Raw genomic sequence first — 144,179 nt, 5'->3', positions numbered from 1 at the left:
TAGCAACTTTTCCCGCCTAAGATGAGCATTCCCTGTAATAAAACCATGGAGAGTCCTTAGAGCGGGATATCTAGTTGTATATATAGTGCACACAAGGACAACAATGCTCAACATTAACGACAATGATGTAGGTGGACAATAAAGTTCACTGGTGCTAAGATGCAGTTAAAGTGAAGACAAAAAGAAGGGACTGCTGTAGATGTGTTGTTCATTTCAGATTCAGACACTAAAACTGCACAGAAGTTTATAATATCATGAAGTTGAATTGAAGGTCAAATCGTAGAAAAAGGCATTCATGTAAAAAAATCTCCTCTCGTGTTTTGGATTATTAATGTATCATTTATTTGTTTTGATCGTAAGGGCCTGTTGAACTTTTTTTGAATGGTGCTTTATAAATAAAAATATCAATTTGATATATTATTATAATTACTAATAAGATGCTGCACTCAATCAACTGTAGTTTTTCTTCACTTCTCTCTCCGTCCTCGGTTAGCTGGTGTGTTTATGTGTAGCTTTGCTAAAAACAATATTTAGTGAATTAATCGAACAACACTGTCCTCATATTTTATTGTGTCAAATGAAGTTCAGGATCCATGAGATAATAATGTATCCTAAGTCTCCTAAGGCAGTGCTTCTCAAAGTGTGGTCCGCGGACCACTGGTGGTCCGTGAGCGCCCCCTAGTGGTCCGTGAGTATATTGGTAAAATTTCACATTTGAAATAAATAAATACATTTAAGTTTTCCGCACTCTCGCGCGAATATCTCCGCAATGGAGCGAGCTTAAGTTTCAATTGCAATTGCATCAAATAGTCCAGCGCAACACCTTGATCACACATGTTGTCACTTCTTTGTACCAGTTTCAGGCGATTTGTAATCTGTTCTAGAAAAACGATGTGTTTTGGGATATTTGTGCAGTTAGGTGGTCCGCGAGTGTTTTTTTATTGGTTAAGTGGTGCTTTGTATGAAAAAGTTTGAGAAACACTGTCCTAAGGCACATTACGATTTCAAATGAAATGTAGGAGATCTATTAGTTTGTCGGATCATAAAATAGTGATTCGATTACTTTCACATTCTCTGACAGTAAAACATCATATGTAAATGAGAATCCTGAGTTTTGTTAGTGATAATAAAAAACAGCGTAGGTGTACCAGCTGAGACCCAGCAGTGTGTCCTGACTGATATTGGCTCACATGCACAGGTTTGTTGTTTGCAAACGAGATGGTTTAACCTGTTTCTCTGTTGTTTTAGTTTAGAAACAATAAGAAAAGAACATGCACATACAGTAAATGGGGGTTTCATCCTCTTGGTTTCTTCATAAATGTGCTGGTGGAGGAACAGATCCATATCATATTATTACATATGATTTGTCATCTTTGTCCTCACCCAGAGAGGAAGTCTGTGGGATTACATCAGCTGGTATCGATTCTGGGAAGCAGCTGATGGGCCTGAACTTCATTTGATCCATTCATTTATCATCTGAGGCAGATGTTGATGGGAGAGAGACAGATAAGGACGGGTGTGAGAAGGAGCATGAGAGATGTATGTAGAGCAGGAGAGTCAAGGAGAGGAAAGCAGGATGAGAGAGTCATGTATGAAGGAGAGAGCTGTGCTGGCAGACTGCCACAGTGTGAGGGAGTGTAGGGTTACAGGAAGGACCATGTTCGAAACAAACCCCGCCCCCTTCCTCTGCAGCCAGCAAACTGTGTAAAGGATCACCTCAATCACAGACACATTCTCCTATTTGACTCTCGATGTATCTACCTGTGAAGATTACAATTCTAATGGAGAAAGTAACAATGTTGACAAAGGAACGAACGATCAGACATGGATTAATAGATTTATAATGTGGTTTTCACAGGTGGAGGTTTCTGGGGTCGTACGCAGCCTGAAGATTATAACCTGCTGACGGCTAAATCAAATCAAATCAAATATCTTTAGTAAAATTGAATACGGTTATATTCTAGTATAATCAAATAAACAACAATAAATAGAACTGAACATCCGTCAAAGACACTTTTAAAATAATTTCTGATGTGATATATATCTTAATGTTTGGGTATTTTATTTACATTTAACTTGGTTTTGTTTTATTTAAAGGGTACCTATCATGCAAAATGCACTTTGTGATGTCTTTTATCCATAAATATGTGTCCCCGGTGCGTCGGGGAACTCAAGCAGAGAAAAAGCATTTGAGCTCCATACTGTTTCAGAAATAATCCTTGATGTGGTTTAGAACAGGATGGCGTTTTATCACAGCAGAATTTAACTTTATCTCCAGTAGAATTCTGATCAGGCATTAGCTCCGCCTCCTCTTTTTTCCCCCTTCAAGCTAAGGACCCAAAAGCGGGGTATGAGCAGTATGAGGCATGGCTACAATGGGGGAACTGTTTGGTATTTTAAGCACAAAACTTCACAGACATGTTTTGTATAGGTATGGCCCAACAATATATTTGTCCAATATAGCATAATAGGTCCACTTTAATTTTCATTGCAGTCATGATTTTATAAATTTGTTGTGAGTGCTTTAGCAACAAAATGTGTTATAATTTCTTTTATTAGGACAGTAAAGCCCGGAGCTCTTTGTGATGACGATGCAATTACAACATAATCCTTCAGTAAGGTATGTCGGCAAACTGTCAACGATCTAGGATCAGTGCACAAACAATTCAGAGGTTTGTATACTGTAGTATTTACTGGAATAAAGTGGCTCTGTCAAACTTAAATCCACCTGAGCATAAATATTAGGGAGGAAATAGGATTTAAGATGAAATAGCTGTTGGTCTAAGTATTGTTCTTTTCTTCTTGGATCTAAACACCCCCATGCTGCGTTTCCATCACAGTTTCCTGACAGCCGTCCAGTTTGGCTGTGTGTGTGGTTGCACCATCACTGCTGTGCCAGGAGTTACAATAGAAACAGATTATTATCAATCGCCACCTGCCACGCTGTGCTGGATTTCCAGGATAACACTTCATTTTATTTAAAATTTTAATTTATCCTTTATTTATCCAGGAATGTCCCATTGAGATACAAGATCTCTTCTTCCAGGGAGTCCTGACCAACACGGCACACAACAAGTTTCAACATAACACAAGGGCATTAAACAAAAAAAACATACAATTCAAATACAGAAGGCCATGTGTGCAGTGGCAAGAAGCATAATCACATCAGCAATAGCATCAGGTAAAACAGTTACATGTTTCATGAAGGGCTAATCGTAGCATACCTTTAAAAGCATTTACAGTAGGAAGTGCTTCTAGACAAAGTTTTACTTGCAGCGTATTCCATAAAAAGGGAGCATAGTGGGAGAATGCAGCTTTACCAAGCTCTGACTGCATCAAAGGGACATTTAAAAGCATCCCATTTGCTGCTCGTCTAGTATTAAAAAAGCAAGTATAAAATGACAGAAGTCTGGAGATATATAAGGGCAGCTTACCTAGCAATGACTTAAGGATACAAATCAACATGTGTGATTGTCTTCTTTGGTACAGAGAGGACCATCCTAAGGACTGATACAAAGTGCAGTGGTGGGTGCGAGAGTCTGCACCCGTTACAAAACATATAGCAGTATGGTAGGCTGAATCCAGCTTTTTAAGCAGGGAGGAAGAAGCATGCATATAGATCACATCGCCATAGTCTAATACAGACAGAAAGGAACTCTGCACAATTCTCTTCCTGGCTTCAGACGAGAAACATTTCCTTAAACGAAAGAAAAAGCCCAGTTTAGGTCTAAGTTTTCTCAGTAGGTTCCCAATATGAACATCAAAGGCCATCTTTCCATCAATCCATATGCCCAGATATTTGTAGGATGCTACTTTGTCAAGGCATGTCCCTTCCAGTGTCAGAATCGGAGGGACAGCTGTATTAGCTTGGTCTTGGTCTTTTTTGCATTAAGGACCAGTCTTAGCCTTAGCAAGGAGTGTTGCAGTGTATTAAAAGAATCCTGTAGAAGCTCTATGGCCTGAGTTAAAGAGGAAGCCACTGTGTAAACAACTGTATCATCGGCGTATAAATGAAACCGTGCTGGGTTTATCCCATTTCCTAGTTCATTTATAAAGATGGAGAATAAGACAGGGGCCAAAATAGAACCTTGTGGAACACCTTTGTTTACAGTAAGAGCAGCTGAGGTATAATCTTCTACTGAGACACACTGAGTTCTTTCAGATAGATCGTTTTTAAACCAGCTCAAAGCCATTTTGCCAAGATTCAGAATTAGCTAAACGTGTTAACTAATCAACAAGGAATTTTCTCTAGATATTATAACATTTTACTACATAGTTATCATGCTAAAAAAATCCCAATAACAAGATTTTTTCCGATATCGATTGAAAATGTGGTCTCTTTTTTGGCAATTGAGGTAAAAAAGACATTCAGAATGTGTCTCTTAAAGGAACAGTTCAGCATTTTGTAATTATTTGTTTTCTCCTCTGCAATAAATATAATGGAAATGAGGCTTAACCAGGTAGTTTTAAAATGTTCGTATCTTACGTATTCTGCTTCAATCCATATTGGTTAGCGTTTAACTTTTCAAAATGTGGTCAGAAAAATGTAATGCCCTTATGCTTATTGCACACAAAGGGATGCACACACTGCCAATGTATATACATTAAAGAAAGTTGATTTAATAGTAATCATGATAAGAAACAGACTGGCTTTTGTTTGGGGGTTGTCTTTTTATACTTTTAGGGTGATGTTGTCCTAACATACTGTATGACAAAATACATTCAAAGCTCCATCCAAACAAAAAAGAAAACGACATCGAGTTCAGCCCTAGAAGCGACAGCCAGCAGCCAGTTAGCTTAGCTTAGCATTTAAAAGCACAATCCTGATAGGAGCAATATATGTGAAGGACAAGATGTACAACTTCATTACCAACAAACACACCTGGACGAACAAAAGAAGGCCACAGCTGCACACAACTGATGACTCATCCTTGTGTTGTTGTCCTCCTGGGTCACAATGCTTGAAAACACACACACACACACACACACACACACACACACACACACACACACACACACACACACACACACACACACACACACACACACACACACACACACACACACACACACACACACACACACACACACACACACACACACACACACTAATAAACTACATCAGGTCTTTGGTGATGCATTTACGAGTCCCATCGCACAGGTAATTAAACCCCAGGCACCGTGTGCAGATCTAATATTAGCTCCACATGGATATGATGGGGGTGCAGGTGGCGGTGGTGGGTGCTCATGCTAATATTAGCTCCCAGCTTGCTTGTTGCTGGCGCCGTGCACAAGCTGCTTTGATTTCAGCAACATGACAGGTTGTGCATTATTAGGTAGTGACACATGAAAGCCGGGGAGATTAAGAGGGTGTGTGTGAAGTGAATGGGTGACGCGGCGGCACGTTCACATTGCAACATAAAACCCCTTAACATGCATTCACAACTCTTGAGTTCTCGACATAGCGTTAGGTTACATCATACTGTATTTGGCACAGTGTGCACATTCCCAATAAATGGCGGGGGGCTCAGTGTAACACAAACATACTGTTTGATCTTCCACTGGTGCTGAACTATAATGAACCAAGCGGCTGAATAAAGAGGGTGAAATGACTTTAAAGAAGCGAGTGTCAAAGATGTCTTGATTCATTTGTGTGTGTTTGATACAAGGCTGTCATGCTTGCTTCTTCACTGCACATTCACACCAAGGAGACGGGTCTTCTGACTCGTGCAGATACACAGAAAGTGTGTGTGAGGAACATTAATAATAATAAGAGGCTTATTGTTGGAGACAAATAAGGGAGCGACACCACATGTGCCGTGACCTTGCAGCTTATACAACTCCTCCGCTCACTACCTTGCATGCTCGTGGGAACTGATCTTCGCTATACAGCAAAAGGCTGACATGCAACGTCGAAGTGTAAATGCCTGTTTAAAGATCACATTAAATTGTATTTATGTAGCCTAATAACCTACATTACTCATTTGCCTCAAGCTGTACTTTTTTTTTAATGGACTTTTATTAATCCCCGTGGGGAAATTGTTTCTCTGCATTTGACCCATCCTAGTGTTAGGAGCAGTGTGCTGCCATTTTGAACGGCGCCCGGGGAGCAGTGTGGGGAACGGTGCCTTGCTCAGGGACACCTCGGTAGCACTTGGTCTTGCCGGGACTTGGACTGGTGACCTTCCAGTTGCCAAGCCAAGTCCCTATCGACTTCGCCACCACCGCCCCCGTACAGTATGTACAAGAGGAGATCTACCGATAACGTGCACAGCCCCTCTCCTCTGAGTGCCGTGTCACTCTTTTACACAGAGCCTATTTTTTGCAACTTTTGGAAAATCTAACAAGATTAAATATGCTTTTTATTCTAAGGACAGACAAATCATGTTAAAGTTGCTCTGCTGTTTTTCATCTCTCTGCATGTAGCACTTCTCTCTGACCTGCCATGTGCACAACAAGTCCTCTCTGAGATGTGACCCTTTAAGGAAATCAATTGTTCTTGTAATATGTATTTCCTTACTTTCAACATCTTCAACACAACAGAAAGTGTCTGAGATTTCAAAGCAAGCCCCAGGAGATGACCTTGCTCTTCCTATCTTCTCTGATGCAGGGTAAATGTACAAGGCTTCAGGAAGGACAACAGCCAAAGCAAAACAAATACAAATAAAGGCCTTTTTCTCACATTTAAGGCTGTACCAAAAACACCTTTCTCGATAAAGACAGATATAATGTTCAAACCTACAATCAAGATACCTAGCTTAAGGTTCAAATTGTCAATCTGACAAGATTTAACGCATTTTGGGGTTTTTCTTTCGCCTCTGTGCCACGAACAGACATGGTGGGAGCTGTGACGACCCCTCCCCCCTTCTGCCTGGCTGGGCAACCTTTATACCTTCTTGTGGCTCCGCCTCTAGATGGGCGGGCACAAACAGGACGACACTCCCAGTACCTGCCAGAGGACAGCAAGGCAGGGAGCACAGCCAGGCAGAAGGGGGGAGGGGTCGTCACAGAGCCATTAGTTTCGCATTGTTCGTCGTCCCCATTCTACTTCTCGATATCTCATATTTGGCAAACAAGTCCAGCTGGTCTCATGAACTAATCACAATTTGGTGGTGTAAGGTCAAAGGTCACTTTAAAATTACAAAACTGTTTTTTTTGGCCATACCAATTTCCCACAGTTATCTCATAAGAAATAATCATCATGTGACAACCGACATGCCTGCAACTTGACTAGTTGATGGAGGGATCCAGTACAAATGAATGGTGGTATTTTTAGTTTCTGCATACTCATTGGTATTGAAAACTACGGCGGCAACACCATTTATGTTCTTGAATAGGGTGTTTTTTGACTTATCGTAAGCATGAGCGGTTTCTTTCAGTGCAACAAACAGAGCTAAGTTAAAAAAACACCATCACCTTCCGCTCTGATGTCTCCAAAACAAGATGGTTTAGGACGTGGACACAGTGACACTTGCTGAACTGCTCATGTTGACGATGTTCTTTTAGTTCCAAGCCTAAACTCAGTTCAGTTTATTGTAAACACATTATTTCTTACTAAAGCTTTAAAGTAATAGACACAAATCTGCCCCTACTTATTGGTCTGTTTATTTTTTGTTTTTAAACTCCTCTAAATGGTATTTTAATGTTTTGTTAATTTCCGATAGTTCATATCTTTCTATGCAAGTCACTCTGAATTGCCTTGTGTCGGCATGGCTCTCTTTCAATATAGTTGCATTGCTTTGCCGAGTGGTTTTTATCATTTCCTACAGAATAAAGAAGCAGTGACATCAACACAGTACTGACTACGCCAAATGAAGCAATATCACTGATACAAGATGCAGATGAATGAAGTGCGGTCCGCTGTTGTGCATTACAGAAGACCCCTAACTTTATATTGTGTTACTTTTATATTGCAGCATTCTCAGAATCTTACATTTGGACCATGCTCAGACTACATCATATGATCATGTTTATTTGCTGAGGTTCAATGACGATAATAATTGAAAGCCCAGCACTGGTGAAATGCATGTGATGACACATGGCTAGATGGACAAATATGAAGTTCCTAATTTCACACATGTTCTGTTATTCACGCCTTTACAGCCACACACACAAACACACACACACACACACACACACACACAGTACACTGATGTGCCCCACATTGTGCTGCCCATTAGTCATTGGGGTTGTGAGTCCTACAACATGACATGCACATCTGGATCATTTGTATCGTGTTGTAAATCTGTCTCCCGATCGACCCGATCTGGCAGCAGCACACCGGAGACACAAACAGCTACATTTACACATAACATCTTCCTCTCAATCTCACACTCACCTCCTCTCGCTGCTGTTTAGAGGACTCACACCTCCCACATGCTTTGTCTCATCCTTTCTGCTATTCCTTCTTCCTTCCCTCGCATCTTCCCTCCTTCTCTCCAGCAGAGCAGTGCAGACTGTCCGGCCAGCAGAGCCTCCCTCCCTCCTTCCTTTGACTCCCCGCCTGCAAGTGCTCACACTCAGCCAGTTCGCAGGCTCCCATCTCAGAGCCCTGCCCCCTTCCCTTCCCTCTGCCTTTCACATACATGCTGAGTCAGTGAGGAGCAGTTAGTGCGGGTATGGGGAGCTGCTGCAGGGAGGGAACATGCAAGAAGTAATAGGGATGTTAAATGTTTAAAGGCAAGAACTGGCCTTTTTCTACATATTTAAAAATATCAAAAGAAAAACCGAAGATGTGAGTAGATAAAAAGTTGGCATGTGGTCTGATCTGTAGGGCGGCAAAACCTCAAGCCTGTGGGAACTCCTCCACGCAAACACTTCAGTAGTAAATGACAAGATAACAATACCAAGCGTTACACCCTCTCAAAACATGTGACTGTATCACATGTAAAACACAATTTCAAAATAAATATTTTTAACGGGTAGATTTTGGGCGATTTTTGCCATCTTAAAATCTTTTGTTTCAAGGATTTTTTAAATTACATTGTGTGAGAATGGTGCTACATACATGTACTTATTTGATATGTTTTAAATTTGAAGGCATTTTTGCGACATATTTACACTTTCCCCCGATTATCTCAGACACCGATTTCATGTGACACATATTAAGATATAAACATTAGTTTTTGGGAAATGTTACATGCTAGAGATTCATGTCTTTTTCTGATTTTCGTTATGTTAAATACAGGAAATCACACGTGAAAATATACTTTTTTTTATGTACTTCATGTGCAACTGTATTCTACAGTATGTGTCATAAGTTCCTAAACAGGAACTTATGACTTTTAGTGCATTCTAACCCCCTAAACGCACCAAGAGCGTCTGCTAAACTATAAACTATAAACTATATTTAACTTAAAACGAAACTTAACAACTTCTTCAAAACAAAATCCCATTCTACCATTTCTACAAAATGTTACTGAAATAAAGCATGTGGAGAAAAAAAACACATACAGTAACAGTACTTTGTGTAATTTTATTCTTGGGCTGTATTTCATGGGTCAGCAACGTTAAGCTGTCCACAAACTTTTGGCCATGTTATGTAATATCTTTATTTAATACATATAGCGATGCCTCCTATGGAGTCTGAAAACGTCAGGGAGAAGGAAGCAGCCTGCTCTCATACCACTAAAATATTAAAGAGAAGCATGGAAGCAAAATATAACAAAGACTTTCCTTCATACAGTATGAATGTACATTTTAACCCAATACACACATTCAGCTACTCACACAGTTATAAGAGCTGTTTCATAGAAATAAGACTCCCCAACCCCTTACTGTTTGAGGAGACACTAATCTGTCCTGGGTGGTCAGTTGCCTGTGTTATGGATTAGATCACAAAATGTAGAGATTATACAGAGACTAAAATGAAGTTTCCCAGTTTAGCAGAAACTGACACACTGACGTGGTTTAATGCAGTTTTTGTCACCACCTCCACTCCTAACAGGTACAAGTTAAAAATAACATTTTGTTACATCTTGTCCTATCTGCCCGGTAAATTCTTCCAAACACTCAACAAAATAAACCATAATTACTTTCTGTCAGTTAAGATCTAGGGCTTCTTGGCTGGAAGATTGATTGTGATACCAACAATTGATTTGCATGGATTTTCTCCAGTAGCCGGTTTTGTCATTTATAAAAACCAAGACCATTTTTCTATCATTGATTGGCAAACTGTAATATTACAACAAAGAAGAAATCGATATATGTTTTGAAACCTGCCCTTGAATTGAGACAGAATGAAACCAAAGCAACATGTTTTTGCTAACACAGATTCTTCTGGCTGGAATCCCAAATGCACTGAAAGATGTTATCTATTGTCGCTAGTTAATTAAGCTAACGTTACCACTATGAGTTGGTTTAAAACCATTTGTGGGCCTCAACGTTGCGTGTTAAACTTAGCATCTTCAATTCTTCATCCATGTAGACATCATGGAAACAAATAAACACCGTTCTTGTATTGCAATGTAGCCGTAGCATTTTCACATTGTTTAGCAGCTTAGCTTATTTACTGGGTGGTAGTTTCAAACTATGTCTTTTTACTTTTTCTGTCAGAAGAAAAAAGTGTTTTGACTAGTCACTGAGATAAACATGACAGTACCTCAGGTAACGTTAGCTAAAACGTCCCCAAATAACAGGAGTGAGGCGCTAACGTTAGCTTAAAATCTGATTGTGACTACACTGATATACTACACAGTGGATTAATGGGCTTTTTAACGCATGTAACCTCACAAAATGATGTAGTTAATCAATGATGTGCTCCTTAGCCTTACTGTACAAATAATGCTGAGTTTCTAAGCAGTTATTTTTATCTACAGTTTCTGCTTTTATTTTATTTTTTACACACTTATTAACTGAGCTTAAAACCTGGAGGGACCCAGGTTTTGTTATAATAATTTGTTATAACGAATGATTCCATGTTGCACATTTAACCCCTGGAGTCTAAGGGTATTTTCTCGATGTTTTGATGTTTCCTTAAATCATCTTTTAAATACTTGTTGTACATGGCACCCCATGTGTTACATATCAAAATGTTCAGGACAATCTCTGGTATTGCTATAAATGCAAATGACTCACCGAGCACTGTGTGATGAGATAAGTAGCTCTAAAGCTTAACATTTGACATCCGATTTATATTCCCCGAGAAGTATTTTTAGTTTTTCATTTTTAAATATTTGAGGATGCTTATGATTGAGTTTTGGGAAGAATTGTTTTCATATAGGTTCAAAAGTTGGGCATTGTGTGAGAAAGTGCTGCCCTGTCTCCACAGCAGTTCCTCCACACTGTTGGCATGATCGCTCCTCTTTTGGCAGCCATGTTTTCATGTACCTCTCTCTCTCTCTCTCTCTCTCTCTCTCTCTCTCTCTGTCTGTCTGTCTGTCTGTCTGTCTGTGTGTGTTTGGGATTTAGTGTTCCAATAAGTGAGGTAGTTTGTTGTGTGTGTTGTTATAATTTGGTTGACTCTAATAGCTGTGGGCTCAGACTGGTCCTGAGGCAGAACACAGTTAGAACCGGTTTGTGAACAGAGTGTCAGGACCATAGAGAGAGGGGACTCTTCCCCTTGTTCATCTCTTGATGCTACAGGGGGGCTTTGTGGTGGTGGTAGGAGTGGGGGTCACTTCCTTTAGAAATGTGCCTGATTCCGCTCTGCAGGCGTTGCTAGTTGTTCTCCTCTGAACCTGTAGGATGGGTTTGCAAAACTCATTGTGAGCATTTTCAATTGGATGATTTTCCCATTTGTCAAATGTTTGGTTTGTTTGCTCTCTCTCTCCTCACAGACGTAAACTGATGGGAGACACGTGGTTTATGTTTTTTTTAGTTAGTTACTTAGTGATTTCTCGATGTCCATTGGTCATTTCAGACCATCATGGCTGCCGGCCGAGATTTCCTTGACGGACACATGAATCCACCAATCCCACACAGTGTAAAGTCAAGCCGCTTAGAGCGGCCATATTGGCTACACTTCCAGCGATTCCGCGGATATCTGAATCATATTTCTACTCCTTATAATGGAAAAGATATGATGAATTAAGTAAATGATGCGCACCCGGACGCGCCAGCGTCTTTGTTTTACATCCTGGATCTCATTGTTGTTCGCCCGTCTTATTTTATATTGTTGGGAGTGGACATTTATTTTTCTGGACTCAAGGCAGTAAAAACCTTGAGAGTGTTTATGTCTAAAATGTCTACAGAATGTATTATGCTAAGGATAATAGTTGTGCCATAGTGTGAGTGTGTATACGGTGATACAGGTGGATATGACTCTCTGCAGACTGCACCAGGCACAACCAAGCCAGCATTTACCAAACAGCAGTGTCAGCACTCCCGAGGCAGATGTGGATGAGAGTGTGGAGGCTTTCAGCAGCCAGTGTGAAACACATCTTGACCACTGTTCTATTTCTGACAAATAACGTTAAAGACAATCCAATTAAAAGATTATTTCGATTGGCTCCGTAGATCAATGGCGATCTTTGTGGGTGAAGTTGAGTCCTTCGGAGACAAACAACGGCACTCATTGATCGATGGGGTTTTAAAAATAAACCCTAGATTGCGTCTCCTCTTTCCTTCACCCACAAATGTCTTTCTGCACTTATGTCTCATCAAGAATGACTGGTTTCAGAGTCTCAAAGATAAGGATTTACTACCTTTCTCTCTTTTATATCATTCTAAGATCAATATGTTTGGAATTTTGACTATTGGCTAGAAAAGCAAGGCATTTTCTGACCTCACCATGGGCTTGCGGAATTGAGATGGGCCTTATGTTCTGATATTTCCCAGTTGTTAGCATCAATTCTGCTTATTTTGCTGCCTGCTGCACCTCAGTCATTTTCCACTGACCCCGCTCCACCTCACGCCACCGGCCAAGCCACTCCCACCTCGTCAGCACACCTGCTGCTCATTGCTAACCGAACCAGTATATGAGCCACTGGCCTAGTCACTTATTGGCAGACTGTTCTACGCTTCATGCAAGACTTTTCAGCACTCTTTCCCTGACTGATTCTCTAATGCCGATCCTGCCTAACTCGCATTTGTCCTGGCTACGACTAGGTTCCTGTTTGCCTGTGTCCATAGCTATTTACTGACTCCTTGATCTACTGCCTGGCTTCAACTTGTCTTCTGCCTGCTCCCTGACTGAGACTCTCGTTGGACATAACTGACCTGCCCTGCTCTGTACCTCTGGATTATAGTATTAAACTTCGTTATAAACGTTTACTAGGTGTCCAGTTCGCTGCATTTGGGTCCTTACATAACTCGTTACAAAATGTGCATATGCTCAACAGAGAATCTAGTAATGGAGAAAATCCTTCATAAATAGAAGTAATTAAATATTTCTGTGTTTGTGAAAAAGCATGCGTTTCAGAAGCACTGGACTGGATAAATGATACTTAGATTTTAATGCATGTGTTGTTTCGGAGTTTAAAGATGTTTCTATATAGTTTTACTGTTCTTAAAAGCATTTACTTAAATGTATCAAGACCTCCGGTTTTTGGATTCTTCGTTCCATATGGAGGCTTGCAGAAAAACAAAGAATCCAAGGTAAAAGGTAATTGATGAACGATTAAATATATGATATCCTTTAATGTTCCTTTAAGCATCCAGGAGATCGTGTGCCCCATATCAAGACAGTCAAAACATTCAGAGATGCATGACAGACCTTGTGGTTTATGAAACCCTACCCCTCTATTGAACTAGATACACTGTGATATCACTTGCTGCTGGACACTCAGCACAGCATTGTGGGCCATCAAGCGTCGGGAGAATCAATTACTGGCATTGAAATGTTACCAAACAGCCAAGAAGAAAGCCTGTGTATGACCAGCATGACAAAACGAGAAGGCGTGTCGGCATGTAACCAGGAGAAAGCGCCTCTACAACAGATTTGCGTTTCATTAATCACACAGGATCCAGGCCACTGCAAAGCGCTCCATCTGCACCGCAGCCAACACAGGGAAAAAGCCTCACAGATTGGAGCAGCTCGCAGCAGACGGCCACTCATTATACGGCCACACGGCAGGATTGTAAAATGCTAATGCTCACCATCATTACCCAACTTGCTCCTATGCAAATGCTCAAAAGGCCCTTTTCATTGCCAGCGCTCTCACCTCCTAAATACTCCCCCTATCACACCTCTGAAATGTGTTCTGGGCTTTCAGCGCTCAATCATATAAGCAGACCATATAGCTCGTCATCACAGCTACACTGACGGTAGTGTTGTACAAAATCTGCTAGTTCTTTGAAAAAAGAAAAGCCAAAGCTGTGAGCCGTTAATAACAAAAAGACAGAGGCAGTAACCTTGTGAGAGGGTGCAACGAGTGTGAGTGGAGGAGGAAATAGAAACAGACGTGGGAAGGAGACGAACGCAGTTACTCAAGACCACTAATGCTGTTTTCTCAGCAGCATTAACAACAGAGAATAGAAAGAAGGCTGACCATCTCAGTCGTCCATTGAGAACTGATGGGAGCACAACCAGTGTTAGTGCTAACCACTTAGTTATCACAGCTCTCACACAAGCATCGGTGTGCTTCCTGCAACCTTTACACCTCTTTCTAAGTGATGCTGACAGTTTAGCTTTGTATTGTTACCTATGCCAAGTAGGGTATGATTTAGGCCAGGGGTGTCAAACTCAAGGCCCGGGGGCCAAATCCGGCCCGCGACTTCATTTAATGTGGCCGCACAAGAGCTCTGAAAGAATATGATACGTTTATTATACGGTTACATGACAATTTACAGAAGCACGTCGCCCATAAACTACATGTCCCACAATGCATCTCCAATATGAATTTTGTTCAGAATTTGACTTTTTTTCTGAACATTTCAATTTGGCTTTTTTAAAAAAAAAAAAATGTTGTGACATTCTCACTGAAGAGACTTCCAATTATTTGCCCTAGACTTCTGCTTTCAGACGTAGTTAATTATGAAGTTATTACCCTATCCGATAATAATCCAATGCAGAGGCAATAATGTAATATAATACATACGTTTACATATATTAAATATTTATATATGTTTTTTTATATAGTCTTAAAGTTACAACCGGCCCTTTGAGTGCAACCATAATGCTGATGTGGCCCGCGATGAAATTGAGTTTGACAACGCTGATTTAGGCTCTTGATGGAAAGGTGTAGAATGGTTCATGGAAGAACCCATAACATTTTGGAGTGGGTCCGAATCATGGGGCTCTGGCAATCATGGGGCGATAGGAAATCATGTTTCAGTATCTGGATAATTGGAAAATAAGTTTCAGACCGTTATCCATATTACAAGATGTTTTAAAGCTGTTAAACATCATTTTTCTTTTGTTTCATATAGTGAGGCCTAGCACCAAAAAGAATGACCTCAGTCCCTTGAATACAGTAAAGCAAACAGCTTAATGAAACACGTCAGGAATGGCACAAGTTATCCAATGATAGTTAAAGCAGGTATCGGTATTGCATTTCAGATTAGTGCATCCCTAGTCATGAAAGTGCCTAGAATACCTCCCTGGCTACTGGTTTTAAGGAAAACAAGTCAAACAAAATACCCTTTGAGTCTGATTATCAGGATACTAGTCACCATGGTGCTGTTAATATTGACTACTAAATTAACAAATATGTGTTCATCCGCAGCTATAAATAGTCCCCGAAAAACAGAGTTACATTCGATCAAAACTACAATGACCTGCTGTTATACTGAATACAAAACTATATATTTGAGGCTAGTTTTCAAGTACTAATGGGCTTCAGCCAGAGTAGAAACGTCATAAAGCATCGAGGGAAGGACAAACACATTGTTAGTCTTTGACCTTGTCCTTCAACTTCTCCACTCGTGTCATACTCATTAACCAATTTGTGATAAACTACCCAAGCTGCAGCAATGTAATCTGAGTGTCACATCGTTAAGGAGTGAAAGCAACACTTAGTTGTATCTGCAGTGTAACAAACACAAACAGGTTGAGTGCAGCTGATTCCTCAGAGACGCTCTGACAAACAACCCTGCAGACGTAATGGAGTAGATGTGTGTTTCCGTGTGTGTGTGTGTGTATGTTTCACGTCTCTCCAGGAAAGGTGAGAAGAATAGAGTCTTTTTTCTCCCCCCACCGTCCATTCATTGAAAGCAAGGAGCAGAGTCTAGACTGAGTCCCAGATGGGGGATTCATAAACTGCAACAAATGATGACAAAATGCTTCCAGCTGCCCTTGGTAGCCGGCTGGGAATGGATCCGCTTGGCTCCTATGTAAGGGGGGGGGGACATTTGACAGAGTCTTTACCAGGTCCTGCAGCCGTGTCCTCTCTGAGCTGCAGAGAAGACACTTTTCCCTGCAGTGTCATTTATCATCAGGAGCAGGCATTAGCACACAGCCTGAACTGATCCTGTCAAATTCTGCTAATGTCGAGAAAAAAATAATAAATGTTTACATTTTCTATAATAATTAGTTTCGTCTGTTAATCGTCAGAAAATGTCCTTCTGTCAAATCAATTAAACCTGTTTGATTAACCAACTTTACTAGAGGAAGATAACCACAACATAATAAGATTTGAGAAGCTGAAAACATTTTGGCTTAGTAAAAACTCCTCAACAGTTTAATCAATTATCTAAATTGTCAGTTGACTAATTGGTTAATTTATTAATTGTTTCATTTTTGGATTTCATAACACATTTAGAAAAGTCTAGGAAAAGGTGGCAAAGTCTGTGTGTTTTGCTTTTAAATGTATTTGTCTTTATTTTAGTCTTGATTTAATATTTGATGTGAAAAATGTCAGAAAGTTATACAAATACTTTTGACATTTGACCAACTTTACTAGAAGAGTTAGATAACCATTAAAGCAGCTAAAACTATAGGACATTGTGCTTGAAAAACAATTACTGGATACTGCATTATTTTTGCAGATCAATGTATTCACTGAATGACTATTTAAGCCACTAATTGTTACATATACTTATTACATTTTTGTAAAATCTAGAAAAGTCTATGAATGGATTGTTAAGTTTGTGCTGGAACCAGTACATTTTGGCTTTCAAATAAATACTAAAATGATTAATCGCATACATAAATTGGTTGCAGATCAATTTGTTATCTATTGACAATTTGTTTAATCAACCTTTTATTTCAGAAAAAAATGATAAAAATGGATGGAAAATGGTGTGTGTTTGGTTGACCAATAAGCCAAATGCAATTATCTAAAAAAACAAACAATTTGCAGCTTTCATTCAACAACAAGAATCTCAATTTCTATATATTTTTGGATACTCATTGAAAAAAATAAAGACTGTCTGCATCCACCTGTGTGTTCCTCGTGTTCAACAGCAGGACACTTATCTGAACCCTCCTCACGTACACACTCACCTTAAAGATAAAGATCTAGTGCCAACTTTTCCTGCCAAGGGCGAAACTTAGCAGAGCTCTGCGGGGCTGGATCTGCTGCCGTGAATGGCACGCACAGATGCGTCAATGACAGCGGTGTTTGGAGGAGTATGACCTTTTTCTGCATCCTACAGGTCCGGCTGATGCAGTGCACTCTCTCTCAGCAGTACTGTACGTGGTTCAACTTGTGCACTTCTATACTGCATGCATCTGAGGCAGCAACCACGCTGAAAACGCAACGAGCTGCTGGGAAAAAACATCATTCCTAATTTTATATTTTCCAACACGAAGGCGGCTGGATACGGAAAGGTGTCTACTCACCAGAATATGTGATGTTATCTCTGCAGCAGCGCTTGTCTCGCACAGATGATGAGATGCTGCACATGAGACACTGCGGTCCACATTTATCCGCTTCCCCAACGATCCGTGTGTGTGTGTGAGAGAGTGTGTGTCGAGCCAAGGATATGGAAAGCTGGAGGCGGTCTGCTTCACGTCAGGTGGAAACAGACGTGATTGTGTGAATCGGAGAGATCCTCGTCGGTGTTTTTCCTCAGCTCACAGACATCTCAACTCTTCCACTCTGCCTCTCTCCGTCTCCTCTCACCCTCCTCTCTCCTTCGCTACCTCCTCTCTCCTCTCCCTCCCCACCAGGCTGGGCATGCCCAGTCCTTGCATCCTCCTCACCAGCAAAGCAACACTTTATTTCTTGCTGGCTTACAAGTTACTCAGGTTCACCAAAGTAGAAGATTACATTTACTCAAGTACTGCTGCCCTACTACTTAAATAACATGTGTACTCATTTATACTCTACTATAGTTTTTGCTAAATATAATTACATTTTAAAGATAAACATTGCGTGGTGGGGTAGGTAATTTTGGAGAAACCACCTCGAATGCGCTAGAATTTGAAAATACACGGCCGGAACAAATCTGCCACTTCCTTACAGAGCCCCTCCTCCAACATGATGGAAGGCTGACAGGCAGGTAGGCCATCCAGTTATTTTAGCCGGGCCGGCTAAAATGATTGGTTGTGCTTTTTACAGTACTACGGCTTCCACAGATGACGTTTTTTTATGGATTTTTTGTCAAAGCACTTAAGATATTCATTGCTATCGGGATGTTAAGAGCATTCCATGGAATATAACAAAAGGTGTATCTTGAGCCGGTTTCTCAAACTTACCTACCCCACCTTAAAACAACATGTTAAAAGCCCCACGGACCCGCCGAAGGGGCCGAAACCACAACATCTGCAAGCAACAGTGTCTGAGGGCTTCTTAAGATTTAATAAACTATGAATGTTTCATATCCATGTAACGGGAAGAAACTCAGCTAACTGATGATATGAACCATTTTCAGCAAAAAAAAACACAAGACTAACGCTGAGCATCCGAATTAGCCCTGAGCGAAAAAATGCTAACGCCGTTAGCACAGAACTCACGGTATAAATACCCTTATTACTTATCGTAACTGCACATCCAACCCATCGATTAGCATTGTGAGATTACACAGATTCTATAGGTATCAGTATCATCACTCCCATGATCAAAACTCGTGACATGAGAAACAAAAACAGACATCACAACACGTGGCATTAGGTAGCAAAAACGGCACATTTCTTACCTTAGCTGTTATTCTGATCAAAACTTGTCTTCCATGGTATTACAACGATAACAACGCTGCTGAAGGTTAAACCATAGGTTAATCCAATGTGTCTGTGTCACTTTGAAATGATTTCTGATAATCCATCAGCAATAAAGCTAGCTTTCAGTTTTCAGATTTCAGAGCGTAAGATAGGTTTCACTTTGGGAAACTGCCTGCGCATAGCCCCCCACTTCTCAATGGTAACGTGTGTGTGTATGTGGAACTTCTCATTCGATTCTATTGGCTCTAACGGTTCAAAAGAGATGTCAATCATCAAAATCGACCAATGGCCAGCCCAAATGACCCCAGAGGTGTTTTTTTGTGTGGTAAATCTCTCTAAAAATCAATCAAATGTCACTTGTTTTGCATCAATGTTGATACAAGGTATATGTTGTACTTGTCCAATCTGAATTTTCTTTAAAATAAAAACAATTCTATATTGATTCTGACTTTTCTACATCCAACTCACAGGTTTATCATTACTTTGAGAAAAAAGATTATTAATTTACCCCTTTTAGAAGTGAAATTATTGTCATTTCTTGTGGAAATGTCATTTTCTAGCCTGAGACCTGAGAAAGAGGCTTGGGGCTTAACAGGTTAAAGGACATTAAACAACATTTCCAGGTTCATATTTGTATTCTGTGTATTGTGACCTGTTTCCATGCTTTAATGTTCCAAACGGTCTTTATTTTTCTCGTACTGCCTGTGCTGCAGCACCTCTTTTCACCCTCTGTCTGAAACCAGAGACCAGTCTGCTCTGATTGGTTAGCTGGCCGGCTCTGTTGTGATTGGTCAACTGCTTAGAGATGTTCCGCCCCTTAGCCTATCACGTACAATGTGTTGGAGCGCTAGCCAATAGAAGCACTAGTGCTACATGGTGATGTCACTGTGTTACGGCAGAGGACTACAATTGAGGCGAGTGTGAGAGAAACTCCCTCTGGAGGGAACTTTGGGTTTTTAGCCTTTGCAGCCAATACATGCACAGAAACCTATATAACACACTACAGGAAAGGGAAAACCCAAAAAAGCAAAATTGGGCCCTATAAACTAAGTAACAATTTACTAAAGAATACCTGCAGAAGATCCTTTACAAACATTTGCATCTTATCTCATTTTGGTATTTATTTAGTTACAACATCTTATGAAATCCATTCACCTTTAGGTATATTTAAAGTTCAAGGTCTATATGCAACAAAAATGTAGTATTAAGGTGGTGGTTCGATATCTGAAATTATTCTAGCGGCAAAGCACGAATACAAATGTATTTAGGTGTTTCCTGGTAATAATGACACTTATGATTTCCACGGGGAAATAAATACTTTCACTGTGTGATTAAAGTAATGCTGATACACCTTGAGATGTCCATGAGTTTCCTCACATTGTCCTCTGGAGTGTAATAGCCCAGCTGTTGTTTATGTGGGATTAATGAACTCATCTTCATATCAGTGTGACCTGAATGTTAATAAATACAGGAAATACTCTGAGGATATGAGCTGCCCTACAAACACAAAATGTACTAGCCTAATGCCAGTAATTAACCTGTTGGCATCAGTTTACCATAACAAGATTTTAAAGTATTAAAGATCCACAAAGACAGAGGTAAACCAACCAGCTAATTGATGCTAACTGGTTGAATAGCAGTAGCTGAAGCTAATTTACGCAATGTTTTGATTGGTTTCTTGTAATTGAAAGTAAAACATTTTGGAAATGTACTTTACTTATACCAAATATACCTCAGCTAGTCTTAGCTTAAACTAATCATCATGGAGAAAAAGAAGGACATTAGTTAGTCTGCATAAAAGCTAACTAGCATAGCTTAGCAAATAGTTAGCGTTGATCGGATGGTCAAAGCTGAAGAAGAAATAAAAACAATATTTTTGATAAGCGGTTGTTAGTAGAAAAATACATCTATATACATCCAGGCCTACTCACTCTAAACAGTATTTAAAGGTATCCTATTATGCTATTTTTAGGCATATTTTATGGGTCTCAGATATATACAAATATATAAAAAAACATGTCTATGATGTGTTTTACAGATCATGCATTTTAGACATCCCTCATATCCCCAGCCCTGTTAGAGAAATGCAGGTTCGGGGTCCTTAGCTTGAAAAAAAAAAAGAGGAGGGGGAGCTTATGCCTGCTCAGAATTACCCGGCAGATACAGTTACATTTTGCCTTGATTAAACATCATCGTGTTCCAAACCACATCAAGGATTATTTCTGAAACAGTATGGAGCTCAAATGCTCTTTCTCTTGCGGGTTTACCACAAGGTTGTCACGGTCCAAACTGTGTTCCTGTTTGTTCACCTGTGTGTGTGTGTGTGTGTGTGTGTGTGTGTGTGTGTGTGTGTGTGTGTGTGTGTGTGTGTGTGTGTGTGTGTGTGTGTGTGTGTGTGTGTGTGTGTGTGTGTGTGTGTGTGGAGAGGTTGTGGTTTCCCTTGCAGGCAGCAGCTCCGCTCCGATGAACGCAATCGGCATATTGCAAACCGCTACCGGACCGCAGCTCCCCAGTTCCGACCAGGTCAGAAAGTTTGGCTTTCTTCAAAAAATATTTCTTTACAAGCTGAGTCTAAGAAGTTGAAACCACGCTTCATTGGCCCCTATGTGATCGAGCGCATAATCAATCCATCTGCTGTTAGACTCAAGTTGCCTCCCTTCATGAGAATTCACCCCACCTTTCATGTGTCCCAGTTGAAACCAGTGTTTTCCAGCCCTTTGTGCCCTTCAGCCATCTCCCCTCCACCCACCCTTGCTATTGATGACCACCCGGCCTACACGGTCCGACGGCTGTTGGACATTCCCCGCCGGGGCCGTGGGTACCAGTATCTGGTCGATTGGGAGGGTTATGGTCCTGAGGAGAGGAGCTGGGTGTCCCGTAAGCTCATTCTAGGTCCCTCTCTCATTCGGGACTTTCACAGAGACCACCCAGATAAGCCTGGTGGTTCGCCTGGAGACTCCCGTTGAGGGGGGAGGGGTACTTTCACGGTCCAAACTGTGTTCCTGTTTGTTCCCCTGTGTGTGTGTGGAGAGGGTGTGGTTTCCCTTGCAGGCAGCAGCCTGATTGCTCTCACCTGGCCGTCCGACTCAGCTGTCCCTCATCATCTAATCAGGACACAGCTTATCTACTCCAGTCTCCCAGCAACTCACCGCCAGATTGTTTTCTACACCAGTGGTATTACATCCTCCTGGCTGCCCATTCAGTTATCCTGTCTGCGTGTAATTCTGTACTTTTTGTAACTAGTTTCTCCTTGTGTTTCCAGTGCAATCCCTCGGCCATCGTCCACCAGAGCTTCCAGCCAACCTGCCTGCTTCTTCCTGCATCATACCTGCCTGCCTAGTTATCAGTCCAGCCTGAACTGCCTACCTCCACTCCGGACCTCCATAATGAGTCTCCGAAACAATAAACCATTTAAACATCTTCAGTCATTGCCTGCGCCTGGGTCCTGTTTAAAACATAATCTTAACAGAACAATCTGGCCACCATGGACCCAGCAGGCCCGGACCCAATTCGTGAGGCTCTCTCCAACCAAGGCGTCCTTGTGGGCCGGCATGACCAGATGCTCAGAGAGGTTATGGATAACATCGCATCACTAGCCGTCAACGTAGCACAGATGGGACATCACCTCAACCTGGTTTCAACTCATCTTGCTCCGCCTGCTCCTGAGGATCCAGCTCCCCCCCAAGAGTTAGCACCGGTTTCGGCCCAGCCCGCTCTCCCTTCACGTGAGCCAAACATTCCCACTCCAGAGCGGTACGCAGGTGCCTTAGGGACATGTAAATCTTTCTTAATGCAGTGTTCTCTTGTGTTTGAGCAGCAGCCGTCTACGTATGCTAATGACAGAGCTAAGATTTGTTATATGATAGGTTTACTTACAGGTAGCGCCCTAGCCTGGGCATCAGCTGTATGGGAGAGTCAGTCCAACCTTTGTTATTCTTATCCAGAGTTTACAGAAGAAATGAAGAAAGTATTCTACCACCCCGTCAGCGGTAGGGACGATACTAAACGCCTCCTCTCACTGCGACAGGGCTCCCGTAGTGTAGCCGAATACTCAGTGGAATTTAGGACCTTAGCTGCAGAGGCAGGGTGGAATGACACAGTGCTTCAAAGTTTTTTTCAAACCGGGCTAACTGATTCTGTTAAGGATGAGTTAGCAGTGAGGGACGAATCAGCTAACTTGGATGAGTTGGTCTCCCTAGCCATAAGACAGGATAACCACCTTAGGGAGCGCCGTAGGGAAAGAGCCAGCCGATCTCCTGGGTCACTCCCCTCTCGCCCTGTCTCGTCTGCTCTCGCAAGATTCAGGTCGGAGACTTTCCCAAGTCCTAGCGCTCCATCTGAAGTATTTTCTCCTCTCCTGTCTTCAGAGGAACCGATGCAGCTAGGCAGAGCCCGACTCACTCCCCAAGAACGTCTCCGGAGAATAAGAGAAGGACTTTGTGTCTACTGTGCTCACTCCGGTCATCTCGTGACCCCAGCGCCCAAAAGAGGGTGCTCGCCAATAAAGGTGGAGATACTGGTGAGCAAGGCTGTTTCTTCCTCAACCCCCCAGACCCGCAAGCCACTTGAAGCCACACTGCTGTTAAATCAACAGTCTCTCTCTCTGCCTGCCCTAGTGGACTCTGGGGCTGATGAGAGTTTTTTGGATGCCCAACTGGTTGCCTCAGCCGGCATCTCCACTCAACCTCTGACAGCTCCTCTCAATGCTCGAGGTCTGAATGGGAAGCTCCTGGCACACGTTACCCATGTCACCGAACCCCTACATCTCGTCCTGTCCAGTAATCACCATGAAATGATTCAGTTCCACGTCATGTCCTCCCCTCACACACCCCTAGTTCTGGGCCAGCCATGGTTAAAACTGCACAACCCCCACATGGACTGGTCGGAGAATCAAGTAAGGAGTTGGAGTTCCTTTTGTCACTCTTCATGCCTGCGGTCTGCAATTCCCCCACCAGAGGTCGGTATTCCCCCAGTTCAGCAGGAGCCACTCAACTTGTCCACTGTCCCTCCAGTTTATCATAGCCTGGGAGAGGTTTTCAGCAAGCAGCGAGCTGTTTTTCTGCCCCCTCATCGCCCTTACGACTGCACAATAGATCTTCTTCCTGGGGCATCTCTCCCATCCAGTCGCCTGTTTAACCTGTCCCGAACTGAGCGTGAGGCCATGGAGACTTACATCAAATACTCACTGGCTGCTGGCATCATAAGACCCTCTTCTTCCCCGGTCGGAGCAGGCTTCTTCTTTGTATCCAAGAAGGACCGCTCCCTACGCCCCTGCATTGACTACTGGGGCCTTAACAACATCACCATTAAGGACAAGTATCCACTGCCCCTCATCAATTCAGCCTTCGAACCCCTACAGAAGGCCACCATTTTCTCGAAACTCGACCTCAGGAATGCTTACCACCTGGTCCGCATACGTCAAGGAGACGAGTGGAAGACGGCGTTCAACACCCCACTAGGCCATTTCGAGTATCTAGTGATGCCCTTTGGACTCACCAATGCCCCAGCTGTCTTCCAGGCTCTTGTGAACGATGTCCTCCGTGACTTCCTGAACCGTTCAGTATTTGTGTATCTTGATGATATTCTGATATTCTCACAGACCATGGAGGAACACACCCAACATGTGCAGTAGGTTCTACAAAGGCTCCACGAGAACAAGCTGTTTGTCAAAGTAGAGAAATGCAAATTTCACATGGATTCAGTGGATTTCCTAGGCTACATCATTGAGCAAGGTCACCTGAGAACAGACCCAGAGAAGGTACAAGCAGTGGCACAATGGCCCAAACCTTCTACCAGGAAGCAGCTTGAACGTTTTTTGGGCTTTGGACATTTCTATCGCCGGTTCATCAGAGACTACAGTCGTGTTGCCGGTCCTCTCAACCAACTCACCTCCCCAGCAATCCCCTTCTCGTGGACTACTCAGGCTGAGGCTGCCTTCTCTGAGCTGAAGAGACGTTTCACCTCGGCCCCTGACCCATCTCTTCAGTTTATTGTTGAGGTTGATGCATCCAACACCGGTGTGGGGGCTGTTCTATCACAACGCTCAGTCTCCGACCAAAAGCTTCACCCTTGTGCTTTTTTTTCCCGACGACTGACAACCCCTGAGCGCAACTATGATGTTGGCAACAGGGAGCTGCTTGCTGTAAAGCTTGCGCTGGAAGAATGGAGGCACTGGCTGGAAGGCTCTGAACATCCATTCATTGTGTGGACAGACCACAGGAACCTGGTCTACATACAAACTGCCAAACGACTAAACTCCCGTCAGGCACGCTGGGCATTGTTTTTTGGGAGGTTCAACTTCACCCTTACCTACCGACCTGGTTCTAGAAACCTTAAACCTGACTCATTGTCCTGGCAGTTTGCAGTGGATCAGGATCCCATAGCTCCTGACACCATAATCCCCGCTACCAGAGTGGTGGGCGCTGCAACATGGGAGATTGAGAACTCAGTGAGGAAGGCACAGAGAGACCATCCAGATCCAGGAGATGGTCCAGATAACCGTTTGTTTGTACCTGACTCTGTCCGCTCACAGGTTCTCCTATGGACCCATGCTTCCCGCTTTGCCTGCCACCCGGGTGTGAGTCGGACCCTATTCCTCCTGAGACGACACTTCTGGTGGCCTTCTATGGAAGCGGACTCTCGAGCCTTTGTGCTGGCCTGCACTGTTTGCGCCCGTAGCAAGTCTTCACACCAGGCTCCTATCGGTCTACTCCAGCCTCTCCCAGTCCCTAGTCGTCCCTGGAGTCACATCGGCCTAGATTTTGTTACCGGCCTCCCGGTTTCACAGGGTAACTCGACCATTCTCAATATTGTCGATCGCTTTTCCAAAGCGGTTCATTTTGTTTTTCTTCCTAAACTCCCCACAGCCTCTGGAACTGCTGACCTCTTAGTCAATCATGTGGTCCGGCTTCATGGCATTCCAACAGACATTGTTTCCGATCGAGGGCCACAGTTCATATCTCAGGTATGGAAAGCATTCTGTCGAGCACTTGGAGCATCTCTCAGTCTCTCCTCAGGCTATCATCCTCAGACTAACGGGCAGGCCGAAAGAGCCAATCAGGACCTTGGAGCTGCACTTCGCTGTGTCACCTCCCGGAATCCCACCTCCTGGAGCTTACAGCTGCCCTGGATTGAATACGCTCATAACTCACTGTCTAGTGCTGCCACCGGTATGTCCCCATTTGAATGTTCTCTTGGATATCAACCCCCTTTGTTCCCAGCCCAAGAGGACGAGATCGCAGTTCCCTCTGGCCAAGCCCATCTCCGTCGTTGTCGGAGGATTTGGAAGGATGCCCGCTCTGCCCTTCTCCGCTCCGATGAACGCAATCGGCATATTGCAAACCGCTACCGGACCGCAGCTCCCCAGTTCCAACCAGGTCAGAAAGTTTGGCTTTCTTCAAAAAATATTTCTTTACAAGCTGAGTCTAAGAAGTTGAAACCACGCTTCATTGGCCCCTATGTGATCGAGCGCATAATCAATCCATCTGCTGTTAGACTCAAGCTGCCTCCCTCCATGAGAATTCACCCCACCTTTCATGTGTCCCAGTTGAAACCAGTGTTTTCCAGCCCTTTGTGCCCTTCAGCCATCTCCCCTCCACCCACCCTTGTTATTGATGACCACCCGGCCTACACGGTCCGACGGCTGTTGGACATTCGCCGCCAGGGCCGTGGGTACCAGTATCTGGTCGATTGGGAGGGTTATGGTCCTGAGGAGAGGAGCTGGGTGTCCCGCAAGCTCATTCTAGGTCCCTCTCTCATTCGGGACTTTCACAGAGACCACCCAGATAAACCTGGTGGTTCGCCTGGAGGCTCCCGTTGAGGGGTACTGTCACGGTCCAAACTGTGTTCCTGTTTGTTCCCCTGTGTGTGGAGAGGGTGTGGTTTCCCTTGCAGGCAGCAGCCTGATTGCTCTCACCTGGCCGTCCGACTCAGCTGTCCCTCATCATCTAATCAGGACACAGCTTATCTACTCCAGTCTCCCAGCAACTCACCGCCAGATTGTTTTCTACACCAGTGGTATTACATCCTCCTGGCTGCCCATTCAGTTATCCTGTCTGCGTGTAATTCTGTACTTTTTGTAACTAGTTTCTCCTTGTGTTTCCAGTGCAATCCCTCGGCCATCGTCCACCAGAGCTTCCAGCCAACCTGCCTGCTTCTTCCTGCATCATACCTGCCTGCCTAGTTATCAGTCCAGCCTCTCACTGCCTACCTCCACTCCTGACCTCCATAATCACCAAACCTGCCTGAGTCTCCAAAACAATAAACCATTTAAACATCTTCAGTCATTGCCTGCGCCTGGGTCCTGTTTAAAACATAATCTTAACAAAGGTGAGTTCCTTTTTTTATTTCCTGCTTTTTTACACATACTCTCTCCAGTACAGAGTGTTAGCGGTGCTTGCTAATGTAAACAAAGACCATAATAGGTCCAAAATACATCGGGCATTGTTTCTGATAGCAACCATGCGGGCATAGGAAGCATCGTCAATGTGGGTCGGACAATTTGACGGGGGGTGTGGGTCCGGCATCGGTTCATACAGATCTTAGCAGTCCAACGCAACTATGGCAACACTCCGTGAACAAACACGCACGCTATGTGAGAATCTGCCTTGGTACAAAGTAGCAGTGAAAACATTTCATTGATTTGGGCGTTCTCTCAATAAGCAAGTGGAATGGATTTGATAATGAAGCACTGACACAGCTCTCTACAAAGAGCGACGAGTGGATAGACCGATGCACGGACTTTCCACATGGTAAAAGTCGGGGGGTCTAACCTAATCATTTTAAAAGGTGGGGGGGACTTGTCCCATATAATGGCTGCGACACCCATGATAGCATTGTTTCTGATAGTGCCGCGAGTCCACGTGTTTCCGATATAACGTCATGTTGGACGCAAATCTGGATCAGCTCCGTTTTACCCCCGTTTTTAGAGATTTGGGTCACACTTTGTGAGTTCCCTGACATACCAGGGACACATATTTATGTATAAAGACATTGAAAAGTGCATTTGGCATGATAGGTCCCCTTTAAGTATATGAAGTACTTTTACAGTTGAGTATTTCCATGATATAGCCTTATACACACCTGCATTTCATAGGGAAAGTATAGCCTAATTCATGTTTACCCCACAACATACTGTCACTATATATATGTTGATGTGTTATTAACCCAGCTATAAAGTGATTAGGTAGGTTATCAGCTTTTGCCAATTATTTTATTTTCATCTTATAGACTCAAACTATGTTTTCTGTATTTAGTTGTAAGAAATAAACGCCTTGTTTGCAAACAGTGCAACTCCTGCTCAGCTCTCTGTATTAGCAGCTGAAGAATAGGTGACATTCATAAACTGAGAATGTCGTTCATGCTTTGTCCAGCAGATGGGAGTAAAGTTCCATTCTTCATACTTATACTGTTTGACTTTATGTTCTCGGTTGATTAACAGTAGTGGAATTTAACTAAGTACATTAACTCAATAACTGTACTTGAGTAGAGATTTCGGGTTTCTTGTATTTTAATTGAGTATTTAAATGGTCTGCTACTTCATGCTTATGTTCCACTACATTTCATAGTGACAGATTGTACTTTTTACACATTAACACTTATTTAAGAGCTATGGTTATTTTTCAAATTAAAATAGTAGTAGAACTATAATAATAATGATGATAATAATATTACTTATAATTACAAAAATAATATGTGACAACATTAAATACAGCCTACATATCAATACTTCATTATTTTTTTCTCCCAGTACTTCTACGTTTATAGAAGGGATCACCATGAAATACCTGATTATTAGACATTATTTTAGCATTACAGGTTTAAGTAAATGTTACATTTGAATATGCAAATCAACCATTGTGTTATATGTGCTTATTTGCATATTATTTGCATACTTTCAGAGGAGAAATCTGAACACAGAGCGAAATCAGGTTAAAAACCTAGTTTCATTTTATTGACATATTAGAGTACATTTTTGGAAATCTCTTTATCACTCCATACATAAAAAAAAATACTACCAAAAGACATAAAGTAAGCCATGAGATAGATTAGTTCAAAATCCAGACATTGTATAACATTACAAGTGAACAGGGTACTTTTATTTCAACACCTTCTTAGCTTACTGTATATACTTTTTAATTACATTACATTACATTGCATTTAGATGACGCTTTTATCCAAAGCGACTTACAATAAGTACATTCGACCAGGAAGACACAACCTTGAAGAAAACGGAATCATACAAGTACATCAGGTTTTAGGGAATGGGAGGAGAGAGACAGGCCTGTAGTTTATAACATCAGATGGGTTGAGAGTGGGTTTCTTTAGGAGAGGGTTTACTCTTGCCTCCTTATTGATCTCAATATCTTTATATGACATTTGCCTTTTTGACATTTTTTGATAGCTTTATTAAGTCTTAATCAATCATATGACATGTGCTATATGAGTAAACTTGACCTAAATCTGGAGTTTAAAACGTTGACATCCGGTGATACAGCAGCATGTGCCTTATGGGTGATATTTGATTCTAGTCTTGCAAAATCCAAAATTCTCTTTGAAGTTATACGTTTCGCAAATCAATAACTAACAGATGTGCCAGCAGGAGTCTGATGCAACAGCACATGTATCTGTTGCAGATAATAATGTAAGTGACCTTCTTATGGGCTCAGAGCAGTCTCATAATACACACATGCACACAGAAGGATTCACACTTGTATTTCATGATCCGCAAAAGGATCCACACTTGTGTTTTTCAATACACAAATGTGTTGCATTTCATATACATGTAAATAAATTCCAAATACAGAAAAAAGTTTTACATATGTATTTTTGATCCTCACATATTTGTTTTCCGTTTAAAACCGCTGCACCTACAAACACAAACCGCTTTCTTTGCACGGATCGCTGTGCATTCGTGTGTGGGTTTTTTGAGACTCCCCTGACGCTCACCCGATTCGTACTTGTAATTTCTCTCGTCTATATCCAATCAGATGTCTCCTCCAGTCTAAGCCAATCACATGATCGCGCCCCCACGAGGGTAGGATTTTTTGCTTTCATGACGTAGTGCTTCATTTATGCATTTTGCGCTGTCCGGACTCTGGAGCTGACGTTCTTAATATAATACATCCATGGAGCTGACAGGTCAACTTCAACATGGCGTCTAGCACAAGTGTAAGTGATACGTGTCTCGGCGTGAATGATTAAATATGTTTTAGGTATGAATTATTGTTATGTTAGTATGGAAGTAATATGGGTGGCATGTAATGCTAGCGTTTGCTGGCAAGTTGGCTATATAATGCTAATAGACTACCTAGGATTATAACCTTACATAGCTAACATTAGCCAGACATTTCTTTAACTTCTGTCATTCTCTTGCTTTCTTTTTTAGGGACAGCTTAGACAGAATGAATCCAAAGTTTGCTGCTCAAATTATTATTCAAAATATATTCCATTGTGTTTAATGATGGGGTGGACCATTAAGAGCTGACGTTAAATAGGATTAACTGGTGTAGGTAAACAAACGGTCGATCGTTGAGCACTGTTGGTCATATTTTATCTATCTTTTCTATTCTTTTCCCCCCAGGAATCAGTAAAGCGTGAAATCCTTCAGAGACTTCAAGATCGACTGACATACATCTTGGATAGGACACCTGTTGATCTTGAAGGGCTACAGTTTGCGTGCCGTCAGGCTTTTGTTATACATTGAGTACATTGTTGATTTAAGGAATAATATACAGTCTGCACTTGCAGACCTGAATAGCCTTATCCAGCAAGAGAGAGATAATCAACAGATATTTGTGACCCTTGAGTGGCAAAAATGTTGTGGACGTGGGCGTCCACGATTGAATGTGTCAGTAGAGGCTCTGACAAAACACAGAAAACACATAATGTGGGGCTTCTGAGTGTGAAAAACACAAAACAGCATTTTCACCAATGGAGATGAGAACAATATTACCTGCTGACTTGAAAAACATCCAGCCTCCTTTTAATGTTTTCAGTTTTGGAAATTCTTCCTCAACCGTAGCCATAGTCTTTAAAACAAAGTGAAATAACATACACTAGAAAATGCATTTCCTGCAGAAAATGCATGCGAATGCTGTAAACTGTGAACATTTATGGCTGAATTGAGCTGAAAATGCAGAAAAAGCTGAATGTGTTATTAGCTGAATGGTAGCTGCTTTTAACTACAAAAATGCAGAAAAAGCTTAATATTTAAAAGAAAATGTTTAAAAAAAGGTATAAACAACAACATGTATAGCCGTTGATGTCCTGAAATAGCTGAATAAGGTAATAGTTGAATGGTTTCTGCAGCTGAAAATAGGCTGAAGGAGTTAAATATCAGATGTAAGTAGTAGTGAATGAATTTGTATTAAGATGAGAAAAGAAAGTAAAAAGGCTTGGGAAAGCAGAAGAATATTTGAACTGCAAACTTTTGAACTAACTTGATGGTGAATGATCTGTCGCCATGCCAACGGCATTTGATGACATCCCATAATACTCTTAGATGTGTTGATTGCTGCATCGTTACCAAACCTGTGAAGTTTTGGGCCATTTCGAGCATTTTCACTGAAGTTATGAGAAAACCGTGTTTCATGGTGAGCATTGTGTTGCCATGGCAACGGCATTTGAATAAATCTCAAAACTGTCCCGTAGATGTCTTCACAGCTGGACTGTTAGCACACGTGTGAAGTTTGAGCACTTTTTGAACATTTTCATAGGAGTTACACATTCAATTAGGAGGTTGCATTACTCTCTCTCTTCTCTTGATAGCCCTCTCTCTCTTCTCTTGATAGCCCTCTCTCTCTTCTCTTGATCGCCCTCTCTCTCTTCTAACCCTCAATCTTGATCTTCTCTTGATCATTCATCATCGTGTGTGTGTGTGTGTGTGTGTGTGTGTGTGTGTGTGTGTGTGTGTGTGTGTGTGTGTGTGTGTGTGTGTGTGTGTGTGTGTGTGTGTGTGTGTGTGTGTGTGTGTGTGTGTGTGTGTGTGTGTGTGTGTGTGTGTGTGTGTGTGTGTGTGTGTGTGTGTGTGTGTGTGTGACACTCCCTAAGCGTCCAGGAGCGACGTTTGGTCAGTGTCCATGGCGTCCAATTGTGACGCTCCTAGGCTCCTTCAGCGTCATAAAGGGACGCAAATAGCTTTCAACTGATTGCAATGTATTCCCATCTGCGGCGGGATTTGACGCTCATGGAAGCACGGCATTCGTTTATGCCGGCTGCCCTTAAAGGCAATGTGAGCGTCCATTCCCATTGGATAACGGAGAATTGTACACCCGGAAGTAAGTATTCCTCTTACTGTCGATTGATTTTACAGTGATATCTGCACTAGAGCCGGGACTCGATTAAAAAAATTAATCTAATTAATTAGAGGCTTTGTAATTAATTAATCGAAATTAATCGCATTTTTAAAAATCGCATTTTTAAGCACAGGGCCATCTAAGCTAATTTACAGATGGCCCTGAGCCCAATAGAGATTGCCCTGAAAAATGCATGCGGACGAAATGGCACGAAGGGTTTGGGGGGCCTCCCCCTAGACATTTTTTAATTTTTGCAGGTCTTAGATGCTGTCTGGTGCATTCTCTAGACTGAATTATAAGATGAACCACCACAATATTATATTGTACAATTTCAATTGTATTCTTCATTTCACTTGTTTGTTCTTGTTTGTGTTTGCTCGCTTGCATGCCCTGCATAGCTTTAAGAAATACTTAAGTTGTTGGTCAAAACACTTTCTATCTGATGAAGGCAAATGCCTTCCCAGATGGAAAAAAGTAGAAAACATTATATTCAGTTATAACTGCCAAAACAAACATTATTTACACTATTATGGCCCCTGTTAAAAATGTTTGTAATGATAACTACTGTAAATTGGTCGAACGAATGCCTCCTCATCCGGAAGCTGACCGAGCAGACCCGAGCAGCAGTCGAGAGGAGCCGAGCGCATCCGCCAAGCACACGTCAGAGTTCCCGTTAGCCGGCAAATCTAAATATCTTCGGTCAAAATAATTTCCCTTTAGAGCAATACCGCTTCAGTTGCGCCACTTATGTGACAGACAAGAAGAGTATGTGACAGACAAGAATAGTCAACTCTAATGTCTAACACTTAATGTGGAGAAAGAGATGTCCTGTATGGGTTGATTGTGCGTTGATCTGTTGGTAATGCCTCGGGGTTCCGGTGGGCATGTAAACAAATGCATAATGCTGCGCTATACTTTGTGGCCTCATCCAGTTGCATAGCGACACTTATTGTGTAGTTGTCTTTTAATAAGCAGGTAGTCCTATCATTAGCTAGAACTAGCTGGATCTGATCGATATGGACATAAACGCGAGTGAAGTCTAATCTGACGGGAGAGAGAGATCAGCTGCTGCTGACGAGTCGACACGCAGCTCTGCATGATCGCATGCAGCGGTGAGCGGAACAAAAGTAACACACACTTCAGGTTAGAATATCACACGTAGCTATTTTAATTACCTCTCAAACTACCGTAACTAGTTATAGATATGTTTAGTTTGACTGTCGGGTCATGCATTACTGGATCCGCGAGCTGCATGAAATTCTTTTTTGCATAATTTGCACACAACCGTGCTCTTATCGACGCTTCCATCCGTCCGTTTTTTAAAACAAAATGTCCCATCCACGGGGCCGACCGAAGCGGTCTCATCAGCTTGTTCGTTCATGTTTGACTATTGTTCACCGTGGTTTGTTGTTGTTTGAAGTCCCATGCTGAAGTCATGAACGTTAGTTGGTGCTCCAGTATAATCGGTACGCCTGAAACTCGTCCAGTGAGAAACGTTCCGCTGTGCAAAAATAAGTGCGATTAAAATGCGTTAATTTTTTTAACGCGTTAATTTTTGTGTAATTAATTAATCGTAATTAACGCGTTAAAGTCCCGGCCCTAATCTGCACTACTCATCGACTAAAAAACACCAGATTATCCTTGTTAATTACACAACATTGATTGGTTTAAATTGTGTGCAATGCTTTTGTATTTTTCCCCTTCGATTCGGTAAAGTAAAGGATGGCAGAAAACACTACACTACCCAGAATCCCCAGCTATCGTTTGGACTACACCATGTGCTCTGTTTGACAAACCCCGTTTTTTTCACCATTCATTCCAATGGCTGGCGTCTGTCACGTGATCTTCAAATTTCTCCCTGCAGAAAAAGAAAACATGGCCGAACTTCGTTTTATTCTCGGTGGAAAATGCCTATTTTAAAGTTAGTTTGGCCATTAAAATGCGTTTTGATGTCATTTGATGCGAGAAATATGAGTTGTTATTTCAGATTATGTGTGCAGTGGATGTACATGATCTTTAGTTTGCTAGTTATTACGAAGATTACTTCAGGAAATTGCGACGTTTTCATTGTTACCAAGGTGGTTGCTAGGGACGCTGCTATCGATATTATTTCTGTTATGTTGTGTAACTGTTTAATGGTGTTATCTTTATTGCTACCCCCTTCCCCGTCAATGTATAGTGTTGGTCCACAGCCTAAACATATTAGTTTAACAAAATCCGCATCTAAAGATAGCCTACGTTATTTCCCCCCTGTGCAATTCCAGTCTCACATCTCACAGCACATCGTCATTAACAAATACCGGAAACAGACCGAAAACATTTTTAAAAATAATAATAATACTTTATTCCGAGTGTGCTTGCTTTTCTCTTTGAAAGTCATCACATACCGGCATTGTAATACACGGTTCGGATGCATTACATATTACATATCTGCCGTAGTTCTGTATTTATAGAGCCCTGATGAAAAGACTTCTAGACAAACATGAGGAACTGCCGCCAACACTGGAAACGTGACGTGGATCATAAATATATCAGCCATTAAACAACATCTTACATTTCTTTTCACACAATATGTCTCCTTGCAGTATCAACACTAATTCGGCTCACTTTTATATTTGATCCAATTGGTAGATTGGCTGTATTTACACCATAAAGGTGCACAGCTGATATAAAGGGACACCTAGTGGTTAAAGCATGTTATTGAATTTCATTATTTTTGTTATTAGATATTAATAGGATCCCTATAAAGTATATTCATTACTCGTTATTCTCTACTAATAGTTAATTAAAGACTGTATATAATGACTATTTTGCACATCCCTTTCAAGATTTTCTAAGGTTTATTGACATATCATATAGGCCTACACAACTGTGGTGTAGTTCTGCATTGAATGAAAAACTTGGGTCGCAGGTTCCTCAATAGTGCATTACAAGACATCTATCAATATTTGTGCATACCTCCAGCAATGTTAACTATGTTGAAGCACTTATTTTAACTGATATTATACATAATGTATTATACTCTTATAAGATGTATGTAGATATTTCATCTCCGGCCTTGTCAGGTATTGAACAATCAATAAATAAAGAACACAGAATTGTTGAATATAAAACACAGAATTTGTGTGATTATACTAAATGATTTTCAAATAAACACCACTGCATATTTAACTGTTACACATGCTGATGTAACACAAATGTTCCAACTTGGGATCAATAAAGTATAAGCGGGGACGCGGTGGACCCGTTCAAATCCAGTTTTGGACAGTCTGCCGTGGTTCCATCCCATTTCAAGTGCTGTTCGAGAATCGGCTTAACCCTCGGAGCACCCTCTCCAATCACAGAGCTTGAGGACTATCACAGGGTTTGTGAAACAGAGCACATGGTGTAGTCCAAACGATAGCTGGGGATTCTGGGTAGTGTAGTGTCTTCTGCCATCCTTTACTCAGAAAACATATTTGTTTCTCCGAATCGAAGGGGAAAAATACAAAAGCATTGCACACAATTTAAGCCAATCAATGTTGTGTAATTAACAAGGATAATCTGGTGTTTTTTAGTCGATGAGTAGTGCAGATATCACTGTAAAATCAATCGACAGTAAGAGGAATATTTACATCCGGGTGTACAATTCTCCGTTATCCAATGGGAATGGACGCTCAAACGAATGCCGTGCTTCCATGTGCGTCAAATCCCGACGCAGATGGGAATACATTGCAATCAGTTGAAAGCTATTTGCGTCCCTTTATGACGCTGAAGGAGCCTAGGAGCGTCACAATTGGACGCCACAGACACTGACCAAACGTCGCTCCTGGACGCTTAGGGAGTGAGAGTGTGTTGGTTCAGTCGTTTGGGAAAATGAGCGCTGCCGGTGGAGGAGGTGATAATGAAAGAGGAGAAGAGAGAGAGGATGTGGTTCTGGGCCCTGGCCCTTCTAAAAAGAAAAGACTTGTGTCTTACAACAAACAGTGGAAGAAAAACACAGTTGGGTAAAGCGTGTGTGTGTGTGTGTGTGTGTGTGTGTGTGTGTGTGTGTGTGTGTGTGTGTGTGTGTGTGTGTGTGTGTGTGTGTGTGTGTGTGTGTGTGTGTGTGTGGTGTGTGTGTGTGTGTGTGTGTGTGTGTGTGTGTGTGTGTGTGTGTGTGTGTGTGTGTGTGTGTGTGTGTGTGTGTGTGTGTGTGTGTGTGTGTGTGTGTGTGTGTGTGTGTGTGTGTGTGTGTGTGTGTGTGTGAGTGTGTGTGTGAGAGTGAGAGAGTCAGTCAGCTGATTGATGGGAAAATGCTAGGGAAATGGTTGGTTGAAGGATAACATTAAGTCTAATAATGATGTACCGTGCATGTTCACATCATGTATACTTTGCATTACAAATATTTATTTTTTAACATTTTGGACAAAATAGCCAATTGTACATCGAGGTGCCCAGATGTCCCTTGCCCACCTATCCGATTTGAACATGCTGATGTACAATGTGATGTAGTAACCTAATGCAGCTGTAAGATCATTGTGTTTGTATTGTGTTATCAACAAGTCCTCCAACTCATACGACCAAATGGGTCGATTGTTTAAGCCCATATTACGACCAAATATGTCGTTTGTTCAAGCGCTTAATACGACCTATAATTACGTTTGAAAATTGTCGGCCTCGAGTGCTCCCGTTGAATGCAAACGTTACAGAGGGTTGTTTATTCACAAATAACCCTCTCTGTAAAATCCTAAATTGTAGGATAGTTTGGCCATTAAAACGCGTTATGATTAGATTTCTAGCGAGAAGTATATATTGTACTTTTAGAATCCACGTCCAGTCGATATGTAGGATCTATAGTTTGATAGATATTACGAAGATGATTTGAGATTTCGTCAGGAGAACGTGTATATGCGGCAAGCTTCCATGTAAAGTTACGGGTTGAAAACAGTATTTCCGGTCTCGCCGTTTTCATAATAAAACCAATGATCAAATGTTTTAACAGTGATATCTGCACTACTCATCCACTAAAAAAACTTCAGTTTATCCTAGTTAATTATACGACATTAATTGGTTTAAATTGTGTACAATGCTTTTGTGTTTTTCCCATAGGTTTTTCTCTTTCGATTCTGAGAGACACGTTTCTTTTTTCAGAGGTTTTGATAGGCTAAAATCACGCCGCAATGCACGTCGGGATATGGTGTTTATGTGATATGAAATCGGAAAACATTAAAACAAATAATAATAATACTTTATTCCGAGTGTTCTTGCTTTTCTCTTTGAAAGTCATCACATAACGGCATTGTAATACACGGTTCGGCTGCATTAAATATGACATACCTGCCCTAGATATGTATTTATAGAGCCCTGATCAGAAGACCTTTTGACAAACTGGAAGAGATGCCGCCAAAACTGAATACGTGACGTGGACCATAAATATATCAACAATTAAACAACATCTTCCATTTCTTTTCACACAATACGTCTCCTTGCAGTATCAACACTAATTCGGCTGACTTTTATATTTGGTCCAATTAGTAGATAGTCTGTATTTACACAGCTGACAGAAAGGGACTTTTTTGTAGTTTTTAAAGATATTACTGATTTTCTGAACTACCTTTCCAACTCCTCATGCAGTTGACTGTTACAGGTCTATACAGGTTCATGGTACAATGCATAAGCTTCACATCGAGAGACTGAAACTGTATTTTCCTTTACCGTTCTGTTTTAAACTCACAATAAAGTGAATAGTCATATTATGTACGATATTATTATGTTTTATTAACTAGACCACTGGTCTAAACCGCACCTCCTAGTGGTTAAAGCACGTTATTGAATGTAGTTGTTGAATAAGTTATATTTATTTAGTTATTGATGAAAACATTTAAATATTAAGAGTAGCCTACATACAAAATAGGGGTCAATGATAGAATATAGAATGGAAAATATCTAGAAGATACTGTAGTGATCTCTATAATAAAACAGTTTAGTGCAGGACGTCCAAAGATATTAACAGGAGGATGTGCAAAACAGACAAACTGATAAGGCTGAATTTTACTCAGGTGTAACTAAAGTCTGATTTAAGGGTTGTTTATATTTCACATCATTAATCAGAATCTGCAAAGTAACACAAATAAATGTAGTAGAGTAAAAATACCAGGTTAACCTCTGAATTGTAGTGGAGTAGAACAAAGTAGTACATGCTGCTGTAACAAAAACATTTCCCAACTTGGGATCAATAAAGTATCTTATCTTAAGATGATCGATGGCTACTGCCATATTTGCTAAATGTGCATCTGAACCTTGACAAGTGCATGTTTCAGGCTTATCAATTAACAACAGACATAAGACCATAAGACACAGACATAAGACCAGCTGTCATGTGGTATTAATGCTGCCCATTATGGACACAAGCAATTTTCACCCATGTATTAATTATATGTTTTAAATTTGATAACACCAATGTGTTTCGTGTCCCCTAAACCTCCAGGGATGTATACAGTTTAATACTGGCAACTTCTAATTGTGGGAAATACGAAAACGTCTTTTAAAACTACATTTCCCAGTAGAGACGTTCCATAGAACATGTTGCGAAACACACAATAGCCAGCAAGTGTAATTCTGGGGGGGAGGGCCGGGCTGGACCCGTCCAAGTCCAGTTTTGGATAGTCTGGCGTGGTTCCATTCCATTTCAAAGAGCTTTGACGCTCAGCGTAACCTTGTCGCACTGCCACTCCAATATCCAATCACAGAGCTTGAGGGCTAATCACGGGGTTTGTTAGGCTAAGAGTGCCTTGGTTAAAGAGCCTGTTGCTGTTTATTTATAGCTTTGAATTCTTTAAAACCAATATTATCTTCTTACACTTTCTAATGTTTATTGATACATTTAGAGGGAGGGGATCTAAAGCAATGCTTTAAAATTCAGATTAGATTAATGTCTACCATTTTCTTAAATTCATGGTAGTTTCAGTAATCCCATGGTAATTGAGGACACAAGTTATCTAAATGACTAATGTCATCTTTATGGCTTTCAGAAAGCACAGGAGACCGACAGGTGACTAAAAAAGGACTAGCAGCAGCAGCATGATGATGATGATGATGTTAAATGTGTTGAATGTCACTGGTGTTACGTGTTACACGTTTATGTTTTAAATTGAAAGGAAAGGCTTGAAAAACACAGAGTTGAGACTCAGGGTGCAGAGTGAGGGTCTCAGTGCAGGTATTCAGGCTCCATTGAATCCCCCTCTGGTTCTTGTGCTGAAAGAGGGAGTAACAGACAGGAGAAAGGGTTATACACACACAGCACACCTATTGGATGGGAAATTGCCTTGGGGAGATAAGGTGTGGTCTTTGTTCCCAACTGAAGTTATGGAACTTTATTATGTGTGAGTTTAACAAAGTATGACAAATGTCATCAGTAACAGATGTGATATGAATTTCTATAAAGTTGTCTCACATTCTTGGTCATATTTTATATACAGTATGTAATGAGTATAACATGTCCAGTAAGTATAAAGTGTTTCCTAATACTGTGTATTCAACCACTATGGAATATGTATGTGGGCAGACAAAACTGAGTTGTTCTGTGTGTGAAGTAACCTCAAGTCACTCCGCAGGCACATTTTGATGCAGACCAGTTTGTCAAGACAAAAAAGGGCAAGACTAGGCTGAGAGCAGAGGCTATACCCACCATCTTCGTGCATCGCCCTGTGGTCAAAAAGAGAAGGGCCACTGCACCACGATTCACCCCGGGACCTGTATCTACAAAGCCCATAGCTCATGATCACAGCTATAGTGTGAAAGGGGACACAGGTATAATAAGTATGAACTCTTAGTAACAAAAGTCCATCCATCCATCCATCTTCTCCCGCTTATCCGTGGTCGGGTCGCGGGGGTAGCAGTTCCAGCAGAGAGCCCCAAACTTTCTTTTCCCTGGCGACATCAACCAGCTCTGACTGGGGGATCCCAAGGCGCTCCCAGGCCAGCGAAGAGATATAATCCCTCCACCTGGTCCTAGGTCTACCCCTCGGTCTCTTCCCAGCTGGACGTGCCTGGAACACCTCCCTAGGGAGGCGCCCAGGTGGCATCCTAACTAGGTGCCCGAACCACCTCAACTGGCTTCTTTCGACGCGAAGGAGGAGCGGCTCAACTCCGAGTCCCTCCCTGATGACCGAACTTCTCACCTTATCTCTAAGGGAGACACCAGCCACCCGGCGGAGGAAACCCATCTCGGCCGCTTGTATCCGCGATCTCGTTCTTTCGGTCATGACCCATCCTTCATGACCATAGGTGAGGGTAGGAACGAAAATGGCCCGGTAGACAGAGAGCTTTGCCTTCTGGCTCAGCTCCCTTTTCGTCACAACGGTGCGGTAAAGCGACTGCAGTACCGCTCCCGCTGCTCCGATTCTCCGATTCTCCGGCCCATCTCACGCTCCATTGTTCCCTCACTCGAGAACAAGACCCCGAGATACTTGAACTCCTTCACTTGGGGTAAGGACTCATTCCCTACTTGGAGTGGACAGTCCATCGGTTTCCTGCTGAGAACCATGGCCTCAGATTTGGAGATGCTGATCCTCATCCCAGCCGCTTCACACTCGGTTGCGAACCGATCCAGTGAGTGCTGAAGGACCACATCATCTGCAAAAAGCAGTGGTGCAATCCTTAGTCCACCGAACTGCAGACCCCCCCCCCCCCCACGACTACGCCTCAAAATCCGATCCATGTATATTACAAACAGGATTGGTGACAAAGCGCAGCCCTGGCGGAGGCCAACCCTCACCGGAAATGGGTCCGACTTACTGCAGAGGACCCGGACACAGCTCTCGCTTTGGGAGTACAGAGATTGGATGGCCCTGAGTAGAGACCCCCTCACCCCATACTCCCGCAGCACCTCCCACAGTAACTCACTGGGAACCCGGTCATACGCCTTCTCCAAGTCTACAAAACACATGTAGACCGGATAAGCGTACTTCCAGGCCCCCTCCAGGATCCTTGCGAGAGTAAAAAGCTGATCCGTCGTTCCACGACCAGGACGGAATCCGCATTGTTCCTCCTCAATCTGAGGTTCGACAATCGGCCTGACCCTCCTTTCAAGTACCTTGGAGTAAACTTTCCCGGGGAGGCTGAGTAGTGTGATGCCTCTGTAATTGGCACACACCCTCTGATCCCCCTTTTTGAAAAGGGGGACCACCACCCCGGTCTGCCACTCCTTCGGTACTGTTTCCGACTTCCACGCAACGTTGATGAGACGTGTCAACCATGACAGTCCCTCAACACCCAGAGCCTTCAGCATTTCCGGGCGGATCTCATCCACCCCCGGGGCTTTGCCACTGTGGAGTTGTTTGACGACCTCAGTGACCTCCCCCCGGGAGATTGGCGTTGATCCCCCGTCATACTCCAGCTCTGCCTCTAACATAGAGGGCGGAGTTGTCGGGTTCAGGAGTTCCTCAAAGTGTTCCTTCCAACGCCCCAACACTCCATCAGTTGAGGTCAACAACGTCCCATCCTTACTGTACACAGCTTGGATGGTTCCCTGCTTCCCCCTCCTGAGGTGTGGGACAGTTTTCCAGAACAACTTTGGTTCAATGTCCCCAACCTCCACAGGAATGCCCGAAAAGCTCAGCCGGAGGTGTGAGTTGAAGGCCTCCTGAACTTGGGCCTCCTCCAGACGTTCCCAGTTCACCCGAACTACACGTTTGAACTTACCAGGTCTATCCAGAGGCTTCCCCCGCCACTCGACCCAACTCACCACCAGATGGTGATCAGTTGACAACTCCGCCCCTCTCTTTACCCGAGTGTCCAAAACATACGGCCTCAGGTCCGATGATACGATAACGAAATCGATCATGGACCTTCTGCCTAGGGTGCTCTGGTACCACGTACACTTATGAGCATCCTTATGTTCGAACATGGTGCTTGTTATGGCCAATCCATGACTATCACAGAAGTCCAGTAACAAACCACCACTCCGGTTCAGATCAGGGGGGCCGTTCCTCCCAATCACGCCCCTCCAAGTGTCTCCATCATTGCCCACATGTGCGTTGAAGTCTCCCAGCAAGACTAAGGAGTCCCCTTCAGGAGCCCCATACAGGACTCTTTCCAGGGTCTCCAAGAAGGCCGAATACTCTGAACTGCTGTTGGGTGCATAAGCACACACAACAGTCAGAGTTTTCCCCCCCATAACCCGCAGGCGTAGGGAGGCGACCCTCTCGTCCACTGGGGTAAACTCCAACAACGAAGCACTTAACCGGGGACCCGCCCGGCGCCTCACACCTTGAGCAACTCCGGAGAAGTAACAAAAGTAATATTTGTTATTTTTAAGTGGTATAATATTTAAAATGTTCAAAAATGTACAGTGCCATGTCTTCTACTTACATTAGTCTCAAAGATTGAGGGAAGAAGGGATGAGGAGACTGAGAGAAAGGAAAGTGAGGGTGAAGAAAGAGAGGACATGGCTAGTGAGGAGAGACAGGGAGGGCGGACACCACCCACTCAGCCAGCAGCCAGTCAGCATACGAGGGAACCAGCAGCCAGTCAGCATACGAGGGAACCAGCAGCCAGTCAGCATACGAGGGAACCAGCAGCCAGTCAGCATACGAGGGAACCAGCAGCCAGTCAAACAGATCTATTATAACAATTAAAGAGAAAATTAAAGAGCCAAGAAGGAATCACCAAAAAAGCAAAGGCTGCACTAAGAAAAATCAGGAAGGAAAAGGCAGCTCTCAAGAAAACAATGAAAATTAGGGACAAGAAATATAAGAAAACGTTTTCAAAAGACCAACTTAAGGCATTAGGCAGACTCACCACAAAGGGGATGAAATGGAGCAATGAGACAATTAAGAAGGCTTTAAAAATTCTCTTTGCGAGTGGACCAACGGGTTACAAAACTCTGCAGGAATTGAAGATTCCCCTTCCAGGAATAAGGACACTGCAAAGAAGGATGCAATGTGTTAAGTTTGAGCCTGGTGTGTTGACAGAGGTCTTTGATTTCCTAAAATTGAAGGCAGATAGATTGACAGACCTTGGAAGGGAGTGTGTGTTGACCTTGGATGAAATGGCAATCACACCAAGTGTGGAGTTAGACATGATTACAGGCAAACTGTACGGTGATGTGACTTTACCAGGTCACACAGGGGTGGCAACACATGCTTGTGTGTTTATGTTGGCTGGAAACACAACACGGTGGAAGCAAGTAGTGGCATATCATTACACTGGCAATTCTACCAATGGAGCAGAGTACAGGCCAATCATTATTGATATAATACAGAGGGCAGCATCCATAGGGCTACATGTGCTTGATGTCACCACCGACATGGGTAGCCCTAACCGAGCCATGTGGAAATCCTTTGGGGTGGACCAAAATAAAACATCAGTGCCACATCCAGCAACACCAGACAGGCAGCTCTATTTCATGCCCGATGTCCCACATCTGGTAAAAAAATTTTAAAATGCCCTTGTCCGTGGGCAGGTCTTCATAATTCCTGAGGATGTTGTTAACAGAGAGAACCTCCCCTCTAACGAGGTTTCTTTGGTCCCCATTAAGGACTTATTGACCTTTCAGGAAGGGATGGCCTTAAAAATAGCTCCCCATCTTTCAGCTGCAGCCATCGAGCCAAGTCACTTTGATAAGATGAAGGTTGGTCTTGCTCTAAATGTGTTCAGTAAGGCTACAAGTGCTGGACTGAAATACATGGTGCAGCAAGAAAACCGCCCTCTGTCATACCTGACGACAGCGTGGTTCCTGGAGCAGGTTGATCGTTGGTTTGATCTGATGTCATCTCGCCATCCAATTACAGCCCTGAGCAGGCTCAAGATGGAGGAGTACCAAAAGGCCATCACCTTCCTCCAGAACATCGTCCATCTGTTTCGTGGGATAAAGATAGGTCAAAAGGGAGGTTGGAAGCCTGTTCAAACAGGGGTGATAATGGAAACAACATCAATTGTGGCCATACAAGAGGAGATGCTTACACAAGGACACAGGTTTGTGTTAACGTCAAGGTTCACATAAGACTGCCTTGAAAATACATTCAGCTGTGTGAGGTCTAAAAATCCTGTCCCAACTCCAGTGGAATTCCATCATGCACTGAGAATCATATCTGTGGGGCAGTTCCTCACCACCATCAGCTCTGGGAGCTACCAGGAAGACCACAGTAGCTTTTTGACAGACTTCCTGGACACAGGGGAGCCAAAAATCACTCCATCAGTCAGAGTGGAACAGCTGATGGCGGTGAACAGAGCAGCAGCACCTGACCTCACAAAAACTGAGAAATGTATTCTCTTCCATCTTGCAGGCTACATCGTCCACAACATCATCAAGTTTGCCAGCATCTGTGAAAAATGGAAAAATTGCAACAGAGCACCATGATGAGAGTCCTTCTGGTGACAACAGCTTGTTAGTGGACTTGAAAGACTTCAAGGCAGGTGCTCTTTGTCGTCCCTCCCAAGAAGCCTTTGACTTCATTCACCAAATTGAGGAACTATTTAGGACCAAGACTGGTTCCTCCCTCATGCAGCTCCCCAACGCAGTGGGTGTCTTGGAGAAAGAAGCTCAGGCCCTCTCCAGCAGGCTTCCGTCATGCTGTGGAGTACAACAAAAACTCGTAAAAAGATTCATACGGCTGAGGCTGAGAATTGAGGCCAAACAAATCAGAAATGACAGAAAAAAAATAAAATTAAAAGATGGCCATTTTGGAAGCAAGAGCCAATCCAAAAAGGTGAAAAGGAACAACAGCAGCCAAGCTACCATTCAGCAACCCCCAAACAGATCCACAGCTGCAATCATTTCCATTAGCCGTTGCAATGGAAATATTTGGACTAAACATTGCTCTTCCACGTGCCAGCACCCAGCTAACATCACTGCCCCTCCACCCGTAACATCACTGCCCTCCACCTGCCAGCACCCAGCCAGAGGAGCGCAAACAAAAAAAACAAGCAAGATGTCCCGTCATGTACCTGGAAGTTTGGGTTGGCAAAATGGAGTAAGAGAGGGACTTGAAAAACCTTGGTGGCTCTCTACTCATGTTGTTACAGTTGTCTTGGTTACAGCTCTCAAGTTTTTTTTTGTGCCATTTCCACATCTTTAGAAAATATGAAATACAAAATTGAAGTGAAATCAACCTCTTCTCTGGAGAAAACAACTTTGATTTCTCTGTCTTGTGAGTTTGCAGTCTTGCAGTTTTGCTCCTCCACCTGTAACATCACTGCCCCTCCACCTGCCATACAGTAGGTTACTAACACGATTACTTATATAATACAGTGATAGAATACATGTTTAGTATGCTTACTTATATAAAACAGTAGTATTCAACTTACCTTGTGTTTTCACTCTCACTTAAGTCCCTCTCCCTTTGCCATCAATCCAAAATCAGCTGAGCTGCAACATTATACAGACAGGTAATAATCAACATAATCAAAAGGACACAATATGGCTCTGCTAAAAACACTCACTCTTACACGCACCAAAGTTATATTTATCTAATATTTAACTCCCTCCACCCCTGCATACAATCCCGTTTAGAAGCCCCTCTTCTCTAATTCAACAACGTTGGACGAAATGACATTAAGAGAACGGAATTTACAATTAAAAGGCTGTTCAACGTCTGTTGCTAACTTGCTTCGGTATCCTAGCTTAATCTGTTATCTGTAAACGTTCCCTAAATCTACTAATTTAGGGATAATCCACTGACATCCTTTAATACACATGTTCATTTGAATCAGATGTACTGATATCCTCAATATAAATCTTTAAACTTCTTCTTACCTTTAAAGGTCCGTCACGAACGGTCTATTATGCTGCAACTCTACAGCTCTGCTAGCCGTGGCGCTAACTTCCGGGGAACGATTGAGAGGCTCCACGATCCGCCATTGCTGTAAAAAAGTGGTCCATTGGAGTGAATGGAGATGTCGTAACTCTTCTATTATATGGCTCTGGATACGGCCATAGCGAGCCTGCAAACCTATTTCTGCCCCAAAGTAAATCCTGAATATGAGATCTATATTTTCAGACAAGCCAGGCAAAATGACAGTGAGACATTGGATGCTTTCCACACGCGACTGAGACAGTTGGCGTCAACATGTGACTTTACCGACGCTGATAAGGAAATAAAGTCACAGATTATTCTAAACTGCAGTTCCGCACGCCTCCGCAGGGCGGCGCTAAAGGACAGCGACATGACACTTCAAAAACTACTGGATGCAGGCAGAGCTCAAGAACTGTCAGACAAACAAGCTGCAGATATGGAGACAGGAAGATCACAAAAAGAATTCCCAGTGCATGCTGTACAAAAGAAAAGCTTCCAAAGTCATAAACTATTCAATAAATATAATAATGTGAAGCATGAATACAAAACCTGCAACAACTGTGGTGGACATTTTCCTCATGAGGGAGGACAAGCAAACTGCCCAGCAAAGGGGAAATATTGTAAAGCATGTGGAAAATTAAATAATTTCCAAAGATGCTGCAGATCACAAAACAAAGATTATACCCCTAAAGCTGCAGAAAAACAATAACATTACCGACCAAAATACAAAGTGCATCAAGTGCAGAAACAAACTGAGCAAAAGACACAGAGACCAGACACTCCAGACAGCTCAACAGAAGATGACTATGTGTGACACAAACGTACACAAATAAAAATTGTGGACACAGTAATACATGTTATTGTTGACACTGGTGCGACAGTGAACATATTAGATGATGTTTCCTATGAAGAGCTAAAAGCCAGTTGTGAACTGCAACCATCTGCTGCCAAGATCTATCCTTATGGCTCATCCACTGCTCTTCCTTTGAGAGGAAAATGTAAAGCTGCAGTCCATTCAACTACTTCCACAGTAAATGCAGTTACATTCTATGTGATACAGGGTGACCATGGCTCACTGCTGAGTCGAAAGACAGCAACAGAACTAGGACTTCTGAAAGTTGTAAACTCTATGTCCACAGAAATGCTTATTTCATCCCCAAACCAGCTCCTCCATGAGTACCAAGACATCTTTCAAGGCATAGGAAAACTCAAAGATGTTCAAGTGAAGCTACACATTGATGAGTCAGTGCAACCTGTGACACAGCCACACAGGAGGATTCCTTTCCACATGAGAAAAAGAGTGGAATCAGAATTAAACCAGCTACAGGAAAAAGGAGTCATCGAGAGAATCAGCGGCCCAACGCCATGGGTGTCTCCGATAGTTGCTACACCAAAACCAAAGAACCCTGACAAAGTTCGCATCTCTGTGGATATGCGCCTGCCGAACACAGCAATACAGCGAGAGCGCCACATCACACCAACTGTAGATGACCTCATCCACGACCTGAATGGAGCTGTAGTATTCTCCAAGCTGGATCTGAATGCTGGATACCATCAACTTGAGCTACATCCAGATTCAAGGTATATCACCACCTTCACTACACACACCAGACTGAACTTTGGCATTAACTCTGCCGCTGAAGTGTTCCAAAATGTCATTCAAGAAGTGCTACATGGCATTCCCAACGTCAGGAACATGAGTGATGACATCATTGTGTATGGGAAAACACAAGAAGAGCACAACAATAGCCTCAAAGCTGTTTTTCAGAGACTGAGGGAGAAAAATATCACACTCAATGCTGATAAATGTGAATACAGTAAACCAGAGCTTGAGTTCTTTGGCTATATTTTTTCTGAAAAAGGCATATCTGCAGATCCTAAAAAGATCACCGCCATCAAGAACCTTCCTCCACCCCAAAACGCATTAAAGGTTCGCAGTCTGCTCGGGATGATAACATACTGCTCACGTTTCATTCATGACTATGCCACGATCTCTGAACCTTTACGTCAACTAACAAAAAAAGACACTACTTGGTCATGGGGACCACAACAACAGTCGGCAATGGAGAGGCTAAAACCAGAGCTGATGGAAAACACTACAATGGCTTACCCAAGGAAGAAATCCAAACTACTGGTTGATGACCCTGTTGGTCTAGGTGCCATACTCAGCCAGCACAGCCCTGACAAAGAGGGTAATGACCACATTGTTGCATATGCCAGCCGAGCACTCACACCAGTGGAACAGCGCTATTCTCAAACAGAGAGAGAAGCTCTGGCAATCCTCTGGGCATGTGAACACTTCACTGTTATCACAGATCACAAACCGCTTGAACTGATCTTCAACAACCCAAAAGCCACACCCCCAGCTCGGTTAGAACGCTGGCGGCTAAGACTACAACCATACAGCTACATTATCAAGTACAAAGCTGGAAAAGATAACCCTGCCGATTACATGTCCAGACATCCTATTGAGGGAAACATACCAAGCAGATCGTCTCGCATGGCTGAGGAATATGTCAACTTTGTCATTGACAATGTTGTTCCAAAGGCAATGACACTTGCAGAAGTTCAAACAGAAACAAAGAATGATCCTACATTATGTAAAGTGATGCATTTGTTGAGTGCAGGACACTGGAGACATGCACCACAGGACTCAGACTACACTGATTATCCAATGTTGAAAGCACTCTACCGCCTACGAAACGAACTGACAGTCAACGCTGGAGAGAATGTCATTCTCAGAGGAACACGACTTGTGCTACCTACCTCTCTCCAACGTAAGGTAATAAGCCTAGCCCATGATGGTCATCTTGGCATTGTTAAGACCAAACAACTGGTAAGAGAAAAGGTATGGTTTCCAGGTATAGATGAAATGGTGGAAAAGATGATAAAACACTGCATACCATGTCAAGCAGCAACCTGCCAGAATCAAATGGAACCACTTAATATGTCTGAACTTCCCAAAGGTCCATGGCAAAATGTTTCTATTGACTTTACAGGACCTTTCCCATCATGTGATTACCTGCTTGTGGTTATTGATGAGTATTCCAGGTTCCCCGAAGTTGAGATACTAAAGTCCACAGCAGCCACTACAGTGATTCCCAAACTGGACAGAATCTTCTCATCCTATGGTATCCCACATGTGGTGAAAACAGATAATGGACCTCCATTCAATGGACAGCCGTTCAAAGATTTCAGCCACTATCTCGGATTCAAACACAGAAAAATAACACCGTATTGGCCGAGAGCTAATGCAGAAGCTGAACACTTCATGAAAACATTGAAGAAAACAATAACAGCCACACACACTGAAGGAAAACCATGGAAACAGAACCTCTACAGTTTTCTTAGAAATTACCGTGCATCCCCACACGGTACTACACAGCTGACTCCAGCCGAGTTAATGTTTGGGAGAAAACTCAACACCACTCTCCCCGCTCTTCATGTGACTCAACATCACACACCTGACACCAAACTCCAAGATATTGATCAGCGTGCCAAGCAGCGCATGAAAGAGCATGCCGAACACAAAAACAGAGCTCGACCTTCTATCCTCAAACCAGGTGACATTGTGCTATGCCGTCAGAATATCAAAGGCAAGCTCATGACTCCTTATGGAAGCAAACCTTACACCATGGTGAAGATCAGAGGATCAATGGTGACAGCAGCTCGCCCAGGACATGAGATAACACGAAACTCCTCACACTTCAAACTGCTCCCACCTTCAGTTCCTATTGGATCTGACTCAGGAATGACTGATGAAGAGGATGATCTGGATCTACAACTTCCTGACCCACCAGATGAGGAAACTCATCAGCTCCAAAACGAGAATATCAACCCCGAAGGTCCTGTTCCAACCAGATATTCAATCAGAACAAACAAGAGACCACCACAACGTCTCATTGCTGAAATATGACTTAAAGAAGTCAAGAGACTGCAGATAGTTGAACAATTACAAAAAGGACATTTTTGCTAGGAAGACTCAGTCATTTAAGTTAAAACATTGAGATATTCATTTCTTTATTTTGATTACTAAGAATAAGAGACCTTTCTTACTGAAATTCTTATTTACATTTCGTTAATATCAAAAGTCAATGTTCATCTGAAATAAGGGAGGGATGTAATGTTGTCACATACTATTTGGTCTGGAGTTGTGGATACCCGGAATGTTATATGCGGGACACGGGTTATTAGGTAGTACAGAGCGGGAATAAAGCACAGTTAACGATACTCGCTGTCTCCTGAGTTGTAACAAAGCAAGATACACATACCAAATGACAACACTACAGTACCATTGCAAAGACAATCTCTATTTATTCAACATATATAATGAACGTGAGTATTAGGTCAACGTCATGTATTTTGGTGTCTGCAAAAGTAAGACAGTACTTCCACCTTTTCTGTAGAATGACCCAACTACCAAAGTAAAGTAACTTCAGACGCAGACGTCACGTAGCTTCTCAGACGAGAGGGGTGGCGACGAGAGTGTCACGTTACTTCTCTCGCGGCATAGTTCACGGCATGGTAGGCGACGATCGACACTTTAGTGAGCTCAGTGAGTTCGTTCATTGGCACAAATCACACCTCATACTGGACAGCGCAAAACGCGTAAATGAAGCGCTACGTCACAAACGCAAGAAATCCTACCCTCGTGGGGGCGTGCTCATGTGATTGGCGGAGACATCTGATTGGCTATAGATGAGAGAAATTACAAGTACGAATCGGGTGACCGTCAGGTTCTTATTATACATCCATGGGTCAGGGGAGTCTCAAAAAACCCACACACGAATGCACAGCGATCCGTGCACAGAAAGCGGTTTGTGTTTGCAGGTGCAGAGGTTTTAAACTGAAAACAAATATGTGAGGATCAAAAATACATATGTAAAACTTTTTTCTGTATTTGGATTTTATTTACATGTATATGAAACGGAACACATTTGTGTCTGCATTGAAAAACACAAGTGTGGATCCGGAAATACAAGTGTGAATCCTTTTGCAGATCATGAAATACAAGTGTGAATTAATTATTATTATTATTTTAGTAATTGTTACAATACAGTCAGTGTCACATTTTTCTGTAACAACAAGCGAGTAAAAGTCCTGCATTAAAAAGTGAAAATGTACTAGCATCAAAAGATACTTAAAATACTCAACATTATGTTCTCATTATGCAGAATGTAGGGATAATCGTTAGAGTGGAGTTCTCGGATTGCGTTCCAATAGTCCATTTAGTTTAGGAACCTTCCGAACGGAGTGAAATGACCCGGAAGTCCCAGATGCCCCTTTCACACCAGCGCCTTTTCAGCTCCGGCTCGGAGCTAGAGCCTGAAAAGCGCCGGGTTTTCCTGTTCACACTGCAGCGGTCGGTAAATGCTGCAGAAACACATTAATAAACAATGAACCACGGCACTCTGGAGCAAAGTATAAGGTTGGAGAAGTCGTTATTCAATTTATTCTGGCTTCGTGTGATTAAAAGCAACACGATCATCGACCCGACGCAGTTGTTGTTGTTGTTGTGAGCGCCGTAATGGCTGCCGTTGGGGAGTAAATCAGCGATGTAAACGGTGACGTCATGACGCAGCAGGGGCAGCTCTGGGGCGCCAGTGGGCGGTGTGAACAGAGCGGGAGCTGAAAAGGGAAACCGGAGCTTAACCAGAAAAGCTCCCGCTCGGAGCTAGAAACTGAAAAGCGCTGGTGTGAAAGCCGCATCAGTGGCAGCCATGATAAGTGCCGTTCCAATTCTCTAAAGTCTAAATGGTAGGAAAGGAGGTTTCCTTTATAACCTCCTTTAGCTTAGGAACCACTGGACCTCCCTTACCGAAAGGAGAGGAGAAAAGGCTGCACCACAATGCATTGCAGCCGCAGCATTTGCCGTCACTCAACAGTCGGCCGTTCACGGAAACAAACGATTATGACCGAGAAATGATATCATGAAAGTTACGGTGCTTATTAAGCATTTTAAAACTTAGGTGGTAAGTTGCCAAAGTGCTTTGTTTTGAACGTGCATCAGTATTATAATCAAAGAGAAATATGAATGTTAGTTTTTACTGAAATGATCAAATAAAGTCAACATCTCACAGTCTTTACTGAGCTGTGTGGGGTTTGTTCAACTTTTAAAATATGTTTGAATGGTGATGTACACAGTGATAGGTGTTAAAGACTAACGTTTATAATATATACATTTGTATTGATTTTAAGATATTTTCATAGTTCATACAATCATACGTATTGGGATCATTTGTATTAATGTGGACCAGAGGAAGAGGGTGACGAGCATAAGTTTCACTTTCCTTTTTTATTTCAATTCCAACTTTGGTCATAAAGAATATTTTTCTCTGTTGTCCCCGTTCATAAAGCAAAAACAACAGCATCAGAGCACGGTGCAGAGTCTCGAGATGAGTTTACAGTGGTCCCTCGTTCTTATTAAACATCCATGTTGTAGTCCGCTGTATAGAAAACGGTTGTTTCCATAGTTTCCCCACAGCAGCAGACGCACATTCATGACGTCCGCTGGCAACCCTGTCTCCTAAAAATTACGTTCCCACAGAACTAAACTGCATTCTCAATTACGTTTAGCTAGAAACGTATTTACTCCCACGTTACGTTTGTTATGAACGTATCTCAAATACGTTTATTTTCTACATATCTTCTTGAAACATGTTTTCTCCCAGGTTACGTTCCTTATGAACGTATCTGAAATACGTTTATTTTCTACATATCTTTGCCATTTATTGTCTTGCTTATAATAATGATAATAGTCATTTATAAATATCATTTTAGAGCACACCTTTGAAATCGACAATCGGGCTCGATATATGGTTAAATTAAAATCAGTAGGCGAGGCTGTAATTTCGCCAGCTGTTACTCTCATGTGCGAGGCAGAACATAATAGTTTTAACATGCCAAAAAGCTGCTGTGTCGTTCATTGCACCTCAAACATTAAAACAAATCCAGAGTTACGTGTTTCTGTACTTCCTCTAAGAAGAAAGGACAGTAACAGAAGAGCTCTGTGGCTTCAGGCTTGATCGCCGTTCAAATGACAGCCTTGGTTTCCCCAAAAGTGGGCGGGGCTGTAAAGTGAAGTAGATTTTACTGTCATCTATTATTCAAAACCATTCTATTTATTCTAACGTATTACATGCCAGTGCTTTATCTTTTTATTTATTTGTTTTTATTTTAAATCGTATAATGTCGGACTTTTTTTGTCGTCTTTGAGGAAAATAAATGGGGTTTAGAGATTCAAAATACTGAAATCTGTATTTTTTAAAATCTCTTCCTTCTAATTTGTTATTCTTTTCTAAATAACACACTGTTATTTACTCAACAATAGCACACAATTATCCTTGTTTTTATTTATTCGTTTAATTCTATAATCTTGGGCATTTTAGCATGCTTTTTAGCCGTAAATAAAGTCACCAGAAACAGACGGGATATTTCGAGATTTAGGATGGCCCAAGACACTACACTACCCATAATCCCCAGCTATCGTTTGGGACTACAGTCCCGTTGACAAACCCCGTGATGTTGCGCCAAGGTTACGCCGAGCGTCAAGCTCTTTGAAATGGAACGAAACCACGGCAGACTATTCAAAACTGGACTCGAACGCCCCACCAGAACTACACATGCTGGCTATTGTGTTTCGCAACATGTTCTCTATGGCACGTCTCTACTGGGAATTGTAGTTTTAAAAGACGTTTTTCCCAAATGTAGAAGTTGACAGTATTAAACTGTGTACAGCCCTGGAGGTTTAGGCGATAGGAAACACATTGGTGTGTACACATTTAAAACATGTAATTACTTAATGGGTGAAAATCGCTTGTATCCATAATGGGCAGCATTAATATATACCCACACGACAGCTCATTGTTACTTTGTTATTCTACTCCACTACAATTCAGAGGTTAACCTGGTATTTTTACTCCACTACATTTAGTTTAGTTACTTTGCAGATTCTGATTAATGATGTGGAATATAAACAACCCTTAAAGCAGACTTTAGTTACACCTGAATACAATTCAGGGAAGGTGATTGTCAAGTGCCAACAATCAGGAGAGATATTTGATAGTTGGTGCTTGAGAAGACTAAACATTTATCTGCAGATCTTTATAAAGTATATTCATTACTCGTTATTCTCTACTAATAGTTAATTAAAAACTGTATAATGGCTATTTTGCATATCCCTTTCAAGATTTCAAGGTTTTCTAAGGTGTATTGATCTTATACACAACTTGGGTCGCAGGTTCCTCAACAGACATCTATCAGTATGTGTGTACTGTATACCTCCACCATTAAACTGTCATATTCTGCACATTTCTTATTCTATCTACATACATAAGAGTATAATTAATGTGTATAATATCATTTAAAATAAGTGTTTCAACATAGTTAACATTGCAGGAAAGCAATATTTTAGACGTTAAGTACTTTGTCAGGCTTAATATTCATCTGTAGATAGATACCCCCAGAGCTTTTTTCTTGTTTAAAAGAAGACCTTAACCTAAAGTATTTTTTAATGTGTTAATAAAGGTTAATTCGTTTTTCTGTTTTGCACATCCTCCTATTAATATCTTTGTACATCCAGCACTAAACTGTTTTATTGTAGAGATCACTTAGTATCTTCTTGACTTTTTATATTCTATATTTCTATCATTGACCTTCTACTTTCCCCCTATGAAAGTATGTACTCTTAATATTGTTTTGATCAAATAAGATTATTCAACAAAAATAATTCAATAACATGCTTTAACCACTAGGCGGTGCACACAAGGTACACACAGCACACTAATAATAACTTTGTATTATTAGTGTAGACACTTATGTATAACATCTGAAGATGTGTAGTTTTATTCATGTTTTTACATAATTTTACAGGATATTGCTGTACTATTTCTCTTGTTTTACTTCTACACATTAATATCTGATTTGTAAAACATCACAGACAGAAAGGCATAGGCTATCCGTCATTTAATAGTAAGCTATTGAAATTGTGATTCCATAGATGTGTCTCCCATCACCCAAATCCCCTGACTATTCTCTCAACTCAGTATTTAGATTCTTATATTCAAAGAAAATCAGTAATATCTTTAAAAACTACAAGTCCTTTTTTATCAGCTGTGCACCGTTATGGTGTAAATATAACCTATATACCAATTGGATCAAATATAAAAGTCAGCCGAATTACTATTGATACTGCAAGGAGACGTATTTTGTGAAAAGAAATTGAAGATGTTGTTTAATTGTTGATATATTTATGATCCACGTCAAGTATTCAGTTTTGGCAGCAGTTCTCCTGTTTGTCTCTCTCTATAAATAAAGAATTACGGCAGATGTGTAATATTTAATGCAGCCGAACCGTGTATTACAATGCCGTTATGTGATGACTTCCAAAGAGAAAAGCAAGCACACTCTGAATTAGGTATTATTTTATTTTTCGTTGTCGGATATCATATCTCCATATCATATCAACACCATATCCCAGCGTGCATTGCGGCTAAAACATCCAATCAAAAAGCTTCAAGCTGAGGATCTTGGGTAATCTGTTTAGTGGGTTTGTGGTGTGTATCGCTCAAAATGTCCCGTCTGTTTCCGGTGACTTTATTTACGGCTAAAAAGCCCAAGATTATAGAATTAAATGAATAAATAAAAACAAGGATAATTGTGTGTTATTGTTGAGTAAATAACAGTGTGTTATTTAGAAAAGAATAATAAATTAGAAGGAAAAGATTTAAAAAAATACAGATTTCAGTATTTTGAGGCTCTGAGCCCCATTTCTTTTCCTCACAGACGGAGAAAAAGTCAGACATTATACGATTTAAAATAAAAACAAATAAATAAAAGATAAAACACTGGCATGTAATTTACGTTAGAATAAATAGAATGGTTTTGAATAATAGAGAGTAAATCTACTTCACTTTACAGCCCCGCCCACTTTTGGGGAAACCAGCGCTGTCATTTGAACGGCGATCAAGCCTGAAGTCACAGAGATCTTCTGTTACTGTCCTTTCTTCTTAGAGGAAGTACAGAAACACGTAACTCTGGATTTGTTTTAATGTTTGAGGTGCAATAAACGACACAGCAGCTTTTTGGCATGTTAAAACTATTATGTTCTGCCTCGCTCATGAGAGTAACAGCTGGCGAAATTACAGCCTCGCCTACTGATTTTAATTTAACCATATATCGAGCCCGATTGTCGATTTCAAAGGTGTGCTCTAAAATGATATTTATAAATAACTAATTATCATTATTATAAGCAAGACAATAAATGGCAAAGATATGTAGAAAATAAACGTATTTAAGTTACATTCATAACTAACGTAACGTGGAAGAAAATATGCTTCTAGAAGATATGTAGAAAATAAACGTATTTGAGATACGTTCATAACAAACGTAACGTGGGAGAAAATACGTTTCTAGAAGATATGTAGAAAATAAACGTATTTGAGATACGTTCATAACTAACGTAACGTGGGAGAAAATACGTTTCTAGCTAAACGTAATTGAGAATGCAGTTTAGTTCTGTGGGAACGTAATTTTTAGGAGACAGGGTTGCCGCTGGGGCATCATAAATACGTTGGATAGTGAAAGTGCATTCGGATTCTCTAAAGTAACGCAGTCTCTTCTCCTAAATCCTTTTGAATTCTCCTATCCACTATCCCTTACCCCCGTGACGTTTCACTCAGAGGTCAAGGAATAGGAGATAGGGTTAGAATTTAGGAGCTGATTTTTGGATTATCGGAACGCAACCTCTGTGTCTGGGTGAAACTGGTGACCAGACTGAACTCCACGTCACAGTAATGCCCCGCCCCCTCCACCTCCATCACTGCACGCTCAAGGAACAGAGCGTGCTCTCACTGCGTCAAACCGTCAAACCCGTCAAACCGCTAAGTGACTGCAAGAACAACCGGAAACGAACTCGTTTACCTGCACAATAAAACTTAGGACTGCAATTTTGGATCTTTTGTATTGGTTGATGAATTTATTTATCAAGGTATGGATCATTTTATCTGTTAATATGCCAAAAATAGATAGAAAAAATTTGATAGAGCCAAAAATGTTATCTTCAAACAACTCAATAATTGAATTTGGCCTAATACATTCTTATTTGAGCAGCTGTTGTCGTTCCGCATGTTTAGTGTTTTTTAGCCAACATTAATCAATTTCCAGCTAGTATTTGATTAACATAACCCATTATAATTGGTGAGGATGATTTGTTGCATTTTCCAAAGTGAAATGATTGCACTTCACAGTTTTTGAGGATAGACAACATGAACAAATTGTTACATATTACCACGAACAAGATGACAACATTGAATTTTATAGGTTTTCTGTATATTCTCAGTACAGGTTATTTTAATATGAACAAGCTAGTTTGGGTTTACAAATGACGATATATATGGAGATGATTTAAGCCACATTGTCCAACATCAATTCAAAAGCTCAAATGTATTTCATATACGTTTAACTGTCATTTACAGGTAGGGGAATAGTTGTGGAGCAGTTGAGTAGAAAAGGTGTACAAAAACTAAAAATCACAAGGCCTGCCATGAAGCATTTGTGGCTGCTAAAATAAAGGGCCAAACAATTGCAAACTCAGGTGCTGCGTCATTTCGTCATTGGCTTTTATTTTGAAAGTCCCAACCGGAAAACATTGTTTCATTAAATCTGCCTTGACGAACTGAGAGGAAAGTGAAAGGCGGTGGGGAAGTGGATCTGGTGGTACAGCATCCTCCTGTCGACTCCAACCGGTGATAATCCAGCTAATATCAGCTGGATAAGATAAAGGAGTAGCAGTCAGGCTGTAGTCCTCCAGAAGGCCGGTTCGGCGCGGTTCAATATTATTCCCTCCTTCGAAAATCCTGCTCAAACGGAGATTTTACACGAAAAATAAACATGAACGCGACTGAGCATTCCCCGCTGGCTGAGTACGATTTCGAGCGGCGCTTCGACGAAATAAGAGCCCTGGAATGGATGCAGGAAAACTGGTATGTATAAAGGGGAAAATAGCTTTGAAAAAGACATGATAAAATGTCTGCTAGGCCCTTCCCCTCCTCTGCGGTGGGTGGTGGGGTCTGTATGTACCCCATGTCCTGACAGGGTACGGTCGCCATGCGGACCCGGTGTCTTACATGTATACCCCCTCCCTCCATTAATGTGATTGATTTACTAGGTTAAAGTGTCGCATATTTCACAAAAATTCACCAGAATTAGCCAATCTTAGTTTAAGAATCAAGTCAATCACATTCTACCCGCTTTAATTCAAATGTCCTTGAGGATGCAAAACATGACTTCATCCGTGCTCCCATAGGACAGCCCGGGTTTCAATTACAGCTATTTGCATACAGGAAAAATAGACATTGTTATGTCTGTTATGCACTGTTTTCAGGGAAGTTTACAATATGCAAAATGGAAACCTAGAAGACCATGTATTTTCCTTTACTCTTATGAGGCTATTCAGTAATGAATATAAATGCATCTGTGTGTCTGTGACAGGCAAGTGAGCTGTCAAATGATGAGTGACTGTAGACTCGTTTTTAAAGAGGAGCAAGTGCATTAACAGGGAAGCTTTGTTTAATACTTGGACGTTGTGAAGCTGACCGTTGAGCGGCCCAGGCCAAGCAAGGAGGCAGAGGCAGAACGTCCAAAAAATATAACCCGACGTAGGCATTTATTAAAATCATGGGCACAATGTTCACAGCTTCAATCCTGCTGTTCTCCTTACACACGTCCTGCAGCCACAAGGATCTCACACACACACCCAGCCCCCTCAACAGACAGGGAAACAGAGCCTAAATACACACACTCTAATCAGCACAACAAGACACAGGTGAGGGAGGAGGAGACAACACAGGACACCAGGTGCAAACAATCATCAGCCACAGACAACATATACTGTGCAATCACGCTAATAAAGTGCCATATTACCCGGCCTGAAGCCGTCAGTCCATAGTGACGAAGTTGCCTTCGTCACTGACGTGCTTCAGCATTCCTTTGGCAGAATCATAATGTAACTTTGCTTTTAAGGAACACAATTATAGGCCTACTGCCAGAGAGCTGTATTTTATTTTTTGGATCAATTTCATTTAAAGGTCCCATGTCATGGCCATTTCTACTGATCATAATTCCATTGTTGAGGTCTACTAGAATAGATTTACATTGTTCAATGTTCCAAAATTGGTTTCTCATACAGCATCTCTGTATAGTATGTGTATTCACTCTCTGTCCTAAACGGCTTGTTGGAGCTCCTGCCCCCCCCCTCCCTAGCCCACTGTGCTCTGATTGGTCAGCTCGCCCACTCTGTTCTGATGAGTCCACCACCGTTACAGCGGAACATCAGTGATTATGTGTTACAATGGAGTGCCACAGTGACGCGTCCTAAAACCCGGAAGTAAGTTAGCATTTTACCACTTCCGGTTCCTTCGACAAAAACCAATGCAATTTCTCCATAGGATTTTGGAAAATAGCTCGAAATAAGGTCTGTGGTTGACACAAATTGAAGACATATCACGTTTTGTTCAGCCTGATAATATCCACATGTCTACCCTACTTTTATAATTTTCTAATCATAAATCTAATCGATAGATTTATGGTCGATAGATTTATGATGGATATTGTCCGGCTGAACAAAACGTGATCTGACTCATCAATTTTTCTCAACCACAGTGTGTGTGCGCGTGCGTGGGCGTGCGCTATGTGCAACTCAAGGCATATGCTCGAACGGGAGCTGCCTGGACGTTGCAATCATGTTGCGCACTATCCGTGCTGAGTGTGCTGACTTTTCGTACAATGTCTGGCTTCCTGCATAAAGTTAAGTGCTCGGCGCAGTTGTGTGGATAGAGCGCTCCTCTGTTTTCATTTAAACAGCTCCTTATATCTGTTAGCGCAGCTAGCTAGCACCAGATGCTAACAACAACAATGCACGTAAGGTCTCTCTCTCGCTCGCTCGGGCCACACATACACACACCCTCCCGGCAGAGTCCTGCACGGGTCTGATTTTCAAGACCCGCTCCCGCCCCGCACCCGCGACGTGCAATACCGAACCCGCCCCGCTACCCGCACATATGGCCAATTAGTTCCGCGACCCGACCCGAACCCGCATAGCCTATATATGAGCAGTGAAAACGTGCAATTATTAACACACGCAGTTGCATATTTGTCTCAAAAAGCGTGGGATGTTGGTTATTTTCTCCATCGAGGAACCAAAAGTCTCCCAGACGTTGGATTTCGCTCTTGAGGAAGTGTTATTGAAAATGCTGTATTCTCCGCTAGAGAGCTTCACCTCAGCCATTTCGAATGTGGCGCGCACAGTAGTGATGTGTCGGCTCAAAGAGCCGGCTCTTTTAAGTGAACGACGGGAGCCGGCTCTCGCCCGCAAACGAGCCGTTTTTTGTTTTGTTTTTGCGGAGGGATCTAGATCGGCATGAAGGCACATTATGCAATGTGCACATTATCCCGCTTATTACACATGGCCACATTCTCAACAAAGTAACGACATGACTCCCAATATTAATTTAAATGCTTTTATGGATTTAGAAAATGATTTTATTGATTTAAAAAATAGTTTTATGTATTGATTTAAATTGACATGCATCCGCTAAGAAAAGTAGTCCGTTGTTACTGTTTGAACTAACGTAGCAACGGCAGGAACTGCTTCGATAGCGTTTTTGAGGAGCTTTTTGATTACAGATTTGAAAACATCGTTGCTTGCTTTAAAAGTAGCACAATTCATGATGTCAAACCATGGAGAGTATCTAGATATCCCTGCCCTAATGCCAAAGGAACTGCACACTGAATATGTGTCGCCGTTTGATGTCTATGTCTGGACCGCTGCGTAAAAAGGAGGGTTTCTGCCCCATTACTTCTCTTCTACTTCTATAAGAATAAAACACGGAGGACGGAGATCTCTTTTTCTCCCCCTCTTCTGACAGCTCACAGAATCAGCCCCCTGCAAAAACAGCACTGGAAAGAGCGAAATGAGGCATGGCTAAGACTGCGGCCACACGAGGACGAATTCGGTCATTTGCGTTACTGTCTAGTGTCATATAGACCGTTCGGCCACACGAGGACGACCGAATACGGCACTAAACGACTGAGGAAACGATAACGGGTCCCAAGGTGGATAGAAAGACATACGCAACTCTCTGGGGGGTCAAACGGCTCCGTGTGTGCGCCCTATCCGAACATTTTCAAATCACTGATAGTGATTGCGCAATAGCCCCGCCTCTCCCCACCTCTTCTGCTCACCTCCGCGCCATTGCTGAAGTGTTTCGCCACCAACAACAACAACAACGGCGGATCGCAGAGTTGCTATCGTGCTCCGGACGCTATTGACCATGCTACAGTTGTTTGTGCAACATCTACAGCAATAATGATGAGGCAATAGCCCCGCCTCTCCCCACCTCTGCTGCTCACCCCCACGTCAAAGTAAACTGCACCCTGAATTCAGATTATTTATCTTTCTCTCGCGAGTGAAGTCTAATCTGACAGGACGGAGACACGCAGCTCTGCTCACCTGCAGCTCCTCCCGCTGCAGCAAAACACACACTTCAAGTCAGATCATCACCCTTAGCTATTTTAATTACCTCTCAAACTACCTAAACTAGTTATAAATATGTTTATTTTTACAGTCGGCCGGGTCACTGATTACTGGATGAGCTGCTGCATGAGACAGACACTGGCGCTGTCCGAAGAGAGGGAGGAAAAAGAGAGGCTCCGTGTATTTTATTATTATATAGAGTCGTTATTCATTTGTTTTAAAGCTCAATAAATAACAAAGAAGACCTTTGACTGGCACTTTTATAATTTTGTCCGGAAGATTTAAACTTTAATACACGTTGACTGGCGAAAAACTCTTCCCGGTTCCCTCGGCCCCCACCGCGGAGAATAAACAGAAGGGCAACCATGACAACCATGCTTCTTCGCTGCTTTTGTGGAGGAAGTTACAGCGCCACGTAGAGGCTCCTGCATATGTACTGCAGCTTCTCCAGCGGTTGGAGCTAAACGGAGCGGTCTCGTGTGGACAGACACTATCCGGATAACTATTGCGTGTGGACGGAAGAACAGACTACGTGTCTGATATAAATAAACAACAGCTATGTGCGTTATGACTGATTTTAGAAAGTAACGCGTGTCGGGGCAATGTTAGTAACTGTAGTGTAATTACTGAATTATAAAAGTAACGCGTTACACTACTCCGTTACCGACAAAGTAATATTATTACAGTAACGCGTTACAAAGTAACACCCGACGTTACACCCAACTCTGATAGGCCCCTTTTTTTAAATAGTTTTTATAGGTGTTGCTATCTGTTTTGTGTAGCGTGGTTCTACAAGCAAGTCAATGCATTCATTGGGTGGTATCAGAGAGTTACACAGGTCTGTAAATGCAATGAAAACAATTGGCCACAGCAAATCATTTATATTAAACATGTAATTTTTACTTTTGAATACTTCAGTACAAAGGATGTATTGAATAATTTAAGTGATATGTGTACACATATAAATCATTAGTCAAAACAGGGCTACATTTGATTTAATTAAAAGGTATAATATGTGGTAAACTGAAGAGCCGTTTGGGAGCCGAAAGAGCCGGCTCTTCTTGGTGAGCCAAATGATCCGGCACAGCAGCAGATTGATGCGCGCTGCAGAGGTTATGATTATGCGCGGTCCCGCGGGGGAGAGGTCTGAGGATTTTAAATATTAAACTAATGTATTATTATTTTTAATATATTTATTATGCAATACCCGCGACCCGACCCGCATCATCTTTGTTTTACCCAGAACCGAACCCGGAAAAAAGCGCTTGAAAAAATGCCACCTGCGAATCACCTTTTTTGTGGGTCACCCGTCGGGTACCCGCGGGTACCGGGAGGCAGCCTGCCGGTGAGCGTAGAAGTGTGGTCTGCCACAAGCGGGCGGCAGGAGCGGGGCTGTCAGCATCAGCTTGTAGATGGTATTTTAAACTCGATGCGCTCTGAAACTACGGGGCGGCCAAGGTAAAAAAATACACATGCGTTAATCGCGTTAAAATAATTGGTGGCGTTAATTTTTTTTTATTATTAAAAAAATTATATTAACGCATTAACTTGACAGCCCTAATATATATATATTTTTTTTTATTAAACTAGAGCCCTATATGAAAGTGAATAATACAATGACAAGAACTCTCAGTGAAGAAATTCCAAAGATATGTTTTTATTAAGTGTCACTATTGATTTTTCGTCCTGCAACACATTTCTTGGTTGCAGTATTTTCTTTTTTTATGAACCTTATCAAAAAAGTGCCTTTGGGTATGGGTTTCTTTACATTGAAACATGGCCTGCATATCACATTTCTTAACATGATGAGTAGAGCTGCAAAATGTACTCAACTAATCCATTAATTAATTCAAAACAAAATAAATCGTCTTTATTGATGAATGAGTTGTAGTTAAATGTAGGTAGAACAAACTGTTTTCAGCCTTTTTCCTCTTTTATATCATATTAAAATCAATATTTGGGGTGAAAAAATCCAGACATTTACAGACAACATCCCTCAATTAGTAGGATATTATATCGGGTGTCTTATCCGACAAAATCCCAAACAAAAATAGATAAAAAAAGTTTAAATCAACTTCTTTGATGATGATTAGTGATTTATTCATTTATCAAATACAAATAGAATCATTCGGTGGCCTTAGCAGGGCCGTTTTTTAGGATTTGACTTTAGGGCTAACCCTCTCATAAAGTACACACATAGTATTCTATTCAAAGCACATGTAAAACTGTCTGCTGGAAAATACTCTGAGGCTAAGTGAGTGTCAACCTGGTTGCTGTCGCTTTGTTCTAGTTTTGGTGAATTGAAGAGATTGATGAAAATATGAGGCCATTAGTGGAGAATGTGTGAGAATTTTTCTTAATCTTTGGCCTTATGCAAGTTTTTTTTCTGCACTCAACTGGAAGGGCTATCGGAAGCCCCCATGGCATTAACTGGGTCAAGCAGCATCCACTCGGAGTAATATGTATTGTGCCAATCTGGATTAGTCATCTGGTCTATTCCCAAACCACCACACTCACACTCACTCCTGGATTAAATAAATACATATATTATCAGGTATGGCTGTTCTTTTTTTGTACAGCCTCACAGTTTACACCTATTTTTTTCGCCTCCATTAGTTAACCTTTTCTGCTCTGTCGCCATGTTTGCCCACCGGTGGTTAATTGAATTAATATTGGTGTCTGTTGATAAGCCAGGCGGAGCAGTGCCCAGTTAAAATTGCCTCATCACTCAGAGCTGGCAGTGTAAACAGTCAGTGTGTCAGCAACTAACCTCTTAATCCTCTGCTATGATTATAAATCAGGATAAGGCTGAAGGATTGGGTTATAAGACTGTTTTTATTTTTTTATATCGCTTTTAAAATCGTTACGTACAAGTCATGTGTTCGAATCATGGCCTTGGTGCGTTCACCCTAATTGTGTAATGTCCTTATGTAACAGCAGTACAGCTGTGTAATCATGTCCAGTCCCGGGTCTGAGGTGATTTAGGGTTTAGCAAGGATGTTTGTCAGAGGAAGTATCCTACTTCCTCTTTTTTAACATGATAGGGGGCAAAGTACATTTAGGGTATGTTATGTCAGGTAATTCATTTCAATAATGGTTGTAAAATACTGGTTTCTGTTCATTTATGTTGAAGGAAAGGCTTCTTGTGTTTATTGTCTGTACTTTTATGTGGGATTAGACAAATAAATGGTATGATTCCCATGAAGTAGCAGCTGTTCCAGATGTTTTATGAATTTCTATATAGAGATGGATGTTTATCTGTAAACACTTGCATGACTTCACGTCACCACTGCTAAGCTTTAGGCGGTGATGTTTGGCATGATGATGTTTAGTTTTTTCACACATTAACTTGGACATTAACTGACGTATTTTACATCGTAGAACAAATTGTAAAAGTACAGTAAGCTTGTTAACCTTCTAAACAAAATCACATTCAAAAAACCATTGAGACAAGCGAAGCAGAAGTGCTAACAACTCAATCCCGGGTTGTAGGATTCATTCTGGCTGCACTCAATGTCATGTTTAGTTTTTGGTACAAATGTAACCATATTTTAATTTTGAGAATTTTTTATTACATTAGAACTACAGGTGTCTCTAGTATTTTGTCCACTTTGGTTGCATCAATGGGACTAGGATAAATACAATAATGTCTGCTCTTACTCCTCAGTATGGTTGATTATTGTATCGATATGCTGTGTTTTGCCCTCCACAGGAACAAGGCCTTCATGTTCTGTGGCCTGTACGCCGCGCTCGTATTTGGCGGTCAGCACTTCATGAGGGAGAGGCCGAAGCTGAACCTGCGACGGCCGTTAGTGCTGTGGTCTCTCAGCCTGGCCATCTTCAGGTGAGTCACCATGCTGCAGAGCTGAAATTACTGGTTTTTGCTTCAGTGGATTGACATTTAAATGTACTTGTACTTTAGTTACCTAAATCTGTTCTACTACACCAATGTGGTTTTAACTCTTCTACTTTTGATTTAATACTTCATTAACTCTACAGATTCTGATTACAAAATATAATCGACTCATAAATGATGAGGTATTTTTATAGATTAAGCTCCTGGACTAGCACAACGCAACACGCGGGTTACATAGAAACCAGGTTATGAATGGTAAAGAATAATGCATTGTGGTAAAGTACATAATCTCTTGTTCCGCAGTATCGGTGCAGTCTGCTTTAAATGGAAGCACAATGTTGTCTAAAATATCTTAGTGCCACATTGTATCATTTGGTTTCTCTGTGCAAGTTCAACTGTCTTCCAAGTTTCGCTCTAAGCAGGTTATTCAAGTTCTATTTGATATACAAAAGATGAAGATGTTCCAGTGTAGTACCATATTTTCCATAGCGATCAACGCCAGAATGCTCTTTACCCGCGGGTACCCGACCCGCAAAAAAGGTGATTCGCGGGTGGTATTCGCGGCAGGCACCGACTGGCTATTGGGAGGACCGGGAGGCAGAGTCCTGCATCGGGTCGGGTACCCGATGGGTGACCCGCAAAAAAGGTGATTCGCAGGTGGTATTTTTTCAAACGCTTTTTTCCGGGTTCGGTTCTGGGTAAAACAAAGATGATGCGGGTCGGGTCGCGGGTATAAATATATTAAAATAATAATAAATTATTTTAATATTTAAAATCCTCAGACCTCTCCCCCGCGGGACCACGCATAATCATAACCTCTGCAGCAATCTGCTGCTGTGCCGGATCATTTGGCTCACCAAGAAGAGCCGGCTCTTTCGGCTCCCAAACGGCTCTTCAGTTTACCACATATTATACCTTTTAATTAAATCAAATGTAGGCCTGTTTTGACTAATGATTTATATGTGTACACATATATCACTTACATTATTCAATACATCCTTTGTACTAAAGTATTCAAAGGTAAAAATGACATGTTTAATATAAATTATTTGCTGTGGCCAATTGTTTTCATTGCATTTACAGACCCGTGTAACTCTCTGATACCACCCAATGAATGCATTGACTTGCTTGTAGAACCACGCTACACAAAACAGATAGCAACACCTATAAAAACTATTTTAAAAAAGGGGCCTATATAAAATATATAAATATAGTTTTTTTTCTTCAAAATACCAAAAACATCCTGCATTTTAGCCATGCCTCATTTCGCTCTTTCCAGCGCTGTTTTTGCAGGGGGCTGATTCTGTGAGCTGCAGCTGACCACGCCCCCCTGCAGGAGAGGGGAGCGTGCTCTGAGATCAGCTGCTCGGCTGTCAGAAGAGGGGGAGAAAAAGAGATCTCCGTCCTCCGTGTTTTATTCTTATAGAAGTAGAAGAGAAGTAACGGGGCAGAAACCCTCCTTTTTACGCAGCGGTCCAGACATAGCCATCAAACGGCGACACATATTCAGTGTGCAGTTCCTTTGGCATTAGGGCAGGGATATCTAGATACTCTCCAAGGTTTGACATCATGAATTGTGCTACTTTTAAAGCAAGCAACGATGTTTTCAAATCTGTAATCAAAAAGCTCCTCAAAAACACTATCGAAGCAGTTCCTGCCGTTGCTACGTTAGTTCAAACGGTAACAACGGACTACTTTTCTTAGCGGATGCATGTCAATTTAAATCAATACATAAAACTATTTTTTAAATCAATAAAATCATTTTCTAAATCCATAAAAGCATTTAAATTAATATTGGGAGTCATGTCGTTACTTTGTTGAGAATGTGGCCATGTGTAATAAGCGGGATAATGTGCACATTGCATAATGTGCCTTCATGCCGATCTAGATCCCTCCGCAAAAACAAAACAAAAAACGGCTCGTTTGCGGGCGAGAGCCGGCTCCCGTCGTTCACTTAAAAGAGCCGGCTCTTTGAGCCGACACATCACTACTGTGCGCGCCACATTCGAAATGGCTGAGGTGAAGCTCTCTAGCGGAGAATACAGCATTTTCAATAACACTTCCTCAAGAGCGAAATCCAACGTCTGGGAGACTTTTGGTTCCTCGATGGAGAAAATAACCAACATCCCACGCTTTTTGAGACAAATATGCAACTGCGTGTGTTAATAATTGCACGTTTTCACTGCTCATATATAGGCTATGCGGGTTCGGGTCGGGTCGCGGATCTTGTGCCGACGGGTCGGGTGCGGGAGCGGGTCTTGAAAATCAGACCCGTGCAGGACTCTGGTGTGAAGTAGGGCTGCACGATTCCGGGAAATAATCGAATCGCGATTTTTCTGACAGATATTGCGACAGCAATTCGATTTGCGATATCTGTTTTTAAGCGACCCAACGGAGGTTTATTGTAAAATGCGGCCATATCTCCGGCTAGGAAGGTCGTATAAACGTGCTCCCGTCTCGAGCACCCTCGCAGCCCGAGCTATAGGGATGGGTATCGTTTGAAATGTATCGATTCCGATTCCTAGTGTGAAGTCAAAGAAAGAGGATATCGGCATCATTGCTTCATTACCTGCAGTAGGCATGTGTTGATGTCTAACCAGTTAGATGGCACAACTGTCACCGACAACACATTTCTCTCTTGGTTTGAATCTGAGGGTTGTGAACTTAAAGGAAAAGGCCAAACCCTGGACTTTATGTTGTTCTGTGGAAAATGAACTTCACCCACACAAGCTAACACCGCCATTCTGTGTCCACACAGTATATTATGCATACAACAGAGTGATACACAGTGATAACGGGTGTACAATATGGATTTTATTCAGCCAATTACTTCCTAGTAATTGTCAAAGGTTTTTATGACCTTTGACAATAAGATACCTGAACATTTCACATTTAATGATATTAAAATAAGTTCATAACCTGTATTTTATGCACACCTAATTTCAAAAAAGGCTAAGATTTAGTGAGCAAGCAGGTTGTCCTTCACTGAAACTCTGATAAAAGCCCACAACGTTAGCATTATGCACACGTTCTTCTTCTAATCTGTTTTTAGTGTAGAATTACAAACCAACTGTTAAGCAGCAAACACTCTATTGGATTTTGTAGATTCTGGCATTGTCAAGTAAATACAAACATGCTGGTTTCAACTTCAAACACTCAAAGTTGTGCTCAGTGGGAATTATTTTCACTGTGGGATTTGAACTGATTTTTGAAGTAAATACCGGCTAACTGCTGCATGGATGCAGGGACTGGCCATGTTTGGTAAATCTGGTTTAGTGCATCCAGCGTCAGAGTAATACCCAGAGAGGAAGCAGGACCTTCAGTATAAATGGTATGTACATCACTGTAATTCACTTTTACTGCTCCCCGTCTGCTGTCCTTGGCCGAGCTCCAATAATCCTTTAGCAGCCGTGTCCTGACGCGTCTTTGGTATCAGTACTCTGCTCATAAATATTCCCTTCCTATTGCAATGATTTTCACTTGCACTGATATAATCACACCTGTACCGATGGGAGTCTGGTGTTCATCCGTCCCACTCTCATGAATGTGCGCTTGGACTCGTTGGATGAACAGGGTAGACATTGGTGGTCAAAGGTCAGGGTCACAGTGACCTTACATTTTTCCCATTCTCATGAATGCCAAGATTTCCACAACTGTTAGAAGATATGTATTCAACATGGCTGAGACAAACCAGTTGGATCAGGAAATAATTTCATTTATTGTTTTATGCAAATTCAGCAGTAGAGTGATTTCTCTTGTGATATTTTTCTCTTGTGACAAGGATGATTGTACTTGTGCAATAGAACATCTGAGAACAGTTCAGTCAGACAACTCACATGTTTCTTTGATATGTTTTATTAGAAGCAGCATATAGTTTGAGTTTGGCGTCTAGGCTCAGCTTAAATAGAGCGGCAAGTTTAGCAGAATGTGTTTGGTTAGTTGTAAGAGGGACGAGGCGTGACATGTGTAAATGTGTCATTGGTGCTCGAGTTGACTGCCTGAACCAGCTCGCAGGCTCCGCCCCATTGTACAGCTTATAATAGGGTTTGGTACTGTATGGAGAATCGGCTCCAAATTTGAACCAGTTGCAAAATTCATATTTACAAAGGAATTGAATTTTGATTCTGCTTATCGTCGCCCCACAAGTCAGTTTATACAGTCTATTCTCTGGCTGTACTTTTGTTTTATTAAATCAACCAATTTACAGGTTCCATAAAGTGTAAACAATAATGATGGCGCCCAAAGGTTGTGTTTGTGTTATTTAAGCATGTGACCGGTTCTGACCCTCACAAAGAATCAAGGTCTAGAAATGTTACGAACTGGTTCGATAAGCAGAACAGGAAGCCACCCAAAGCTATCAGTTCATCTCTGCTTGTTGTGTTGGTTTTCTCTTTATTGTTTGGCACAGGAATTCCTCCCTGCAATATCTGGATCAATGTTTAAATGCACTGCACTGCAGTCATGGGGCTCTAAGAGGGTTTTTATGAACATTACAGGGATGAGTAATGTCTTTATCGCTGATGGAACAATGGAGGCGTGCATTAAACTCTGGTTCAGTGATGTTTTTATGGGAAACAATACCATGGGTTGTAAAAATTGTGCTTTTAAGGTTCAAGTTTGTGATGAATGAAATGGCGAGACCTTTGAAATAGGGCTGCTCAATTAATCATGTTTTAATCGCAATTACGATTTTGGCTTGCAACGATTATGAAAACAACATAATCGAAATAAAATAAAACGATTATTATCATTCTCTTTTTTTTTTTCCATAATCGAGATTATGATTTTTGCCATAATCGAGCAGCTCTACTTTGAAATGCTTTTTGATGATGACACTTTTACACATCATGGCTCCAAACTGAGACCCTCCTATAGGGCAATGAAAGGACTAGAATGAACTGTTTCAGGATGTCTTAATGATACTGTTGTGTGCTTTACCTCAGCCTCCGTTATGTGTACACTATACAACAAGGTAACCTGAAAATGGCTGTTGAATAGCAGTACAAAAAAATGATTTCACTAATACTGTAGGAGTGGATATTTGATCTGGTCCCTTTTTGATTGGATTAAAGGCCAGATTTGATTTGTTTTGATCAAATGATATGCAGTTCTTGATGATTTGATTGCATCAGACGGATAATAAATATGAAGCACTCTTTTAGATAAAAATTGCATTAACTTCTAATAAAGAAAAATTACAAAACCTACAGCTTTATATTCACCCAATTAGAGATGTGATGTTCATGCACTTTTATATTTGCCGTTTCCTGTTTTTTACATATGTACATTTTTTGTTTTGCATTTCAATCTTTTATAAAAATGTTCAAATGCTGTATTCAAGCACAACCCTTAAAGCACGCCACACTACATGTCATTACTTGCGGTGTTGTGTTTAACTACTATAATTTAATTATAGACACTTATTCCACTATGAGCATGGATTCAAACCAATACAGAACAATCAGATTAAGACCATCTGATATAAATGTAAGTCAGTTTGTGCTTGATAATTGAGATGACGTAACTGTATCACAATATGTTGATCTCATCACCCCATTAAAATAATGTTGTTCTTAATGGTTTTGCCTGTTTTGGATTCCCTCTGCAGCATCATAGGAGCGGTGAGGACAGGACTGTACATGGTGCACGTCCTCACAACCAACGGCTTCAGACAGTCTGTGTGTGACATCAGCTTCTACAGCGCCCCCGTCAGCAAATTCTGGGCCTACGCCTTTGTTCTTAGCAAGGCACCAGAGCTGGGTAAGACGTCTGTCATCTCTTTTTTCATAGTCCAAAACTTCAGAAGCCACTAAAATGTCTGGTGGTGTAAAATTAGGTTATATTTGGAAAAAACCTCTCTCAATTTCCTGACATTTCCCAGCAAACCTTAAAAGCTGCTTCTTTAGAAGATAGTGCTGTCTCCCTGTGTGCACACTGATCTCTTCATGCCCTCTATTGAACCAGAGACCTGAGTGCTGTTGGAAAGGGAGGCATATGCTGAGTTGGCAATAAAATCCCATTAGTGGATGATTAATAGAGAAAGTGTTTCCTCAGCCGCAGACTGGAAGACAGTCTTCATCTTTAATACAGGGTGTAAACTGTTCAAGACCAGTACAATTTTTGCAAATAAATCTGATATATAGGCTAATTATGGTTTATAAAAACACAGCAATATTACCACAACAACTCTTACTGTACATACAGGGCCGCCCCTGGCCAACTTGGGGCCCCAAGCGACATTGTGAGATGAGGCCCCCCCAAACCACAGGAAACAAAGTAGGCTACTTTGCAAATATAATTCCTGTTTATTATTATTATCAACAGTTACTTTTTTATACAGTGAAGTAAATGGTAAATGAAATGTATGTAGTATAGTCAAGACAAAACATGCTTATGACATGCTCAAAAACTGATATTTCTTAAATCTGTATTCAAATGTAGTTCCCTCTGTCAGCAATGTATCAACAACTACACACGCATTTCTATCAGTATTTCTCTGTGTTGTGGTTGACATGATGATGACTGTTAGGAGTTAAGGGGAGAGGCTGAGCATCACCATGAAATGTGCAAATTGACATAAAAATGAATAAAAGGGGGAAACATGCTCCATGTTTTTTAGGCTGTAAACTTTAACTGTTATGTAAGCCAACTAGACAGACAGATTATCACTCTTCCTCCTGTACATTAGCAGATAAAAGGCATAACAGACTTGAATGAATGTTAAATAAAGAATGCTGGAAATAACTGCATCTCCATTAGCCTATATGCTATGCAGAGACTGCCTTCTTCGTGTCGTGAATTGCAGCTGATGTTTTAATATGGCAATTGGCAATTTGCTTATACAACATTCGCAAGTTGTACATTTGACTCATACAATAACCCACCTTCGAGTGATGCTCTAGTTTCTTCATGTTTTGTTTTTTTTCCCTCTTGCTTGCGCCGGACTGAAACTGTCTTTTCACCGACATCTCTTCACCTGCACTAGTGGCCGTAACAAAGCCGTGATTGGTCAGATGTCGATTCATTGCAACGGTGTCGGGTTACAGACATGCTCCCCTTGTCACCTCTCACTCTCACTCTCGCGGGGGGTGCGCGGAGAACTGCTTGAGCAGCTGAGGCCCTCTGGGCAAGGCGGGGCCCCATGCAGCATGTGTGATTGGCCTGTAGGGAGGGGCTGGTTATAAACATGCCAATAGTTTAAGCACTTTATGTACAGTAGATAAAGTTAGTGCATACAAAATGTTGGTTCTCATTGCATAGGAATGGTAAACTATGCTAAGTACATTAGCTAATAGTCAGCCCTGAAACTTTGATCGATGTATACAATTTATCTGGTCATGTGACAAAGATGAAATGAAAGATTCCTTTATGAATGCATTTGATGTCTTCCTCTCCCAGGGGACACGATGTTCATCATCCTGCGGAAGCAGCGCCTCATCTTCCTGCACTGGTACCACCACATCACTGTGCTGCTCTACTCCTGGTACTCCTACAAGGACCAGGTGGCGGGCGGTGGCTGGTTCATGACCATGAACTTCGTGGTCCACTCCTTCATGTACACGTACTACGCTGCCCGGGCCGCCGGCTGGAGGGTGCCCCGCCCCTGCGCCATGATCATCACCACCACCCAGATCCTGCAGATGGTGATGGGCCTCGCCGTGCTGGGCCTGGTGTACAACTGGAAGCACGAGGTGCGCTGTCCCTCCAACATGGACAACATCACCTGGGGCTTCCTCATGTACCTCAGCTACTTGGTCCTCTTCGCCTTTTTCTTCTACGACACCTACCTCAGAGGCTCCTCCGGGCACAAGGGATCCAAGGCGGAGTAGCAGGTCTGTGCGGGGCGTGCCATGCGCAGAAATGACCTTCAGCGAGGGGCCATGAATGTGTGAGTCACAACTAGTTTCCTGGTTGCTCGGTCCTCCTCTTTTTATGACGTTTTCACTTGACTTTTTATAGGCACTGCTTGTAACATCCATGGATTTAGAGCGGTAGGAAAGAGCAGACCAGTTCAGACTGAGCACCGCTTTTACATTATGGAAATTAATTTAAAGGGTGAAGGAATAACATGTTGTTTTTGACTAACATAGTTTTTACTTCATTAGTTATTGCCTCTGATGGTTAGACTCTTGACCCTTATCAAAATAGAACAGCCATACAGTATGAGGGCCAAATATTTGTATGTTGTAATGAAAAAGTGATCATACTTGATGTATATGTAAAAACTCCGAAGTGGAAAAAAAACTTTTAAATTGTTAAAGAAAAAGCTCAACATTTTGGGAAATACAGATATATGCTTGATTTCTGAGAGTGAGATAGCTTAGCTGTTTCCCCCTGCCTAGCGTCCTTATGCTAAGCTAACTGCCTCAGACGGAAAGCAAATAAATGTTATAACCCAAAAATGTTAACTTCCGTTTTAGCCCTAGCCAAACTGTGTGTGATAGTGAGTTTAGGATTACCAAAAGGGAACAAAGACTTCACAATGCACTGAATGAAAGAAGGGTGTTTTTCTCATACTTATTTTTAGCACTCACCACACATGCATTACACACAGCATTTTAACCCTTGTGCCTCTGTAGGGACATTTTTAGCTTTTACTTTGAATTAATTTAGGCTATTTGAAGGCGTATGGCATAAATGTTAGGTGTTTTTTTTTAAATAATATTTTGAAGCTCACAACACCGGTAAATAATAGAGACCCTTAAGGTAAAAAATATCCCCATTGAAACTTATTAAAGCCCCAATGTTTAACTATTTCCCCCCGGATTGATCTAATTTTAACTACTTGTGGCAAATTCTTGCTTTTTGTCTGATGACCTCCGAAGGCATTGCGGCCGTTTTATGTCATTATATTAAGTAAATGTTGTTACTAATAATTGGTATCTGCACTGTGATGGAGAGGTGTCAGAGCCAACAGCAGTGCCTTGATCAAGAGCACCTTGGCAGTGCTGGTGAACTAGCACCTCTCCAGCTACATATTATACGTATATTTTGGTCAGATGGAGAAAGGCGACCATTCCGTTCCCGAGCCAAGTCCCTACAGACTGAGCTACTGCCACCCATACACAAGAAATAAGGCATAACAAACGTGTGGCACTTAAAGGTTTGAAATTCAGAAAGTTAATCAATATTTAGTCATATTCAGTACTGGTGTTGGTGAAATGTAACTCAGTGGAATATATATATATATTTAAATGTATGGCCATTTTGTGTAGGTCTGAGAAACATTGAGTTGAGTTCAACATCTCGCCTCCACTGGGGACAGGTGGGACATGTCAAAACACTTTTCAAAATCCCTTTGGGTCCCCCCCACTTTTCAAATGTGTTTATTATTTTTTTACGCAAGCAGTCATCGTCACGGAGGAGCGTCTGTGGCACGAGCGCATTTTGTGAGAGACAGAGAGTTACAGGGGTTGTTGTTAGCATCTGGTGCTAGCTCGGAGCTAACGGAGATTAGAAGCTGTTTCAACAATACGGAGAGGGAGAGTCCTCTCCTGTCGGACTGAGAGGCTGAGGTAACGTCAGTTTAGGTAAAGGACTCGCTGAGTGATTAGATTGTAAACTTTAGTCTAAGTTATCTCAGTGGGTCTCAACGGTTTGGTCATTTATGTAAACAAATGTTTCCATCTATTTAATATAGTTGTTAAAAATAAGTTAAATTATTCCAATGTCAGCAAAAAATAAAAAACACAGTTTAAAAGCGGAGTGATGAAATGCATAAATAAAAAAGAAAGAATGCAGACTCGGTAAGATAAAGATAGAAGAGAGGAGTATATCAATGATGTGTTATTGGTTGTGAGAATATTCTAATGGGTTTTGGAGTATTGAAATATATACAGTTCTGTTTCATATGAGTGTTGAGAGCTGTATCCATAAATCTCTTAATTTGTGCACCAGATTTAACTTAAATGTAAAGAAAAAAATCGTCCCTATATATCTGTAAAAAGGCAAGAAACGGAATTAAATCTGTTTCGTGTGTGTGTCCCACTTCTCAAACCAAAGTTACACCCTTGTGTGTAGTGACATGCTAACACACCATGATCAATCTACAGCTCACAAAGCACTTTGTCTGCTGATAAGATCTGAACACATTCCTCCGCTCACAGCCGTGCCAGAGCAAACAACTTCCAGGAAGTGGGTTATGTAATATGTTGTTTAAAGCTAACGTCCCCCCGTCCTCTGTTCCTTTCTTACATGTATACACACTGCACATCTTGCCTTCTCCACCTCACTTGAGATCTTACACAAAGCCATTCTGCTCCCCCTTCATGGGTTTTTGGTTGGTGTTATCGGATGTGTAAAACTCACACCAGCTGTATGTATTGCACTGTTAATATCAGATGTGTGTAAGCATGGGTCTTTTAAATCTCAGTTGTTGAGAAACTGGGAGCACTGCACACAAGCCTGACTTCCACTCCCACTGGCGGCCATAAATAGATCTACAACCAAACCCAATCACTTATTTGCATCTGCTGTAGTATTTCTGCTTGCTTGACGAGACTTTAGACCCGTCTGTTGAAAAAAAGGCGTATGGGTTCTCTAACTTCCTCATTCAGACTTATCTCATGGACATGTAAACCGTCCCCTGCAATAATGTCCTTTGTCAAACATCTCACATTTAGCCAGAGATTTTGCTTACAGCACTTACATTGAAATGGACATTGAGGTAATAAATATGGATACAATAAAAACACAATGGACATTAAACATTTGAAAAAGGAAATAGTTGTACACCCGCAATTAAAGAGCTACTTAGGCTAAACTTCATGTAAAATAACGTGTTTTACTTATAAATGTTTTGTTTCTGGTCCCAGTCGATAACGCTCATTGTGTCGGTAGTTTAACACTTATCTGATGTTGCCTTAGTTTCCACTCCCCAAACTACAAGACAACGTTCTTTAGAGGCTTTAAAGAGGTTAAAATATCCAGAGTTTACCAGGGAAATAAAACGGCCAGTTGGAAACCACTGATATTAAGAATTATGATTATTTTGCAATGATATGTTCATGTTTTGGAATTCAAGCAAACACATTGTCGTACATCTGGCCTCTGGGATGTCTCCTACTTGTACACGGTGTGTGTCCTCTTTCTAATTCTGCTTGTGTGTTGCAATCCAGATGATTAGAGTCCACCCAACCCCACATACTGTAGATCCCCATGGGGTGCAGCACGCGACTTGATCACTACTGAACGGTTATTACATTTAAATTGTACTCGAATTGTAAACAAAGTGAAGCTTCTGCATTAACACTCTTGTGCGGCACTCAATGAGCTGCTAAGAAAGGCCATACAGAACGACGTGTCCATTGTGAATAACAACCTATTTATTTATTATTAAAGGTCCCATGTCATGCTTTTCCGGTTATCACCCGTCCCCTTGTGTTATGAAGCTTTTTCTGCATGTAAACGGTCTGCAGAGTCACACACCTCAACGTACACCCTGTAGCGAGTACAACTCTAACACAGAAAAGACCTGTCTGCTGCCCCAGAACGCCTCGTTGGAGATTTCTCTTTTTCCATTGTTTACTTCTTGGGTATAGTGACGTATTTCGGGTATAGTGACGTACCGTAACGGCTCCGCTCCAAATGGACCAATCTGCGGAGTCGTTACGTTACATCCGCGGAGCCGTTACGTTTGGACCAATCCGCGGACTTCCTCACACACACACACACACACACACACACACACACACACACACACTCGGTGGGACGTTGCGAGGCTCGCTGCTGCGAGGAGCGGGACAGTGAGCTGGCTCACTGGTGTGGGGTCGGCGAGACAGCGAGACACCGCGGAACTCAGCCTGGGCACACACACAAACTCCCAGCCAGGCTGCGGGTGTGTGTGTGTGTTTCGGGCTGGGTTTCGCTGTGTCTCGCTGTCTCGCAGACGGCCACTGGGCTCACGGGGGGGGGGGCAGGAGCTCCAACAAGCCGTTTAGGACAGAGAGTGAATACACATACTATATACAGAGATGCTGTATGAGAAACCAATGTGAGTTTGGAACATTGAACAATGTAAATCTATTCTAGTCGACCTCACAATGGAATTCTGATCAGTAGACATGGCCATGACACGGGACCTTTAATATATATTCCTCTCCATCAGATCTGAAGTGTGTATTTGTATCAGGATGTGCAGTTGGCTGCTTTTTCTTCCTCTTCCATCCAAATGTGTGTTTTCCTCATCCCTTACTTCGGCTGACGAACATCACGACGCCCTGTCTGCCTCTTTAATGTAAAGTAGACTCTGAAGGCCAGTACAAACAGGAGGTTACATTTGTGATTTGTGTAATTTCAGGCTGTTCTTGTTTCTCTGTCCTGTGTTTTATGCCCTTTGTAGGTCAAGCCAATCTGTGTGTACTAGTAGCAGTTTACAAATGTACATGGAGGGGGGGATTTGGCTGGAACATATGAAGTAAAGACGATTGTTCTGCCATCATGTTTAACCACTAATACTGTATTTCTGTTATGGAGGAGCTGATGTTTACATGATGCAAGAGTGGATTTGAAAAAGTGTGTGTTTGTACTATTCCCGCTTTCACCTCCAATGTCCCAACAGAGCCATTTGTGACCTGAGCACCTTGTACCTAAACGCTTAATTTGATGTCCATCTGCCTTATTTGAGCTTTTCTTTCAACAGCGTTCAAGTTGGATCATTCAATGTCATTTTTACAGATGAGCTCCGTCTGCTAGGAGAAATCCAAAGTTTGAAAAGTGTAAATAAGGGGCGCACGATAAACTATTTTAGCATTAACATTGTGATCTTCGCAGCATCCTGCTACATATTGTTACTGCATGGTGTAAACGGAAAAGTTGCACGGTTGTTGTTATCTGTGACTTAGAGTCTGCATTTATGACGATTGAAGGCTTCATGGATAAGCAGTTTCTTGCTCACCACCAATCACATTCATTCTTCAATTTATTAAAAAAAACATTCCCTGCTTGCGAGTATGGAAATACTTTGGTGACAAAGGATGATGTTGAACGGAAAACGGCTCTTCTGGTTGAGATTCCTGTATTTGTTCATAATGCAACATATATATATATATATATATATATATATATATATATATATATATACCGCAGAAGAAGAACACATATTTCTGTCAGTTTTTTACAACATCGTGCAGCCCTAGTTTAAATCTTTCATTATTCAGGGCAGAAAGTGTAACCCCTGTATTCACAAAAACACTTCATAAGAAGAAACCTGCACATAGATAAAGACAAATATTCTAATTTTTAAACTAACGTTAATGCATTTAGAACAGAATCCCAATGGGTTGAGTGCTGAGGCCACAAATGGAGCTCTGAATGACCTTTCCCCAGTGTTGCAGTACTACACATGTGGTTTACTATGAAACATCATTCAGTTAATGTTGAGAAGGCCCCAGGTGAAGACTGCCGAGGTGTTCTGTAACGTCAGTAATGATTCCTGCTCACAACTTGTAACCCTTTTTAAACTTGAAATGATTTTGTGTGCCAAACATTGCTTCTGTTATTTTTCTATCATGGATCAGAGTCAATTGCTCTGTGCATTACAGTGCCGTGTGCAGTGGAGTACAATGTACAGTATGTGCACCTTTACCCCGGTGGGTTCTACTGACAAACGAAGGAGATACAAAAAAACAGTTCAAGGGCTTTTGGTGTTGAAATGTTGTAACAATAAATAAATTACAATAATGGTTTTAAAACATATCTGTTCGTTATTTCAGATGGGAAGGAAACCCCTCTATGCAGGGGCAGTGGGGACACCACACTGTGAGGGGCCTCTGGTGATACATCCCATAAAGGATTAGGGTCACCACTGCAGCTCTGCTCTGTCACTACATGTATTCTCTGTGTAACCAAATCACATAATAATCTGCTGATGGAATGTAACACATTTTTAAACTACAACTCAAGAACAATTTTTGAAGTACTTGTACTTTTATGGTACTTTATACTCTATACCACTACACTTTTGGGACATTTTAAATTGCTTTGCAGATTTAGATTTTTCATCCAAAATATAAATCAACTTTTTGGAGGTTAAGCTACTAGCAGTATATCTACTTTTATTAAAGCAATAATTATAATCCAACAATTCTGAATGTAGCCATTCTCTGTAATGAGTCATTTTTACTTCTGGTCCTTTAAGCATATTTTGATCATAATACTTGTATGTACGTAAGAATAATACTAATCCAAATGCAGGACTTTTACTTGGTACAAAGCATTTCTACACCTCTACTCGGGTAGTATCGATACTTCTACCTAAGTAAATCTGAATAGCCTATTTACTCCACCAATGATGTGATTTATAGCCCACTGTTGCATTATTGATGGAAGAAGTTATCTGATCCTTCACTTAAGTAAAAGTATATAAAACTACATTACAAGTCAAAGTTTCCTAAGGAAGAAGAGTACCAGGAAATGAAATCTGAGGAATATTGTTGATTTTACGCATGTAGATGTAATTGATGACATTTAACAAGCAATTTTGTAGAAACAGAATATAAAACTAATACATTATACTGTGTACTGCTATAATTAACATCAGTATATAAAGCATTTGACATTAGCCCCACCTTTACCATCTGCAACATTAAAGTGATCTGCACACTAAGGCATCAAAAACGACCCAATAATATAATATACATCGTTTTGAAATTGGCCATTGTAGAGATAAATACTTTTACTTTGGTATTGTAGGTCAATTGTAATGTTTATAGGCTACTCTTGGACATTCACTTAGCTAAGATTTAAATGCAGGACTTGTACATGTTTTTTTCTACCCTGTAGTACTGCTCCCAGGTGTTGGGCCTATAATGGAAAGCCTGTGGCGCCCTCGCGCGGCACGAGTCAGTTGCCATGGTTTCCTCTGTTGCTTCATGAGTAACTCTGGCTCTGTAAAGTAGCGCCATTTGTTTCCGACTTAGAATCACGTTAATTGAAAGCAGCTGTGTGTCTCTGCACTGTGACCCTATGACTGTGACGCACGCGAGGAGCCACGTGAAGTTGCCTTCAAATCCTGTAGGAAGAAATTATATTTAAACGGAATATAAATAACAAGTAAATAACAACGGTGACTCCAATCAATGATACGTTGTTGTGTTATTTTACAGTTGTATGTATTTTGGTGAGGACCTAGGCTGTACTGAACCTGTAACAGAGTAGTAGTACAGTACACATATTTCCCCTTTCCTGGGAGGAAAACATTTAATATTTCACAACAACATTTTGGAGAAAAATCCACATAATAATAAAGAAATGTCTGTAGCAGAACTCTTAGTGTATGCCCCATTACTCATCTTACAGCTCTTAGAACATGTTTATCCAACTGATATCAATTTGATGATGTCATATGATATATTATTATCACTCACACAGACCGTTTGTTTTTGTAGGATCCTTATTTTTACTTGTGATACTTATATGTAGGTTGCGTTTGGCTTACTTTGGATGGTGGAATTTAACTTGAAAGGGAGTGTTTTTAAAGGTTGTAGCCTATATTGCTCCATGGCCTTGTGTATACAGAAATAAAAGCAAAAGTGTGAAAGACAAACATTAAGTCATAGAAAAGTGCAGCAGAATACACTTAATAAGGATGGAACTTGTAAAAATAATAGAAAAAAGGATGGCATTAAACAAGCAATTAATAAATATGAGTGCAAAAATATAAAGTATAGACATTTAATTCCAAATAAACCATTTACGTTTCAGAAATAATAATAATAAAAAAATCTGACCATTTAAAAAACGTTCCCATACTACATTAAACCTCCAGTCAAACATCCTCAAATATTTCCATCTGTCAGCTCAAAAACACGAGATTTTTAAGGGGCACTTGAATGCACCATATCCCGCTTTCCTGGAAAACATTTGGAGCTTCATTGGAATAGAAAAACACGAGCACATCCAAAAGTGATGTGTGATTAATCTGCGAAACGGGCGTGAAATGTGATTCCAAGAACTAGAAAAGGAACAAAATAATCCAAAACAAGAAAAGAAACACCACAACACACCTGCAGCTGAACTCACACTTCCAAGCACTCAGTAAAGTATACAAAAGCCAAACATCTCTCCACAGACACGTAAATAAACTCAGATAAAGTTGTACTAAAAGACAAAAACATGTTTATTTTCCAACCCTGAAATAAAAAAAATCTTAAAAGGAGTTATACTGTCAGATCTGGATTTAAAATGGTAGAACATGTGAGTGTGTGTTACTGGGAGGAGTCTGGAGTTCGTGTATCCAGCTGCTGTGTGTTTGGAGGATCACTGCCATCAGGCTGATCTCCGAGCAGCCTCAGAGTGAGATGAAGGGGATCAATCGGCATCAGATCTGTCACACTTTTTACAATGAAACCAGTTGGATCAGCTGATGCAGAGGAGCTCAGACTAGCAGTACCATTTGAGATGAAGAGGAGAGCCTGAAGACTTTTTCCACGGAACAAACCGAAGGTATGAAAAGCCCCCTTCACTACACCTCTGTATGCAGATGTTCCTGAAGTAATGACAGTAATTGGGAAGTACTTGGAGAAACAAGCAGCTTCTGTACAGTAAAACCAGAGGAGACAAAATAATGGAAAAATATACTTCCCTGTTTTTTGTTGTTAGTTGTGATAATAGTTTCAAGCAAGTTGAATGAATGGTGGTCAACATTTCTTGTGTGTTTAAATAAACCCACAGGAAGGAACAGGCAACCTCTTGAGTTATGATTTTCTATTTACTGAGTGCGTTTTTGTAAGAAAGATCAAGAAAGTGCTTAAACTTCATTATATGAGTACATTTAGATGATCAATTTAAATCATTTCCCAACCTTTCTTCAAGTGGAATATGCAGTCGTTCTTGGATGCTTTGTTTTATAAATATTATTTGTATTAATATATCTTCTAAAACTGACAGATGAATGCATTTGCAAGCAGCACTTTTATTTCCAGGCTTTTATGGATCAATAACTGAATCCACAAACAATTACATTATTAAATTAGACAGTGACAGCTTCTCAAATCAAAGTGTTTCTTACTGTGATTTAAAAAAGTTATGTCTCGTTTTTTAAATGTTGATAAAAGTTCCATCTTGAAGAGAAAGAAGTTAAGAGGAGATTAGTAGTAACTTTGTCTCAACACTGAACATAAACCCTATTAATTGTACTAAACTGTGCTCAGTTTCTTATGGTCGGTTTGATGACTTGTTTTTTTCTCTTTATGAGGTCTTAAATCAAACTATTTATTGATTAATCAAGACAATTATTGATAACTCCATAATGAAAATAATCATTGGTTGTGGCAGTGCTTCTTACCTCTTCTTCAATCTCAAAACCCTCTTAAGAGCTCTATAGCTTCAGTTCTGTGCTGTCACTATCACAACGTCACATACGTCAGTTGGCCAATACCCCTTGGTGTTAATTGTAATGTCTGGGTATTTAGCATAGACTTTTCAACATTCAGGGTACTCCTATAGACATTAAGGCGACATGAGAGTCCAAGATGCCGTTTATAAGTCAAACCTCAAATTATTTGTTTTTAATGACTGCGACACAGCTAACCTGAGCCCAGGGAATAGCTTGTAAAAGAGGGACAGAAACAGGGGACTGAGAGGGGCCCAACAGCTCCCCTGGGTCTCCGGGCAGATTAATCCGGTCATGGGGAACAACATGTTTAGGCGTTTCCATGGCTGCATTGTCTGCAGGTTAATTTACTCTGAGTAGATCAATCAGTAATAGTAAACAGTGAGCCTGCTGCAGCCCATTGTCAGTGTATTTATCTGGTTCATACAGTACTCAACCACATGTGTTTGAACCTGCTTAAGGTCTGCAACTGACTGTTATTATCACTGTCAATCAACCTTTTGTAACCTTATTTTCATTATTCAATCAGTGTATTAAATGTCAGAAATGGTTGGAATTCCAACCAACAGTATATAACTCAAAGACATTTAAATTACAGTGATGAGTGGTGCTAAATATAACATAGTACATTACTCAAGTACTGTTCCTATTTACAATTCTGAGGTTCTGGTTCTTCACAAATTCATTCTACTTTGTACCTCTACTCCACTCCTCCACAGGATTGAGTTTAATTTGACAAATTATGATGTTTTTAATATAGTTCAACTATTATATAAAGTAGTAATACAATTTGCTCCAATTCACCGGCTGCTTTTGAATTATATTTTAGAGTGCAGGACTTGTACTTGTTACAGTATTTTTACACTATCCAACAACAGAAAGCGATAAAAAACACAGAAACACAGCAAGATTTTTACCTTATATCTTATTTAATGAGTAAATGATTGTTGGCTGTCCAAATTTGTGCATATGAATCAATGGATCAAGTAGTCTAATAATATGATGTCCTAAAAGTGCATAACCAGATTATTAATGTTTTTTAAACTGATTAATTTGGTTTTAATGTTGTTTGTTGCTCTCTGCAGGCGGTCATCATGTCTCTGTGGATGATCCTTCCCATCAGCCTGCCTGTCTTCACCATCACTGGGATATGGGTCGTGTGAGTATACCTCAGAATTGGTGAAAATAAACATCAACAGTTGCTCCTAAAAAGTCTTTCTGTAGACAAACTTCAACCTCGGTTATCTTTACATAAGCCTTGTTAGAGAGGCTACCTATTATCCCTGCTGCAGTCATGATGACCTAAACTGTCTGTACAAAGTTCATGCATTTAAAACAGTCGCTTCTTTGGAAAGAGACAGTATAACGTCCTTCTGTTTATACTACGATTGTGCCTGAGAAGAGTCACCCTTGAAATTCCTCTCGGCCTCGGTGTTCTGGTCTGCATGTCCTGTCATCTGCATCTGCTTTACTCCCACAGCAGTCATATCTGTAGCTCTGTACGACAGCAGCATACATTAGGGCTGCTTTCCATGCTGCCAATAAACTGCTCTTGTGAGTGTGTACCACAAATGTGTTTTTGACAGCACACAATCAACTATGGTCAAAGATTTAATAGAGTATAGTTTTAAACACCCCTAAAGATAAGAATGACAATTTAAAAAACATATTTAGTTGCACTGTTGTTAAGATGAGGAGAAGGTTACAGCTCTTACCGTATGCTAAATACAATGTGTAGCTAAAGCTTGCCGGCGTTAGCTTAGTTTAGCAGATTGACTTGAAACAGGTCAACCCAGTCTCACGGCATTTCGTGTTATAGTCACGCCCACGAATTACACATATGATGTTTGTCAATCTTAAAAAATAATTTCCATGTAAAAAAAGTCACAGTTTTTCGTAAAACTGTTGAAATATAAGACTATGAAAAATAGGCAACTAGAAAGACTACAAATCCCAGAGTCGCGTAAGTGATGTCATAACTGATGTCACAATTGTTTTCCTCCGCTAAATATAAGAGATATATTGCCAACTCTCACGCATCTGGCGTGTGACACACACTTTCACTCTCAGTCTCACGCTCTCACGCTGCCCAAACTATTCTCACGCCAAAAACAAGATGAACCGGCGATCGTTTTTGGTTGGTTATTTACAATGTTGAGTTGACAGCTGCTCAAGCTGTCGATCCGCTCCCTCCCCGCCCCCACCAATCTTAACAACGTCAACAGACAGCAGAGCAGTGGGAGCCGACACGTATTGCGAATGCACAGTAAAACAGTGGAAACAAACATGTGTTTGACTTTCATTACTGAATGAAACGTTGTGCCCTTTATAGTCTGTGTCCAATATTGTTAGTGAGTGAACAGGTAAAGGTGTTTTTATGTACAAATGACATCCTGTCTAAACATCAGTCAGGCTTCAGAAAGCAACACAGCACCATCACTGCCACAATGAAAGTGGTGAATGATGTGGCGAGTATTTTAGATAATAAGCAGAGTTGTGCAGCTCTATTTATTGACCTTTCAAAAGCGTTTGACACCGTCGATCATCACAGTTTAAAGCAGAGGCGAGCCAGTATAGGCATGTCCAGCCATGCAGTAGGGTGGTTTGTGAACTACCTCTGAAAGGTCCCAATGTGTTCATTTTGATGGGCTGTCTTCTGCGTGGTTGAACATTGCAAATGGTGTTCCCCAAGGTTCTGTTTTAGGTCCACTTTTATTCTCCATCTACATCAACAGTTTAGGTGAAAATGTGGATGAAGCTACTTTACATTTTTATGCGGAGGATACCGTGATGTACTGTGCAGGTCCCTCCATTAAAGAGGCTGGTGTTAAATTACAGGCTGTTTTTAACATTATTCAGACTCAGCTCTCTGAACTAAAGCTTCTTTTAAATGTGGATAAAACCAAGGTAATGCTCTTTTCTAAAGCTAAAAAGACACCAGAGCCTGTTTTAGATATTGTAACTACGCAAGGAATAAAACTCAAAGTGGTTACCTGTTACAAATACCTTGGTATCTGGCTTGATGATTGTCTCTCTTTTAAACTTCATGTCAATAACCTGCTTAAAAAACTGAGGGTTAGGCTAGGGTTCTTTTTCAGAAACAAGTCCTGTTTCTCACTTGAGGCCAGGAAAAGGCTAGTCACTGTGACCTTTTTACCTGTGCTGGACTATGGGGATCTGGTCTATATGAATGCACATTATGTAAATGATGCTGTATGATGTCCTTTTGTTGTTCTATTTATGTTTCATGTGGAACTACTTGAGCAGGTCTCCCTTGAAAAAGAGATCAATGATCTCAATGGGATTTATCTGTATAAATAAAGGTTTGAAATGAAATGATTGTGTATTTGTATATATTGTATATATATATATATATCCTATATATATGCTAAGGTCCCGCTACTGACATAATAGCAGTCATTTAGTGCGCATATGTGTAATTAAACCCATGATATCAAAATCTCACTCCAGCCACGTACCCAAAGTTGGCAACCCTGGATAGATAAGATAACTTTAACAAGATGCCTGTGTGCTTAGTACCAGGTTATCATACCAGCAATGGGTCTTGCTCGTTCTTTCGCTTCCCGTCTGATGAAAGGACCAGGAGTGGCTGGATCAAGTTAGCTACCTAGCTAGTAGCTAGCACGTTAGTTGGCATTACAGCCTTGTCATTTTTATTAGCCTTAATATGAAGTAACATTAAGTAACCCAAAATGTTAAACAGTAAGAGTAGTAGTCATATTTCGTGAACCCTTTGAAGAGTACTGTCACCGGTGTAATCATTCTATAATACACAATTTAAACCCGGGGGAGAAATGCTAACGCTAGCATCGGCGATCGCCGATCTTTTCTACTTCATGCTATCTGCACAAATGGTTGACATTAAACATTAAAAAGACCAGGCAGTTCAGAGAGAATCAAAGGAAGGCAGGCAGGCAGCTTTGCATGACATTCTTCTGGACGTGTTTCATTGTGTGTATAGTGAGGGTAGTCAATCGTTTTGTTGACAAGACAGTAGTGACCAGAGTTGGGTGTAATAATAATAATATTACTTAATATTACTTTGTCGGTAACGGAGTAGTGTAACGCGCTACTTTTATAATCCAGTAATCACACTACAGTTACTAACATTGCCCCGACACGCGTTACTTCGTTACTTTCTAAAATCAGTCATCAAACCTCAACAAACACCTGCAAAGAACACATGCTAGGTGAAGCTAACGCACATAGCTGTTGTTTATTTATATCACACACGTAGTTCTTCTTCTCTGTTTTCCGGTTGTTGCTTGTTTTGAATGACGAATACACACTACCGCTGCCTGCTGGTAAGGAGAGTTATTGCCTCTCACGCATGCGCAGTTCGTACGTGCTCGGCTGAAGTCTGGCTCCAGTGCAACACATGGCCAACACGCAGGAGAACACGCTGACGCAACAGCGTGAGCAGAGATAGACTGCGCAAAATATACAGATAGCAGGAGACAGAGGACAGCCACGGTCAGATAGCAGGAGACAGAGGACAGCCACGGTCAGATAGCAGGAGACAGAGGACAGCCATGGTCAGATAGGAAAACATTCAGGAGCTATCTGGATCAGTCTTATGCGACAATGGAAACTGAACTAAAGAGAACATTTGAAACTTTAGCAGTCTGCGTGATCTGCCTGTAGGGAGGGGCGGGCCGGCCCTGCGAGTAAAGTAACGAGTAAAGTAACGAGTAAAGTAACGAGTAAAGTAACGAATTACTTTATGTAGATAGTAACGAAGTAGTGTAATATATTACTTTTTTTTAGTAACGACCCCATCTCTGTTCGTGGCACAATTCAAACGGGATCGAAAGATGAGTTTTCTCTCTCCATTGACTTCAATACATAATTTTTTGGAAGCTTAGCGAATCAGTGCATGAGAAGCGAAACGGAAGTGAGGGACCCAAACAAACTATTAAGAAGGCAAATCTGAGATTTAATTTAACTCCAGCTCTCGACACAGGTTCGGGAAAGCCCCATGAGCTTCTCGCTGTAGAGTGAAAATGGAATGCACACGCTATTTGTTGTTTGTTTATATCATGCAGTCTGTTCTTCTTCTCTCAGTTATCACGCAGTCTGTCTTCCGGTTGTTGCCTCTTTTGAATGACGAATACACACTACCGCCGCTTGCTGGTAAGGAGAGCTATTGCCACTCACGCATGCGCAGTTCGTACGTGCAACTTGGCCATCGGCTGAAGTCTTTGCGGTGTGTTCCAGTGCGAAACATGGCCAAGACGCAGGAGACGTGAGGTGAAGCGACGTTCCATCGGGACGTCTTCTTTGGTGTCAGTTTGGTGTGTAGTGTAAAGGCCGCTACACACCAACCTGAGACCAAAGAACGCGTACCGAAGGCGTCCCGACTTTTACGTCCGCTACGTCGCCTTTACGTACAAACACACCGCAAAGACTTCACTGCCGACGAGTGGCAATAACTCCTTACCAGCAGGCAGCGGTAGTGTGTATTCGTCATTCAAAAGAGGCAACAGCCAATCAAAGTGATTTCTTTGGCCAACTTTCTTTGGCTGATTCAACATGTTGAATCGACCGCGGCAGGTGTGAAAATGTGCCGTAAAGCAACAACAGTGCGGGACACACCAACCTGAGTAGGGCGCCGCGAATGCCCGACTGCCTCTGACGGCCTCTGACTCCCAAAATGGGATAGGTGTGTCAGGGCCTCAGGAGGCTTAAGATGCATGCCATGGAAGTTAAAACCATTGTAAACACATCCAGTTTCATCTTTACATTTGAAAGTATGCAGAACACTGAGGCATCATGGGATACAGAGTGAGAGTTCAGAGTGATCTGTGTGTTTAACATTGAAGGTGTTAAATGGAGATTTAAGGGAGTTTACCAGCCTTTGAAAAGCTCACACATTAACACTGGTTGGTTTAATCTGTACACATACCAAAGTGTAATAAAAACAACTTGTGGTTTAACAGTCTCTGCTGGTTGCCTGGCAGCCTCAGTGACGACAACACACAGCCATGCTTGCTGTTTTTAGTATTAATGTTAAACTAGGCTAAACTGCAGGTTCATTTTTACTGTATGAGAGTGGTGTTCATCTTTCTTCTTACTCTCTGCAATAAAGCAAACAAGTGGATTTGTAAAATATTGCACTATTATTCTTAACTCAGCCTTGGGATTAAAGATTTGTTGTCTCTTCTGTATCAAATAATATATGTTTTTCAAAGCTATCCTTTTTTAGTCCTTCAGATTCATACAATTTAAAGCAATCTTTTTAATGAAAAATGATCTTAAGTTGCAGTGAAATGTTTGTCTCCTATCTCTTACAACTTATTATTGTTTAGTGTTACTTTGTGCCCAGAATAATAATTGAATCATAAAAGGGAATAAATGCTTACATTACCCCAAAGCTTTCCAAGAATTGTAGATACCTTTGAACAATCTGTATTTTTTTATTAATATAAAGGTTATGGTTGTCTGCCAGAAGCTGTCATACATTGATATTTTATCCAGCTTTCAGCCACATCAAGAAGATTCAAATGTATTTGAATTACACATAAATCCGAAATAAATACTCAGATGTCAGAGAGAAGGGGCAGCCAATGGTTAGGCCGCTCAGCACTTGGGGGTTTTGTGCCTTGCTTAAGGTCAGAATCAGAATGAGAATATTATCCAGGGGGATTGTGGGTTTCATGACCATCTTGGCAGTACCCTATTTCAGTCCATGAATGTCTTGAGCTTAAGTTATCTGAGAAACAAGCCAGGACATTTTCAAAAACACTGATTTTTTACTTTTAAGTGCAATATTGACTGTTTTTTACCCACTTTAATCACTGGATATGTTCGCTTTGGAGTGAAGGAGACCTCTAATTCAGCTGATTGCAATAACATACTCCCGTGATCAACCACTACTTTACAATGCCACCAGAATTCGTCTTTGCCAATGTTTTTGATGAATAAACTTCTAGTGGCAGAAAATGACATATTGTGACATATAATGCCATTCCACAGAAGACCTAGACACCACACATCTTTGGTAAATAGTTTTATCATACACACTACTACTGCAGATTTAAGGATGTTGAGACGTTAAAGGTGGGGTAGGTAAGTTTCAGCAACCGGCTCGAGTGCACTCAAATTTGAAAGTACGCAGCCGAAAAGAATCCGCCCCTTCCTTCAGACTTCCTTACAGAGCACCTCCTCCAACACACATGAACGCGCACTTAACGTCAGCAGACTGGTGAAAGTGGCCGCCTGTTGCTGGCGAGTCATTGAAGTACTGCTGCAATGCACGCCCAATGACGGCATGGGATACATTTGTGTGTGCACGAGATGGAAGGCTGACAGACAGGGCGGCAATCCAATCGGATTGGTTGTACTTTTTACACTATTACGGCTTCCACAGATGAAATATTTTAATGGATTTTTTGTCAAAGCACTTCAGATATTCATTGCTATCGGGATGTTAAGAGCATTCCATGGAATATAACAAAAAGTGTATCTCGAGCCGGTTTCTGAAACGTACCTACCCCACCGTTAAGTTTATTGTCTGCTCTATGTGAATATGTCCGTTGTCTCTCCTCTTCTTCTTCCTTTCTCTCCACGGTGTGAATTCATTGACACAGTCTCCTTTTGTGAGAAGCCATCACACCTTGACAAAGTGGGGGCGAGAATGTTTCACACCAGGTCTCCAAAGCCTTCCCCTGTAGGAGAGGAGTCTGTAATCCCCCACACGTTGACACCTGTCTGCTGGTGCCTTTGAAAGCTCTGATGATCCAGAAACACAAATGAAGCATGAACTGCAACTAGTGAGATTTTCACAACAGGAAACCATCACGGAAAATCACTGTTTCTACATTTGAACCGAAACCAAGTGAATTATTTCAGACCAAAAGCTGTGATCTCCTTTCAACAAAGTGCATCACTCTTAGGTCAAGGCAAATCAATTCTTCAGGAGCCTGTTTTGTCCTCTGTGTGTTCACTCAGTGTGTGTCTTATCTGTGGCACAATGTGATTGTTTCATGACTTGATCTCTTACAGTTTGTCTTGATATATTTAAGCCTCAGATAACATTGATGACATCCGTGAAACAAGTCCGCAGCCATGCTAGCGGCCTTGAAAAAAAAACAGCCAGCTGCTTCTGCATGCACACGTATGACGAACACAAGTGGCCTCATTCTGTAAATGATAATTCATGGTAATTCATGTGACATGTGTTTTGATAGGACAAAAGTATGCTGTACTTAAATGCCCTGAAAAGCATGAATACTGCTCTATATTGTAGGTGCTTCATTTATGTGAGTGAAACAGAACTTTTTCCCAAGTGGAAGATATTTATTATTTTTTAAAGATTAATAAAGTACTGACAGGGATGTTTTAGGACTGGAGATCTTGTTTGATCAATTGTATCTATATCAACATTCTTAATTTTGTGTCTTCCTGTTCAGTTGTTTGACCAAAGATTCTTATCTTCTTTTATGTTTACAGATATGCAATGTCCCTGTACAACCAGCATGTCTGTCCTGTCCATAACTGGTACGTAAGGCACACGCACACACTCACACACGCACGCAACGCACGCACACACACTGCTTCATGATGTCAGTGCTGGCAGTAGTGCACTTAGTGTCATGGATATTATTACTCACTAATGTGTACTGTAAGTTTTTAGGAATTCAGTTGTAATAGGACATTCAAGCAGAGAGCCAGACAAAGCCAAGAAGCAGATGTAATGCTTGGAGAAGATAGAGAACAATTCGATCTTGAGAGAAAAAGTATTACACAACTGTTTTGATATTCGATTGATTTTCAAAGTCATTTTCTTTTATCGAAACAGATTTCCAGATTTCATTTTTTCTCTATTTTTTAAAATCACATTAAAGTCTATATCTTTAGGTTATTGACTGATAAACAAACATTTAAAGACATCACATTGGATACCCTTGGAGGAACTGGATTGACATGATTTACTATTTTCCAACATTTTTTAAACTAAACAGTTAATAGGTATCAATAATTAAAGTATTTAGTTGCAGTCCTTTCGTAAACAAACTGATGCAGTGTTGTTGTTAATTATTTTTGCATAAAACACTTTTATTTTTGCCCCAACAATTCCTAAACAGGTAAAGTTCTGACAGATATTTTTCCAAGGAGTTGGTTGGGACCAAAACAGGGCTGACAAAGGGAGAATATCGGACTTACAATCATCAGCTAACCAGAAACATAACTGAAAATGAATGATCATGTTGCCCTTTAACTGCTAAATGTGGACATGTTTGCTGACAAGTTCAATATCAACTTTAAAGATGACAATATGTCAGTGTTGAAGCTGCCAACTAGATGTGAAAACATGGTGTCCACACCAGCGTTTTCCACATCTTTGATCTATTTTGGTAGGCAAATAATTCACTTTACGTATCTTTCTGTTTCTGTGGTCAGATCAATCATAAAATACTGATTCACATCCTTGTTTCTAACACTTTTTCCCCCTCATCTACACAAAAACGAGACGCTAGCATGTTGTGTTCATTGAAGTTGGAGAAAGGTCTGAAACACTCAGCTCAGCTCAGTTTGGGCGAAGGGCCAAAACCAAGAGGGAACAAAATGCTTTTTATAGAGTAGTGAGGACTTATTCTCATTTCCTGTTAATGCGCCACAACACACACAACAAGCAGTCACTGATTGTGACTAAGTACTTGCAGATGCCCACTGGGAAAACTGGGAACATGGTGGAAGGAAAATCTTTCTCAGCTGGCGAGTGTGCGCAGCATTCAGGAATAAGGTCATTTATGGCGGGCTTGTATTTGCGCAATGCAACTTTTTCTATATTTACATCCATGAGGCCTCACTCCTCACTCCCCACTTCCTGTCAGTCTTAATTTGAACATACTGAGGCATGAGATGGAGATGTGAGGACTTTGGGGTGATGATGAAGAAGATAAAGTGCTGCAGGGGCAAAGGTTGACATGAGGGGAGAGACAGACTGTGTGGGTGTATGAGGGGAGTTACAGTAAAGTGAAGTTTCAGAATGCAAACACATCAAAATGGGAGGAATCCAAACTCGAGTCAAGACAGATGAATTTAACTCTGTGGAATGTGAAACTTAAACATGGATTAAATGTACCTGTGTGTAATAAAAGTACCTTCCCTGCTGGTACAGAAAACAATATGTAAGGAATCAAATTAGTTATCACATGTCAAGATGTTTTCAAAAATCTTATCAGCAAAGATGTTTAAGTCAATATCTGCCAGCCTGTTTGCAGTGCAGCTACCAAAACATTGACTTTCATATATTTATATACATACGGTAGCCGACAAGTGCAAACGCGCTAACACTTCCATTAGGAGAAAAGCGCTGCAGCTTCAAAAGTGAGTCAAATATAAAAGCACAAATGTGCTCTGATACATCGGTAAGCGTGTGTGAAGGCAACACAACATGGACAGCATTTCCCTGTTATTCAAACCTTTCACCTAACATATTGTGGGTTAATTTTCTACAGTTGTTTGCGTAGATCCTGAGTCACGAAGCTCCAACAGTGCGTCTTAAGGCTCAAACATTAACAGACTTACATTAGATCCATTATGCACCTTTGAAACTTGAAATCGGGATTTGTTTTTACTTGAGTGAACTAAGAAGATTCTAGCTTGGCTCATCATGAGTTTTTGAAAATGCATGCGACGTTCTGGCTTTGATCCTTTAATATTTTACTTTGAAATCTCGTTATCTGTCAATATCTACAGATTAAAAGTATGTGCATGTCCCCGTGTGTTTGCAGGCTTTACAATGAGTCATGTGAGGAGCAGCTCCCACAACAGAGGGGTCCAGTCCTGTGCTGCACCCTGGACAACATACCACTCATCAGGTCAGTGAACCCACCTCTGCATACGTATGTTAGTCATTCTGCTTTTGTATAACTCTATTATATAGTACCAGTTTCCTGTATGTGATCCTCAATGGACCAAACAATAGAACAGTGTTGACTTCGAGACGGCGGTTTCTTGAAGCCACAATGACGAAACGAACCGATCCGTTTTCCTCTCTCAGCATAACAATAATAATACAACAATACACATGTTGTGTGCTTCATCAAATAACTTTGAGTGGAGCCAGAGGTTGGAGTACCAAACACTGACTCCAGGTACTCATCTGTACCTCACTGGGAAAGTGATGTGCACCCCTGGTTATATCACACACAGGCTCCGCCCACTACTGGACTCTATTGGTACTACTCTCAACCATGCTATGCGAGCATTCATACACTGAGTTTGTATAAACGTAGCAGGCCAATCAGGGCGAGCCTACCTGAATGGGCGCGCAGGCCCACAGTATATAAGGCGGCCACGCCTCCTGATTCAGTTCCGAATTGATTTGAAACTCCTTTTATTTGTTTTTAAAGCCCTAAATAAATATACTATTTTTTCTATTTCTATTTACTATTTATTCCCCCGTATGATTGTATGTCCTATTGCTGTGTTTTTTGGTGTTATGTATTTGTTTCTATATTTTTTGCACACCGGGACAGAGTTGCACTCTGCATCTCGTTATACTTTGTGTATAGTGACAATAAAAGGCTTTAACTTTAACTTAACTTAAATGGGCTGGCTCCGGCTTATTTAGCAGAACTCATCCATCGCTACACCGACTGCCGTGGGGCATTTGATTTGGAGACATTGGCGCAATAGCCTAGACAGACAAGTGAGCATGTGTGGCTCGCTGTCATTGGACTGATTTTATGTTTTTATCTGTTTGTTTTGATCTGTTTTGTGTTTAGCTTTTTATCTTATTTATTGATGTGTGTTTTGTCTTTTTGTATGTGATATGGGCCTTGAGTCTGGAATAAAGATTGGAAATTATGTAAACACATATTTCCATTTGAGGGGGGAGTGATTAGTAAAATATGCATGAATAATAATTTAAAAAAACGTTAACTAGGTGAAAGGTAAGATAAACTATTACAACTTGTTGAGAGCTAAAACTAGTCTTTGCTGCTGCCTCAAAGAGGGGGGGAGACGGGTGAGGCTGGTTCAGGAGCACAGACACACTCACAACTATAAATGAACCAAAAACAAATAAATAAACAACTTTCAATGTTTTTTCATATTGGATATGGTATGTTATTGGTTATGGCCATGTTTTTATGATTTTATGATTATTTAAATGTATACAGTTATGTTTCATATGGGTGTCTCTTTATTTCCCCCTCAACATGCACCAGATTGATGCATTTAAGTCCAACATTTAAAAATCCTACCTGCCCCCGGACCCCCCTATAGGATTTGAGGTGCACCCCCACTTAAAATATGTTCACATAGGTTCCTAAATAGATTTGCAAAACATTTTTAAATAGTAACCCATGATGTCCATATGTTTATCTTTGGGTATTTTAAACATGAAACTGCTTTATTGAGTGTTTCTACCAGCCTTTTTCAGGTTTGTTTTGAAGAGAAGACTTTGAGCATAATTCCATCTAGTAAAATCCTCTTTCATGATACACTCTGAAGGAATCCTTATTATGAAGGCAACTAAAATCACAAATTCCCACAATCCTATGTCAGTAAACTCGGTAAAGCTAGCCAAGTTATATTACTTCAGATTAAGCTGACCCTTTTATCCAAAGACTTGCAATAATTGCATTCAACCAAAAAGACTCAAATGCTAAAAAAGCATCCTGCAAGTGCATTAGCTTTCAATTAGCCAAACCATTGTAATCGCTCAGTACAGAAGTATCCATGTTTAGGCCAAGGTGCAGTTAAAATGTTAAGACTTTCTGCGGTCCTAATATTAATGGGGAGCTTGTTCCACTGTTTTGGAGACAGTAAAGCAAACAGGTGTGTTTCTGTTAAAGGGCACCTCGGTCCCACTCGAGCACATGCTGGAGTGTAGGGTTGAACCATTTCCTGGATCAGGAAGGGCCTTATCCATTCATAGCATGGCAGGCCAGTAGGGGACACAGCTGGGACCGGAGCGCTTGTTGACGTCCAGTGGAAATATACTTCTAATGTTTCTAAAGTTTGATTGGCTCATTTGAACAATGTTATCACTTACTTCTGATATGATTGCAGGTCTGCTGTAAGCTAGCTACATGTAGCTAACCATGTCATTTCAAAGATACTGACAAAACACAGCCTGACTGCAAACGGGGACAGTTGGCCAACTTTAGAATCCTGAACGACAACAAGCGCCCCTGTCCCCGTTTCCGGTGTGATTTGAGCCTCTTACAGCGTTTTTAATTTGCAGCGTTTTTAATATGCGTTTGTAGCGTTATGTTTATGCAGTACTTTTAGTAAACCATGCGCATGGTTCATCAAATATGTAAATGTTTTCCTATTGCTGTTCAAGTTGGTGAAGATGTTTCTTCATGTGCATGTTTTGGAACATTTGTGTTTTAATATTTGCTTTGCTTCTGAAGCTGCAGCGCTTTTCTCCGAATGGAAACATTTTGAAACGCTGTAGCACGTTTGCACCTGTCGGCCACCGAGAATGGCTGATTATACATATAACGCTATGAAAGCGATCATGATCCTACTGGTTAAACTCACATCACACAGAATACAGTGACGTTTGTACTCATGTTAAAAGAAGAGCTAACCTGTGTGTGGGGCTCTGGTAGTCTTGGAACAGCTGCAGGGCAGAGTTTGGGAGATAAGCCCATACTTGCCCGCCTGAGGCCTGCAGTCTTTCACCTCCTCACCTCGACAGGAAGAAGAGCTTTTTGTTGTGTGTAGTGGATCCTGTACCACTCTTTGAAATGTCGCCACACTGAGACACTAAATGTAAACAAGAGATAGTTTTGCTCCCTCCCTGTCTACACTCCCAGATGAACGAACAGCAGGTTTAAGACTCCCACTGTTACACACATGTTCAGCATGTCTCCAATGCTTTTTATCTGTAGAGATCTCAGTGTCATTCTTTCCTCAACCTCCCGGCATGTTTTCCATGTATAGACATATTTTCCCCGTTTAATCTCACAAGAAAAAATTCACAAGAAAACACGCCACGGACGAACACACATAAGGCCACGTTGCTGTTTTAGGAGTATTTCTAAGGCATTCCTGCAGCACTGTAAAAAGACACAAGTCCAAAAACTAATTGGTCACAGCTATAATTTGAACTCAGCAGGAACTTGATTGAACTTGCACTTTAGCCTACTGAGTGTGCAAGCTAGCCCACACTAACCCCCCCCCCCCCTTCTCCTCTGTGTTTTCATTGCAGTAAATGTGGAACCCTGCCACCTGAAAGCTGCTTTTTCAGCCTCATATGCAGCACTGGATCCTTTATGGGTAAGTATCAACACACGCTTGTGCTCAGAGAAATGTAGTTTATTTGTTTGCCTCAACACACACGTTTACCCAACGTGCACTCTCGGTTAAACGGGGCTCTGTGCGCTCGGGCTTGTTTTCTCAGCTGCGACGGCTCCAGCTAAGTCTCTGTTCCCCATAATCCACTGCCAGGTCCCGCCTCACCCCCCCCCCCCCATGCCCCCCCATGATTTTTATGAGCTACAAGCATTCACCCACTGACTATGAGGGCAACTGCTCTGCTTTGTTCCAAACCTACTTTAAAGCATCTATTTGGGTCATTTACTTCAGGGTGGTGCATGCAGTTTCTTTTTTGATGTGCTTTCCTACATGTTCTGACAACATACCCTCTGTGAACTTTGTTCCACTGAGATTTTATAACATTGAGGTAGACAACATGGAATTTTACATTACACAGAGCAAGAATGTTGTTTTCAATGGAGCGAGGGGCGTCACTCGGCCATGACTCTGATTTTCTGCCAAGTTTTGTATAGCCACAGATCAGACGGTACTAGTGTGTACGATGTGTTGACTGACCGCAATGGAAAACAGAGTTTGCTTTAGGGGCCACACTCGAAGATCTGATGTTATTTTATTATGCAGTTGAACATTTTTCCGAGAATCTCTCCTGGAAAACATTCATAGTGTTTCACTCAGTTGTTTAGGAAATAGTTTTAAAAAAGATGGCTGAGAGAAGTTCAAACCCTGTCTGAGATATAAGACCAATAGTTTGAAACTCCAAATGCACTTCTGCACCTTTAAACAAAGCTTCCAATTCTGGCATTTTTGGTAAGCAGAAGTTACAACATTTTGTACAGTGTGTGCCATTCTGCTGTCTGAAACAACTGGGAGCCGAAATAAAAGAGAACATATATTAGTGGGTGTTGATACCTAGTTACAAAGTGAATAACTTCTTTTGGTTGTTTGGTGTTGTCTGTACAGTAAACTTGCTCATGGCATGATGATGCACACATTCTTTAAACTATGCTCTTCTGTCACCTGAATAGGACTGTCAGCTCTAATAAAACGGTGACTGTTGTTGTTATACTTAATGCTGATAACAAAGCCTAATACAAATGGTGCCGCAGTAGTATATACAAACATTTCTCAACCAAGGTTTGATAGCACAAACCTTCACAAGCCTGTACTCGCAGTATTACGGTACGTCCACACAGCAGCTTTTCAAACATCTTGGAGCTGGGCGTGTCTGACAGCTTGGGGATTTTTTGCGAGCAATGCGACCAACAACCAATCACATGAATCTCCCGCCCCCGACATACAAAGCAAAAAACCGCGGGGATTTTATGGGAGCAATATATATATATATAAACTCCCCAAACAGGCGAAAACCTACCAGTTTCCCCCACTGTCTCTGCCACCTCCCTCCATGCCTGGTTCCTCCGGTTTGTATCCCGTTAATAGTTCTGGTCGTAAAGAACCAGGTGATTTGCTACCGTAATTTCTCGTTTGGAATATGAAGAAATGAACTGCGGTCTGGTTCTCCCTGCTTACACGCGGTTTGATTGGCTAGCGCTTCTACTGTCAGATTTGCATAAACGTGTTTGATTGGCTGACGCTTCCAGCTCAGCTTCAAAAGTTGAACATTGCTCAACTTTTGAATCCTGGAAATCCTGGACATCCTGGAAATCTTCGCTTCGCTCCCCCACAATGCAGTTTGGGGAAAAGCGAGGCAAAGTGACGTCATCCCCATTCAAAGTCAATGGGCAGAGAAGCGTTGGAAGCGGTGGAAGATTCTTCTGAAGCTGCTGTGTGGACGTAGCGTTAGGGTGACACACTCGGTCCATATAATACATTTGATTGTCTTGATTTTGCTACATAAAAAATACAGTTTAATACTTGTAAGTCTTGAGCCTGATCTCTGCTCACACACTTTGTTGAGGAGCCATTATGGGGTGTTTGCACTCAGTTTAATATGCCTAGACCCTTACATAACTTGTAAGGTCTTGTATTTGAACCTTGACATGTAGTTAAATGTATCAGATAATGGACAGGCATTGCTTTTCCTAGAAAAGGAAGACGTTTAAGTGATCATTAGATAACACGTTTTTGTCTTACTCAGTGTTTGTTTTAAAAGTGCTGGCCTTGCTTTTTGATGTTGTATTACAGAGGAACTGGTGGATGAATGTTGTGTGGGGTGCTGCTGATCACGTAGGCTTGTTACAGCACAATACACCGCTCTGTAAACTTCCATCAATACAACACAAGGGAAACACCGCACAATAAACCTGATAAAAAAAATTACAATACACCTGCTAACATCAAAATGTTTCCATGATGTGACATGTTGCAACGCTAGCATTAGCATTCCAAGCTGGGGTCTGCCCAGTTATATTTTACACAGGCTCCGCCCTCTACTGGACTCTATGGGTACTACCTCTCAAGATGGTCCACGTCAGGCCCTTTCTTAAAGTGTTATCTCTTGGACATGTCTGGCTCATCGTCTGTGCTTGCTGGGGCAACACAGGACTGGTGAGAGGGGGGGGCTGTGGGTCAGTAGGTATCTGACCCCCCCCCCCTGGACATAATGCACTTGTGTGTTTTCCCATGCTCCTTAGGGACCCGGGGAACATGGTGCGCAGTAAGCCCCAGGCAGGGCTGGAAGACTCTCCCCACCTGAGCCTTCCTCACTATTTTTCATGCACACTATTCACGAAGTAAGTGTGTCTGAGTGTGCTCTACCAGCCAAGTAAACTGCCGCCCCGTCTTCTCCACGGTCACAACCGGAGGAGAAGGAGTTGCGGTGCAGTGGCTGTTAACCAACAGCCGGTCAGGGGCAGTATGATGGGCCGATGTTGTTGGACGACAGCGCATTTATTAGGGGTGTAACGGTTCACAGAAGTCACGGTTCGGTTCGTACCTCGGTGTGGGGGTCACGGTTCGGTACGGGTTCGGCTGGCTTTTAGGCGAAATACCGCCCCCTGGATTATATATAGTGTAATGCTGCCCTGAGTGACAGACTTTTTTCCCACTCGTAAAAAAGGCGTATTCGCCATGTGACTGCATGTGCACGTGACGTCCGAACCGTGATGGTACGGGACGAATACGGATACCGTTACACCCCTAGCGTTTATGCATCAGGGCTCCGCCCACTGTACCCATAGAGTCCAGTAGAGGGCGGAGCCTATGTAAGATATAACGAGGGGTTACGTATTGTAACCCTAGTTGTATAAGCACAGGCAGAGCCCTCTACTCGGGGCCCTGTCTGTCCCATTTCACTCTGGAAATGTACCTAACATCAAAAGCTTCCCTCCATTTTTATTTTGTGTTTCATAAACAATACTGAGTTTATGTTAGTGAGGCAGCTTGTTTTAACTCTGAGGTGTGGTGTGAGCGTACATGAGAAGATCAGAAAGCAGATCTTTCTATCTGCCTGCCGCTTGGTTCCCTGCTTGCTGGAGCAACAATATGGACATCATAACAGTCGCTGTCTGTACTGTGCTGCGTGATGTGTACCAGATGTGAGCGGTATGAGCATCAGGTGGTCATGTGGGACAGTGAAGCTGCTGTGAAGCTTTGATGGAGCAGATTAATAAACACTGACCAGGAATCTGCTCACACCGAGATCTGTAGCATTGATACTTAAAGTAACAGATGCAACACTAACCTTGTTCCTTTTTGTGCTGCATCCTGATGCTGTTAGCAAATTTGTCATTTATTTATTTTTATTTTACGTTTACAGTAAAGCAATTATTGTAGAGATAGATCCTACACACATTCAGTATACCACACAAGGTCGGATCAGACTGCAATTATCAAAATTGCCATGGGCTTGAATCAGGTTGAGTTTCAACCAGCTTTTTAAAAATATATATATATATTTTTTAATGTAAACCTAATAGTCACTAATAAGACACTAAACATTGAGTTGAACTACATTTCTACGCTGAGGAAAAATATAAAATTAGTAGGCAAAGACAATGCATGGTGGACAGTGTAAACATCTGAAATCCAGTTTGTAGATTGGCAAAGTTGCTGGAAGATTTAAGCCAGATGTGGGCACCAGACGCATGATGAGATGTCTCCTTCTTATTTCGTCCTCTCTCCACCTGCCCCTGCAGTGATGCTGATTGCTCTGCTGCGTTACGCTCATGTGATCGAGAAGCACCAGAACTGCATCCTCAACACGGCCGGCCTCTCCAGCGCCTGGATCTGTGCTGCAGGGCTCATCATGGTGGGAAACTTCCAGGTAAGATACCAATGTAGATAACCAATGTGTCTTGGCCCCCCACCCCTCTGGCGCACAATGGCTCCAGGTTCACCAAATAAATTATAAAAAAAATGAAGGTTTTAAAGGCAGGTTCTTGATTGTTTTAAGCCTCATTAGCGATGTAGCTAGATAGAAGATGTAGAAAAAGAAGAATATGATTATGGTCTACATTTTCCAAAGTTATAGCAACATAAGTAACAGCATGCAATAGAAGAGCTAAATGAAAAAGATTAAGAATCAATATTATAAAGACAAACAGGGGAACGTATAATTAAATCTCCTTTCTGCAGTGCTGCATTTTCCAAAATGAGTTTCTTTCAGAATTTCGATAGTGTTTTTTCAAACAAATGGGAAAAATCGAGGTTCCTTGATATTTTAGAGTAGACGAGGAGTTGTCTAATTACAGTCAGCGGGGCATTAATGGTCTTTATACTGTGAAAATAATAATAATACATTTTATTTTTAGGCACCTTTCATGACACCCAAGGACACCGTACAATTAAAAAAAAAAAACTAAATAAAAAATAAATAAAATAAAAGCTAATAGATAAAATACTAGGGTACTTTATTCTCCATGCAATGCTCATATTGAGACTTTATACACTTTGATATGACCTTGCTGCTGAGATAAGTCTTGACATGATGTATGGGTCAGTGCCATGGCAACTGAGAGCAGAGGGACTCAGTGGCCTATGTGTAACAAACATTGTGGAGTTGATAACAGTGCATGGCTCTCTGCTTCTCTGTAGCAAGCACACAGGTACTCGGAGCTCATGGACAGACCCTGTGGTGCAGGGCTGAGTATCCTGGCTCCTTATTAAAAGAACTCACACATGAAATATCTCTCGGCACTTCTCACTGTCCACCTGCTGCTGTGTGAACTCTCTGTGGCACCAACCGGTCATTTACAGATATAGGCCTAAATGCTTTTCAACAGATCACAGATAACTGGTTAAAAATGGTTTGAACAGGATTCATCCCAACAAAGTATGGATTCAGAACATTTAATTATGATTTGATACCAAGAAACACTAGGGATAATTGATTTAATATAAATATTTGATATGTTGATTATGTAATGCAGATGTACCATTTCATGACTTAAATGCATAATTAAGATGTTTCATATATTGCCACTGAAAAATGTTCCCCAACGCTCACATTAGGCATTTATTCTTTTACCGATTTCTGTTAATATCTTTGTTCCATGCATTTTAAATACATGATCAAAGCAATAACACTTTATTCAATATGTATATTAATTCTTTGTGCTGTCAGTGCATGCAAACAATGGCAGCAAAGAAGCAGAAAGTGCACTAAAAAAGCTTTTAATTTGCATAAAACAATGTATGATGAAATCAATCCTATTGATGCCAGTATCAATACTGAAAACAAGTCTTAGTATTTGAATAAAAGCGTTTCCTAAGGTATGGATCCAGTAACTAGCAGGCTGTTGAGTGCACACTGTATGTTGTGTTTCTGTTGGCTTTAAAGGCTGCTCTGATGTGTGTCTCCTCCTGCAGTTTCTCAGCATGTTGTAGACCTTCCAACACATCTCTTTTGATGTTCTCTTTGTTCTGCATTTGTTTCGGAAGAAGCTCAGTGTCAGGGTCGCCTTTTGTGCCGACTTGTTTCTGCTGGTTTTAAAAACTGTTGAGGTAAGGAAGAGAGATTTACTATAGAGGAGAACTGGAGCACATGTACATGCTGCAACACACCTGCACACATATCTTCCCACAATGAGAGTTGTCCTAGCCTCAGGTGTACTTTGTGTTAAATCTGCTGCTCAACATGTGACAACTGTGGGGTTTCTGCCAGGAAGGCATGTGTTTAGTATTTGATCACAAAGGAATTGTGTACGTCCAGTGGTGGGGAGAAACAAAGTACATTTACTCAAGTAATGTAGTTATTAGTAGTCTTTCCACTACGTTGATTTGACAGCTTTACAGGTGTTTGTTATAACGCAGACTCAGAGTTGAACATTTTGTTTAAAGGTCCCATGTCATGGCCATTTCCACTGATCATAATAATTCCATTGTTGAGGTCTACTAGAATAGATTTATACTGTGCAATTTTCCAAACTCACATTGGTTTCTCATACAGCATCTCTGTAAAGTATGTGTATACACTCTCTCCACTAAACGGCTCGTTGCAGCAGCGGCGGCCGAACATGCTTTCCCCTCTGTCAGCACAGCGCGGCAGCGAATAACATCGCACTGCTCTCCAACTCGGTGGTGACACTGGTAGAGCGGTCCGCCACCGAGGCAGAGGAAATCAGCAAGGCGGCCAGCACAGCGCTCATTCTGTGCGCGTCCGTTGCTGTCTCCCAGGCGAGGATTTCCGCGTTGGTGACACAGATCCAGCGCCACCTCTGGCGGAAGCAGGGACGGGCTGATTGGGGCTTGCTGCAGAAGCCTGCTGGTTTTAACCTATCGGTTAATTAACTGCAGAGCTCGCTAATTAAGCCGACTGCCACTAATCTCTTGATTAAGTAGACAGCAGGGCTCGCTGCAGAAGCCTGCCGGTTTTAACCTCTGTTAATAACCTGGAGAGCTCGCGGCATTCCTCTGTCCCTGATACGCCTCGTACACACGGCCTTAATAAACCCATGAGCGCCGTTATAACGCCTCATGTGGGCAGCACTGCACTGATCCACCCCCATCCATCCATCCCCTGAGCGTGTACGCGCCTCATGATGAGTCGGAGTGAGACGCAGTGTGTGGAGGCCCCCCGCGCAACCCTTTCGGTCCAAGCACACCTTGGGTTGCCTCACCGGCTCTGGCGTGGCTCGTCACCATGACGACCAAAAAAAAACACATCTCGAGCACGTGCGCCCGCTCTCAGAGTTTTTCTCAGAGTGGCAGCGCGTGGGTCTGATGGACAGATGGATGAGCAGGCTGATCAGCAGAGGATACGTCCTACAGTTCGCCTCTCTCTCTACCCCCCCCCCCCAGTTCAATGGGATACAGGAAACACTCCTGTCCTCCCAGAAGCTATGTCTTGCGCTCCAATCCGAGCTGCTGGAACTCCTGTTGAAACAGGATATTTCCAGGGTTCCTCAAAGGGAGGAAAATCAGGGATTTTCACTCCCGTTATTTTTCTAATCCCGAAAAAGACTGGGGCAATGAGACATCCTCGATCTGTCAGTATTCCACATGCTGACGATCAAACAGGTGCTGGAATGTGTTCACCAGGACGGCTGGTTCACTTCCACCTGAAGGATGCATACTTCCACCTGAAGGATGCACACTTCCACGTACCCATCATCCCGAAACACAGGAAATTCCTGCGTTTCCTCATTTCAGGGAATATCAGACCAGACAATCGTCTGCTGTTCGGATATTTTCTGGCTCCTCGCATTTTTGTGTAGAGAAGGCTGGAGCCGCTACACAGAGGAGGGATGAGAGGGTGGTTTCCTCTGGACGACCTGCTATTTGCTGGCTCGCTCCAGGGAGGAAGTCGCTTTACAGACGGATACATCTCGTATCGCATCTGTCAAAGCCTGGGTTTCATAATAAATTGGAAGAAGAGCTGTCCTCTTCCCTCTCAGACAAACGTTTATCTGGGAGTGGAATTAAACTCAGCCAGCATGAGAGCGCGGCTCTCGCGGCAGCGAGTGGAGGAACTGACGGCTCTCCTCCGGCATGTCACAACCCACACAGCCCTCTCCGTGACGCAGATGCTCGGCGTTGGTGTCAGCTGGTCACGTGATGATCCCCCGGGGTCTCTTCCAACAGGGGGACACTCCAGAGGTGGTTCATTCGCTGCAGAAGCCTGCTGTTTTTAACCTATTGGTTTATAAACTGCAGAGCTCGCGGCATTCCTCTGTCCCAGATATGCCTCCTACACACGGTCATAATAAATCCACGAGCACCGTTATAACGCCTCGTGTGGACAGCATACACACACCTCTCATCCTCTGGGCATGTATGCGCCTCATGATGAGAGACGGAGTGAAATGCAGCGTGTGGAAACTCCCTCGCAGCCCTTTTGCCTCACGGGCGGCGATGGCGTGGCTCGTCACCATGACGACCATTACGGCACATCACAGAAGCCTCTCCCCCCCCAACAGTTCCATGGGATACACGCAACAATCCTGTCATCCCAGGAACAGTGTCTTGCGCGGTTTTTACCACCGCTATTTTTTCTAAATCTCGGAAAAGAACGGGGGAGTCGCCCCGTTGCTGTACAATCAAACGTGTTGATTTGCACAGACAACAGGCCACGGCTATGGAAGCAGCCTACCTCAATCGCCAGGGAGGAGTACGATCTGCGCAGCTTCTGAAATTAACAGAGGGGCTCGCAGAGCGCAGCAGCCGTTGTATGCAAGGAGTATGGAGACTCAGACCTGTGTCACGCACACTGGCGCCTCAGTGGGAATTGGCTTTGGTGTTACGCGCACTAAAGCAAAGCCCCATTTGAACCTGATCAGGTTCCCCTTAACCTGTTATCAGCCAAAGTAGTACTGCTTTTGGCTCTATCAGTGTTGTAAGGTCATATCATTGCATGTTAGTTCACCAGTCCACTAGGTGGCACTGTGACATTGACGTTGTTGCCGTTCAATAAGCATAGAAGAGGAACTGGGCGCTATGTTGTTATGCTAAGTATGTGATGAACCGGAGTCACAGTTCGGCGCTACCAGAAACCAATAAACTCCACTAGGCTCACCAGAAGCCTCCTGTGAGTTACTACAATCAGAGAAAAGGGTGAGTGATTTGTATGCTCTCTCTGTGGCTCTGTCATGTCTCCGGATCCAAGGAGATGGCAGTTCAGCTGTTTTACGCCCTAACCCGGCTTCATGCCAAAGGTCATCACAACTCTTTTAGGTCAAGAGTGATCACCTTGGCTGGCTTATTCCCCCCTCCTTACAGGTCGGAGGAAGAAGCCACGTCTCATCTCCTCTGTCCTGTGCGCGCGTTGTCTTGCTATGTGGCGCGCACGGCGGCCTGGCGCCGTTCTCAGCGCCTGTTGTGCACTATAGCGAGCGCTCGATCGGGCAGCCTCTGTCTGCACAACGGCTGTCACACTGGCTGTGTGAAGCTGTGTCGCAGGCGTATGTCTCCTCTGGGGTGGAGCCCCGGGAGAACATCAATGCGCACTCCACCAGAGGAATGTCCTCCTCCACGGCTTTGCACGGAGGAATGTCAGTGGAAGATATTTGCACTGCTGCATCTTGGTCTTCCCCCTGTTCATTTATTCATTTTTATTTGAGGGATGTCTCCCTTTCCTCTCTGACACACCCTGTACTGGGTGTCCTGTCGGAGCCAGCTGTGCGCCTCTCTCCTGCCTCTCGGCACGCGGAGAGCGGCCCTTTTTCCCTCTTATAGGAGGGATGTTCCTTTTTCCTCTGACACACTTTGTACGGAGTGCCTGGTCAGAGTGAGTGATGTCAGGGATCCAGCTGGGCGCTCTCCTACCTGTCTGACACTAGTGTTAATTTCGTCAGCTATTTTTTAATTTAGTCTTAGTCCTGTGTTAAATTTCCTTTTTAGTTTGTTATATTTAGTCACCTTCATCCTGTTTTTATTTAGTCAAGTTTTAGTCAACTAAAACAATAAAAATGTTAGTCAAGTTTTAGTCGACTAAAAGTCTGAGCATTTGAGTCTTATTTTAGTCAAAGAAAATTAATTATTTTAGTCTACTTTTTGTCAATGAAAACTGTTGAGTGTTTTTTAGTCATCAGATTATATAGAACATTTCAGTCTAAGTAGTCTAGCCAAAACTAATAATTTGTCATTTTAGTCAAACGTATTTCACAATAAGATTATATCTTGTCCTTATTTGATGAAAAACACCGGTTGATTAGAATGCAGCTTTGCAGAGTGTATCTGGTCAGGTTTGTGGTGTTTTTACCTGCTGTGTTTTGGCCACATTGCTTCCCTTCTGATAAAACAATGCATTCGCTTTTTTTCTCCGCCTCATTGTAGCGAAAATGGGCCCAAATTTTTTTTTGACGGACAGGATCGTAACATTTCCGTCATAATCCATTATTATCCGTCGAGTGCACAATTTATCACTCACTCGTGCTGACGGGGCGGTAATTCGGTTAACGCGAGTGCGAGTGCTCCCAAGCCCTGTTGTTGCCATTTTAATTTCTGTTAAATAAGGTTAGTTAGACCCGAGTCTTCCTGACAGTTCATATTTTGCCGCTGCCCGGTGTAATTCAAATCTACCGCCGTGCGCACCACAGACACAGCTGCTGCCCAGCGCAGCACCAGAAATGGAACTGCTGGGAGAAAAACTGACTATCAGAGATGTAACGTTATCTTTGATAATATTTCGTCTCCTCATTTTTCGTCAACGAAAGTAAAGAGAGATTTTGGCATAGTTTTTATTTAGTAAACTTAAACTACATTTTCGTCTAGTCACTTTTCGTCAACGATATTGCATGATGATTTCGTTAGTTATTGTTTACTGCCGTCGGTGCCGTCTCGTCATCGTCTCGTTTTCGTCATGGAAAAAAAGGTCGTTGACGAACATATGTCGTCATAGTTTTAGTCAACGAAATTAACACTGACACGCAGAGAGCTGCTGTTCCCCCTCTATGATCCCTGGACAAGGTGGGACCTTCGTCTCTTTCTCACAGCGGCCGGTATGTATTGTTCCCAGCCTTCACCCCGTCGGGAAGATAGGCATGTTTTGCTATGTTCCAGGGACAGTGATGCGCCATTACGCATGGCACAACAGGCAGGGGGTGTTATTGAGCAGGTGTGTCTGTGCTTCTAGTGCCGGGCGGACCCAGTGGGGCGCATACTACATCATGCTTCGCCCTTAACACAATAGCGATAGCCTTAGAGGGCGAAGCCATATACGAAATAGAACTGAAGTTACCCAACTGTAACCCCAGCTTCTATGAGTAAATGGCGTAGCCCTCTAAGTGCTGTGCCCCACGAATAGCTGAAGAAAAGTTATTTTGTATGGGAGCAGATTGCCGGGCCTCCTTCCTATTTATACCAGAAGGAGGCCCGAGGGTGGGGCCCACCTTGCGGGTGGGCGTGGACTACACGTTTTCAGTGCTGCGCGGGGGCGCACCCAATAGTGATAGCCTTACAGCCCGTCCACACAGCGGCGTGCGTTGACGCTTCCCCATTCACTTTGAATGGGGTGATGTCACTTTTAGCCGAAATGCATCGTGGGAAGTGACGTGGAGCGTAGCTGGCGTGGCTCGCTGCAAAAGTTGAGCAATGTTCAACTTTTGACGCCTCGGTAGAGGCGTCAGCCAATCGAATCATATGCCAGTACAAGCTCTAGCCAATCAAACCGCTGCTTGTGTGTCAGGGGCGGGAGATTCATGTGATTGGTTGTTGGTCGAGTTTCAGACACGCCCGCCGGCAAGCGTCAGCGCACGCCGCTGTGTGGACGGGCCGTTACGGCTCCTACACACGGCGGCGTGCGTTGCCGCTTCAACGCTTCTGCCCATTCACTTTGAATGGGGTGACGTCACGATTCGCCGAACTGCATTGCGGGAGCAAAGCGTAGCTTCTCTCGAGGTGCTCGCTGCAAAAGTAGAGCAATGTTCTACTTTTGCCGCCTCGACGGAGGCGTCAGCCAATCAAATCCCTCGTATGTAAATCTGACAGTACAAGCAGTAGCCAATCAAACCGGGTGTATGTTGGGAGAGCCAGACCGCAGTTATTTCCCATATGTCAAAAAATGGAGGAGAAAATTATCGTGGCGGTAGGGAATCACCCGGTCCTCTATGACCAGTCCCTCTTTACATACAGGGATACAAACCGGAGGAGCCAGGCATGGGGGGAGGTGGCAGAGACAGTGGGTGAAACTGGTAGGTTTTCGCTTGTTTGGGGAGTTTATATCCAGTGTACTTCGTTTGAATGGACAGCTAGCAAGCATAGACAGTATATTTAGCCAGCATGGATGTAGCATGAATGCTTTGCTTTGTATGTCCGGGGCGGGACATTCATGTGGTTGGTTGTTGGTCGGGCTGCTCGCGTTGATTCCCCAAGCTCAAGACACGCCCACCGCCAAGCGGCAACGCACGCTGCCGTGTGTAGGGGCCGTTAGAGGGCTGTGCCATTTACTCATAGAAGCTGGGGTTACAGTAGGTAACCTCAGGTATTTACTGTATGCCACACACACACAAAGTGTTGATGTTGAAGTCATATACATTCTGGATCATCCTCTGTAGTTTATTATTACCTACCCCAAGGAGGCCGTGTTTTTGAACCCATTTCATTTTAGAGCGGATACAAATCAAGGGGGGATACATCCAGTTCGTTAAGAGACCGAGCGTTTGTAATGCATTCATGTGGTTTAGAAATAATTGGAAAAAATATTCATTGGAAATTTTGGTGGAAGATTTGTTGTCATATTAGGCAGAAAAACAGCAGAAACTAGTTCAAACGCACACATTTTCAATAAACGATTGGTTGAGGTCTGGGCTCTCCAAGTGCAAATATGTTTTTAAAATGAGTCAGAATTCATCTATTATTCATCGACCTAGAATTCCATCTTAAGTCCAGCCAAGACCCAATGTATTTAAAAACTACCAGAGGCCTAGTTTTGCCCTTCACAATGGACAGTGCCCATTTTTGTGAAAAGTATAAGGTCTCTTACAACAGATATTATGGTTTTGGCATTTTAATGCATCTTATATTAAAGGGACCACATAATGCTTTTGGGGGTTTTGTCTTTCCTGTGTGTTGAATAGGTTTTTGTGAATGTAAATGGTCTGTAAAGACCACCTCCATTGGACTTCTTTGTTTACTTCCATTACATGATGGCATCACTACAAGACACTTCTATTGGCTATAGCGCTCCGTCACATTGTACCTGATAAGGCTAAAGGGTGGGCCATCCATCCAATCAGAGCAGACTGGGCTCTGGTTTCAGGCAGAGGGTGAATGTATGAGAAAAATAAAGAGCTTCTTGAACATTATAGCATGGAGACATGACACAGTAGAGGCACTAAATACAGATATAAACCTGAACATGGGGACCCTTTAATGACGCAGCGATTGTTATATATTATTTTTATTAGACTATACCTCTCAATTTTATAGTAGGATGTAAATAATACATCATATTACAACTTATTTTCTATGAATTTGTAAACAGATATGTAATAGGAAATGGCATACATCATCCACACAATTACATTTTTTATTCTGAACCAATCCTACGCCTGCTTTGAGTGTTCCTGGAAGCAGCATGTGTAACTAGCAGAAGGTACATGTTCCTGCTCTTCCCTGTAATTACACAGCTTCAACAGCTGGGATTCCTCCCACAATCCACCTCTATCTTCCACTAAACCTGCAGTTCATTCCGTGTCATCATCCTACCAGCTGCTGCATATAAAAAGAAATGTGTGCACTCAAAAATTATTTAAAAAAGGCTGACAGGAGTAGAGATTACTCCGTCTCTGTGATGCTGGATGAGAACATCAAAGTCACAAGTTTCTTATCAGCTCAAATTAACTCTAATTGTCTATTTGTGTCATGATGACAAGGAAGATAATCCTGTTGGCTTTGTAAATGGCTATCATTACAGTTGTTCCTTATCTGATGGAGAAAATGGACCCGTCTTGCTCTGTGACTTTCTTTGTCACATGATATTGTTGTCAAGCCCTTGGGTATATTTGCAGTTTCCCCGCTTGAAAGGGATGGTACAGTCCAGTCCATAGGAGGTTTTAACTGGGTTTCACTCGTACAATGACCACAACTTTGTTTCTTTTGAGTTCTTCTTTACTTTCGTTTTTGTTGTTGCAGTAAAGCACAGCTTATGTAGTAAGGTAAAAAACCTAAAATTAAAAATAATTACTGTAGATACAATGCACATCAAATAATAAATGCAAAAATACATGCTTTACATATACTTTTTAACACTTGTGAAATATTGTTTTTACTTTCTTAGTGTATTTTTATGAATTATGTTTTTAAACAGTTTTTAACTTATGCAGTCTCATTAAAAATGCAAATATAGACTGAATTTTTAGCAGTATGCAAACCGTTTTTATCAATCTACATCTCTCAATAAACAAATCACATTCGTTTTTAAATCAACAATCATGTTGCTTTAGCTTGACATCAAACAAACAAATGACACTGAACTAGAACGCATGCACGTTCTAACGTGCGCCACGAACGGCAAGTTGTATGACTTTTAACTAAACACACAGTTCGTCTCTCACCGGCCGCTTCTCCAGCTTGTTATGGCTGCACCAGTGCTGCTTCTTTGACGTTTCTTCTGCTGGTTCGTTGCTGCTGGACGCACGCTCTTTAGTTTGTCCCTTTCCAGCTTTGATTACTGCCCTTCTTTGAGGTGCGTTGCTTTTAAAGGTGCAGCGACGCTGATTAGCAATTAGGGAATGATTTCAGACAGCTGCCACTCTGTCAATCAGCCCGACTTTTTAACCCCTTGATCTCCTGTGAGGATTTTCCAAGTTGACTTCACAATTGTAGCATTGATTACCCAGAGTGTCGTTCTTGGGTCACAGTGACCCTTTGTGTGTGTTTTTGTCATTTGTTTTTGTATTTTCCCATGAGAAAGCCACAAGAAAAACTGTTCAGATCATGTTTACATTTTAAGGTTGAGGGTTAACCTTTTACAGATTTGTAAGGTTAGAAAACAAGTGTAATTTTTTTAAATAAGTAACACAAATGTTTTGTCAAAGAGATAAGCTCATAACAGATATGTATTATAATACAACGCACGTAAGGCGTTTATGTCGAATAAAGAAGAAATACATTACTTTATATCAAAAAGAGAACAAGACCAAGAGTACAGTGGTACTTTCAGCTCAAAGCTAATGTTGTCATCCCTATGTTCCCATTGTAAAAGATTGCTAATTAATTTTTCTTGATAACTATGGACTGACTCAGCATGTGACGGAGCCCACGCACAATAAGGGGCACACTCTGGACTTAATTATCTCAAAGGGTCTGAATATCTCTAAGGTTGTGGTGACTGATGTTGCACTCTCTGACCATTCCTGTGTTTTCTTTGAGAGCTCTATTTCTGTTCACAAAAATGTTCAAAAAGAGGTAACCACAAAGCGATATTTAACTGAAAATACTAGGGAAATGTTTACTCAGAATTTGTATTCCACACTTGCCCCTGCTAACATCTCAGTAAATGAGCTAGTAGATCATTTTAATTAAACAATTAAAAATGTTATAGATGCCATTGCTCCAACTAAGATAAAGGAAGTGACTGGGAAGAAAATATCTCCATGGAGAAAGGCCATGACCGTGAGAGCAGAAAAGAGATTGTCGAAAAGCTGAGCGCAGGTGGCGAAAAACAAATCTCCAGGTGCACTTTGAAATCTATAAAGAGAGACTTGGCCTTTATAATTTGGAATTTAAATTTGCCCGACAGTCTTTCTTCTCTGACATCATTGCCAAAAACAGAAAGTACGCAAGTGCCTTGTTCGCTACCGTCGACAGACTAACTAACCCCCCAGTGTCAGTAGCCTCTGAATTTCTATCCACTAGGGCCGTGCAATGATTTTGCCTCCTTCTTCACTGACAAAATTCAGAAAATTAGACAAGCAGTCAGTGCCTCTGCATCAGGAACAGCAAATGTGTTGTCTTTGTGTCCAACTAATATCAATTCAAACACCATGACACAATTCCATCAGATTAATGATAAAAACCTAGAGGACATTATACAACTTCTGAAATCCTCCTCTTGCTGCCTTGATATTATTCCAACAGGGTTTTTTAAAATGTTTTTCCTTGCATGGCCTCAGATCTACTTCATATAGTAAACAAATCTCTTCACTCAGGTGTTTTTTTCCACAGGCCCTGAAAACTGCAGTCATTAAACCGCTCTTAAAAAAGCATAATCTAGACGCTTCAGTAATGAATAATTACAGGCCCATATCAAACCTGCCATTTCTAGGTAAAATCATTGAAAAAGTAGTCTTTCAACAGTTGAGTAATTTCTTTCATTTAAATAACTGTTTGGATGTGTTCCAGTCAGGATTTCGTCCAAACCACAGCACTGAGACTGCTCTTGTAAAGGTCTTCAATGGCATCCACTTGAATCCTACTTAAAGGACAGAAACAACTTTGTTTCTATAGGTAAATACAAATCTGAGTTGACAAATATGACATGTGGGTTTCCTCAAGGCTCCATCTTGGGGCCTCTTCTCTTTAACATCTACATGCTATCACTGGTTCGGATAATGAAAAACAACAAAATAAGTTACCATAGCTATGCGGATGACACACACATTTACATAACCATTTCACCAGGAGACTATGCTCCCATTCAAACACTGAGTAAGTGCATTGAACAAATCAATGACTGGATGTGTCAGAACTTTCTCCAATTAAACAAAGACAAAACTGAGGTAATGGTTTTTGGAGCCAAGGCAGAATGTATAAAAGTTAGCGCTGAGCTTCTGTCTGCAATGTTCAAAACAACAGATAAAGCCAGAAATCTAGGTGTAGTCATGGACTCTGACCTGAGTTTCAACAGTCACATTAAAACAGTTACTAAATCAGCCTACTATCACCTAAAGAACATATCTAGGATTAAAAGACTAATGTCACAGCAGGATTTGGAAAAACTTGTCCATGCTTTTATCTTCAGTAGACTGGACTACTGCAATGGTGTCTTTGCAGGTCTCACTAAAAAATCTATTGGGAAGCTGCAGCTGATTCAGAACGCCGCTGCTCGAGTCCTCACTGACACTAAGAAAGTGGATCACATCACTCCTGTTCTGAAGTCTTTACACTGGCTTCCTGTGTGTCAAAGAATATATTTCAAAATACTGCTGCTGGTTTATAAAGCTTTGAATGGTTTAGGCCCAAAATACATTTCTGATCTTCTTCTAAATTATGAACCATCCAGATCTCTCAGGTCTTCAGGGACTGGTCAGCTTTCTGTCCACAGAGTCAGAACTAAACACGGAGAAGCAGCGTTCAGTTATTATGCTCCAAATATCTGGAACAAACTCCCAGAAACCTGCAGGTCCACTACAACTCTTACTACTTTGAAATCTAGGCTGAAGACTTATCTTTTTGTCGCTGCTTTTAATTTTTAATTGAAACTGAGCCGTTGTGTTCATCAGTAAAGTGGAACTTCTGTGTGAACTATCCATATCTTAATGCACTGCAACTTTTTATTCATGTATTTTTTCTTTTAATGTTTCTTTTATCTTTTACTGTTTTTAAATGCCTTTGTCTGAATGTCTTTCATTTTTGTAAAGCACCTTGAATTGCCTTGTGTTGAAAGGTGCTATATAAATAAACTTGCCTTGCCTTGCCTTGCCTTGCCTTGCCTTGCCTTGCCTTGCCTTGCCTTGCCTTGCCTTGCCTTGCCTTGCCTTGCCTTGCCTTGCCTTGCCTTGCCTTGCCTAATGGATATCTTGTCAGTTCAGATTGCAAAAGAACAAACGGAAATTGTTGTTTTAAATACAGTAGCTGAATGATTCAAAAGTCATTCAGCTACTGAAGAGATATCAACGTCCGATCATCAATGTCCTGCCATCACTGTGATTGGATGTGAAGCAAAGAACTATACTTTTTTTTGGTGCCATTTACAGGAGATTAAGATTCAGCCTCTGGGCACTATGCATTTGTGTTAATGACTTAAGAATGGAATTGAAACATTTTAAATTTGTAGTGATATTTCACAAAAAACAAACATTTCAAACACATGGCGCTAGAGGAAACCAGTGGATTAATACGCTCATTTAGATTCATCATGGGGATCATGAATGTCTGAACATAATTACATGGCAATGCAATTACTTAAAAAAACTATAGATAGAATGTCAAAAAAGTTAGAAATTACCAATGGTGTAGCTCAGCTGACGAGAGAAAACAAAAGTAAGTGACAGAAATCAAAATAAATATGTATAATGATGCTGACTGATGAAAGGCCGGGTAATGTTTGTATGTTGAGTTTTTTCTCCCATTTCCCTTAAGAATATGAAGTAAAGTTGAATGATAAGACCTAAATTATAACACAAAATCTCATAATTCTTCCCCATATTAAGACTTCTAATTAGTTCCCTGGAGGTTAATACGTATCTGTGGAGGAATTTAACTGTTTCTTTGTGTCTATCTCTCAGGTGGATTTTGCCAAAGTCCTCCATTACGTTGGCGCTGGAGTGACCTTCCCCTCCAGCATGCTGTTTGTGTGTCTGCAGTCGGCTCTGACCTACAGACTGGCTAAGACCCAGGAGGAGTATCGGATAGGTCACCTGCGGGTGGGGATGGCCCTGCTGGCCCTCGTCGCTCTGGTGCTCAGTATCCTGCCAACATGAAGCTCATTCTGTGTGTCCACTAACTTTGTCTTTTTAGGTATTGTTAAATGTAGATTAGGTATTTTTCTTCTCTTGCTTGGTGAGCTTTGAGGTGTGACATCAGTTAAACTATCCCCTAACAAAAAGAAGACAAGATTATCGAAAGACAAGTTTCAGAGATAATTTCCCCCCTGTTGTTTCTTCAAAATGTCTCTAGATACAGATAGCAGGACACAGAATACAGGACATTTAATAAAAGAACACAAAATCTACTGGGGTTAAATCACCATGCGGAGAAGAATGTTCGAATCCGTCCTGGGACTATTTGCCCGCTTTCAATACTGGCACTTCAATAAATGCACTAGTGAAGACATCTTTAAAAAAAACTAAAGTCAACCACTCAACTAAAGCATTAAGGAAATTGAAAGTGAAATTAAAATAAGACAAAGGAAGCATGGAAAAAGTAGAGAGAAAAACGAATTCTGATTAAAATCTAATGTTAAAATAGGAAATTTCAATAAATGTCAATAAAAGAAATACAAAGAAATACAAAAAAAGAATGAAAAAGTACAACATTTCCTGCAAAACATATTGACGTAGAAATATAAAGTAACAAAGCGTTAATACTCACCTCAAAATTGTACTTCAGTATATGGTGGATAGGTAAATTGTGTGACTTGGCCCCCTGCTGGAGAAAACAACACTTACACCCCTTCCCTAAATCAAACTGTCAACCCTCAGTGTAATATATGTTTTATGTATAAAATAGATGCCTTAAATGAACACATCCATACATTCCGTGTGAGGATGTTTATATTCCTGTGAGAGAGAGATGTACAGATGGTCTCCCTCCTGCTGTTCAGCCATTGTTCTCCTTAACCCTTGACTCTCCAGGTGGAGTTTTTTTTTGCCAGGAGAGCTTCGCCCTGCAACATGCCTCCGCCATCTTTGAGTGGATCTACTGCATGCTCATCATGCTCTTCTACGGGACTTTTGCCTTTGAGTTCGGGGACATGTCGGGAGACACACTGATGGTGCTGTCCGGAGGAGGAGGGGGGGTAAACGGCTTCTCCACATCTGGACACAAGACAGAGGTGAGCACCGGCTCCAACCACCATCAGCCGGAGAGTTTATCGATGCTGTAACCACAGTGTGAACAAGCTTCAGGATCCCTGGAGGTCAAAGGGCGACACATACTGTATGGAGGACCTGATTATGGATGCTCTTGCACACAGCAGTGACCAAATACTTTTATCCTGCTTTGCTTAAAGGTGGGGTAGGTAAGTTTGAGAAACCAGCTCGAGATCGCCAGAATTTGAAAATACACAACCGGAGAAAATCTGCCACTTCCTCACAGAGCCAACACACACGAACGCGCACATGACCAATGAGGGCACGAGAAAAAGTTTGTGCCCCGATGGAAGGCTGACAGGCAGGTAGGCCATCCAGTTACTTTAGCCGGGCCGGCTAAAATAACTGGTCGTGCTTTTTACAGTACCACGGCTTCCACAGATGACATTTTTGACACACACACACACTCGCGCGTGCACGCACGCACACACACACACACACACACACACACACACACACACACACACGTGTGTTTGTTTTAATTCTCTCAATGTAACAATGCCTCTCTGCATTCTTGGCCAAAGTCGCCTTTCATCAGAAAGAACCTCCTGAACTCGCCTCAGATGTAGCGGCGTCAGTTTGTTTGAATGTTTAGACGTTCAGATGTTCAGAACACCGAGCTCCGTGTTTTTTACTCAGGAAGTTTTTGTAACATAAACCGCTTTTGCCTAATGTAAGGGAACGTTTTCCAAAAGACAATGGATGGACTAGAGGTAACTATGTGCCAAAAATAATCATTTTTATAGCAGGTTTATCTGCCCTATGTTGAACAGTTTATTTTATAGTTTTTTATGATATCCAAAGAAACATTTTGTGCGACTTTTGATGGGGATATTGCCAGAGTAGCTGTCTCATATTAAAGCTAAAGTGTATATGTTTTTGTATCAGCTCTTTCCAAAGATATGTATCATTGCTCGCAGTAACAATGACAGTTGTACAGTTTGAATGGGACCAAACTATCCGTATTGTGATAATACGCAGACATACTTTTACAAGAATAATGTATGCAGAGAACAAAAATAATTAAAGCAAGAAAGATGTAATGCCTCTTGTTCAAATGTTTTATTGTTCAAAAATCATATTTACATCATTTTCCAGGACAAATGACACGGCATTTGTTATAGGAGTGAGATCTTGAATCGGAGACGTGACGCACGAGGTGGCAGATTCACAGCATTTCCTCTGATTTTATATTTTTCTAAAACAATTATAGATAACATCTAATCTAATCTTTGCAGATGTTTGCAGGCATTAGTGAAATTCACAGTTTGGATTGTCAATTCATATAAAACTAAAGAATCAGCTGTTCATTTCAAACAATGAGTTTAAAGGAAATATGGTATTGTGTTCAGAATGCAGGTTTGTGCATTTATTTCCTACTAACACTACAGAAAAACGGTACCACTTTACAATAAGACTACCCTTATTTACGAATAGTTTGTAATTAATTTATTAATTAGGTTGTGAACACTTAATAAGCATTTATGAGACATGAGATAAACAGGGCAACTGTGACCGGTTGCTTGCAAAATAGTGAGCCCACATTTATCAGTACGGCTAAGCCTTATTAGAAATGGTAGTAACTCGTAAATAAATGGTCATAAGAGATGCCAAGAAACATCAAGATGGAAGGGGGGGGGAATCAACTCAGTGAACAGCAGATACCAAGGATGCTGGCTGATGACGAAGTAAGCGAGTGCCAATATAAGGCTTAGTCATCTTGCCAAATAGTGAGCCTGTGTTGATGTATGAAAACTGTTAGAACTGCTTTATAAATGGTTCTTAATGATGATGATGGTTCTTAGTGTTTACAACCTAATTATAAACCCTTTATGAATCCTTTATAAGGCTAGTCTTATTGTAAAGTGTTACCAAAAAAACGATTAAGACTTTAGACTGAATGTTGTTATTCTGATTATCAACTTAAACGTGCAGCTTTTTTTTAAAATGTATAGGAAGCAGTCAGGATTTGTAAAACTGTAGTGATACATCTCTGACATTTGAATCTTCATCTAATTCATCTCGGGATCTTTTACAGTGTCTGACTTCATGATGGCTTAGTACCAAAATACATGAAACCATACGTACCTTGGAAAATAAATATAATAGCATGTTAGGGATACAGGTTTGTGCGTTGATTCCTAAATAATAAAAAAAAACAAGCAATGAAAACTATAAATGAAGACCTTTAGAGGCTTAAGTTCATCCAGTATGGCAATACAACCTGCAGAAATGCACCAGCAAGCTTCTTACCGAAAAGGAATAATAAGCAACAACAATATCTAATATCTCCAACATTTTAAGTGTCTTTGGGACATGTATCATTTTGATTAGATTCAGTGTCTGCATGTCATTTGGTTTATTACCAATAATGTACAACTTAGAAATAGATATAAAGAAAATGTAATTATCTATTCAGAAGAGTTGAAGTTTGTGAATTCACTTCTTAAAGCTCTAAAGACTGTAGCGTTTAAGGCTTTAGAACAGAGGTGTCCAAACTATGGCGCGGGGGCCAACTGCGGCCCGTGTTCCATTTCAAATTGGAATGCAGTAAATTCTAAAAGTATAGTAGAATATCGCCCACACACACAATTTCTGGTTGTCTTATATTGTACTTCTTAAATATGTAAAATGTAAGAGGTACATTTTCTTAAAGCATATTCAATAATCAAGAATAATTTAACTTAACTTATCAGGCAATATTCCTCACCTTTAACGAGCGGCCCATGTGTTTGGACACCCCTGCTTTAGCCTATCCAACTAACACCTGCAGACACTCTGCTTAAAGCCAGCAAACACACTTAAAACTGCTGACAACTATAATCAAAATATCTAAAGTAAATGTTAAGATGCAGCAAATAAATCGCTCTGATTTACAACTTTTAACAGACTAACATTTGTAAGTTCTTTGGGACATTGCTGTATGACCTCTTTGATCTCGTCTTTGTTTGGTAGGGAGGGTACGGAAGCCCTGAGATGCAAGTGAGAGAAAACAATTCTGTTGATCCATTTTTTTTTTATCTCAAACATTTTCTCTCCTGTGTTTACGACAAAACATCACAGGGAAAAAAATATTTTGTAAGAATATATTTAAAAGATTCTTTCATTTTTGATGTTTCATCTGTGAAACGGATGAGGAAAAAAGTTTTCCTAGGATACGTTTTACATAACTTGCTAACACACTATATTTATCTGTGTTGCAAAAGAGCATGGAGAAATAAGACTCAGCTGGAAGAAAACATTCATTCTTACAGTCCTTTTTAAAACATGGGGGTGCGCCCCCTGAGGGCCGGAATATGTATTACAATAACAAACACTTAAAGAATGACCCAGATAAAAAATAAAACAATAATAATATTATTTCAGCAAATCTTCTTGTCACCTTGTTTTTATGTTATATTCATAGAAAAGAAAACTATTTAGATCAGATTTTAAAATTGGGTCACCGGAATCTTTTTTTTCTCACTTGCCTCTGAGGGGTCCCATACATTTGTCTGCGTGAATACGTTCTTGATTTAAAAGAAATTAATATAACATTAAAGTCACATCTTTTTTTATCTTGAACATGGGCCAACACAGTATGTTCAGGGTACACATTTGATTTCAGGCTGAAATGTATGTAATGACTTTAAGATCTTCCAGAAGGCTTTAGATCATACGGAGTAATACTAAAACCAGCATCATACAGTATACTGTAAATCCACATCGTACAGTATACATCAATCCTGAAAAAATAACAAATGCTATTTTTCTTAAGACATTAGAAGTGTTTAAAAACCTTTTCATGGCTGCTCTCCCTTCAAATTTGGTCATTCACTTATTCTCGGGCAGAAACCACTTTATGTGTGAAACAAACTGCAGGCATGTGACTGACACTGAACCAATGAGACACAAATACCAAATAGCCTGCTCTTATTTCAGGTTACTATTGAAGGGTCATAAAGTACAGATGATGAAACCTCTTTAGCTCGGCCAATCACGGGAGATCGTCTGCACCCACCCTGACCCATCCCTCTGATCTTCTCTTACTGGGTTACAGGGTCACATGGACAGCTATCTATACACCACACACACACACACACACACACACACACACACGCACACACACACACACACACACACACACACACACACACACACACACACACACACACACACACACATACACACACATACCATGTATACATCACTTCAGGGGACATTACATTGACTTACATGCATTTCCTAGAGACTTATCCTAACCTTAACCCTAACCAACACATGCCTAACCCTAACCCTTACCCGTAACCTTAACCTAACCCTTACCCTTAACCTTACCCTAACCCTAACCCTAACCCTAACCAAGTATTCACCCTAAAATGAATGATCCCCCTTATGGGGACCTCCAATTTGTCCCCATAAGGGAGGCGAGTCCCCACACGTGACTATGTAAACAGATTTAGGTCCCCACAAGTATAGTAATGCTAGTACACACACACACACACACACACACACATACACACATATACTCTAGAAGTTGAGGGTCTTTGGGACCTCCCAGGGGAACTCCTTCCTGCCAAAATGTCCGTAGCAGGCCGTCTTCTGGTAGATGGGTCTCTTCAGGTCCAGATCTCTGCACGACAATAAAGATCAAATCAGATGTTAACGGGTTGAACATCTGAATAACAGTCAGACGAGGAAAGTAACACAGTACAATCATATAAGTCCTGTGTGGAACAGGGAACAATGCACTGGCTGTAAAAAGGACCCCACTTCTCTCTTGATTGATTAGTTTAGTAAACATTTCCTGACAAGTTAACTTGAATACTATTTGTATGTCTTCTTCAATACAACATCTTTCCTCTGCCTTTAAAGACCTCATGACCTCTCAGGTTTATATGTGACCCTTTGAATCCTTCTAATAAAATCCTTCTACACTTTGGTGTTGCTATTTTAACTTCTATCACCACTGAGTATAGTTACATTTTAAACAACTATCACTCTGCATATTACAACAAATAAGATGTTATCAGTTGCAATGCTGACCTGACGATGACGCCGGGTCTGAGGTCAAAGTTTTTGTTGACAACCTGCAGCAGCTCCTTCTCGCTCCGCTGAGAGGAGCCATAGGTGAAGAGGGAGATGGAGAGAGGGTGGGCCACTCCGATCGCATACGCCACCTGAAGATACAGACGGGGAAGAAAATATACGTGATACATAGATTTTCATCTGCCAGAGTGCCAGTGATCTGTTTCATAGATCTTGACTTGAACACCTGAATGCACCACAACATACATGGCCAAAATGATGTGGACATCCGAACCCTCATAACAATTAAGACACAATCACTCAACCAAATGTAAGACGTTGAAGACTGGTAGTCCACATCCAATACAGTATTGATGGGATTTATTCCAGCCAAGCACATTAAATATATTTCTGTGAACGTGTACTTATGTGTAGTTCTCACCTGCACCAGCACCCTCCTGCACAGTTTGGCCTTCACCAGAGATTTAGCCACCCAGCGAGCAGCGTAGGCAGCGGAGCGGTCCACTTTGGTGCAGTCCTTCCCAGAGAAAGCTCCCCCACCGTGAGCCCCCCAACCACCGTATGTGTCCACGATGATTTTCCTGCCCGTCACTCCAGCATCGCCCTGACAAATGGAATCACTCACAATTCACATTTCTATGGCACACAAATGCAAACATCGTGTTACTATTCTTCTATCTCAATGTAAAAATAAGTTATATGAATGTATTATACTGTAAGATAAGATCATTCAATCCTTGTGATGTGTAAAGTCAACATTTTTTCCCAACTTCGCCTACTTCCAAGATTTAAAAGCAGAACAAGTGTCTACATTCACCTCCAGCAGCGCTAACAGTATGAACAGGAACACGTTTCGGCTTGTGGTCTTTTTCAAGACTTTTACCTGGGGGCCCCCGATCACAAAGCGTCCGCTGGGCTGCAGGTGGTACACGGTATTCTCGTCCAGGTACTTGGCGGGGACCACAGCTTTGATGACCTTTTCCTTCAGGACCTCCTTCTGCTCCTCCAGGCACACTTCGTCGTCGTGCTGCACTGAGATCACCACAGTGTGAACCCGCCTGGGGATCACAGCGCCGTTCTCTTGGGTGTAGTGCACCGTCACCTGGGGCGATCGGAGTGGAGAGGCTTTAGTATGTTTACTGCAGCTATAAGAGAGAAGATATCAAACCAACACCAGCTACCTGCTTTTCTTTGAGATGGTTTAAGCTATTTCCTTGGCCTTGCACCCTGTTATATGACACAATCTGTTTATGATCCTGAACTATATATGATCCTCCACAGCTGCTTTTTGAGAATGCTATTTTTAGCCATTAGGATCCAAAATATGGAACATTCTTTGAATTGTGATCAGACACCCTGTGGCCTTCGAATACTGGCTGTCTGTTATTAATCTTTCAACTTTTCTTTAGGATTTCTTTTTATAAAAGCAACACTATTTCTTCCTCCCTTCTTGTGTATATGTATGTTTTTTATGCTTTATTTTAGGATTTGTTATGCTGAATTTTAAAGCAATTTGTGCTGCTTTCTTTGCATGAGTACAAAAGTTCATCTTTAAATAATTAATGTACTCTTAAACTATTGTGTCATGTTCAAATTGGGATACAATTAAGACATGTTAACTCATTTGAATTCTGTTTTTTTATCTATTGATAACATTGCTCTTTTTTTATTTGAGCCTTTCCAAACTGTACTGTTCCGGACTGTACATCTTAAGGGTGTGTGCCTAGCGTTTCAAAGAACCAATTTGATACACGTACAAGCTGAAAGACAGCTCAGATGTTGCATACCAGCGTGCTCTGGTTGCACTTTCTGGAGGTCACTACCACGGCCCCACCTACTAGTGAGATAAACATAGTGAAAACCAGCGACTCCACTTACTCTCCAACCTGGATATCTCTGGATGAGATGTCCAAATTTAGCCCTGAATGCTTAGCTTATTTCTTGGATAAGCGTCTGACTTTTCAGAAGGGTAGTTAGTGGAATTAAGTACTCAGCATTGTCAACAATGATGAGAGAAATAGAACTTGTGCAGTAGTTTCAGTAGGAAAGAATGCAAATGTAAATGTCAGAAGGTGCAACACCAAAATATAAACAGGTTAACTGTCATATCTGTCAATGTGTTTAGGTTCATAATGTCTATACACTGTAAACACTTTAGAAGTCTTGTCTTGTCCAGATTATACTTTGAATTGTGGGAAAAGCATGAATAAGTAAGGTGAAATCTTTATTTTGTAATTTTCTCCTTAAGGACAAAACTGTTTCTATTTGCCTCTGCTTAGCAAATAGCATTGTTGACTATAGACACTCGGGTGCAAATAGCATCTGTGTTTGAATAACCTTGCATTATTGTTTTCGGGAAGAGAATCTTTACTGTGGCAGATTATGTGTATAGAGTTAGAAGGACAGTTTTTTGTTTGACATGGAATGTATGACATGTTACTCATTGACTGATAATTGCTTCACCACTGTAACAGTGTGTTCATGTTCCTTTTTTTAGTATGTATTTAGATCCTACCTGTGTCTTGGAATCCGGGCGGAGCCAGGGGACGGTTCCGTTACGTCTCAGTTCGGCCATCTTGGAGTTGAGTTTGTGTGCGAGGACGACGGTGAGGGGCATGCACTCCTCTGTCTCATCTGTAGCGTACCCAAACATCAGACCCTGTCCCCAGATAACACAAATAATAAGTTATGTCGTCATCAATACCTTTGTTGTATCCACAGTGGCAAAGTGTAACCAGGTACATTTACTCAAGTATTGATCTTTTACAACATGGAGGTTCTTTATCCTTCTACTTCATTACAATTTGGGGGTAAATATTGTAAATTCACTTCAATAGATGTATTTGACAGCTTTGATTGGTAGTTACTTTGTGTTGTGTCTCGGCAGATCTGTTAATATTATTTCTCCGTTTAGTTTAAGTCTCATTTTCAGGTAGTTCGTCTCCTACCTTGTCACCATACTCACGGACCTGATTACCTGCCCCACCCTTATTGTTTGCACCTGTAGAGTTCCTTGTTTGTGTATATATTCCGTGTGTTCCCTGTGCTCAGTGCCAGATCGTTTTTGAACCTTGAGAATGGATTACCTTGCTTATCACCACAGTAAAAACCTTGAAATCGTCTTTTGTCTGGAGTCGTGCATTTGGGTCCTATCAAGTTTTTGTGTGCTCCAGTCGTAACATTACGATCTGGCACTGAGCACAGGGAACACGCAGAATATATACACAAACAAGGAACTCTACAGGTGCAAACAATAAGGGTGGGGCAGGTAATCAGGTCCGTGAGTATGGTGACAAGGTAGGAGACGAACTACCTGAAAATGAGAAAGGAAATGGCAAAGTAAGACAGGAAATGGCGTGATTCACTGGGCTCACACATCTGTATTAACATGTCATCCAGGTATCAAACGAACTATGTACATGATCAAGCAAAGGTTTTGGTGTTTTGGAGGTTACTGAGTATGTGGCAGCCTGCACTACCTGTGCTCGGAATAAGACCTCTACCCAGTCTCCTATGGGTCTACTGCAACCTTTGTCCATTCCAAGCCGCCCATGGTCTGACATCTGGCTGGATTTTGTCACTAGACTGCCGCCCTCTGCAGGTAACACCACCATCTGCACTGTTGTTGACAGATTTACTGAAATGACTCACTTTATCCCCATGCCCAAATCTCCCTCTGCTAAAGAGACAGCAGAAGCGCTCTTGTCTCATGTTTTCAGGTTGCATGGATTTCCTCGAGATGTGGTGTCAGACCGTGGGCCGCAGTTCGTTTCCCGGTTTTGGAAGGAGTTCTGCAGCCTGATGGGAGCCACTCCCAGCCTCACATCTGGTTACCACCCACAGGCTAATGGTCAATCAGAGAGGATCAACCAGGAACTGGAGACGTGTTTACGGTGTCTGGTGTCTCAGAATCCCACAACTTGGCGCAAGCAGCTGATATGGGTGGAGTATGCCCACAACACCCAACCTACATCTGCCACGGGACTCTCCCCTTTTCACTGCGCCTATGGTTACCAACCTCCTCTTTTTCCAGAAGTAGAGAAGGAAGTGACTGTACCGTCAGCACATGCCCTGGTGAGGCGGTGTCACAGAGTCTGGGCAGGAGCTCGCCAGGTTCTCCTGAAGAGTGCTGCTCGCATGAAGAGGGCAGCAGATCGACATCGTCGTCCGGCACCTGCCTACAGACCCGGGCAGAAGGTTTGGCTATCTACAAGAGATCTACCCCTATGTGTGGCCTCCAGGAAGCTGGCTCCGAGGTTTGTGGGTCCGTTTCCCATAACTAAGGTTATTAACCCGGTGGCTGTTCGCCTGTGCCTGCCCAGGTCCCTGAGAGTCCATCCGACCTTTCATGTGGCCAAAGTCAAACCGGTTCGGGAGAGTCGTTTGGTTCCTCCATCCAAGCCCCCTCCTCCCCCCCCGGATGTTAGACGGCGGTCTGATCTACGACGTCAACAAACTGATAGCAGTCAGGAAGAAAGGACGCGGCCGACAGTTCCTTGTAGACTGGAAAGGATACGGTCCAGAACATCGGTCGTGGGTACGCGCAAGCTTTATTGTGGATGTGATGGCCACAGCCACACAGGGTAAACCAACTACACTGCAGCCTCATCTTCAGTAGTTTTGCTCCAGTGCAGCTACAATAAAACATGCCAATTAACACCACACATTTGCTCTAAATGTTACCATGTCCATTGGGGGAGGTTACTTCCTGGTTCAGCAAAGGGTGTGGCCGAGCGCTGAGGACTCATACATACTGCAAGGAGCCAATTGGGACAGATTGGGACAAACCACCTGCTTCCATGTCAAAGGGGGGATTTGGGTTTTGTCAGTGTCCTTTGTATGATGTGACTATTAATTATCCCTTGGGTTCAACTTGGTTTGGCCAAGCCACTATCTAGGTTCCTTAGTTTTTCATTGTAGGAGGTCCGTTTTGTTGAGTTAACACCTGTTATGTTTCTTTGAGGTATTTTCTGTTGACCTCTTTTATAGGCCTTGCTATTATATGATGTTTTGTGGATTTTTGGGTAAATAAAAACCCTAGTTTATTTAAACCATTCCTGTGTCCTGTTGTCTTACTGCTTGGTCCCTGACAATTGGTGGCAGTGGTGGGATCATTCAGTGGAGGACACAGGTGTTTTTTTTCCACTTTCTTTTCTTTAAAAAAAAAAAAAAAGATGCAGCGTGGAGGAAGGAAACCGGGAGGACCGACAAGCCTTTCAAATATCCAGGAGAAGCAAGCCAGTAGTGAAGAGGAGGACAACGGGGCCTCTGGAGTGGTAGAAAGCACTGAGGGTGAAGGTAAGGAGCCATCCATGTCGGACCTGGTGGCCCTGCTTCAGGCTCATATGGGGCAGACGGAGGCTCGAGCGGCAAAGCAGAGCGAGTAATAAAGGACAACAATGGAGCTATAACTCATGGAGTTCAAAGGATCGACACATGGCAGTGGCCCAGCAACAGCAGAAGTCCTGGTATGATCGGTCAGCTCGGCAAAGATCCTTCAACCCAGGACAAAAGGTACTAGTTCTCCTCCCAAGTGATAACAGCAAGCTGTTGGCAAAGTGGCAGGGACCATTTGAGATCAAGAAGCAACTCGGGCCCACAACATATGAGGTATCGACCCCTGGGAAGCCACGCTCCAGTAGAGTACTACATATAAATCTCTTGAAAGAGTGGGTGCCGCGAGCTGAACAAGAAGCAAGAGTGATGCTCATCAGGGATGTGCAAGAGGAAGAGGAAGTGGAGGAGCAATACCTATCTCCAGGGGGGGCTACGGTGAGCCATGACCTCAGCCACCTCTCAGAAGACAAACAGCTTCAGGTGAGAACAATCTGTAGGTCAGAATTATTTCAGGAGAATCCTGGGAGAACAGATATTGTTGAGCATGACATTGTGGTTAGAGACGGTGCTTCTGTGAGACGGCTGAGTTACAGGATTCCGGAACGCCTGCTGGCGTCACTGAAAAAGGAGGTTGATCTGATGCTGTCCCTGGGGATCATTGAGATTTCGAAAAGCGAGTGGTGCAACCCAGTGGTCCTTGTGCCAAAGAAGGATGGCAGTCTTAGGTTTTGTATTGATTTTAGGTACCTGAACTCAATTTCTCTGTTTGATTCTTATCCAACACCAAGAATCGATGAACTGCTTGAACGGCTTGGAAAAGCCAAATACTTAACCACATTAGATCTTTCCGAGGGTTACTGGCAGGTTCCACTGACTGAGCGGTTCAGAGAGCTGACAGCCTTTAGGACACCATTGGTCTTTTCCAGTTCACGGTCATGCCATTTGGGCTGCATGGTGCTCCAGCGACTTTCCAGAGGCTTATGGATCAGGTACTTTGTGATTTATCTGGTTTTGCTGCAGCATATCTGGATGACATTGTCATTTACAGCTCCACCTGGGAGGAGCACATGGAACATCTGCACACTGTCTTGGATCGCCTCTACTCTGCGGGGCTGACTATCAATCCATCGAAGTGCGTCTTTGCCGCTGCAGAGACGGAGTACCTGGGCCACATCATTGGACGCGGTGTGATACGGCCACGGGTCAGTAAGATTCAGGCCATCGAGTCATGTCCTGTGCCACAAACAAGGAAGCAGCTCTTTTCTGGGCATGGCAGGCTTCTACCACCGCTTTGTACCACAATTCTCTGCCAGGGCAGCTCTACTCACGGACCAGACTGGATCCCGGTCTTCAAATCAGATACAGTGGACAGAGGAGTCCTTGGCAGCTTTTCACGACATCCAGGGATCATTGAGGAAGAAACCTGTTCTTTACAGTCCAAACTTTGATGAACATTTTATCTTGCAAACGGATGCTTCTGATAGGGGTCTGGGCGCCGTGCTTCTCCAGGGGTCATCAGACGACCGTCATCCAGTGGCCTACATCAGCCGGAAACTGTTCCCCAGGGAGGTCAGGTATTCAACTGTGTAAAAGGAGGCACTGGCTATCAAATGGGCCCTCGACTCTCTCCGGTATTACCTCCTGGGTAGAGAATTCACCCTGGAGACTGATCATAAAGCGCTTCAGTGGATGGGAAGGATGAAGGATACCAATGGAAGGATTACCCGGTGGTACCTGGCACTGCAACCATTCCGCTTTAACATTCAGCACATCCCATGCAAGGACAATGTCACAGCCGACTACCTCTCTCGCTGTTTCAGCGAGAGTCTTGAAGGGGGGGGGAGTGTGTGATGGCCACAGCCACACAGGGTAAACCAACTACACTGCAGCCTCATCTTCAGTAGTTTTGCTCCAGTGCAGCTACAATAAAACATGCCAATTAACACCACACATTTGCTCTAAATGTTACCATGTCCATTGGGGGAGGTTACTTCCTGGTTCAGCAAAGGGTGTGGCCGAGCGCTGAGGACTCATACATACTGCAAGGAGCCAATTGGGACAGATTGGGACAAACCACCTGCTTCCATGTCAAAGGGGGATTTGGGTTTTGTCAGTGTCCTTTGTATGATGTGACTATTAATTATCCCTGGGGTTCAACTTGGTTTGGCCAAGCCACGATATAGGTTCCTTAGCTTTTCATTGTAGGAGGTCCGTTTTGTTGAGTTAACACCTGTTATGTTTCTTTGAGGTATTTTCTGTTGACCTCTTTTATAGGCCTTGCTATTATATGATGTTTTGTGGATTTTTGGGTAAATAAAAACCCTAGTTTATTTAAACCACTCCTGTGTCCTGTTGTCTTACTGCTTGGTCCCTGACAGTGGATCAGAAGCTTATAAAGGACTTTTTCAGGCTTAATCCAAAGGACTCTGGGCTGTCCGGAGTCGGCCGTAGAGGGGGGGTTACTGTTGTGTCTCAGCAGATCTGTTAATATTATTTCTCTGTTTAGTTTAAGTCCGTGTCTGCTACCCTTTTTGTTGTCTGCCATTTCCTTTCTCATTTTCAGGTAGTTCGTCTCCTACCTTGTCACCATACTCACAGACCTGATTACCTGCCCCACCCTTATTGTTTGCACCTGTAGAGTTCCTTGTTTGTGTATATATTCTGTGTGTTCCCTGTGCTCAGTGCCAGATCGTTTTTGAACCTTGAGAATGGATTACCTTGCTTATCACCACAATAAAAACCTTTTTTGAAATCGTCTTTTGTCTGGAGTCGTGCATTTGGGTCCTATCAAGTTTTTGTGTGCTCCAGTCGTAACACTTTGCAGATTTAGATTATTAATCATCATCCAGCAGTAGATAAAGTAGTTTAAATAGCCCCATCTTACCAGCTGAAATATTAACGTTACTTACGATACATCCATAATAGCTAACAAAACAGTGATATAATTCTGCATAAGTAGTTTAACTTTTGTTAACTTAGATATTTTGATGTTAGTACTTTTACTTGAATGCAGAACTTGTATATGTGTTATTTTGTAGTGTAGTATTGTATTTTCAATTTGAATAAAGATTTTACTTTACTTTAACTAAAAAAGCTGTACATGAACTATGATTCAGTGTTTTTTGTCTCTTTGTGTAGTACTGTGAGAAGCATTTTGCATATTTTAAGTTTCCCAAATTGAGATAAGAGTGTGTGTGCAAAAAAAGTGTTTTTTTGACCTGGTCTCCAGCTCCAATGTCATTCTCCAGACGATCAATATGAACTCCCTGGGCGATGTCAGGGGACTGCTGCTCCAGGGCCACCAGCACGTTGCAGGTCTTATAATCAAAGCCTGGGAGGTGGACATCCAGAGTTAACTCGCTTTTATATAAAAAATCCTACTGACTTATTGTGTGGTTCATGTTTATGCATGCAGCGATGCATCAAAGTAATTGGTTTAGGGACATGTGCAGAGATTAAACATTTGGTTCCACTCACCTTTGTCTGAGTTGTCATACCCGATGTTCCGGATGGTTTCCCTCACCACCTTCTGGTAGTCCACGTTGGCTCGGGACGTGATCTCACCACAAAGCAGCACCATGCCGGTCTTACACACCGTCTCTGTTCCAAAGCACAGAGTATGTTACAGTGCATTTTCATCCTGATAAGATAGAACTTTGTGCATTTTCCAGCAACATTACAGTTTGGACACTCCTTCTGTTGACATGTGATATAGTGATCCTGTTCAGTTTTAAAAAGCAGTTCTTGTTATTATTATTTTACTTTTGTCTATTTATCTGTTCCTTTTAGTTGCAACAACCATTTTCGTCAGCAACAGAAAAGTAAAATCATAATGTACTTTTTTGTCATGTTGCTAATTAAAGGTGGGGTAGGTAAGATTCAGAAACCGGCTCGAGATACACTTTTTGTTATATTCCATGGAATGCTCTTAACATCCGATAGCAATGAATATCTTAAGTGCTTTGACAAAAAAATCCATAAAAATATTTCATCTGTAGAAGCCGTAATACTGTAAAAAGTACAACCAATTGGATGGCCTACCTGCCTGTCAGCCTTCCATCGGGGCACAAATTTATCTCGTGCCCTCATTGGTCATGTGCGCGTTCGTGTGTGTTGGAAGTGGCAGATTTTCTCCGGTTGTGTATTTTCAAATTCTAGCGATCTCGAGCCGGTTTCTCAAACTTACCTACCCCACCTTTAACTAAGATTTGGAGGATAAGATACACTCGTGTAGTGATATGAGGAAATACAATCCTTTTTTATTTGTACTCTTCTTCTCTCTGCTGGAGAGGAACACATTGTTACTCACCACAGGCCACTTTGGCATCCGGGTCCTGCTTCAGGTGAGCATCCAGCACAGCATCACTGATCTGGTCACATATCTTATCTGGAAAACAATTGGTTTCATTACATGGTTAATTGTTACTATGCTAGGTTATTTTCCTCGTGTGACCTTCTGCTGCACATGTCACACATTTCTCATCTGGGCAGGTATGGAGTCAGATTTGGGTCAATATTCTAGCGCGCAAAACAAGCTACTCACGAGTAGTGGAACCCCGTGACGTTTCACTCAGAGGTCAAGGAATAGGAGATAGGGGTTGCGTTCGGATAGTTTAAAAATCAGCTCCTAAGTTCTAACCCTATCTCCTATTCCTTGACCTCTGAGTGAAACGTCACAGGGTTAAGGGATAGTGGATAGGAGAATTCAAAAGGACTTAGGAGACGAGACTGCGGTGCTTTAGAGAATCCGACTGCACTTTCACTATCTGTCGTGTTTATGATGCGCCAGCGGACGTCATAAATGTGCGTCTGCTGCTGTGGGGAAACTATGGAAACTACAGTTTTCTATACAGCGGACTACAACATGGATGTTTAATAAGAACGAGGGACTACTGTAAACTCATCTAGAGACTCTGCACCGTGCTCTGATGCTGTTGTGTTATGCTTTATGAACGTGGACAACAGAGAAACATATTCTTCATGACCAAAGTTGGAATTGAAATAAAAAAAGAAAGTGAAACTTATGCTCGTCACCCTCTCCCTCCGATCACATTAATACAACAAATGATCCCAGTATGATTGTATGAACTACAATGGAACTATCCCACACAGCTCAGTGAAATGTTGACTTTATTTGATCATTTCAGACTGTTGTGTGACGTCAATTGCTGCGGCTGCAATGCATTGTGGGGCAGAATTTTCTCCTCCTTTCGGTTAGGGAGGTCCGGTTCCTAAGCTAAAGGAGGTTATAAAGGAAGTTTGAAACCTCCTTTCCTATCATTCTAGAGAATTCGAACGGCACTTATCATGGCTGCCACTGAGGGACTTCCGGGTCATTTCACTCCGTTAGGAAGGTTCCTAAGCTAAATGGACTATTCGACTGCAGCCAGGGTTAGAATTTAGGAGCTGATTTTTGGATTATCAGAACGCAACCTCAGCCTCACTTGCTCGCGGAGTCTGTCTACGCGCGTGAAAAGTTTCTGACACTTTGGGGCGGAGCCACTGGACTTTGATTGACAGCTGCCAGGAAGCCCGGAGTTGCCAGGTTTGATAAATGCCTGAACTACCAAGAGCCGAGGAGTGACAGCTGCAAGATCAGTTGGACGAGACTGAATGGTAAAGTTGTCCATAAAAAACTATTATATTCGTAGGGTGTAACGGTACACGTACCCGTACCGAATAATTTCGGTACGGGCCCTTCGGTTCGGTACACGTGTGTACCGAGGTGTACCGAACGAATATAACGTTAAACGTAAAAAATTGAGAACGTGAACAACTTCTTGGAAGTAATCTCAGGTGCTGCGTCGCAGCATTCAGAGTAATTTGCTCCCATTGTGTTCAACGCGTCATAGCGAGCAAGTCATTTCATTGGACGAGCTGGTCAGAGGGATGCGTTCAAATGTAGTCAGTAATTTGAGGAACTGTCGAAATGGCGAACGCAGATAAAGTTGAGCTCGAAAATCCTCCAGCATCATTGAAGTCTCCGGTTTGGGAACATTTTGGTTTCGCAGTTACGAACAAGGATGACGGACAAAGACAGGTGGACCGAACCAAAGCTGTTTGTCGGCATTGTTCAACTAAAATTGGTTACGCGGCTGGCAATACATCAAACTTGCACACTCATTTGAAAAGGCATCACCCGAACGTGAATATCATCGGTACCAAAAGACTGAAGTGCAAACCCAACTCCCATTAGCATTTCAGCCTCCACCACTCGCAACAACTTCAGACCGAGCCAAAGCTATTACAAACGGCAAATATCCTTATGTTGCCATGTTAGCAAAGCGCTACCTGGCTGTATCTGCTACTACCTCTGTCCCTAGCGAGAGGGTGTTCTCCACGGCAGGAGACATTGTTAGTGCCAGCTGATCTGCCCTTTCGGCAAGCAATGTGGACAAGTTCATCTTTCTTTAAAAAAACATGAAATGACAAGCAAGTCCTAATGTCAAACTGGCTGCTTAGGTACTAGTACAGTACAGTACAAATACAGATTATTTCAGTTCATCGAAAAGCTGCACCTTAATGTTTATTTTATTTTATATTTATTTGAGTGAATATTCATTGTTTAATAATAATTAAAAACCCAAAACTAATATGTTATGTTTTGTGAGTACTAGTACAGTAAAGTTCAAATACAGATTATTTCAGTTCATCGAAATGCTGCACCTTAATGTTTATTTTATTATATTTTGTATTTATTTGAGTGAATACATTATTCACAGTTTAATAATAATTAAAAAAAAATATGTTATGTTTTGTGATAATTTTTTCTGCTGTACCGAAAACGTACCGAACCGAACCGTGACCTAAAAACCGAGGTACGTACCGAACCGAAATGTTTGTGAACCGTTACACCCCTAATATATATATATATACATAAATTAATTTGATATAAAAAAAATTACACATTAATTCTAGGAGTGCAATACTTTTACAAACACTATAGTAATAATATGCATTCATTATGACAACATCATACTATTACTACAGGAGTGTTCTATAGTGTGTTCAAAAAACAACTACAGAAACACTATATATTATACTATAGTTATACTATTTAAAATAATATAGGAATACTACAAAGATCTAGATACATAGTATTACTATTGAAATATAATAGGGCTACTATAGCTAATACAATGGCACTACAGATAAAACTATAGTAATACAATAGCTGGTGAAAAATACAAACTTACTAAAGGACACTATACAACTCTTATAGTATACTATAGTAATACTATAATTTATTTATAGTTCATTTCGTAAGGGAGGTGCATACAGCAGACAGCAGTTTTCGACAGATACAGCCCACTCAAAAATATATTGTTTTATATAAAATTGATTAAGATATATATATATATATATATATATATATATTAGCTGTACACTTTACAAATATAATAGTTTTTTATGGACAACTTTACCATTCAATCTCGTCCAACTGATCTTGCAGCTGTCACGCCTCGGCTCTTTGTAGTTCAGGCATTTATCAAACCTGGCAACTCCGGGCTTCCTTGCAGCTGTCAATCAAAGTCCAGTGGCTCCGCCCCAAAGTGCCAGAAACTTTTCACGCGCGTAGACAGACTCCGCGAGGCTGACGGCCCGTCCACACAGCGGCGTGCGCTGACGCTTGCCGGCGGGCGTGTCTGAAACTCGACCAACAACCAATCACATGAATCTCCCGCCCCTGACACACAAGCAGCGGTTTGATTGGCTAGAGCTTGTACTGGCATATGTTTCGATTGGCTGACGCTTCTGCCGAGGCGTCAAAAGTTGAACATTGCTCAACTTTTGCAGCGAGCCACGCCAGCTACGCTCCGTGTCGCTTCCCACGATGCATTTCGGCTAAAAGTGACGTCACCCCATTCAAAGTGAATGGTGAAGCGTCAACGCACGCCGCTGTGTGGACGGGCCGTGACACGCAAGCGAGCGATAGCATAGCCGCTCGCGGGGGTTTAATCTGCGCGCGAGGGTCATTTTATGTGCGTGTAAAAGCACATTTTCCGCTCGTGAGTAGCATTTACGCGCTAGAATATTGACCCAAATCTGACGCCATAGCAGAGCCTGAAGTATCATATTTCACCTATCCAGAGGACTACACATCACTCCTGTTAGGAGCTACAGCCCCAGGAATAGCCTGGCTTGGTGATATGCAACACTGTAACTCCATCAGATAATCAAAGCACCGCCACACTGTCACCAGCTGTACTGAAACTATTTTCCCTTCTGTTACTTCCACTTCAGCATATTGCGTATTGCATCACATCTGACAACTTTTTTTTAACAGCTATTGGAGTTTTCCAGTTTATAAGAATTTAATGAAATATATTTCTAAATATATTTCTAAATATAAATACATATTTTTGAACATGTACATTTCATTTAATAATTAAATATATATTAAACAATGATCTTTTGCTTTCGGTTTTGGATTTACAGGTCTTCAGAACTAAGTTACAGACATCTTTTTTGTATTTAACAACAAGGGTGGTTGGTGGTAGGCTATTACTAAATCTACTTGAGTAAATAACCTCTGGCACCACTGTAGAAGAAAGTGCATAAAGTTCCAACCATACACTATACATATTAAGGTTGGAAGTAACAAATATGAAGTAGGCCTACAGTACACCTGTAACAAAGTTGTAATTCAATTACTGTACACATTTAAATTAGGCCAACAAAATAATGTCTGTCTGTCTACAGTCCTCGGTTATCACCTGAGGAGCGTCACCTGGCGGGAAAGCAGTGACGCAAATCAAACGCACCAAAATAATGCGTAAGCAACAGGTGCAAACTAGCGCTAGCTTGCTAACATGCTAATTTGTTCCAACGGATGCTCCAGTACCCACTCGCTATGTTTTATTTTGAAGTTTACTTTCGGTGAGAGACATAATTTATGTTTTGTGACATTAATAAGATTAAGATACAATGCATGAAACTTTAAGGAGTGCAGTGAGCCGGACTGAGGATGAACGAGCTGAGAAGCTGAACCTGGAGCAGAGTGAGGAGGAATTTATGATGGACAAGAGAACAACATGAGACAGGTAATTCTAACAACAAAGATGTGTGTTTGTTGTACTATAGGTGTGTGCAAACTGTGCAGCATATCATTTTTGATTTAATGTGTGCTGTTGTGGCTACAGCCGCTGTCGAGTTATCTATACATGTCTGTGTTGTTGCCTTGTTGATGTTATTCTGCTGTTAAAGTGACAGGTTTATTAACTTTCTGTTGCCTAATAATACTGTGGTGTCATTTTATCCTTTTTTTTTTAAATTGTTAGTAATAATAATTAGAAAATCAGTTGTGCATAAGCTGCACATTTTCATAGAAAATACATATATATTTTGCTTTGGACATCAGGGCTAATGCTGTGCCATGTGTCATCACCAGTAGTCATGTTAATGCACTATCTTTTGTAACCGTGAGAAAGGTGTTCTACCATAACATGCTATAGCAGTAGGGGTACATTTTACTGGGATACAGTTTACTTTTCTCTGTCTGCTTTTCGGTCTAATAATTACACTTTGGCTTAGTCATATTCTAATACTACAGTTCCCTGTTTAGTCTCCCCTATAGGATGGGAATGTGATGACCTAGGAATGTGCAACAGTGCCATATGCATGTCCAAAGAGCTACAAAGATAGTGGGTCAACGTTAGATCACTCAATGCATGTATTGCATCAAAGTCCAGTGAGACTTGTGATTTAAGCAAAATGTGATTTCAGCAGAATGTATTGAATGTGGTTGTTTTGAAACCATTCAACCAAACAGCTCTAGTTCTCTGGTCTTTGCACTGGCTTCCTGTGGGTCAATAAACCAATGTTATGATACTACCGAGTCCCTGAATGATTTAGGATCAGTGTTTTGTAATAACTGTTAAAACGTGACTCCTATGAGCAGCTGCGGTTGTAAGTTCATCGTGTCAAATGACCAACTGACTCTTGACACTCAGCATAATGTGAACAGCAGGAGTTGTTGAGTATTAATATACTTAGTTTAGTGACCTTGATGACTTCAAACGAACTATTCAAGTTAAGTTCCGTTAACTACGTTTTAATTGAAGCAAAGCAACGTTTAAAGTTACCCATAGTTTGCACTTGTGAATTCTTAATATAACGTGTAGCTTCCATGCGAGATTTATCTTCGTTGAAAAACGTCAGGATGTTAGAAAATCTAATTTAGTAGCCGTAAAGTCCAGGATCCATGCTCTAAATCCGAGTTGTCTGGCTCTTCAAACTACTTGTTTCTGGTACAGTGCCTCCATGCACCAGTCAGGCTTTTTTCACATTCCTCAGAGTCATCAATGATCAGTGAAACATAAAAGTGTCGAACACCACTACTCCTCATTCACATCCTGCAGCATCAGCACAGAGAGGGGGTCCTCTACTCACCAGGGTGCCCCTCTCCCACAGACTCCGAGGTAAACATGAAGGAGCCGTCATTAAAGTCAGCGTGCTCGTAGTTCTCATCAGTCGTGCCGTTCATGTTGACTCTTGTGCTGTCTGACTGGATAGAAGTAGAGACGGAGATCTGTGGAGCAGAGAAGCTCTTCTTGGGCTTCTTATTGAAACAGGGGGATGAAGACGGGCAGATAGTGTGGCTGCACTCTAATCTCTCGGTCCCAAGGCAGAGCAGCTGGATAACTCTGCACTATATAAGGCAAAAACAACACACACACACACATGGGGGGAGGGTGCCATGTGAACCAGTGGGTTAGTCCATTCAGAGGCGGGGAAGGGGAGGTGGGATTCCTTTTTCTTCTTTAACAGACTTTTTTTTTTAACTCCTCCCGTGCTAAGAGTTCCCCCTGTGTCATGAAGTGGATTCATCAAACTCAGATTTGTCTCATATCAAACTCCTCAATCTGACATTATATCATTTGAGTTTGACTTTCTAGCTCTTCGGCGGATTCATCCATGGCTATGCTTTGTTTCTTTGTACCTGGGGGCCCCTAAGGTCTCCGATGGGGATCTGTAGCTGAGTACACATGCAGCTATCTGCCAATGGAATGACTCGATGGTGAACTCATACAGGATCAAGTAACTAAGTTGAGTTATATGTACTATTATAGATTAAGCTTTCCAGCAGTATTAACAATCATTAAACTGAGCTCCACCCATCATTCCAATAATATAACATACCTTTTTATGAAATAAGCCACTTAGCATAATGAGTACTTTTACTTTTGGTAGTTGAAAGTATATTTGATGCTGAAACTCTAGACTTTTATGAGTTTGATTGCAGGACTTTTACTAGTAACACTGTTTAACGCTGTAGTGTTAGTGTACAGGTCAAATATCTGAGTATTTCTTCCACCACTGATAAGAACTTTTAATGCAGAACATTACTTTAAACAAATTGATCTATCCATTTTACAGATTCAACTACAACAATGATATGAAGTGTAGTTAATATTTGCTATAGCTTGACTAAATGGGGCAAAGCCTACGAGTTCAGGCAGTCAACTCGAGCACCAATGATACACTAACACGTGACGCACCTCGTCCCTCTGACAACCAACCAAACACATTCTCCTAAACATGCCGCTCTATTTAAGCTGCCAGGTCTTCCTGCCTCTGCCTCGCTATGCTGCCACTGCTGTGTTCACGTGCTATTGCTACGTTCATGTTCCTGCTGCTGTGTTTCATGTTGCTGCTGCTTGCCTGCCCCACCACCACCCCAGCAGCTCCACCTGTAGGCTCGGGGGATAGTTATCTAATCATCACTCAATGGTCTTTGTAAGTCTGTGGAGTGATGAGGCCCGAGCCTAGACGCCAAACTCAAACTACAGTTGCAAGAAAAAGTATGTGAACCCTTTGGAATGACCTGGATTTCTGCATAAGTTGGTCATAAAATGTGTTCTGATCTTCATCTAAGTCACAACAATTCAACCCGGAGAGACGTGATGTACGGAATGCATATGTATTGTTACACGTCATATGAATGAAATGATTGCCATGATAATACAACAGGAGAATGGAATGGTGTTTGGCGATTAGGCCCCGGTTTGCAGGATAATCATTCAGGAGGGAAAGCACCGCTCCGAAGAAATCCCCGGGGTCTAGACACTGGTGGTGGTGATGAGTAGGTGGGTCCGGTCTGAAGAGGGAAGGTTTAGCTTTGTCCTGGAGGAGGCGAGAGGGGTGGAGGAGGGTTGGCGTGTGGTCACCTAAAATGACAACTGACAGGGAGGAAGAGCAGGCATTTAAGGAATTTAACGTGTGCAGCGATTGGCTGCTGAGGGGTGACGCCCACATATTTAATGAGGGGGGAAGGGAGCAATAGAGTGACGTGTCAGTGACTCATTGTTAGATCTTCCTTATTGAACTTGTGCTAAAGCTTTCATTAGACAAACACAGTCTGCTTAAACTAATACCACACAAACACTGATATGTGTTCATGTTTTTATTGAACACACCATGTAAACATTCACAGTGCAGGGTGGAAGAAGTATGTGAACCCCTCGGCTAAAGACTTCTTCAAGAGCTACTTGGAGTCAGGAGTCAGCCAACCTGGAGTCCAATCAAGGAGACGAGATTGCAGGTGTTGGTTAAAGCTGCCCTGCTCTATAAAAAATACACACCAGTTTGAATGTTCTATTCTTAAGAAGCATTGCCACATGGGAACCATGCCTCGCTCAGAAGAGCTCTCAGAAGACCTACAATTAAGAATTGTTGACTTGCATAAAGCTGGAAAGGGTTCCAGAAGTATCTCTGAAAGCCTTGATGCTCATCAGTCCACGGTAAGACAAGTTGTCTCTAAATGGAGAAAGTTCAGCGCTGTTGCTACTCTCCCTAGGAGTGGCCGTCCTGTAAAGATGACTGCAAGAGCACAGCGCAGAATGCTCAATGAGGTGAAGAAGGATCCTCGAGTGTCAGCTAGAGACTTAAAGAAATCTCTGGCACATGCTAACATCTCTGTTGACGAATCTACGATACGTAAAACACTGAACAAGAATGGAGTTCATGGGAGGACACCACGGAGGAAGCCACTGCTGTCCAGAAAAAACATTGCTGCACGTTTGAAGTTTGCAAAAGAGCACCTGGATGTTCCACAGCACTACTGGCAACATGTTCTGTGGACGGATGAAACCAGAGCTGAGTTGTTTGGAAGGAACGCACGACGCTATGTGTGGAGGATCCAAAGGGTTCACATACTTTGTCTTGCAACTGTATATGCTGCGTATAATAAACATATTAAGAAACACGTGAGTTGTCTGACTGAACAAAGCTAATGTGCAGCCAGTATTATAAATGATAGCACTTACAGTTACCAATCTGCATATAGGGAGCACTTCTGATACAACTTACTTCCATCAAGATACAAAATAAACACTGGCATTTTACTTGTAATTAAGTATTTTTACTCTTTTGCAACTGAATTATTGAAATAATGCAAAGCATATATTCATACATTATGCACTTATATCTGGAAACAAATGGATCGTAATGTGGGTTTTTGATACAAAAACACTCTGTTGTGTAACTTTGAAGGACTTTTTAAAGCTAGGGCATGTCATGTATTTTTTTTAAATCATTGTATAGTAGTACTTAGTATAGTATAATAGTACTTACAAAATCCATTATTGTTGTGTTTACTTTCATGATGATATGTTTACATTCATAATGATAATTGTTGAGTGTCCTGAAGGGAAAGGCTGTCCAGCTACTTTCATTGGAAGATAGTTGCCAACATTGACCAGTTTCTTGTAGTAAGATCAATCTAGTTTACCCCTGTGTTTGTCTTCTGCTTTGAAAACTAAAATCTAATCAGAACCGAAACAAACATTTCCCAAGACATTGAAACATTCCAAGTGCTTCGTTACGACTGCATGACCTCTTTCTTTTCTGTTGACACCAAGTTTAGCAATAGCACAGGGTACAAATAGCCATTCAAACATGTTTAGAGTATAAAAGTATCCAATACAAAGTACCACAAATAATCCTCATGCAGAGTAGCCTATTTTAGAATGAAATACATCATATTACTGGATTATAATTATTGATGCATTCATGTATTCATCACTTTAATGTTGCGGCTGACAAAGGGCAAGTTCCTTTTAAACTACTTATACTCCTTTGATGCATCATCATTTACACGTTTTTTTGTATTTCGTATTGATCATCTGACTGAACAAAGTAAAGTAACATAAGCATAATTATAACTGTCAAATATATGTAGTTTAGTATAAATTACACTATTTGAGTATGAATTGTAGTTGATTTGAAGTAGAGCGTAGCAAAAATGCAAATACTCGAGTTAAGTTCAGTAAATATACTTAGTTACATTCCATCAATGATGTTTATGCGTTTCTACATTTTGATAAACTTCGACATTTCGAAAACTGTTACAGTTGGGTTACATAAATAGTGGCAGTCATTTTTTAAAATTGTGCACACTCTTTTTATTAAATATACACTTTAAGCTAATCATGCTCTGGCGCTGTTCACGTTTGTGAGGTGCGCTTCTGCTGTGAGGGCTCCGCTGTAATGTGTCTGTTGACCACTAGATGTCAGCCTGATGCAAATGCCCTGATTATTTTAAGAGTACAGTGTTTCCCACAGATCTGAAATATACTTGGGGGTGGTGGTAGCGGGTAATGCAACAACATTAACATTAACCTTTCTGTTGGTCGCTTGTTAGCAGACCCTTCACACAATGGCAGAACAGGTACAGGCAGGGCCCATAGTGATAGCCCTATAGTTTAAATCTACTACCCACAAATAAACATATGGACATGGGTTACTATTTTAAAAAAAAATGTATTTTTAGGAACCTATCCATGTGATTCGAAGTGGGGGTGGGCCTCAAATTGTCTTGGGGGGTCCGGGGGCATGCTCTCCTGGTAAGATTTATTTTTTAATTTTGGAGTTAAATGCATCAATCTGGTGCAAATAAAGAGACTAGATCTATGGAAACACCTATATGAAACAGAACTGTATACATTTCAATAATCATAAAATCATGGCCATAACCAATAACATCCCATTTCCAATATGAAAAAACATTGAAACTTGTTTATTTATTTATTTTTGGTTCATTTATAGTTGTGAGTGTGTCTGGGCTCCTGAATCAGCCTCTCCTGTCTCCTTCCTCTCCTCCATTCTCCTCTTTGAGGCAGCAGCAAAGACTAGTTTTAGCTCTCAGCAAGTTTTAAAAGTGTATCTTACCTTTTTTCACCTAGTTAACTTTTTTTTTTTAATTCATGCATATTTGACTAATCAGTACCAACTTAAAAATGCAAATATGTATTTACATAAATGGTGACCAAACCGTTTGAGACCCACTGAGAACTTAGACTAAGTTAACTATTTAAACACTCAGAGAGTGAAACAACTAATTGGGTCGCGAAATATACTTGGGCGGCCGTTAATATACCTGGGCGGCCCTGGAAACTGGCTTCCAAACCAATATTTCAAGGATGCTACATCATCGAGTGCCGCCGAAGGACTGTTCCAATCTCCAGCATACTTGGAATTCCACCGAGGCCGCATCCTTGGTTTGGGGGTAATTTCGAGGCTGCACATGGGTAGACTTTGCGTTCTTAAAATCCCCACAATGCTTTGCGCACGGACCAATTTCCCCAAATCTGTGGCGGAAAATGTAAGACGGGGCCTCTCATATGACGCACACCTGCACACTTGCTAGCCTGTTCCACTCTTCGTTTTCCGAATGTCAGGAAGGATTCTTGCCTAGCTTCTGAAGCAAGTGACTCAGAAGACATGTGCTACAAAGCAAGCATCCTTGCGATTGAGAAACAGCCTGTGTGTGGGAAACCCTGGAGTACTTCACTTGACCTTTTTCCTCTCAAGGGCCATTTCAATTTTTACAACATCCTCCGAGGACCGTACAAAATATTGAACTCAACCTCTGCTTAAAAAAAACTAAAATCACAGCCCATTAATTTCGCCTTTCTTTCATGCTGTGCAAAGAAAAAGCAACCTCTTAATCCAGATATCTTACCATGACTCGCGCATGCATGCGTGCACGGTTGTGGCATGACCACCAAAACATAAAGATATGGACACAAGATGTGTGCAAATGTACTTAGTATCCTATCCATGTGAACAACATGATTTAAGTTGAGGGGGGGACCTCACATCCTCTATGAGGGGTCCGGGGGCATGCTCCCCCGGGAAGATTTTTTTTAAAATGTTGAAGTCAAAAGCATCAATCTGGTGCACTTTGAGAGCAAAATTAAGAGATCTATGGATACATCTCTCTCAAAAATAAAAAATTAAATCTTGGAATTTTATTTTTATTTATGGATATTTTACAAATCACTCCCCTTTCAAACTGTATTCTTGTTTATTAATAACATCAGTATGACAGATGAACAGATCGCCACTGGGTTTACAACTAAAGACACAGCCACGCAAAAACTGCGGCATGTGTACGGCTCCTTATGGGTACTGCAATTTGTGCCGGAGCGACGTTCCTGTGCTCTCCGGCAGAACTACACCCCTGTCCATGCCCCTGTCAGACGAGACATATACCACGTGATGACACGTTAGGCTCGTGTTGTGTTCAAGAACCTTGACCTTGGTCAGGAAAAACAGGCACTCGCTTGTTTAATTTTTTTGCGGTCTAGATTTATTTCTGCGTGTGTTTATAAATTACCTCAAGGTCCGGAACAAAAGGTCTTGCGGACCGTATACGGCCCGGAGGCCTTAGGTTCCCCACCCCTGCTCTCGTCTATATCCAATTTAATATGAATTAAACAGCATTTTATAAAATAAAAAAAAATAAACAGATAATGTTAAGGTGAAATAATAAATGGTTCATGGGCGTAGGAATCATCCTCAATGTGGGTGGGACAATTTGATGGGGGGTGTGGGCAGGTGGTGGACCTCACCTCCTCTTTGGGGATCCGGGGGCATGCTCCCCCGGGAAGATTTATTTTTTAAATGTTGAAGTTAAATGCCTCTATCTGGTGCACTTTTTGAGAGCAAAGTTAGGGACTAAATCTACATCTGACAACACCCATGTGAAACAGTACTGGAAACAGATTTACTTTTTCTTTATGCATATTTTACAAATCACTCCCCTTTTAAACTGTATTTTTGTTTTACCGTCCTATAGTATGAGTTGGAATTATTTAATACCTGTTATTCTCTTGTTTTTTTATAATGATCATATAAAAGGTGTGCCTTGGAAATACTTGTTTACATGAGATAACTTAGAGACTAAAGACTTATCTAA

The 144,179-nt window shown here is 41.7% G+C and overlaps 3 protein-coding genes across 3 annotated transcripts; 2 read left to right on the top strand and 1 right to left on the bottom strand.

The window, feature by feature from the left end:
- Positions 1-57,720: 57,720 nt before the first annotated feature.
- Positions 57,721-79,115, top strand: LOC117464350 (very long chain fatty acid elongase 6-like). The gene is made up of 4 exons (XM_034106728.2): positions 57,721-58,015; positions 65,279-65,410; positions 71,031-71,182; positions 72,821-79,115. The coding sequence occupies exons 1-4, from the start codon at positions 57,924-57,926 to the stop codon at positions 73,249-73,251; spliced, it is 807 nt and encodes a 268-aa protein (XP_033962619.1). The 5' UTR covers positions 57,721-57,923; the 3' UTR covers positions 73,252-79,115.
- Positions 79,116-81,396: 2,281 nt separating this feature from the next.
- LOC117464349 (transmembrane protein 150A-like) lies at positions 81,397-117,654 on the top strand. Its single transcript, XM_034106727.2, has 8 exons — positions 81,397-81,865; positions 83,840-83,913; positions 91,227-91,274; positions 93,515-93,601; positions 96,952-97,019; positions 101,117-101,244; positions 115,307-115,484; positions 116,375-117,654. Exons 2-8 carry the CDS (start codon positions 83,849-83,851, stop codon positions 116,623-116,625), a joined length of 825 nt encoding a protein of 274 aa, XP_033962618.1. The 5' UTR covers positions 81,397-81,865; positions 83,840-83,848; the 3' UTR covers positions 116,626-117,654.
- A 4-nt stretch (positions 117,655-117,658) lies between these two features.
- LOC117464348 (S-adenosylmethionine synthase-like) lies at positions 117,659-137,620 on the bottom strand. Its single transcript, XM_034106726.2, has 9 exons — positions 137,369-137,620; positions 131,286-131,363; positions 130,454-130,576; positions 130,195-130,307; positions 124,155-124,298; positions 122,523-122,741; positions 122,061-122,243; positions 121,637-121,770; positions 117,659-121,223 (listed from the first exon to the last, which is right to left on the bottom strand). Exons 1-9 carry the CDS (start codon positions 137,460-137,462, stop codon positions 121,121-121,123), a joined length of 1,191 nt encoding a protein of 396 aa, XP_033962617.1. The 5' UTR covers positions 137,463-137,620; the 3' UTR covers positions 117,659-121,120.
- Between the last annotated feature and the right edge of the window lie 6,559 nt (positions 137,621-144,179).

The sequence above is a fragment of the Pseudochaenichthys georgianus genome, chromosome 19 (assembly GCF_902827115.2).
Source record: "Pseudochaenichthys georgianus chromosome 19, fPseGeo1.2, whole genome shotgun sequence".
NCBI lineage: Eukaryota > Metazoa > Chordata > Actinopteri > Perciformes > Channichthyidae > Pseudochaenichthys > Pseudochaenichthys georgianus.
The sequence above is the reverse complement of the archived record's forward strand: the minus strand, read 5'-3'. Positions and strand labels throughout refer to the sequence as shown.

Coding starts and splice junctions, on each gene's coding strand:
- LOC117464349 (XM_034106727.2), top strand. CDS start 83,849: ATGTCTCTGTGGATGATCCTTCCCATCAGCCTGCCTGTCTTCACCATC. Junction 101,245..115,306: donor TCATGGTGGGAAACTTCCAG/GTAAGATACCAA, acceptor TCTATCTCTCAG/GTGGATTTTGCCAAAGTCCT. Junction 115,485..116,374: donor CCTCGTCGCTCTGGTGCTCA/GTATCCTGCCAA, acceptor TTGACTCTCCAG/GTGGAGTTTTTTTTTGCCAG.
- LOC117464348 (XM_034106726.2), bottom strand. CDS start 137,462: ATGAACGGCACGACTGATGAGAACTACGAGCACGCTGACTTTAATGAC. Junction 122,742..124,154: donor GCCCGGATTCCAAGACACAG/GTAGGATCTAAA, acceptor CGATCGCCCCAG/GTGACGGTGCACTACACCCA. Junction 121,224..121,636: donor AGACCCGGCGTCATCGTCAG/GTCAGCATTGCA, acceptor ATTGTCGTGCAG/AGATCTGGACCTGAAGAGAC.
- LOC117464350 (XM_034106728.2), top strand. CDS start 57,924: ATGAACGCGACTGAGCATTCCCCGCTGGCTGAGTACGATTTCGAGCGG. Junction 58,016..65,278: donor GAATGGATGCAGGAAAACTG/GTATGTATAAAG, acceptor TGCCCTCCACAG/GAACAAGGCCTTCATGTTCT. Junction 65,411..71,030: donor CTCAGCCTGGCCATCTTCAG/GTGAGTCACCAT, acceptor TTCCCTCTGCAG/CATCATAGGAGCGGTGAGGA.